This window comes from Chanodichthys erythropterus, chromosome 21 (assembly GCF_024489055.1).
Source record: "Chanodichthys erythropterus isolate Z2021 chromosome 21, ASM2448905v1, whole genome shotgun sequence".
NCBI lineage: Eukaryota > Metazoa > Chordata > Actinopteri > Cypriniformes > Xenocyprididae > Chanodichthys > Chanodichthys erythropterus.
The window spans coordinates 3,612,873-3,757,051 of NC_090241.1; the positions used below are offsets into that span (position 1 = coordinate 3,612,873).

The 144,179-nt window shown below is 36.6% G+C and overlaps 6 protein-coding genes across 7 annotated transcripts in view; 4 read left to right on the plus strand and 2 right to left on the minus strand.

The window, feature by feature from the left end:
- Positions 1-18,693: 18,693 nt before the first annotated feature.
- On the minus strand, positions 18,694-28,899 carry gmppab (GDP-mannose pyrophosphorylase Ab). Its single transcript, XM_067373557.1, has 12 exons — positions 28,665-28,899; positions 28,343-28,440; positions 28,131-28,234; positions 24,841-25,033; positions 24,695-24,754; positions 24,435-24,565; positions 24,194-24,328; positions 24,010-24,107; positions 23,702-23,748; positions 23,537-23,629; positions 23,273-23,441; positions 18,694-19,272 (listed from the first exon to the last, which is right to left on the minus strand). The coding sequence occupies exons 1-12, from the start codon at positions 28,702-28,704 to the stop codon at positions 19,172-19,174; spliced, it is 1,269 nt and encodes a 422-aa protein (XP_067229658.1). The 5' UTR covers positions 28,705-28,899; the 3' UTR covers positions 18,694-19,171.
- Positions 28,900-35,352: 6,453 nt separating this feature from the next.
- mylkb (myosin light chain kinase b) lies at positions 35,353-58,327 on the plus strand. Of its 2 annotated transcripts, none has more exons than XM_067373092.1 (17): positions 35,353-36,170; positions 40,511-40,627; positions 40,798-40,863; positions 44,167-44,208; positions 44,386-44,513; positions 45,507-45,663; positions 46,111-46,416; positions 47,857-47,901; positions 48,006-48,096; positions 48,192-48,395; positions 50,215-50,432; positions 50,516-50,639; positions 52,726-52,878; positions 53,160-53,283; positions 53,402-53,492; positions 54,320-54,454; positions 56,719-58,327. In XM_067373092.1, exons 1-17 carry the CDS (start codon positions 35,534-35,536, stop codon positions 56,964-56,966), a joined length of 2,886 nt encoding a protein of 961 aa, XP_067229193.1. In that variant the 5' UTR covers positions 35,353-35,533; the 3' UTR covers positions 56,967-58,327. The 2 variants fall into 2 exon arrangements, with proteins under 2 accessions (XP_067229193.1, XP_067229194.1); XM_067373093.1 differs by having other exon boundaries at positions 54,323-54,454.
- A 2,758-nt stretch (positions 58,328-61,085) lies between these two features.
- Positions 61,086-101,618, plus strand: fmnl2b (formin-like 2b). The gene is made up of 27 exons (XM_067373284.1): positions 61,086-61,205; positions 64,810-64,893; positions 70,759-70,839; positions 73,561-73,637; positions 73,736-73,819; positions 78,448-78,597; positions 78,690-78,798; positions 78,916-78,992; positions 79,677-79,770; positions 81,304-81,378; positions 81,491-81,601; positions 81,686-81,835; positions 83,031-83,132; positions 83,680-84,034; positions 84,523-84,726; positions 86,697-86,821; positions 87,371-87,573; positions 91,867-92,101; positions 92,241-92,309; positions 92,390-92,470; positions 92,553-92,682; positions 93,845-94,008; positions 94,137-94,238; positions 94,321-94,422; positions 98,879-99,002; positions 99,253-99,368; positions 101,487-101,618. Exons 1-26 carry the CDS (start codon positions 61,086-61,088, stop codon positions 99,342-99,344), a joined length of 3,300 nt encoding a protein of 1,099 aa, XP_067229385.1. The 3' UTR covers positions 99,345-99,368; positions 101,487-101,618.
- A 4,282-nt stretch (positions 101,619-105,900) lies between these two features.
- Positions 105,901-123,548, plus strand: arl6ip6 (ADP-ribosylation factor-like 6 interacting protein 6). The gene is made up of 4 exons (XM_067373279.1): positions 105,901-106,430; positions 106,516-106,569; positions 106,644-106,776; positions 120,422-123,548. The coding sequence occupies exons 1-4, from the start codon at positions 106,166-106,168 to the stop codon at positions 120,513-120,515; spliced, it is 546 nt and encodes a 181-aa protein (XP_067229380.1). The 5' UTR covers positions 105,901-106,165; the 3' UTR covers positions 120,516-123,548.
- Positions 123,549-126,200: 2,652 nt separating this feature from the next.
- Positions 126,201-129,029, minus strand: rprmb (reprimo, TP53 dependent G2 arrest mediator candidate b). Its single transcript, XM_067374108.1, has one exon. The coding sequence runs from the start codon at positions 127,983-127,985 to the stop codon at positions 127,668-127,670; it is 318 nt and encodes a 105-aa protein (XP_067230209.1). The 5' UTR covers positions 127,986-129,029; the 3' UTR covers positions 126,201-127,667.
- An 11,706-nt stretch (positions 129,030-140,735) lies between these two features.
- kcnj3b (potassium inwardly rectifying channel subfamily J member 3b) overlaps positions 140,736-144,179 on the plus strand; it is a 14,814-nt gene continuing 11,370 nt past the window's right edge. The window contains exons 1-2 of the mRNA XM_067373001.1: positions 140,736-141,792; positions 143,842-144,058. Of these exons, the coding sequence (XP_067229102.1) occupies positions 141,118-141,792; positions 143,842-144,058 (892 nt within the window). The 5' untranslated portion in view covers positions 140,736-141,117. The remainder of the gene's footprint in view (positions 141,793-143,841; positions 144,059-144,179) is intronic.

The window sequence follows — 144,179 nt, forward strand, 5'->3', positions numbered from 1 at the left end:
AAGATTCAAGTATTGTTGTGCAGAAAAAAATTCTTACACTTGTTGTTTCTTGTTAAATTGTTTATAATGAATTGCTTGAGGAATACTAGGCTGAAGGCTGAAGTTTACTTTTAAAAAATGAATGAGGAGGAGGGTAGTGAATGACGTCCCGGGTCACTAAAGACCCGAGGTATGCGTTTAAGGATTAATGGATAGCCCTGATGAATAATCCAGCATTGCTGGTCACCAGCATATGTTTTGCATTCAGGGACCAGCATGGGATACTGGTTTGCTGGTCACCATTATGGAACCAGCTACATTAGCTCAGTTTTGCAAACAGCATGGAATTAATGCTGCTTTATTCTGTATTTTTCACATACTCTTGATCTAACGGGTTTGACCTCTTCTCTCTATGTGCATCTCCATACTCATGGCTGGGCTTCAGTGCTGGGTCATTGACTAAAACAGACACCCAGTTTTCACAGCATGCTGCTCTGACTGTTAAACAGTCACTGTAGGGAGAAAGCCATTGATTTTCTGTCACAGAAACACACAAACAGCATCATCTCAACGCCCTGATGACTGATGGACACTCTCGGGTGCCCGAAGGCTGGTGTGCAGAATCATATACACCTGTATGTACACATACGCAAGAGTACACAGAAATGGATGTGTAATACTGCTCGATCATTTGGTGCCCCCACTATTATGATATCTGATTTATCATTTTCTCCTGTTACTGCAAACTGTGTCTAGAGGAGGAATCTTTTGTCTACTGAAAACCTCTGAAACACCAAACATATGATAATTTGACATTTTATGCCTGTGATGCAAACTGATCTATATTGACATTTGCTGTGAAATGTTACGCAAATATGGGCACAGCAAGACCATCCATATCAATGCAACTGTAGATTCAATTAATTTTCTCATGAATAAAACTGATCTTAACCCAAGATGACAACACATGACATCAAGCCCCAAGCAAATTAGAGGTTGTTAAAACACTTAATAACTTGCAATTACTTTGATAAATTATGCCTATGGGCAAAGGCAACATGCCAAGATATAAAAGAAGAATTTGTGTGTGTGTGTGTGTGTGTGTGTGTGTGTGTGTGTGTGTGTGTGTGTGTGTGTGTGTGTGTGTGTGTGTGTGTGTGTGTGTGTATAAATGTTGAATGAATGAGAAATATTTCTCATTCAAGATTCTTCACTATTTTTAGGCTGCTAATGAAATAAGCAAATTTGTGACACTGACAAAACTCTTTTGTGCAAAAGATCAGATTCCTGGTTATTTCAGGTTTTCGAGGAGTCTTCTCAAGAGTTAGATATATTAAGTTTGTTCACATCAGTGCTTTTGCTATAACCCAGAAATCCCTTATCATCATTTTGCTTTCCCTGCTTGGATGCTGTTCTTCCACGCCTTCACAAACATTCAAAAAAGCCAGTAAAGATACTGGTGGGAAATGCTCCTAATCCAATCACAAGTTGTACCCAAGGCAAATACTTAGTGAGCTCACTATCAGGTGTTTTTCTTTAACAACATCTGCTACAAGGTCTTTGGGGGGTTGATTTTTGCTCTGAAACTGGATACTTCAGAGGCTGAGGGTTTGTCTCAACCAGTTCCCTATTGTTAGTGCACTGGCTAGGGAGCCATTCCTAGTGCTTTCCTATTGTCAGAATTATTCCAGGCTACTGAAATGTTCGCCCCCTAGAAATCATCAGAATGCACCATAAAAAACAATGAGCAATGCATCAGCTATTCACTTTGTTCTTAGAAATGTCATCCTGTCTTCAAAAAGTTCAAGTGTAGATGTATAGGAAAAGACTTAAAAAAAAAAAAAGACTGTCTTTAAAAGATTATGTGTGTTTGGCATTTATTTAAAGTGATATAATTGAAGATTAAGAGAGCACACACACACATACACACACACACACACACACACATATATATATATATATACAGTACAGTCCAAAAGTTTAGAACCACTAAGATTTTTAATGTTTTTAAAAGAAGTTTCGTCTGCTCACCAAGGCTACATTTATTTAATTAAAAATACAGTAAAAAAACAGTAATGTTGTGAAATATTATTACAATTTAAAATAACTGTGTACTATTTAAATATATTTGACAAAGTAATTTATTCCTGTGATCAAAGCTGAATTTTCAGCACCATTACTCCAGTCTTCAGTGTCACATGATCCTTCAGAAATCATTCTAATATGCTGATCTGCTGCTCAATAAACATTTATGATTATTTTCAATGTTGAAAACAGTTGTGTACTTTTTTTTTCAGGATTCCTTGATGAATAGAAAGTTCAAAAGAACAGCATTTATCTGAAATACAAAGCTTCTGTAGCATTATACACTACCGTTCAAAAGTTTGGGGTCAGTAAGAATTTTTATTTTTATTTTTTTGAAAAGAAATTAAAGAAATGAATACTTTTATTCAGCAAGAATGCATTAAATCAATCAAAAGTGGCAGTAAAGACATTTATAATGTTACAAAAGATTAGATTTCAGATAAACACTGTTCTTTTGAACTTTCTATTCATCAAATAATCCTGAAAAAAAATATTGTACACATTAAATGTTTCTTGAGCAGCAGATCAGCATATTAGAATGATTTCTGAAGGATCATGTGACACTGAAGACTGGAGTAATGATGCTGAAAATTCAGCTTTGCATCACAGGAATAAATTACTTTGTCAAATATATTCAAATAGGAAACAGTTATTTTAAATTGTAATAATATTTCACAATATTACTGTTTTTACTGTATTTTTAATTAAATAAATGTAGCCTTGGTGAGCAGACGAAACTTCTTTTAAAAACATTAAAAATCTTAGTGGTTCCAAACTTTTGGACTGTACTGTGTATGGGGAGTGAAGGTCCTATCCAACAGGCGAGCTACTGTAGCTCAAATTGCTCAAGAAGTTAATGCTGGTTCTGACAGAAAGGTGTCAGAATGGGGCTGCATAGTTCAATTAAAGGATCTGCTGCTAACATCTTGGTGTCAGATACCACAGCACACCTTCAGGGGTCTAGAGGAATCCATGCCTTGATGGGTCAGGGCTGTTTTGGCAGCAAAAGGGGGATGTAATGCTATGCCTGATCGGTGCATATATATATATATGTAAATTAGGAGTAAATTAGGAGTTTATTGAGGCAAAAGTCATAGTTAAATGTGAATAATGTGTTCCCCAAAGTAAAGTGTGACCATATACTTTATTATATCTGTCAGCATCGGAGGTCTTTATCAACTTTTTTTTAAGGAAGTTTGCAAAGGAAACTACCTTAAAATGACCTTGGTGCAATGCAACCCTAATAAATTTGAGAATTCAATTTTAAAAGGGAACCTAATCATGTCACAATAAGCAGCAAATTGCACAATGAACACAGGCGTTTAATTAGTGATTATGATTGCAGGGGGGATGAAGGCCAAACACCAGCAGCTAATTACAGAGAAACACAAGAAGCCCTGCAGCACTGCTCAATGGGAGAGTTTCACAAAAAAAACATAGAGATAACAACAACAAAAAAACAATATGTAGATCAGAAGGAAATTATGTTAATTAAAAGTGATAAGGTTTTGATTAATAATGTGTTGATTAAGTACAGGAATGAAATTCAGCAATTTGTAAGGGGGTTTTTTGTGAGGGAGAACTGACCATTGTGTAGACTGGTTGAGTTTCTCTTTTACAATGAAGTAATGTTTTGGTTCGTTTTTTTTTTGCCTACACGTTATTTCCTCAATGTTTGGGAATGTTATTGAATAGTTTGGGTCAGTTTGCATGTCGTCAGCATTATTTTCAGCCAACACAGCATTCAGAACTAGCAATGGATAGCTTTTCTCCCTGATTGAATAGTGGTTCATTATGCATCATTAAAAATATGCTTTGCATGCATAGCAGAGCATTCTCATGAGTCGTTCTACCAGTCTGTTTTTGAGCGGTCACCTAACACCATAGGTCAAAGTTCATGCGGTTTTTCAGCATCCTCAGCATATAATTTATGTTTCCTTTGTTTTTCAGATTGGGTCTGTCAGCTTTAAAACAATATTTATAATTAATAAATTTGAATATATTTTTGCAGTACAACTGATGATAAAGGGAGAGAATTAATAACATTTGAGGTGTGGGAACATCTTTTGGGCAGGTTCCTTATTGTTAGGACAAATGGTTTCAGTTGATTTACTCCATTGTTTGGTGATAAACATCTATGGCAGTTTAAAAGAGAAGAAAAGCAGGGTGAGTACAAAGAGGACAAAGTGTCTGGAAAGAACAGCTGTAAAGAGACGGCAAGTGAATGAGAGAGACACTTGGATTTTCATTAAACTTGATACTAAAAATTGACACTAAAAGTAACAGCAATGCGCAATCTCTATTAAATATTTAAAGGGTTAGTTCACCCAAAAATAAAAATTCTGTCATTAATTACACATGTCCAACCACCACAGGTGTAAAGGGCCAAGTCTCAAGACAATTTGTATCTATTTGGATTTTTTGAAAATGTTTATGAATTTGGGTCCCACATTATATTAAATGTTTTTAACTACCATGTACTAACATTTAAATTAATAATTTGATACCATGCACTTGCTGTGTACATACACTATGGACAAAAGTATTGGGATTTGGGACCAATATACTTTTGACTGGACTGATTTTTGACAAGAAGGCCTGGTTCAAAGTCACTATTCCAGTTCATCCCAAAGATGTAGATGGGGTTGAGGTCAGGGCTCTGTACGGGCCAGTCCAGTTCTTCCAATGATGGCGTTAATTGGAAGACTAATTAAAAAATAAGTAAACAACTCTGCCAGTTAGATATCACTGCTTTGTGTCACATCAAAATCAAACTTGAAATGACCTGAAAACATGATGATTGTGGGGTTTTATAGTCAACAATCAGCTTGGTGAAATTAAAAGTACATCTTTGTGTCTGTGACCAGTGTGTACAAGCTTGATGACTGCTGAAAATAAGATGACTATTAAAAAGAAAAGCTGAACATTAGTTCACAAATAATATATATTGTCTAATTATTTAATGTAGAAATGCATAAAAACACTAACTTGATGAGATGTATACTTGGTTTTGATAAAAAGAACATTACATATTGTAAAAATACAAAATAGAATTGTATTTGGTCTCTCTTTTTTATGTAATCTTTATTTAACCAGGAAAATTAAGTGTAACAGGGACATAAATTTACTTCATACTTAACTTTTTCAAACAAATCATACACTTACATACAAATCACTTTATACGAATTCATACAAAATTAAACACTCGTAAAAGAGCTACGTTTTTGTGAAATCAGTTTGAAACTGCTTGTCCTGCTATCTCACTCCATCCTTCAAAACAAAAGGAAAGTTTTAATCACCAAACATTTCCCAAAGTGCTACGAACAAATTATAATAATAAATAAATAAAAATAATAAATAAATTACTCAGGAAACTGAGAAGACGTATAATGATTTCAGTTCAGAGAGGTGGGTTTTTTTGTTGTTGTTTAGTTTTTTTGGTATGAGACTATTGATTTCTACCTTTTCTTCTCTGTGAGGTCTGGCAGGGTTTTGCAAACATACCTCTAATTACTTTTAGTCTAAAACAGCAGAGTTCAAAAATAGAAGTTATATAAAAATTGTGCACATACATTGGCACACATCCACAAACATATAGTGAATACAGAATGAAGTACCATGAAAAAGATATAATCACTTCCATATGTAAATATGCATTGAATCCAACTCCAAGTCATTAATGTCATTAAAAACAGTACAGTATAAGTAATAATATCGAGTGAGCATGATCACTCAAGGAATGATGCTGAGGTTAAAGGTCAGGTCTCATGAGGGACTAGAAGACAGGCTGAAGACAGGTTAAGAGCATCTGCATGTGGCTTGGAGTAGAAACTGAGCAAATTATATGAAAGGTCAGAAAGATCCCAGGGTAGATTGCGTTCAGTCAAAGCAAAGGCAGCCAGGGTAAGTCTGGTAAATGAGCTACCGTAATAGTCTCTGGAGCTCTGAAAGACAGGACGATTTGTATAAGATATAGTCAGGTAATTATGAGGAAATGTATTCTCCCAGACCAACATATGGCAGCATAACCAAGGAATAGATTGCAAAGGGAAACACCATCAGTAAGGTAAGCCAGATGCAGTCCCACCGGAACAGGAAAACAATGAGAAGATGACAGGGCAAAGCACTACAAGTCTGATCCTTGCCCCATTCCAAACTAAAGACAAGCCATGGATAAAATGATAAGTTTGAAGCTCTTAGCACAGTGTGAATATCAGACATTATAATATATATTGTTCCACAAGAAGGCAGCACAAGTGCTTTATTGAGGATTTGACCCCTGTAAGAATGAGAGCTTTTACTTTCACAGTAAAGCGTTGGCAAAGGACAGTAGAAAGAAATTGTGTTGCACACATCTGAAAAGCACTGATTTTAACTCTTTTATGCATGAATTATGATAACCTCAGTTAGGATTTTTCCCCCTATGTTTTTTTTGCTCTTAGGGCATGAAAACAAGATTTTAAATGTTTTTTTTTTTTACACATATTTTTTTAAAGAGATTTCCAGATGTCCACTTGAGTGGACAGTGTGCGTTTATGGTTTAAACTGAAGAGGTACTATATTAAACAAACAGTTACAACACAGCAATATTGTGTGTATTTACCAAACCAATCAATAAAATTGTATAAAATCATGTGAAAACATGTGAAATAAAATATATACAAAAAATATAAAAGCAAAATATTGCAAACGCAATTGAACTTCATACAAAACGTTGCATATCTTTGATGGAATCACGTTCTCATGTGATAGAGATTTCTACAACCTGTCAAGGTAAATTACAAGTAACGATATTTGATGTTACGAGTAAAATAATGCATTACAAGTAATGTGCATTATGTAATCAGATTACTTTTTGATCTAACAAGTAATGCATTACAAGTAACGTGAATTACGTGATCGGATTACTTTTTGATGTTACAAGTAATGCATTACCAGTAACATGCCTTATGTAATCAGATTACTTTTTGATCTAACAAATAAAGTAATGCATTATAATTAACGTGCATAACGCGATCAGATTACTTTTTGATCTATCGAGTAAAGTAATGCAATATAAGTAACATGCATTACGTAATCAGATTACTTTTTGATGTCACGAGTAAAGTAGTGCATTACAAGTAACGTGCATTATGTAATCAGATTACTTTCTGATCTAATGAGTAAAGTAACTTTATTTAACTGTGATATGACTGATAATGTGATATTGCTTGATGCTACATTTTTTCCCTGCAAGAGTCTCATAGGATAGAAGGAATATTCTGGAGCAACTTGGTATTTCTGACTGGCCATGGGCCATCTTGGTTTGGAGGGGAAAAACAACATACAACGGCTTGCCACTTGATGGTAATGTAGAGGATGATGCACTAGGGTCCACTGTAGTTTATGTGCAACTATGCCATCAAAACCCATGCATATACAAGAAAATGCATTTTGAATTGCTGTCCACTCTATGCATGAAAGGGTTATTATGTGCACACAAGGACCATTGGAAAACACACTTCCTTCACAAATCTGTCAGCAGACTTGTGTCTGTTAAAAGCATTCAGTTTGTTTAAGTGCTCAGAGCGTTCAGAGACAGGTGATGCATGAAAAAACAGATTGTATGCATCTTAATCTAAGAGGATTAATTAAACAACCTGACCTGTTCTCTCAGATCTTACGAGAAGACATTTGCTCTAATTCTACCAGCTTTCCACTTCATGCATGCTCATTTATGAAAAATTTGATTCAAATTTGTTCATTTTAAATAATATCCTGTTTTCATCTATCCCATCATCCCTCTCAACAACAGAGGGGCTTCTTATAAGGACCGCAGACCTTTCTGAACACTCAGAATTTAATTTACCAACAGAATTTTCAGAAAATTCTCTCTTCTTTTGCTTAAAAGGTTTTCTGATGGGTTAGATCACATGATTAGCAGAGTGAACGTCTTTAAATAGGAGTAGATGTTTCCGAATTTCAAGAATTATTTCTCTGCTTCTCAATAAGGCTTTAAGTGTACATTAAGAGGATTTTAGTGTGCTGGAAAAGAACTTTAGGGTAGAAGATTATGCTGAAGATGCCAAGTCTGTGGAGTGGGGTGTTAAAATGCATTTAGGGTGCAGATTCTCTGAGCTTTTCACTAACACGGATTGCCGTTGAGTCTGACTGCAACAGTCAGATAAGTCTATAACGCAAGATAAGTCTAGAGGCTAATTGGTTGATATGCGTGCATGAATGCGAAACATCGCACCAATCTTTCATATACCAATTTTACATCTTGCTCATCCAAATGTAAAAAACGTAATGCTCGTGTTGTGTATATTTAGTGCTAATGAATGTATTATTGATAGGTTAAGTTTTTAAATGAGGAGATTATTTAATATTTCATAAGCCATATGCACAGTTCTCAAAAAGTAGAGGGAATGTCACTGATTTGCGTTATGCAAGCTAGTAGTTGAGGCGGTTTAACCTACGGCAGTCCTGCCTGCTGTAGAAAAGCAGACAATGCTCTGTAAGTTAGGCCCTTACGCATCACTGCTCTCTCACTCTCTCCGTCTCTCTCTTTAAGTGCTGTCACCGCTTTAAAAACACATTATTTTCTCGTCAACGGACAGACGGACACAATTTATATTTCGCCATCTTCCTCCAACTGAGCCATTAGGAAGGGCAGTGAGGGGGCGAGGCAGGAACTACACTTAATGCTCCATTTTAAATCTTTTAAAGCTTGTGTTATGAAACAGTCAAGACAAGCCCTTTGTTCTTACCTCCTGCTAGTTTCATAAGGGTAACTGCTGAAGTACTTCATTAGATGCTTTAATTCCTCTAATGAAGAGTTAAACACAAAAGTTATGGCTGAAGATTTGATCGTACAGTATTTAATTATGCTGTAACATACATGCACATTTGAATGTATGCATGTGTGTGTGTGTGTGTGTGTGTGTGTGTGTGTGTGTGTGTGTGTGTGTGTGTGTGTGTGTGTGTGTGTGTGTGTGTGTGTGTGTGTGTGTGTGTGTGTGTGTGTGTGTGTGTGTGTGTGTGTGTTTGAGAGTGTTGTTAGTGGGGAAATCTGACAAAACAGTGCCAAAAATGTTATAGCATGGCTCATTAGATTCAATTATAGCTGCATTTTAACCAATTAAAGCCCACTGACTTATCACAGTAAAATAAACAATTGATGTTAGCTATCAGAGTATGTGACTTACAAAGCAAATGATGCCTGTGACCTAAATCAAAATGTTGCTGCAGACAGGGGCAGGGGTATGATGTTTCTGCTAATCATAATGAACCACTGAATATAGGATTAGAACTGATGGATAAACAAACTGCCAGTGGGACAATATAAAAGCCTTACTAAAATGTTCACTGTTGCAGAAATGTCCTCAGATAACACAGACTTATTAACATAAAACGTCAATTAATGAAGAAATATGTCTAAAACTATTGCACAGACTTGAAAAACTGTTTTTCTTTCTTTAAATACAAATCATATATCGAAGATAATAAGGGTGGTGTGATGTGACTTGTTTTGTGTGTTTACTGTGTAATACTTAAAGGGGACCTATAATTCCCCTTTTACCAGATGTAATATAAGTCTCTGGTGTCTCCAGAAAGTGTTTGTGAAGTTTCAGCTCAAAATACCCCACAGATCATTTTTGCCCCTATTTGGGTTTGAGCAAACACAAATAGTTTTTGTTTGTGTCCCTTTAAATGCAAATGAGCTGCTGCTCCCGGCCCCCTTTCCAGAAGAGGGCGGAGCTTTAATAGCTCATGCTTCAGTTGCTCAACAACAACAAAGCTGGAGAATCTTACGCAGCCAAAATGAGGATTGTCAGTAACGGTGTTCAGCCTTACATTGTTCAAACCGGAGTCGACACTGATGGAGAGACTCAGGAAGAAGTTACAACTTTTAGAATAAAACTGGACGTTTCTGAATGGTTAGTGGATAAATTTATGTAGTTGCTGTGGAGTTGATTCAACTCATCCACTAGCATGTGCCGTCATGTTCATCTTTTGTGCAAATCCAGAATTGAATTGATCTTCGTTTGTGAAGCAGTCCGGTGTAAAATGACGGCATGACAACAACACTCTACTACAACAACTCTTCCTCTTCTCTAAAGCAGCCCAACATGGCCTCACCCCCTTTGTTGCGTGTTTTCGGTGGCAGGGTTTATGTAAATTTTAGGGTTAGTGATGTCACTAACCCGGGAAGAAGCTCATTGTAGTCCCTACCAGCCGTTTGTTATAGTCCGTAAAAAGCAATTTCTGTAAAAGAAAATATCTCCCTTTGCATTGAACTTTGAGTATCGTAACTTTGCAGATGTTGTTTATGATCAAACAGCAACATTACACACTAACTAAAGTTAAAAAAGTGAAATCATAATCAATCACCCCTTTAAATAAAAAGTCATAAAATCTCTTATAAATGTTTATATTGTCCTTAAAATTTATTTTATTAAATAAAAACAACAAGTCCTATATATGTTATTCCCTTGATATATATAGAACCCCACTGAACCTTTATAAAAAAAAAAATATAAAAGGTTAAAGGGATAGTATATATAAGGCTGCATTTATTTATTTTATTTAAAAAAAAGAATTAATGTGAAATATTATGACAATTTTAAATAACTTTTTTTATCAGCCATTACTCCAGTCTTCAGTGTCACATGACCCATCAGAAATCATTCTAATATGCTGATTTGCTGCTCAAGAATCTATTTTAGGCATTTTGATGAATAAAAAGTTCAAAAGAACTGAATTTATTTGAAATAGAAATCTTTAGTAACATTATAATTCACTGCCACTTTTGATCTTTAAAAAAAAAACTTACTGACCTCTAACTTTATAAATATACTGTTATACCCCCCACATTCTCATTCAAACCTTATTCATTTCATTTATTTCCTCTCATGGTGGATTTACTTTCTATTATCAGAACATAAGCAGAAGAATAGAACGCGGCATGAAAACTACAAAGCCTGAGACTTTAATTAAAATTCAGACTGAGCCATGGAAACTAAAATCCTTACAACTCAGAACTTTGACAGGGACCACTGACGAAACTGGAGGGCTGAGTTAAGCACTAAAGACTAAAGTTATTTACACTGAAAATAAGATAATCACGCCTGACACCCTCAGATCTCTAATCAAAGTGAAAGAGATTGTAAATATCCTGATAAGAGAAGATTCTCCACCCAACTTCACACACCCTGAAGCTGTCAGATTAAGTGAGTTTGCGAAGAAATGTGCTTATAAGAAGGGCAGAAAAAGCTATCTCATCAAAAGAGGACAGTGAACCCAAATGAGGTCCACTGTACTAAGCCAAATGCTAATAGATTTACAGGCTTAAGATGTTAGCTCATGTGAACTTAGTTTATGTGAACAAAAAATAAATTAATAAATAAAAAAGAAGATGAAGAGTGCTGATATCTCAAAACTTAACTGGGTTGCAGATCATTTTTGGTTCCAAGGGGAAACTAAAGGGAAGAATGCTAATGTTACGTACAGTATCCAAGAGCACTGATACTTAATGTGCATACCAAGATCCCAGGATTCATGCAGTAATGTTGAGGTTTAACCTTAAAGGATCTTTTGTATAAGGCATAATGGCATTTATTTGCTATTCCCTTGATTCTCATATAAATGTTACATTTATAAGGGGGTTTTATTTAACATCTGCCTTATATGACATGATACACTCTTAGAAAAAAAAAAGCTCAGTGTCTTAAACAATTGCATAATTCATGTTTAACTGGTTATTTATTTATTTATTTATTTTACTAAAGTATGTTTACAAAGCTGCTTAATTCATAATTATTTAATTAAAACTAAATCCATAAAATGATCCCATGATTCCCATGGGAAGCTCTAAAAGGTTTTATAAAATAAGATGCCACACAAAAAAAACCTTTAAAGGGTTAGTTCACACAAAAATGAAATTTCTGTCATTTATTACTCACCCTCATGTCGTTCCACACCTGTAAGACCTTCATTCATCTTCAAAACACAAATTAAGATATTTTTGATGAAATCGATGGCTCATTGAGGCCTGCATTGACAGTAAGTTAATTTACACTTTCAAATGCTCAGAAAGCTACTAAAAACATATTAAAAACAGTTCATGTGACTACAGTGGTTCAAAAAACTAAATAACGACTTTATTTAACAATATCTAGTGATGGGCGATTTCAAAACACTGCTTCATGAAGCTTCGAAGCTTAACGAATCATTTGTTTCAAATCAGTGGTTCAGAGTGTGAATCAAACAGCCAAAGTCACGTGATTTCAGTAAACAAAAGTAATAAGTGTTTCAAAACGTTTCAAAATTTCAGTGGTTCACGTGACTTTGGCAGTTTGATACACGCTCTGAACCACTGATTCGAAACAAAAGATTCGCTAACCTTCGAAGCTTCATTACGCAGCGTTTTGAAATCGCCCATCACTAGATATTGTTGAATTAAGTCGTTATTTTGTTTTTTTGGTGCACAAAATCTATTCTCGTCACTTCATAACATTAAGGTTGAACCACTGTAGTCACATGAACTGTTTTAAATATGTCTTACGTCTTTAAATGCATCAGTAGTAAAACCTCATTTTATGAAGCGACGCGAATGCTTTGTGTGCAAAAAACATAATTTACCACTTTATTTTAATCTCCAACACATGCACGCAACAACATCTGCTCTCGCGTCAACACAACATGTATGTGTCGTGGTGCTCTCGTGAACTCCTGAGCATGTTGTGTTGAAGCGTGAAGAAGCAGTCACACTACACTTTTCGTTCCATTGATTTCCATTAATACTCATACGAATGTGAGAGAGCTGAAACGCAAGCTCATGTGAAGATGTCTCGGATTTCTCTGTGTTCCAAAGTTCAAGTTTGGTGACCTCTAACTTATGAATTCATATTGCGTGAAGCTGTGTGACCAATAGAAGATCGACAAGTCACAGCGTGACCTTGTAGCTGAATTAAAAGAGGCTTGTTCGAGATGCATCAGTGTATGACATCAAAGTACCGCAAGAGCGATTCAGAAGGATAAGGAGTCGTATGCTCTCCAAAACGCTCTCACGGTACTTTGAGATCATACGCCGATCGGTCTGCACAGCGCTGATGCAACTCGAACAAGCCTAAGAACATAAATTTAAAAGTGCAGCATTGGAGGAAAGTGGGGAAGATTGTATTATCTTACATTTTTTTATTATTATTTGTTATGTGTTGAATTTATGTTTGTAAAAACACGCTACAGTATGTGAAGTCATATCACGACTCTGTGTCCGAAGAGATTTCTTATGCTCAAAATCTGCATCTAAAATCGTGTACTGTTGAGTAGGTACTACATTTGAATTTAAATTTACTTCACGACCGTTGAATAACACAAGACATGTCACTCACTTGTATTGTTTTGAATGGGAGAAAGTGTAACGCGCGGAATAAATCCCGCCTTCAAAACAAGAGCCAATCGCCGACCTGTAAAGTCATCACGTCACTGCAGCGGCCGTTAGAAGCACTGGTTTCTATAGAAACAGCCAGACGCGCGCTTCCGAAATGAGGCACAAGAGACGCGCATTTAGGTCTGCGCATGTGTATTAGCTTGATACAGCCTAAAAAAATACATTTTTTTTTTGTCATGATTCGAGCGTTTGGGAAAAAAAATTATGAGACAGTTGTTGTCAAATTTCATTGGTGATTTCAAATATGAAATTTAACCGAAAGCTTGGCAAACAGCTTTGGAGAATTTGATGTTTTCCCATTCAAAGAGACAGAGCTGCATGGATGCCCAGGATGCCCGAGAGGCGTTTCAAAGATGGCCGCCGAGTGAAATGACTTGTCTTAAAAGGGACTTTGGTTCTATATAAAACGAATGTGTGTAGTACTGAATGAATTCGGACGTAGGCCTACTACAGCCATGTTGTTACTGTCACATGACCTACCAGCATCAGTCCCTTCAAATCCATTCACAAATCCTCTCCTGTGGCTTCACGGGAGAGTAAATTGTCCATCGTATGCGTACTTCAGAATCTCGTCGGAAGTAGTAAGTCATCCGGGTACTTTTTGCCTACTGTTTTTCGGACATACTACTCTCATAGGCTATTGTTTTTTGCATACTATATGGTAGAGTTGAGTGTGTGTATTATTAGTTTTGACTAGTCAAAATTATATTTTCAGATATTAGAATTGTGCCTGCTTCTAGTCGAATTATAGATTTGTTTTTAATTCGTTTATTGTTTTCAGTACTCTGCACATAGGCTACATGTCTCACCCTCACTGGCTCAGTAACATACTTAACTCTGAGTTGTTATGCATTTAAAGCCACTCTCTCTTTTTCCATGGAGTTTTTCTCAACAAACATGCACACATAACCACCACCACCAGGCTATTATTATTATATGTATATATTTTATAATCTGACATGAAAAGGCTTTGAACAAGAACACAGAACTCTATTTCCAAACTGTAGTGTGTCTGAGGAGAGTCAGTGTAAAGATAAAGCTGCAAGAATCCGTTCACAAAGGAGTCATTAAACCTCCTCTGACCCGCTCCACTCTGTGAATAATCAACATGTTTACGGAGGAAGGAGAAGGTTGTCACCTTTCTGAATTACATATTATCTGTATAGCAAAGACGCATTATTTCAAATGTAGAAGGTACTCTCTGGTTTATTCTAAAGGATGAAAAAATTGCAGAATCCAATCTTCTGTCAGAGCTAATGCAAGCCTACACACAAAGAATTGGTCTTCCAATACTTGGTTATTTCCATGTATTCTGACTGAACATAATTCTGGTGCAGAATTACTCAAAAAATCAGACTCAATAATATGAACTGCCGCAGCCAGTGGTGCAATGTCCAAGATTCACTAGGTGGACCCTATTTGGGCGACATTTTTTATATTTTTAAACCCACTATATTTATCTATGACATTTGCATATGTTTGGAGGCTATTATGTGGATAAAAGATGGAAATCATCTACATTTTGAACTGGAACCTCCTTCACCCCTTGAAATTCACTCACATTTTTTGTGTTGAACCATGCATGGAAGTGACATAGGGTAGGAAGGTAAAGTGCATACACTCTTAAAGCACCCCTATAATGCTGTTTAAACCTAATTTTGTTTTGGATTGGTCTTAGTCTGTTGTGATTCGTCTACCGCTTAGAGCGCGTGTCGGAAATGAACCATATATCTGAATTTCAGCTCCAGACTCTTCCTCAGCACTTGAATACACAGTAATATAAACAGTTACACTGGCATCGGTTTTACCGTATCAATTCCAGCATGCGTCCTCATTCTTTGGAAATGCATGCAAAGTGGATTTGCAGTGCAGAAAACAGCATCTTCTCAACATGTCGACAACACAACATATTGCTTCTCAGCTACAACTACAGTGTTTGGTAGTTGGTCAAATTATAAATAGCCATTGTTCATGGGCAGCTAATTCATTCATATTTATTTGTATAGCGCTTTTAACAATACATATCATTTCAAAGCAGCTTTACAGAAAACGCATTTGTCTGCATTACATTTTAGAGTAATTTGTTATCAAAGGTGACTGTATCCAAGTAATCTCCATATGTCAGAAATGTATAGTTCTAAGATAATACAAATCATGCAGTTAGCTAACATGCATGTAGCCTATTCATTTAGACAGATAGAATTTTCTTTTTTGGGTGAATCAACCCTTTAAAAACGCAGTCTTATAACTTTTTTAAAAAGTTTTTTTTCCCATATTTTATATGTTTCAAAGTAAATGTTTGGTCACAATTTAGATTAGGGTCCAATTCTCGCTATTAACTAACTTGCCTGAATAAACCCCTAATTACTGCTTATTAATAGTTAATAAGGTAGTTGTTGGAACTGGATAGGATTATGGGATGTACCATGCAGAATAAGGCATTAATTTGTGCTTTATAAGTACTAATAAATATTTTAAACTCCAAATTTAACTCACTCTGAAATTAATATTCAATGGAATAAACACTGAAGATAAGCAGACAGGATGTCAATTCATTAAGCAATAAGGCGATAAGCTGGTTTCCTCACAAAAGCTGTTTATTCAGCATATTAAAGCCTCTCAAAACAGCAATGTCTCCTTGACAGTGTTCTGCGGCATTAAGTTTTTTTTGTTTTTTTTTTTGCTAACCTTGAATGCTCCCCCCAGGGCTGTGCTGCAGAGGTCCTTTGGTGCCTTTATTTTTGCCCCAGTTTTGTGACTGGTATATAGTTGTCTTCAGGCCAGTGTAGTTTTTTTCACTAGGAACTGTTAAACATGATTTTTAAAAATAAACATGATATAATGTGGACTGATGCAAGCTTTAAAGGTACGGTAAGCGATTTCTGAGAAATACTGTTGATATTTGAAATCAACCCAAACAGACACACCCATCCCTTCATTTCTCCTCCCCCAAAATGCACAAATCCAGCAAGGCAAGCTGAAGCATAGCTGAAGCAAAGCAAAATGATGCTTCACAAAAAATAAAGTGATGAACTAATGACAAAGATGAACAAAAAATTAACATACAGTAAGAGTATATACAAGCAAGAGCTTACCAGCTCCAGACAAACCTGTCCTGTTACTAGAGCCAACAGTACAACAAAAGCATATTTTGGTTCTGTGAAACAGCAAAACCAGTATCTCACATATGGAGAAGAAACAGCGCAACCTCAGCGTCTGTTTTCATGCCTTCCCGTCTGATATTCCTAAAGCTCTTGGCTGATCATAGCCCTTCTTTTCCCAGTGATATTCCTCTGGCCTTTTCTCTTTCTCTTTTGTGATGTCTCTCAGCCATCTCTCTTTCTACAGTCTTTCTTCAAATCTCTCTCTTGTTATGGTGCAGAAATTGCTTACTGCACCTTTAAGAGAAGTACTTATCAGTGATAAATAACCTAATAGCTCATGGTAGATCTGTCTTAGGCTAATAAGTTAACATTAGAACATTTTCAAAAATGTAGAAAATGAATGGGATTGTTACTTAAGGTGTTATAAAAAATTGTGTCCCTGGTAAATAAGGTCTCCATTAAGAAACCCCTTTGAGAATTATATCTCTCCAGAACCATATGTGAATATAAGCCTAAATTTAGTCTGTTCATCATACAAGATTATTGCATCTCTTCAGAAAATGTGGACTAAACCGCTCAATTGATCAGTTTTATGATCCTCTTTATGAACTTTTTGAAGCGTCAAAGTGGCTGTCCAGGAAGGGACAGAAATCTCTCAATTTCATTAAAAATATCTTCATTTGTGTTTCAAAGATGAATTAAAGTCTTACGGGTTTGGAACGACATGAGGATGAGTAAATTATGAATTTTTTTTAATATGCTTAATGTATTTAAAAAATTTGTAAATAAGTGTTTAGGGAACACTAATACTAATGCAGTTCAAAAAAGGCTGGTTTAAAGCACTTTTAATATCAATATTTTCAGATTTTCAGTGACCTAATCTAGAGTGAGAACTATTATATGGTTATAAGTTGTTTATAAATTGTTAACAAAGCATTATCAAAACATGATCAAACTCTTTAGATGAGCTAATTAAAAAAATAATCATATTAATTACAGTTACAGTGAATGAAGAACTCATTATTTGTACATTAATATATTAACAATAGAGACGACAATGTTTAAACTATGAATTAACTGGCTAACTATATATAACTATATATACTATAACTATATATACTATAACTAATATATATATATATATATATATATATATATATACACATACTATACTATATATACACTATAACTATATAACATATATATATATATATATATATATATATATATATATATATATATATATATATATATAAGTTATATAGTTATAGTGTATATATAGTATAGTATGTATATATATATATATATATATATATATACATATTATATATAACTTATATAAACTAACAGTTTGCAAATGATTTGTACGTACTTTATTACTGTATACTTATTATAAAGTGTTAGTTTCCCCCAGTGATACTCTGCAGATGCATCCTAACCCATAAAGATGACATTATGTTATATAAAACAATGCGGATATTTAATGTTGTAATGCTTTAGTAATATCATTATGTCTATACCCTGTCAGTTATCTTTGTTTGCTCAAAATTATGCCATTCTGCCACACAAATTAATAAAAAAAAAAAAAAACGCTTGTGTGAAATGTGTGCTAAGAAGACATTGGTCATTTAATTTACTTTTGTTATGGTACATATGAACAGTTTTTAAAGACTTTATTTGAAAATGTCAGTGCAGACAATCTCACCTTTCATACTACTTTGGTCATAAATAAATAAGAAATTTAATAAAAAACAACTAAATGGCAAATATGTGTTGTATAAGTCCTAAATTATTCTGCATATCACGTTGGCTGACAGAAAACCACAACAGCAACAGCAAAATGTAAATGGAAAAGAAACAACTGCAGATGTGTCAGTCTCTTCTTACTCTTTCCCTCCAGTCACTCGGATCACCCATATGGCATCAATTTTAAATTGTTCCACAACTCAATAATTTGGTGTGTAATGTATGTAAACTTTAGTTTACATAATAGTCCAGACAGTTATTTAACAAGAATATAAAAGCATCCGGCTCATTCTGTGCTCACAGAGGACATAATAAAACTCGACATGATCTGATGTTTCAGTGGTTGAGATCATTTTAATAAATGGTTGTAACAGAAAACATGAATAATTACCAAAAAAAAAAAAACTAATCTGAATTCAAATCTGTCAGTTTCTAGAAAAATACTTCATTGCTCACTCATCATTTTGCTGAAAAGGCAATACGGGTATATATGATTTGTAATTAAGGAAGTAAAAAGTAAAATCTAGTGTTATGCTACTGTATGTGGATAAGGCTGGTGCATCAACATAGAGTGAGCCATTAAATACAAAATTCCCAGTCCTGAAATAATCAGGAAAATATCCCATTGTTGAACCATATTATTCATACTATATTTCTACAATACAATTTGATCACAAAAATGGACTCCTTATCTCTGAACAATAACTACCAAATATATAAACATTAAAAAACCATGAACATTAAACATTGTGCAATTTTTAAGCTATATACTTTCTACATGACCCAATGTACTGTATTTATTCAGAAAGACAAAAGCAGCCTTCTATAGTATAATCTGGTTTTTGAAGCTCCTGTTGAGATCTTTATGAGGCAAGACGATAGAGTTTCGAATGATGACCTCTGATGGGATATTCACATTGCAGCCTAAAAGGAAAATATAGAGTATAGATGGTCAGACAAGCTTCCCATTGTGGAAAAATTATTGCTACATAAATGCAGTAGCAAGAGGATACATTGTTATAATTTCTTAAGGAACAGCTCCACCTTCTGGACTGCACTTCCCATTACATCTCATTCATGTGTTTATAACACTCTTCAGATCATAATCAGTCATTTCAGTTACAACATGATTGTATTACATTACTGTTCAAGGTCAGTAAGGATATTATTATTGTTTTTTTTTTTAATGGAATTAATACGTATTCAGCAAGGATGCATTAAATTGATCAAAAGGGGCAGTACAGACATTAAAATTGTTAAAAAATAAATCAAATATATACAGTTCTTTTGAGCTTTTTCAACATTGATAATAATAAGATTTTTTTTGGAGCACCAAAACTGCATATCAGAATGACTTACAAAGGATCATGTGACACTGAAGAGTGGAGAAATGATGCTGAAAATTCTGGTTCTCAAATCTGATTGGCTGAAAGCCGTGCGATATCCTCTTAAGGTGACCGTCATGGCGGTCGAGCAAATCCATCATATTTTTAAAAATACTACTGTTGTTATGTCAAATATTTGACTCATATAAACATAGATCCTGTTTTACAATTCGTTTAGATGCTTTCACAGATGTGAGCTCCAGGCCGTCAGCGACCGTTCTGCGCTCATGTACCCACAGACAACAGCTTCATCTCGGCCAGTCCCTCGGGAATGTGCAGCTGGCTCTTATGTAGATATAGGTTTTAAACATGAGGTATAATTCATTTGGGGGATATAAAATGGGCAATCTTTGATCTTATTAATCTATTACTTGTTCCAGAGCAAAAAAATTTGGGTTAAGGAGAAAATTAAGTTTCATAACTTTATATTTAGGCTATATTTAAACTTAAATCCTGTACAAGAGCACTACTTTTGTACATTTTACTAAATTGTTTGCTTGCTTATTTGATTGTGTTTATTGTTTGCTTGTCTTTTATGATGGCTATTGTTGTTAATTTAAAATTTTTTTCAATAAATATTATTTTATATAAATAATATGCCATATTTGGTATTGAGAGAGGGTCCATTACAGTTTTTTCCAATTGCTAACACACTAAAATGACATGCACAGCACAATTATTTAAACTGACACACAGAGAGCAAAACTTCTTCTCAAGTCTCCAAAAGTCTAAACACCTTTTCTGCATTTCAAAATAGCACTTTTTAAATTCACTAAATACAGTTCTCTGCATAAGACACAACAATCTGACATAAAGTCACATGTTTGCCATTTCAAAACACTGCCATTCAAAATGACACTACATGAGCTAATTGGCCAATTACATGTGCCACCTGGCCAAACACCTCAGTGGTTAATTGTTAACACTTCAATCAGGATGTAAGCACTATGAAAAGACCACAGGTGAGAACCTTTTTTTTTACAACAACAATGGAAGACATTGCAGAGAGAGGAAGAGGAAGAGGAAGAGGGAGGTTGAGAATAAGAGGGGGAGGAAGAGTGAGAGGTAGGGGTAGAGCAGGTAGAGGAGTTCATGGCCAAAGAAGACAAACACTTTCAAATGAAATCAGAGCAACCTTAGTAGATCATGTCATCAACCATGGGTTGACAATGTGTGAGGCTGGACAGAGAGTGCAGCCAAACTTGAGCCGTTTTACTGTCGCCTCTGTCATCCGGACCTTTAGACTGGAGAACAGGTATGTAACCAAAATTTCATGTAGTACACATGTAGTATACCCCATGTCATAGTGTATCAGTTGGGTGACACCTGTTTACTTAGTGTATGACATCAGCCATTCATGAACTGTACAATGTACTCTACTGTGGGGGAAAATATTTAGGCTGCATTGTCCAAGCCCTATATATATTTTTATTTTATCTTTTCTAAAGGACTGAGAGACGACACCATGGTGGAGGAAGGGGCCAAATGTTCACCGGGGTACAGGAAGCTGCCATTGTAAACTTTGTTTTGGAAAATAATGAAATCAGATTACGAGAAATTCAAAGCCACATCATCCAAGACAACACCTTATTCAACAACATTCAACGAGTTAGTCTGTCCACATTGGCTCGCATTCTCAAGCGAAACCAAATCAGAATGAAACAACTTTATAAGGTGCCGTTTGAGAGAAACTCTCAAAGAAACAAAGAGTTCAGACGAGCATATGTGGATGTAAGTACTATATTGACTGCAGTACACTACACACAACATTGTTTCCCAGTGTACTGGATAACACCATATTGAGTGATTTTTGTTCTTTGTTTTCAGGGAGTACTGGAAATGGATGCTCATGCAATCCCACATGAGTTCATCTTTATAGATGAGGCTGGGTTCAACCTAGCAAAGACCAGAAGAAGAGGGAGAAACCTCATTGGCCACAGAGCCATTATAGATGTTCCTGGCCAACGTGGTGGGAACATCACAATGTGCGCTGCCATCTCCAATATGCATGGTGTCCTCCACCGTCATGCCAAACTTGGACCATACAACACAGCCCATATTCTCACATTTCTGGACAGACTTCACAACATTCTCATACCACCAGAGCGTATGAATGATGCAGACCATCAAAGAAACCGGTACGTTGTAGTATGGGACAACGTGAGCTTTCATCGTGCAGCCCCAGTCCAAAACTGGTTTGCTGACCACCCAACATTTCTCGTGCAATACCTCCCACCATACTCACCATTTCTGAACCCCATAGAAGAATTCTTTTCGGCATGGCGGTGGAAGGTATACGACCGGCAGCCCTTTGTGCGCATGCCTCTTGTGCAGGCCATGGAAGAGGCATGTGATGAGATTGATGTGGGTGCAATTCAGGGATGGATAAGGCACTCAAGGCGCTTCTTCCCTCAATGTCTGGCAAGGGAAGATATTGCCTGTGATGTTGACGAGGCGTTGTGGCCAGACCCGGCTGTGCGGCAAGATGCTGCCTAATTATTTTTCTTGCCTTTTTTTTTTTTTTTTACTGTAATATATTTTTTTTCAGAAATTTTCTTTTTCAGTTTACTTTTTTTGTAAGAATATTTTTGTTCAGTCCCATGTAAATATATCTGCTGTGCTTATGTTGTACTGACTTGTTTACTGTAGTGAAGGAAAAAAAATAAAAATGTTGCAACAGCATGTGTGTGTATCTGCAAATATTTCGGTGCATGTGAACAATCTGATACATATTTTAGTATTATGGCAAAGCATACTAAAGATGGGGGTGCTTTTCATTATGCCCAACAGTGTGTAGGTGGTTAGGCAAAAATCTGGTAATATGAATGAAGTGTGTGCCATTTCATGCAAAAGTTTGATTTTGATAATGCTCTGTGTAGTTTCGGTTGCAGTGCTTCATTTTGCAGGATATATGAGGTATTTTGCAGTTTGGGTGTGTGGTTTTGTGAATTGTGTTAAGTGTTTTGATAAAACCAGACTAGTCTGAAAAATTGTGTTTTAGCAATTGGAAAAAACTCTAAAAGGACAAAGATATAGCTTTCCTCAGCGGACATTCAAACAGATTTTTTTATAATGGATATAATATTATGGACGTTGACCTGAAAAATGAATGTTATATCAGATGCAGGTAATACACTCTTTTAGTCGATCTCTCTCACATAATACCATAATACTCTATCTATAAAATACAATAAAGCTTCAATAAAGCGACTCTTAAACTGTCAACTTGAGATTTGAATCCATGGCGGAAGGAAGTAGTTCTGCACACAAGACAATTTTTAAAGACACTCCGTTGTTGTTTCTTATTCATTTACACATTTGTGCCATCGAGCTGTTGTATAAACGCAATATAACACTCGTAGCCATGCAATATAGTTGTATATCAGCATGCTGCGATTACCTACGGCCGAATCACAGCTGTGCTGATTTACAGCCATATCGCACTGCTACGCAAGTCATATTGCTCATTTATATTATATTACATTACTTATCTATCTATGTTGCCACTAGAATTTGTAATAGATTCAAGATTTTCATACCAAGGATGGTGATGGATGGGGTTAGACCTCCGTCCCTGAACAGAGTCTCGCTGTCAATCTTGGCATAAGGATCGTTGGGATTGGGATCACTTGGAGTTCCTTCAACTCTTGCCCACTTTCCCACTGTACTGTCCCACCCAACAATACTGTTCAACACACAACAGTGGTCCTGAAACAGATACCCAGATATTTGATTGTTAATTCCACTTTTGTTTCTAATGTCTGGTTCCCATTGTTGCAAATGCGAGCCGTGACCCGGTATACCTGTAACACGGCTCCATGTAAAATGATGGACTCCCTCACTCTTACGCCTCCTCCAATCGTCACCCCTTTGCCAATTGAAACGTTAGGACCCAACTGAACAGAGAGAAACAAATTGAGTAGAATACAGAAATATATCTTTATATAAGTTGTTATCCATGTACTCACCACAGCAGAGGGATCAATGTTTGCTGTAGGGTGGATATAAACATCTCCTGAAGGTGGAAAAACAACTTTTTAGCTTTATACAAATAAAGTAATTCTATATTATTTCAGTCTTTCTACTTCAAAATTTCACATTTAATTAAATTGTGTTTCTTTGTAATTAATTGTGAAACTGACTAGCAATATCTAAATATCTGAAAATTGTTTCTACACCATATTTTTCAGGTAAATTATTTAATAATTAGGTTTAATAAAATGACAGCTTTATAGAGATAAGCTTGTTCAGAGAGAGAATACATCATGCAACATACCTATTATTTTGGGAGTTTTGTCTTGGTTTGTGGCCAGTCTCTCAGGATGTGTCTGATGATACTGCTTGAGGTACAAACGACTCGCATATATTGCTGACCTGTGTTACATTATAAAACATCATTATATATTAACAGTGGCAGAAAGAGGGGGAAGAAAACTCAATCAAAAGAAATACAGATTTACCCTGCAGACTTGATCTGACTCCAGAAATGCTGTGTTTTGTAGACAAAGAGTTTTTTCTGTCCTGCTAGGGTTGTAAAGATATCCTGTTCCAGCCGAATCACCTCTGGCATCTGCTTGCCATTAGTGAGCTCTTCTCTGTGGGGAAAAAATAACTAATTTAAGTGCAATCTGGTCAGACTGACATGTAAATCTCTGCAGTGAAGGCTGCAATGTGGTTTAGGGGTTGAATAATGTCACTCACTGGATTCTCTCTTGCTGGTTCCTCTGGAAAACCATCCCAATCTGACCAAATATATCTGGTGTGAACAAATAGATACCACAGTTGATAATGTCACTTACAAAAGTACTGGGTTTCTCCACAAAATGGAGCACCTGAAAGAAAATGAGTGATAATTAGCATCCTGTGAATCTTCTTAATGGCGTTTATTAAACTGCATGTTTGACCTTCACCTCATTTGAATTAGTAGGAATCAATCTTGTACATCTTTATTCATTCAGTACCTCATTTGTCTCATGATTTTCCACAATGCAGCCGTAGTTCAGAGATTGTGTTCTATTGGCCTGCAATGAGAGACAAGAGTAAGACTTTTGGATTAAATTGCCAAAATCATAGTATGCACTCTCTCATTTACTAAAGTTAAACCTACTGTAGTTCCGAGTAAGACTCCGCAATGATCCTCGCCATGTTGGCGGTGGAACCGGAGCATTTCCCGCAAGGGGAACTCAGAGCACACATCAGCATTCATGAGGAAAAATGCAGCCGGACCGCCAGACAGGATCTGGTCACGAAAGTGATAGATCCCGCCACCTGTACCCAAGGCGGCAAACTCCTGCAGGTACCTTTAGTAAAAGGTTATAAAAAAAAAAGATAAAGTGTGTTTAAGCCTATATATTTGACTGTTTTTAAATCAGATCTGCAACACAAAATATCAATATAGTTAGAGTGATTCTATAATTGGAGATACATTTTGCATTTCAAAAAGTTAAAGTCCCCCTGTGGTGAAAATCAAGTTTTTAATGATTGTATGTCTATCTGGTGTTTTTAATATGCTTTAAGACAAACCATGTGCAAATTTATGTCAACACCATTGCTGTATATTTTCTTCTTAAATCTGCAGTGATCTAAAGACAGTTTCAAAAAGGCGGTTTGAAATCACTGGTGTTTCTGACGTCACAAACTACCTTGAAACCAATCACATCAACTTGTGATCGTCAACGAGTGGATTTCTGAGCTGGCGTGAGCGAGTGGAGGCAGGGCTAATTAGCATATTCATAGATCCACGTATATTAAATGAGGCAAGGGTGTAGAGTTACATTCAAGATATTTTAAGGCATGAAGAAATTTTTTTCAAGGAATTTTTTTTTTAAATGTGTCATTTTGGTGACCAAAGATGAGCTTTAAGGAATAAAATTATTGACTACAGGGGGACTTTAAGGAAAAATACTCTTCAGTAACAGAAATTCTATCGAGTATCTTATTGAAAACATATTAAATTTTAATAATTCAGTGCTTGCCAAACACAAGTTTTTTAAAACTTTTTTTTTTACCTTCAAAAGTGCCCTAGAACCAGTTTTCACAAGATGTAATATAAGTCTAAGGTGGCCCCTGAATGTGTCTGTGACGTTTCAGCTCAAAATACCCCATAGATTTTTTTAAATTAATTTTTTTAACTTTGGGGCATCATTAACTATGCAGCGATTCTGGCTGCGGCCCCTTTAAATCGTGCGCTCCCTGCCCCCCGAGCTCTTGACTATAATACAGTGCATTTACAAAGTTCACACAGCTAATATAATCCTCAAATGGATCTTTACAAGATGTTCGTCATGCATGCTGAATGCATGCATCGATTCCTGTGAGTATAGTATTTATTTGGATGTTTACATTTGATTCTGAATGAGTTTGAGGCTATATGCTCTGTGGCTAAAGCTAACATTACACACTGTTGGAGAGATTTGAAAATGAAAATAGCGACGGCTCTTGTCTCCATGAATACAGTAATAAACGATGGTAACTTTAACCACATTTAACAGTACATTAGCAAAATGCTAATGAAACATTTAGAAAGACAATTTACAAATATCACATAAAATATCATGTAATCATGGATCATGTCAGTTATTATCGTCAACTCTGTTACTATCAATTCTGTTACACACTGTCAACATACTCTACCATGGAAACAGAGTTTGACGGTTACAGAATTGACAATTTTAAACTTTTTAACCATAAACTCTAAGAGCACAAGGCACTAATGAAATCATTAAAGACTTTTAAACAGCCCACTGTGTGATCAGTGATCAGTTCTGTTTTCCTTTTGATATTGTGGTAATTTTGACGTTTTAAAAAATAACACTTGGTGTAACAACTTTTTAGATTAACATAGTTTCATAGAGAGAGCACATATACCTTTCATATACTGCTTCAGATCTTATCGGTGAGGGAAAGTGACATCTTTTCCTGTTTCTTACATAGTTGTGGGAGATAATTCCACCAATTTAAAGACAAAGTATGGTACAGTAACAGAATTGACGCAAGATTTATAGACACAAATTTTATAAGATAAACGTTATTTTTAATCAATTTAAAGCTGCAGTCCGTAACTTTTTTTTGGTTAAAAATGATCCAAAATCCATTTTTGAGCAAGTACATAACCAGCCAATGTTCAAAACTATTCACAACAGTAAGCTTGTAATAATGTTTTCTAATTCAAATGGACTGGTAGTTTTCCACGAGAAAATCGAGCATGCAGCTGTTCGTCTTTGTGTCATTACGTCATGTCTGTTTACATGAAGATGGAGTCCCAGCTAGTAGGCTATATCATGTGAGGATGCTGCTGGTAGTGGATCATTTCTAGCCTTTTCTCACAGCAGCTGCAATAAAAACTTATTCCAAAGTACAATATCCACACTGATGTGGTGACTAACAGCAAACATTAGATTCATCCGCACTGAGGAGCCGTGCCGATGCACAAGCCACATAAAGATGATAATTCCGCATATAACTGCAATTGCAGGTTTCAAACAGAGATGGCGACAAAGAGGCAAAGCTTACAGAGTGCAGCTTTAAAGTCCCCCTGAAATCAAAATTTAAGTTTTTTAGCTTTTAGTATGAATGTTAGCCTTAAGGTTATGAATAAGCCGGTGTCTTCCAAAACAATGACAAAATTCGCATTTAGGAAATATAAGCATTCAAAACGTACAGTCTCTCACTTCCGCTAAAATAGATTTTTCATGACATCACATCACACTTCATGTTTCTCGTCCAATCTTCTGTCCAATCAAATGCTCCAGAATGCTGTATATAAGCGATATAAAGGACATTATGAGGAGGAACGTTTAGAGATTAGAAGGAAACAAATATTTTACTGAGTCTAACGGCTCTGGCCGAGCTGTAACATAAACGAAACGCTATTGGCTATTTAAAAAAAGGGGGCGGGGGTGTTCGATATATATCGCTGTCTTCCTGTTTCAGTGGAAATTACATCAACACACTGAATAATGCTGCACGTTCCAAAACACTTCAGTGGGCCTTTAATGTTGTAGAATTAGGAAAACACTATTTGGGGCTTTTATAAATAAAATAAATGAAATATTACTGAAGGAAAAGGAAAATAAAATATTTTGATTACACACTGATAGGCTACATGATGGGGAAAAAAATACACCAACTAATTCAGACAACAAGAAATCATGATTTTCAGCTATATAAGATACTTTTTACAGAAATTATGACCATTAACAACTTGTGATCCATGACAATGAGTAGCAAATTATTAAAATAATTGAAAATATAACTATTTTAACAAATAATACTAATAATGACTTTGGACACCACATACCTGCAATTATAGAATCACTCGCATTCATATTATATAACACAATAATAAAAAATAATTTAAAATTTTTTTTGTTTTTATTTAAAATAACTCGTATTTACCTTATTGGGATTTTAAACTCCTGCTGAGCACAAGAAATGAAGCGGTTCAGCTCATCATTGGGCTGATAAAATCCTATTAGTATGATCTCTTTCATATCAGGAACCTGTGAGAGAATCAAACATGGCAGACTTTCAAAACAGATATTGATTACTGCAAATAACGTTCAATTCAATAAAGTTTACTAGTGATTTAAAGATAACCAGTGTCTTACTTGAGCACAGGCTTCTATGTGATGCTGCAGCATGGGAACTCCTGCCACAGGGAACAGCGGTTTGGGCACCTCGAATGACAGGGGGCGGAACCTGGTCCCTGAACACAGCATTTTAATGAAATGCGTCTTCTATAAAGTGTTCATCTCCGCATTTCTTAGTATTTGCTACGTTTATATTAAGATTTCATCTGATTTTTGTTGTCCTATATCGGACGCTATCGCATGTCCTTTGCGCCACGTCATCATAATGTGATACAGTTGTTGCAATATTCATCTTTCATTCATAACATTCGCACAGTTCAAAGAATAACTAAAGTCTCACCTTTTTGAGGGCCCCCAATTAGGATAATCGCTTTTAACATGATGCAGTTCACTCTTCAAGACCATTAAACACTGATTTAATACGCTGATTATATCACGTCCACTTTTTATGTGATTATTTAATGTAAATATTTTTATGAGAATGAAAGGTTACAAATTTTTGCTTAACTCGAAACGCGAAACTGACTCCGAAACTTCAACATAGGCGACCGGTTTTATTAAATCTATTCAGTACAGTAATGCGGAAGTGAGTGTAGTGTAACCCCGCCCACTGTGACGTGTCCGCTGCACTGCATAATCTGGTCATCTGTTTGTGTTGATACTGTTTAGAGGAGATATGGGTCAACTTATGGACAGATTGGTCCAGTTGTTTCATATTTAGGTCAAACAAGCATTAAACAGAGTTAAGTAAAGAATACAAATCCGGCCTCATGATTCTCATACAGACAGATAACAGAAAATATTCTTAATGTTTCTCTTTTCACCCCATTTCACATGAGGACAGATGGGTCAAATATTCTACCACAAGATGGCAGACCGACTCTTTCTTCCCCAGTTTAGTCTTATTTACAACTTTTATGTGATAGCACCTGCAGAATGGATGTCTGAGACAATGAAAAGAAGAAACCTTGTTAAAAAATGTAGTTCAAAATAAAACAAGTTCTTAGAAATGTAATCTTTTTATTTGTATTTACTGTAATATTTTGGATTTATACATTTATGTGCATTTATATCAACACGTAACATTTATACAATTTTCTAATGACTCTAAAAATCAGTGTGTAACAATTATGTAGAAATTACTAAAATACTTTTATTGGGCCTTGCATACATACAAGGGAGTATATATATATATATATATATATATATATATATATATATATATATATATATATATATATATATATATATATATATAAAAAGAATAATTCATAAATATACCTGCGAGCAGCAAGTGTTGGGGTTCAAGCCCTTTAAGCACATGTGTAAAAAAGATATGAGTTTTTTAATTAGTAAGCCTGTAATCATCTCGATTATGGATGGAAAATACCATTTACAGCTAATTTACCATATAGGAAATACTGTATCTGGGTTTTTAAAACATTTTAATAGTTATCAAGGTTGCGCCAAAAACCTAGGACTAGTTTGCCAAAGTTGGGTTTTGAAATAATCTCCAATATTTAACAAACGAGTCGATGGACAGCTGCGGTCTTAGAGGCAAAGCTGCTCAGAATGAGTTTTACCATACCATGAATGTCATGAGCGTGTGTAAAAAACAAAAAAAAAAACACATGATATACAATAATTCACGCACATGAAAAATGTCATTTTGCCAATTTCTTTTGAATTTCTCAAAGGCCTCAAGTGGCACAAGTCAAACAGGCCCAGCGAGTTTCATTCTGATCGGCCTCCATTAAACTTGTCTGATATCTGCTCAAAATTCGTTGGCCACCACCGGCTGCATTTGTCAAGATAAGCAAATGTCCACAAAAGCAGTTTTGGCACCTTGAACAAAGACACTGCATGCCAATTTTCAAGTCAATCAGACTTTGGGTTGTGTAGTAATAGCCATTTTTAAGTTTGTTTCAATGTTATAGCGCCACCAAGTGGCCAGTCACCGCATCCTTTTTCATGCAACCACAGAATGAGCTCTGACATATGTGTGCCAAGTTTGGTGAAAATATCTCATTCTGTTCATAAGTTATAGCCATTTTAGTAAAAGTGGCTCCACATACACATACAAAACATTTTGGCATACCTTAGAGACCATGAATTAAAATTTCAACTTTTTGATAATTATTGACAATCAGACTCCAGAGAATCTTGCTGCACTGATTTGGTTCAGATCGGGCCAACAAACCTAGGACTAGTTCGCAAAAGTAGGTTTTTCAAAAAATCCAAAATGCCCCCCCCCAAAAAGTTCAACCATCAAATCCAAGGCATGCAAATAAAAAAAGGAGTTCTGCCTGGAAACATCCATTAACGAAGATGCATGGTATATATTTCAAGAGAGTGAGCAAACTCAGAGCATTTTACTTTTAAATCCAGCACATATCGTCCAATAACAAGTAAACTAAGAATATACTTCTCCCAGGAAAATCACTTTTCTTGAACATCAAGTGCAGATCGTGGATAAACAGGTAAGTAAGCACACAGGTAAGTTATTTTCCTTTGCATCAGAGCAAAAGGTGAGTTCATGAATCCTGCAGTAAGGCCAGCCGTTGACTGAGAGCAAGTGTGAGGTTTAAATGCAAGTCTAAACCAGGTGATGATGAGCTGCAGGTGTACATGATTACAGTAAGTGTGAATGAGTGCTAGCGGGACAGAGTATGCATATGAAAATTGTATATTTTTGCTCAGTTTGGGCCTCTGAATAAAAATGAGGTTATTTCCCTTTTCAAGTGTGAGCTCCATATTAACATATGGGCCCTAAAAGCCTGATCTATCAATAATGATACAAAACATACATTTTTAAAGCTAAAAGTAAACAAAAAATCACAAATGTTTAGGTTAAAATGTCATTGTCAGTACACTACAGCTGCAGTATCTTATACAATAGCAAGTTATGATGTGACATGTAACATGAATGTTGCGCTGATGAAAATAACCATCTTTCAAAATGAAATGCAAGCTTGACCAGTCTGAAACAATATATACATTACAACATTCTATGAAAAGAACTATGCAGAAGCCCTTATTCATGTCTGGTATGAGAGGTGCTGATTGATCTGGAGGTCCAAGTCTTCATGGACATATAAGGTTCTGGTCTCAAAAGAAGAAGACCACACAAGCTGTTCTGTATACAGTGTCTCCTTGCTTGTCTGCCCCAAATGAGAGCCTCTCCATTCTCAGACACAAAGCATGTAGTGTTCCTCTCACACCACTCTGGATATTAAGGGATGCCCCCTCTATTCTGTCACACCCACTGTTTCGGAATGTGTTATGAGTATTGTCATAACTCAAATGCAAGGAGGAGAAGAGAAAATGTGTTTATTAATGGTATAAGAAATTTATGACTTGTGTAATGCAGTTTTGGCTTGTTTATTGCTATTAGTATTGTATGTGGTCATCCAGTTTTACAGTATGTTTACATGTAAGCACTAGTCTTGAGGCTCTAACTGAAGCTTTGACTGAGATTCTTGTCACGATTAAGGGTTCGTTCAATTGACCCTTCACCGGAAGTTTGATTGACAAGTGATCTAACCAGTCATAACGCCATGGCATATCCGCCATTTTGTTCGACAAGGAGTTAGAAGATTAACCTCGGTGGACTTGAACTTGAAAAATGGTGTGTACTGATGTATTTCCGTGATTGAAACAACATACCTTCTGATGTTCATTCATGTTTATTTGATGCTATAAATGAAGAGATGATCGGTTTACGAGCCGCTTGAGCTGAGGCACTACAGCGATCTGTCACGACACATTAAAGAGCCACAAAACAGTCAAATTTCTTAAAAAATTACACAATTTAAATGCTGGGACTTTGTTTAATATCACAAGTAACCTGCTTCTAACTCCTGACTGCTTTGACGGACAAAATGGCGGATTCGGTGTTATGATTGGTTAGATCACTTCTCAATCAAACTCTGCGAAGGGTCAATTCAAATATATATTAAACTTTATTAAATATACATTAAATTCTGCAAGCAATAAGAATTATTCAATTATGCAAAGAATTACGCAGCATTAAATGTGTTTACGTGAATTCCACTGAAACAGGAAGATAGGGCGGGACATATTGAACAGCTCCTCCCCTTTTTTTCAATTAGTCAATAGCACTTAGTTTTATATCACAGCTTGGCAAAGCAGCAGTTTCCTTCTATTCTCCAACCGTTTCTCCTCCTTATCTCCTCCATATTGCTTTAAAATACAGCATTCATGTGCAGAATTCAAACTGGTCCGATACGTTTTCTGGTCTGTGCCGAATTGCACATATGATCCGCTCTGTGCTATCGTGTCTCTGGACTGGAGAAGACTGTGCGAGCGGTGGTGGTTTTCATGACACTAATGTGAAACCAGACTTCATTCGCCTTAATGGAAAGCATATTTACACTGTCTGAATCGTTCCCTATCCCGTTTATATAGTGCACTATGTGCCATTCACCATGTAGAAAATAGTAAACGTGTGAACAAGTGACCGATTTCGGCGCAGCTTCAGCATCTATTTATAATAGAGGGGGCGGGACACTTTAGTTTTCTAGAGAGCATTTGATTGGACAGAAGATCTGATGAGAAGCTGAAGTACAGAGTGATGTCATCAAAACCATTGATCCATATTGGCGGAAGTGAGAGACTGTAAGTTTTGAATGCTTATATCTTCTAAATGCGAATTCTTTTGTAGCACACTAGCATATAGATGAGAGTAAGACTAACATTCTTACTAAAAGCCAATAAACTTCAATTTTGATTTCATGGAGACTTTGAAGAACATACATAGGTCTACTTGTACTTTGATATAAGAACTGGGTACACTTTATTTTAGTGTCCTTGTTATATGTCATTATGAATAATTGCATGCAACTAACATGAACATCACTTCTATTAGTCTTTAAAATAATGCCTAATTTATTCACATAATCAACATCTCACACATACTTTTCCAGTATTTATTTGCACAGGCCACAAACTGGTGACTGTAAGCAGTGTTTATTGTAATCACTTTTTCAAAAAACTTACAAAAATGAACACTAAAACCTTAATCCTAACCGTATAGTAAGCACATGTAGTTCATTATTATTACTCAGTACTTACATGTATAATTTAAGTACTGTAACATGGATGCCTTAAAATAACTGCTCCTATCATATTTAAAAGGTAAACAGTATCGACCAGCCTTATACCTGTTTTTCATTCTGGAACATTCCTTCCATCATATTCTCTCATTCAGTGCCATGAAATCAGAACATGCACTGAAAGATCTAACAGATTTTTTGCCATGACCTTCAAAGTCGTCTGAAAATTTGAGACTTTATTTACTTCAGGCGTCATCTTTAGTCCTGTTAGGTCTTGATAAACAAATTAAATGAAGTCATGTGGAGGAAAGAGCAATGACCTTTTACTTGCTCTTGAATAAATAATTCTTGAATTTTTGTAAGTTTTTTGAAAAATTGATTACAATAAACACTGCTTACAGTCACCAGTTTACCAGTTTGTGCAAATAAATACTGGAAAAGTATGTGTGAGATGTTGATTAGCACTTCTTATGTGAATAAATTAGGCATTATTTTAAAGATTAATAGAAGTGATGTTCATGTTAGTAAAGTTACAGATCTCTTTTTTTACTTTTGGTTGTAGGCTTTTTTTGGATTTTTAAAAACAGTTGCATACTGTATTTGTCTTCTCTATGATATGCACTTCATTAGAAGTGTAAAGAAGATTCCAAGCCATGAGAGATGTTTACATGAGAGCAAAGCTACGAATATGATAACGCCTAAATTGGTGGCAGTTAAAAAGGAGATCCTCACTCTTTTTGTTTTTCCTAATAAGTCTGTATAATGTTCCTGCGGGAGAGCCAAAGATATCCTCCTAGAAAGAGGCAGAAGTGAGGGTCTTTTCATGACGTATGCTTAAACCATTGTTTTGTTTTTAACAATAGAGTCTGGATTTTGCTGAGCAGAGTTTAAAACCCACACAATAGTAATGTGTTTTTCAGCTTTTTGCCTAAACAAAATGAGACTTTGTTTTTAAATTTCCTATTTGAACATCTAATGGAGGACATTTCTTCAGATGTCAGCAGTTACACCTGGTCAGATCATCCATCATGACTCAAGACAACACATCCAATCTCATCTTTATGGTTATCTCTGAGACTTCTATTACCGCTGAGGATTGGACTCCCAGTCTCGCACAGAAAATAAGTGAGACCAATTTAAAGATGTGAGTTTGACTGTTTCAATCCAGCAGCAATGGAAAGTTCACTCACCAATTCCCCTTGTGCTGAAGCAAAACAGCACAGGAAGCTATTTTATCTAGGAGACATTCCCATGTTGTGTCCATCTTCCACACACACGCACAACGAGTTGAAGAGTAACATTGAGGTTTATAGCCATATAAGGCTGCCCATGTAACATTTTAATATAAACTGTTAGAGACATGCAACTCAACTCTGATTGGTGAAATGCATCTTCAAAATGGCCCTATGAGAGGCCTTCATTTATAGAGAGGTCATAAAGTTAGAAGAAACACCAAAGAAACACCCACGCAATAACCAGAACACTTCTCTTCTGGTTTCTTTCCAAGCACCAAAGGAACATGGATGAGAAAACATTCATTTTCTCAAAGTTTTTGGCTGTATAATGAATGCAATTCCAAATCAGGCAATGATGAAAGACTGAAGATTTTTATCTGTGTTTTTGTGCTTAACATAATGGATCAGATTCTGATGCTATCTTGCCATCTGTTTACCTCCTAGCTCTGTTCTGCTGTGTTGATGCCCATGCACTGGAAGTGTTTCCCTAATAAGGCAATGGCGCTCCCCCCTTTGATGCCACACAGATATGAAATGTTTTCCTGTCTTCAATTAACCTATTATAGAATGGAGTTTAAGCTCTTCAACAATCCGATTCCACTCCCCACCCTCACATATTTCTCTCCTTCCCTCTGTCCTTCTCTCCTCCCTCTTTCATTCTGATCCAGAGGGGTTGTCCCAAGAGTGGAGACAACAGAGTGTTGCACAGTGACTGGAAGCCACAGACAGAGCAGGACCTCCACAGAGTCACTGAAGGAACGTTCATACAGCTGGATACCCATATCCATTTACAGCTTCTGGAGCCGCAAGGAACCCCTACCAAAGGAGCCGAGAGGGACTGACAAAAGGAGCTTTCTTATATCTGGTTTTATTTTCGAAAGGCTAGCAAAGGAAGACAGATGACAGACTTTAGGGCAGCTCTAAAGCCCCGGTCAGGGCCTAAGCCGGGGACTGAGATCAAGACGAGCACCCCAACAAAGGTTGACTTCAGATCGTTGCTCAACAAGAAAGACGGTTCATCCAAAGCACCTGCTGCCACACCACCCCCAAGCAGCGCACCGTCAGACTTCAGGGCCGTCCTGAACAAGAAGCAAGCAGAAGAAACAGAGGAAAATGAGCAGAATTCATCAAAACCAGCACCCAAGACACCCCAGAAGGAAAAGCAAAGCGATGTCAATGGCGTAAATGGTGGTGCAATTGAAAAAAAGGTTAACGTAAAGGAAAACGCAACAGCAGAGAAAAAGGGCAGCAGCGCTGATGTAGGGACACCTGAGAACAAGGAGAAAGCAAGTCCCAAGAAGAAGACAAATGATGGACAAATAACAAATAATAAAAAGGCACAAGTTGTGAATGGAGGAGAGAAGGATGCTGGAAAGGCGCCTGCTTTCACACAGCCTCTCGGTGACATCACTGTGGTGGATGGAGAGAAGCTGAGGTTAGAGTGTCGGGTGACCTCTGACCCCAAAGCTGTCATCACCTGGATACTTGATGGGAAAATTGTGAAGCCATCCAAGTTCATTATCTTATCACAGGAAGGTATAAAAGTTGATATATTTTAAAATTGCAATGCAAAAATACTATTGATCTTGTATTTTCTCAACAGTTCTTTATGTCTTGATTAATATAAATTTAAATGTGACAGACAAGTCCAATGTAATGTGGTAGAGTTCCTCATAAAGACAAAGGACCCTATTATACAACCGGCACAATGCTGTAACAATCAGCCAAATTGGTTGAGTCACAAGATTTAAAATGGGGTCAGATTTTACTGTGTGAGTTTGCTAGTGGTTAAAAGAATGAGACATAAAACAGTAATAAGTTTAAATAAGAATTGTGTATTTACAATATTCACAGGTACTTTAAAACAACACAATAAAACCAGGAAAACTCAGTCTGTTAAAAGCATACAGTCCCAAGTACCATACCCTAAAACAGTCCAAGAATCCTAGTGTGCTGATAAAGTCCCAATGTGAGTGTCCACCGGTGTATATACAAATGTCCACAGTAGTGATAATCCAAAAGGTTGTGACTGGAGAGGTAAGTCCACAAAATAAAAACACCGCAATCCAGGTGAGTTGTTGACTATTAGTGAGTCCTTGTTTGTTTGCCATGCTGCTCTCTTTAGATGTTTACCTGCTTCCTGTCATGTGACTGGTCACATGACAGGCCAACCATTCATTTCTTAAAGACATACACACTTAAAATAATAAGAGGAATAAAATGGACTAAAACACATGTAAACCAATTAAAACTCTATTATACATAAAATAATTGTAATAGAGTGGTAAAACATGCATTTTGTGTGACAGTGTCACATAGTGATGCTAGTCGCGAAGTGTTTTTTTGCTAGTTTCAGCCTGACGCAGTTATCATTTTCATGTCCAGTGCCACGCTGTTTAAATAGCAAACGCATTTGCGTCCATCTGTTCGCCCATGGGTGTGCTGGTCTGAAAACGAGGTGTGTTCAGGTGCATTGTTGGCGTGTTGCTATTTTGAGGCAACTGAAACGACTGCAGCATTGACCAACAAAAACCTGCTCTAAAGTCAGTCACGCAGTCGTTTTCAGTTTCTCAAAATAGCAACACACCAACAATGCACCTGAACAAACCTCGTTTTAAATAGCAAATGCATTTGCGTCCATCTGTTTGCTCATGGGTGTGCTGGTCTGAAAACGAGGTGTGTTCGGGTGCATTGTTGGCGTGTTGCTATTTTGAGGAACTGAAAACGACTGTGGCATTGACCAAAAAAAAACCAATCACGCAGTCGTTTTCAGTTGCTCAAAATAGCAAAACACCAACAATGCACCTGAACACACCTCGTTTTCAGACCAGCACGCCCATGGGCAGTATTTTTTTGTTATTTAAAGAGCGTGTTAGTAATATGCAGCTATAGGCACTCTGCTTATTACGCACACAGGCAGTAGTACACAAACAATTTTAAATATTAAAAATAAAAGGACAGTCTACAGTCTTTCCGCTTGCAAATTCCGCCATGTAAATAGCGAATCCGCCATGGTGCATTTGGCTTTTAAAGGAAATGAGAGATGAGGCTCTGATTGGTTTATTGCACGTTACGCCAAAAACACTAGAGACCCTTTTGGACCGCTGACCATTTTTTCCATCTTTAAACTAGCAAAAGAGGATTCGGACACGCCCAAAGGGCACTTGCGCTTCAGACCATGTGCTTAGATCGTTAAAATAGGGCCCAAAGGCTCCAAAAGGCAGTTTTCACAGCGATACCATAGAAGAACAAATTTTGATTCCCCAAAGAACCTTTCAGTGAACAGTTCTTCTTTTTTCTTAGTGTAAAGAACATTTGAATGAACTAAAGAACATCTTTCCACTATAAAGAATCTTTTCTGTAATGGATGTTAAAGAACCATCAATGCTTTATTTTTAAGAGTGTAGTTAACTATGTGGACAAGCTTAAACCCTCTCTTTCTAAATTCCCTACTTTAGTGTTTTGAGCTGTGTTGTAAATCACATACTGAGAGGCATGATCTTAAAGCTGAGGCTGATTCATGGCCAACTGCAGCACTCAGTGAGTGTTATCTTGGCTCTTTGAGCTCATTCACATTAGGTTATTCGATCTGAGGGTTTAAGGTCTCCCTATCCCATTTCACTGACATGAGACAGAATGATCATCTGGGTCACAATTAGAAAGTTCTGGAATAGCAATAGAGGATTCCCTTCAAGTCTAAATCAAACAGGGATGTGATGGGTGTCCCCCAATGCATTATATAGTGTTGTTCTGGAGGATTTTGTGTACACTCAAAAAAATAACTTGTTGGTCTAACTTAATTCAATTATGACACCTATTTCCACACAGTTGAACTGATTTATTTGAACTTAAGCTAGGTTAATTGTACTAATGAGTGAAATTCATCCTAATTGAATGAGATCACACCAGTTTCATTTGACGTATTCTGTGTATGTTTCCTGAACATAATTCATTCTTGTTGATCCAACCAGTGCTGTTTTTTTTTTGTTTTTTTTTTGTTACCATCATGGTGAAGATGTGCGCTTGTGCTTAGGTTTTGAGTAGCTGTTGTACACAGACATACATGTTTCATGACCATTGAGAGGGGAAAAGCTGATGACCATATGTAGACTGTGTAAATTTTGTGCTGGTCCTCAAACTAATTTATTTATATTTCTATAAAAACTAAACTAAAATAACTCTTATTCATATGCTAAGTAACATTTATAGCATGCAAGTAATGATCAGATAAAGAATTTATCATTACTGGCTTGAGCACAGTTAATGCTCGTTGAGAACAATATAAATTTGCTTTACGTAGCCACCTAGAGCCTAACCACAAGGTCTACACTTCAGCATAATGGTAACCTCAAAAAATCGACATAACATAAACTCTTTTAAATGTCAAATATAACTGAACTTCAAACTTTAAAAGGTATTTCCCTTTACTAAAAGACACATTAAACAGCACTTAAGTTCAACATTTACTGTCCCAATCTTTCCCTACGCAAAGCATGCTGGGAACTAGAAATCCACTGCCCAGGTTCAATCAATGCAACATAAATGATTCATGTAGTCCCAACACAAATGGTTTAGGTTGACCTGACATTTTGCAAATTTAATTTCATTTAATACAATTGAGTGCGAATGCCAATTAAGTAAAAAACTAAAGATTTGTGTTGGTTCAGCTTATTTTATTTAAATAAACTGAACAAGCAGCTAGAATCATTTTTTTGAGTGTATATAAAGTAGGGGCCAGATTTAAAATCTTCTCAAGTTTGCAAGAATGTTCCCAAGTTCAATTCTTAAGAAGATTTCTGATATTTTTCTAAGAACATCTTCTAGTTTTTTCTCAAGAAGAAAATGGCAAACCTTTTATTTGACAATAACAATTCAATAAATTCATTAAACATCTTACCTTTGGCGATTTAGGACAAGTTGGAAGTTGTCAATTGTTAGATAAGTTGTTGATTTTTAGACAAGTTGTCATGTTTTTGGGGAACACAAAATATGGTTACACTTTATTTTGTTGGTCCACTTTAGACACTTTACTAACTATAAGTAATTTTGCAACTACTGTACATGTCAGTTAACTCTCATTGGAGTATTAGTAGACTGTTAGGTCAGAGTTAGGTGTTAGGGTTCTGGGCAGCGTTTCCCAAAAGCATCATAAGCTTAAGTTGATCGTAACTCCATTGCCACCAATAGAGCTACGATCAACTTAGGCTTACAATGCTTTTGGGAAATGCTACCCAGATTAGTAGAATAGGTCACACTTTATATTAGGTGTCTTTAACTACTATGTACTTACATCAAAAAATAAGTAAAATGTAATTATTGTGTTCATGTTGTATTGCAAAACACTTTTGCTGCTGTTGAGATGGGATGCGGATAAGGTTAGGGACAGGTTTGGTGGTATGGGTAGGTTTTAGGGTGGTTAATGGATAAGGGATGGGTTAATTGACCGTAGAATAAGTTGACATGTAGTTGCAAAGTTACTTGTAGTCAGTAGAATGTCTGTTGGAGCATCAAATTAAAGTGTTAGCAGATATTAAACAGACGGTCTACTAATACTCTAGTAATGATAGTTAGTTGACATGTAGTTGCATTAGTAGAATTATTACCCCAAAATATTATTAACTTTATAGAACATATCAGTTAAGAAGACCGGACCTCCGATCTTCTTACATTTTTATCAGACATTCGTGGTGATGTATTCAAAATGAATAATATTGTGCTATTGGAATCTTAATCAAAATCTTATATTATTTATGCAGAACAACTTTAGAATTTGAAGCTTCTGAATAATATAGAAAACAGCCAAGCTAAAATAAAAAACGTGTTTATAAGGATGATACACATTTGTCATTCAATTCTTCCTCTTGTTTTGACGTCAGATGAAAAGTGTTCACTTACAATCGACAAGGCTCTACCAGAGGATGAAGGACGCTACACGTGTAGAGCAGAGAATGCACATGGTAAAGCAGAGTGTTCCTGTATGGTCACTGTAGATGGTAAGTGTCTTGTCTCCTAGACTTCTCTTCATCCAACATCCAAACATAGTACTGAGTGAGGGTGCAACAATAACAAATTTCTCCCAAAACTGATAATTAGGATTTATTTTAATCAAAAAAAAAGGGGGGGGGGGGGGAATCATATATTCATTTGCATTGCATTCCTCTAGATCCTTCAGATCCATCAGCAGATAAGAAGAACAGGAAGAGCTCTTCTTCAACTCCCACTACAGAAAGTGAGTAAGGACACCTGCCGTTTACTTGATCTGTTACTAGTTTATTTTTAAAGGCATAGTTCCCCCAAACATGAAACGTTGCTCATCCTTTTCAAAATCTTATGGAAAAAAAAGGAGATGATTTAAAGAATGTTCATGCTGCCCTCTTCCTAATTATTAAAGTGGATGGGGACCAGCGATTGACAAGCTCCTAAAAATATACATAAAAGTAGTCCATGCTTCTCCTGGACTATATTCCAGGTCTTCATGATCACATTCAGTGTATAAAAAGGTGCAGCTTGGACATTCAGTTATAAATAACTCCTCTTGTCATACATATTTCAATATGAGGGTGAGTAAACAATGACAACATTTTCATTTTTGGCTGAACTTTTCATTTAAGAAAGCACCTTGGTGGGGGGAATGAAAATTCATAATTTACCCACATGTTGTTCCAAACCTGCACGCATTTCTTTCTTTTGCAGAACATAAAAGAGGACATTTTGACAAATGTTATTGGTAGCCAAACTGATTTGGTTCCCATTGATTTACATTGTATTTTTTGTCCATGTAATGTCAGTGGGAAATTAAACTGTTTGGTTACCAACATTCATCAAAATATCTTCTTTCATGTTCCACAGAAGAAATAAAGTCATACAGGTTTGGAACGACATGTAAAGAATGACAGAATTTTTGGGTGAACTATCCCTTTAAAGGAAAGCTGTACTGTGTATTTAAGTTTATGCACATCTGTTTATGTCCATATAACATAGAAGAAAAAATGGATGAATATTCATGTATGGGCTAAATAGTTGCATATGAATCCATTATTTTATTCAAAATCTTGTTTGCAGCAAACATTTACACTGTAAATAGGCCTTTTTTTTGTTTGTTTTGCCCCTCCTGAGGTTCACCACATGTAGTTAATATTTCAGTAACTTTCCAGAAAGTTCATTATCTCTTTTCGTAGCCCTTAATCCTCTGGAAAGTCTGTAGAAGCATTTAGTCCTACGTTCCTCTACGCATTTAGTAAACATTTAGTCAAAAATATTTGCCATTTGAGAAGATGACCCCATAGACAGGACAATGGTCACTCTATCCATGGAGGATTTCCGTCCCATGGTGCTCAAACAGTTTGCCTGTACAGTAGTTTTTAACACAACTGTCACACGAGATCCTGAGTTTTAATCCATGTGATTATGGTGGAGTAAAAAATAAACTCAGCCGACAGTGTTTTGGAACATTAGGCAACCGGCTGTACTGCTGCATTTGTTCTTCTAGTATTTCATAAGCATAGCAGCCTTTAAGCCAGTTAAGTAGCTCACGTTTACATCGCAGTTATGTTCTTAACAAACAATGTCAAAGTGATGTACAATTTAGGGCACAAAAAGCATGTAACAGGCAAATACCAGGACAGGCAGCTGTTTGTATTCCCACAGTGCTTGTGGAAAAAACTCAGGTGTGTCCAAGCATAAGAGAGGAAATGAACGATAGGAGCGAATCAGTTGGAGACAGAAGAGAAGGCCTAAAATGGTAGACTTCTGTGAGCTGAAACACATAAAGATCTGAGTGTCCTCTCTGTCTTCCCTCTCCCACTCTCTGTGTTTGGACTGTGCTGGAGTATTAGTGGGGTTTACATGTTGCATTGTTTCTTGACGGCGATCAAACCTTAAATAAATAGTGGAGGGAGAGAGACACTGCTTCCTGGATCTTGGAGACCCTATATTTAGCATGCCCATATAAGGGGAATTCCAGTAAGACACAGTGTCCACACAGACACTCTTTCCCTGGATGCTGATCAGGAGCGGCAGTTTCCTTAGAACTCCTGTCAGTTCTCAGATGCGCCCACGGATGAATATTGACTAGATATTTTCCATTTAAATTTCCTTTTATGTGGTGCAATGATATGGTTGATTAGAGGATTGTTTGACAGTACTGAATATAGAGTATGTTATTTATCCATTTTAAGGAGAGCAATAGAAAAAAATTGCATTTTCGTGCAATCAAACTTTGAGGTATTAAAGGGATAGTTCACCCAAAAATGAAAATTACCCCATGATTTACTCACACTCAAGCCATCCTAGGTGTACAGTGGCATGAAAAAGTATGTGAACCACTTGCAGAATCTGTGAAAATGTGAATAATTTTAATCAAATAAGTGAGATCATACAAAATGCATTTTATTTTTTATTTAGTACTGTCCTGAGTAAGATATTTTTCATAAAAGGTGTTTACATTTAGTTCACAAGACAAAACAATTGCTGAATTTATTAACTCCATTCATAAGTATGTGAAGCATTGATTCTCAATACTGTGTGTGGTTACCTGATGATCCACGACTGTTTTTGTGTTTTGTGATGGTTGTTCATGAGTCTCTTGTTTGTCCTGAGCAGTTAAACTGAGCTCTGTTCTTCAGAAAAATCCTCCAGCTCCTGCAGATTCATCCGTTTTCAAGCATTTTTGCATATTTGAACCCTTTCCAGCAGTGACTGTAGGATTTTGAGATCTGTCTTTTCACACTGAAGACAACTGAGGGACTCAAACTCAACTATTAAAAAAGGTTCAAACATTCACTGATGCTCCAGAAGGAAACACGATGCATTAAGAGTCGAGGGTGAAAACTTTCAAACAGGATGAAGATGTCACAATTTTTTTATTATATTTAAATATCATTGTTTTTCATTTAGTACTGCCCTTCGGAACCAACAGAAGATACTTGCATGTTTCCCAGAAGACACATTAAGTACAATTTACCTTGATATTTAAATTCAAAAGTTTTCACCCCCCAGCTCTTAATGCATCGTGTTTTCTTCTGGAGCATCAGTGAATGTTTGAACCTTTTATAATAGTTGAGTTTGAGTCCCTCAGTTGTCTTCAGTATGAAAAGACAGATCTCAAAATCCTTCAGTCACTGCTGGAAAGGGTTCAAATATGCAAAAATGCTTGAAAACTGAAATTACTGCACGACCTGGAGGATTTTTCTGAAGAACAGAGCTCAGTTTAACTGCTCTATATATATATATATATATATATATATATATATATATATATATATATATATATATATATATATATATATAAATATTTGGAGAAATGTCTCTGCATTTTTTTAATCATGCAAGTCAATGGCAACAAAACATTCTTCAGATCAGTCAGGTTTAGAACGACACGAGGATGAGTAAATGATGACAGAATTTTCATTTTTGGGTGAAATTTCCTTTTAATTAATTAATTATGTAAATAGGTCTCTCTAAAGATTTACAGTAAATCCTGTTTTTCTAATTTACATCAATACATGCTCATGCTCTGCTATATCTTTTGCAGATGAAGCCAGAATAAAGAAGAAACCAGCTCCCGCCAAACAGGGTAAGATTATCTTCCCACTAACCCTAACATAATCATACTAACTTAAGCAATATTTAAAGGCCATGTACAGAGACACTTTCCTGTGTCTTGCGAAATTCATACAAAGACAGAAAATACAGAATAATTTATCATGAGAGTGTTGAATGTGAACTTCTGCTTCCCTATGATGCCATGCAGGTTCTCCACCTCAGTTTCTGCAGTTCTCTGGAGATCAGAAGATCAGGGCAGGAGAAAAGGTGGAGCTGTTGGGCAACTTTGGAGGGTCGGCACCAATAACTTGCACCTGGCTCAAATTTAAAAAGCCGGTAGGAAGAGTTGGAGGAGGACAGAGAGTTTGTAAGATGACAGATCAGTGGTTCCCAAACATTTTGTCTCCATAGAGGGATTTTTTGACGGTACCCTAAACCCTACAAAACAAAATAAATACATTTCCCACATGTGCATCTCTTCAAGCTAAAAATGACAGCATAAAAACTTATTGTAAATATACATTTAAAAAACAAAACAATGATCTGATCAGGATTTTTACAGCCAAAATTGATCACTGATTTCTTGTCATCTTGATCGGCCGATACAGATCCCGATACCATTTTTTTATGGGGGTTGGTATTGGTTTACAGTCATTGTTAACTGAATTGAATTGATGAATTGATAAAGTACTGTAGGTTGATTAATTTATATTCAAATAAACTTTAAAAATATTAAATTTAGTTGTAAATATTCAATTTTAAAAATTAATTTTATGGTCCCACTTTATATTAAGTGGCCTTAACTACTACGTACTTACATCAAAAAATAAGTACAATGTACTGTTGGTGTTGGTGGTATGGGTAGGTTTAAAGGTAGGGATAAGGGTTAAGGGATGGGTCAACAGTGTAATTATAAATGTAATTACAGAAATTAATTACAGATGTAATTACATGCAGGTGTTTTTAAAATATAAGTACAATGTAAAACCATGTATGTACACAATAAGTGCATTGTATCAAATGATTAATTTAAATGTAAGTACATAGTAGTTAAGGCCACTTCATATAAAGTGGGTCCAATTTTATTAATAGTAGTATATCAAATGTATATATTGAATGGTTTATTTTTAAGTAAATACATTACATGACTTTTAATTTAGTTATTTTTGGTGCATCATTTTGATATAAAAATGGTTTAAAAAATAATCTAAACAGTTGTTACATGCATGTATATTTATGTTAACACCCAATTAGCACCCAATTTTAGCACACAAAATGAATGACCCATAGTACATACAATGATGCATTATATACTCTTCTCCTGTTTAGATCGAGCCAGGAAGTAGGGGCATTTCCATAGAGACCACAGAGAACAGCAGTCAGCTGACAATCACAGCGAGCGACCAGGATCACTGTGGCTGCTACACTCTAGAACTGCAGAATAAATTTGGCACCAAGCAGGCTTCACTCAATCTCACCATCGTAGGTATGGGAATAAACAAAGACGGAATAAAAAAAGTGACACATAATGAGAGGAGGAGGCAGATGGGATTATGATAGACTGTAAACACACATTTGTATGTGTGTGTGTATGTGTGTTATTTTGGGTTTGGTCACTTATTTCTTTATAGAATTCCTCTGAAAAAAATCTAAAAATATTAATTTGTGGCTGTCTCCAATTATGGAGCAGTGAGCTAGAGACTGCATGCTTGTTAGCAGGCCAGCCTCCCGTGCCGGAGACCCGGGCCCATACAGAGCTGGGCAAGCAGGGCCTGAGGGGTTACATATATATATATAAAGTACTGTGCAATTATGGAGCAGTAAGAAATTATGAGCATATTGACATAAAGCATATTTACTAGTAGTCTCCCTACCTTTCTATGCATAGCTATCTAACTATTGCTGACCTTTCCCATGTAAATCTGTGTCCCAGATAAGCCAGATCCCCCAGCCGGCATCCCTGCTGCTTCCGACATCCGCAAGTCCTCACTCACCCTCTCTTGGTACGGCCCTACTTACGATGGGGGCAGCATCGTCCAGTCATACAACCTGGAGATCTGGAACTCGATGGACAACACATGGAATGACCTGACCTCCTGTAACAGCACCTCATACCACGTCCAGAACCTTCTCGGCGACCGTCAGTATAAGTTCCGTGTCCGAGCTGTTAATGTGTATGGAGTTGGAGAGCCCAGTGCAGAATCTGAGCCCATTAAAGTGGGAGTGGAGGAGATAACAGGTGAGAATGAACATCCGTCAGATACGTTCTGTTACTGTTGATCGAGAAAGCTCCAAAAATCTGAATCCACTAGTGAAAATGCCCTTATTTTGCATTCTTTTCTGATTTAATACAAACATTTTTGTGACAAATTATATTATCATCATAACCATTTGAATGAAAAGTTGAGAAATGTACATGAATTTCACAATTTCTCTTGCTTTAATGGCAACAGCACTCGACCGTAAACTCCACATGTGCAAAACTCAATGGAAGCAAATAAATGTATATAGGCTTATTTAAATAATATAGATGTAAAATGTTATTGTTTAAAGGTGCCATCGAACATTTTTTTACAAGATGTAATATAAGTCTAAGGTGTCCCCTGATTTGTGTCTGTGAAGTTACAGCTCAAAATACCCCATAGATTTTTTTTCATTAATTTTTTTAACTGCCTATTTTGGGGCATCATTAACTATGCACCGATTCAGGGGCTGCTGGCCCTTTAAATCGCATGCTCCCTGCCCATCGAGCTCTCGACTCTATAATACAGTGCATTTACAAAGTTCACACAGCTAATATAACCCTCAAATGGATCTTTACAAGATGTTCATCATGCATGATGCATGCATGCTTCGGGTCATGTGAGTATAGTATTTATTTGGGTGATTATATTTGATTCTGAACGAGTCTGATAGTGCTCCGTGGCTAAAGCTAACATTACACACTGTTGGAGAGATTTATAAAGAATGAAGTTGTGTTTATGAATTATACAGACTGCAAGTGTTTAAAAATGAAAATAGCGACGGCTCTTGTCTCCGTGAATACAGTAATAAACGATGGTAACTTTAACCACATTTAACAGTACATTAGCAACATGCTAACGAAACATTTAGAAGGACAATTTACAAATATCACTAAAAATATCATGTTATCATGGATCATGTCAGTTATTATTGTTCCATCTGCCATTTTTCGCTGTTGTCCTTGCTTGCTTACCTAGTCTGATGATTCAGCTGTGCACAGATCCAGACGTTAATACTGGATGCCCTTGTCTAATGCCTTTCATAATGTTGGGAGCTGGCATATGCAAATATTGGGGGCGTACATATTAATGATCCCAACTGTTACGTAACAGTCAGTTTTATGTTGAGTTTCGCCTGTTCTTCTGAGGTCTTTTAAACAAATGAGATTTATATAAGAAGGAGGAAACAATGGAGTTTGAGACTCACTGTATGTCATTTCCATGTACTGAACTCTTGTTATTTAACTATGCCAAGATAAATTCAATTTTTAATTCTAGGGCACCTTTAAATTTTTCAAAAGACTAAATGTTCAACTTTTGCCCAGGTTTAGTTTGGAAAAAAGATATTCAGTTTGAATATCCTAAAGTATAAATATGATGATCTAATGCACTACTTAAAAAAACTAATCTTTTAAAACTTTCCCAATCTTCTCCAGAGAAAAAGGAAGAGGGGGAAGTTGGAGCCACTGTGTCTGACGATGGTATGAAGTTCAAGCAATTGAACCGATCCACCCCTCCTGAATCCAAAGTTTACTAACATGACTCCCACATGCTCAGTCTGAAACATATCCTGTTCATTTCACAGATGAGGAGAAAGAACCAGAATACAGAGATGTGGCCGTTAAGAAAGACTGTAGCGTTAAGGACTTCTATGATATAGAGGACCGCTTAGGAACGTAAGAGATGTGTCTATTATAGCCCTTTTAGATTTACTGTAGCAGATTTTTATTCTCTTTTCCAATTCTTATGGCCTTTCTATTGTCTCTACAAGGGGTAAATTTGGTCAAGTCTTCAAATTATTGGAGAAGTCCACCAAGAAGGTATGGGCAGGGAAGTTCATCAAGGCATTCTCACAAAAGGAAAAGGAGAACGTGAGGCAGGAGATTGACATCATGAACAGCCTCCATCACCCCAAGCTGGTGCAGTGTGTGGACGCCTTTGAGGGAAGGTCTGACATGGTCATGGTCCTGGAGATGTGAGTCCCTAAACTATCATATATCATCCAAGAATGCAAAGGCTACCCTGCTGAAAGATCCAGCATTGCTGATCACAAGAATAAGTTTTGCATACTGGGATCAGCTTGGGATGCTGGTTGCTGGTTTGTTGGTCCCCAGCATGGGAAGCAGGAATACTCGTGGACCACCAGCTCAGTTTTGCTTGAGAGTCCACCAGTTAGACCAGCACTATGCCAGCATTATACCAGCATAAACATGGAATTCATGCTGGTTTATTCTTGATGTTTCAGCAGGGTATACTCTAAAAAATGTTGGGTTGAAAATGGACAAACCCAGTGGTTTAAAAATGACTATATGGACAAACCCTATTGTTTAAAAATGACTATAAGGCTGGCTTAAGATAACCCAAAATAGGTTAGAAATTAAAAATCAGACACATAATTATTAGAGGCAACAATAATAATCAAAAGGTAGGCTTAATAAGCAATTTAATAAATGTGTACACTCTAAAAAATAATGGGTTGTTTCAACCCAAATTTGGGTCAAAAATGGACAAACCCAACCATTGGGTTAAATTTTTAAATGTATTTTTTAACTCAACGGTTGGGTTTGTCCATATTTGACCCAAATTTGGGTTGAAACAACCCAGCATTTTTTAGAGTGTATTATTTAATAATCAATTAAAAATTGTTTATTTATTAAACACATTAATAAATGTTCATTTCCAACATACTTTAGGCTAATTTCAAGCAAGCAATACAGTAATTTTTTAAACAACAGTTGAGTTAAGTAAAACTACCCAGCATGTTGGGCAAACATTTAACCCAACCTCTGGGTTAAAACAACCCAGTTACTGGGTTTGTCCATTTTCAGCCCAACTTGGGTTGTTTATAACCCAGCATTTTTTCACCAAATTGACCTAATGTAATGATTGGTCCAAACATGGAACAAGTTTATTCAGTCAACCTGTGTTATGTTACACTCTAAAAAATGCTGGGTTAAAAACAACCCAAGTTGGGTTGAAAATGGACAAACCCAGCTAATGGATTGTTGTAACCCCACGAATGGGTTAAATGTTTGCCCAACCTGCTGGGTAGTTATATTTAACTCAAATATTGTTTAAAAATGATTAATTAAACTAATAATTAATGAAAATAATAATTAAACAATAAAAATTTATTAAATTGCTTAATTTGATTATTATTGTTGCCTCTAGTAATTATGCATTTGATTTTTCATTTCCAACCTATTTTTGTTTTTTTTTAAGTCAGCCATATAGTCATTTTTAAACAATACTTGAGTTAAAAAAGACTGCCCAGCAGGTTGGGCAAACATTTAACCCAATCGCTGGGTTAAAGCAACCCAGTTAATGGGTTTGTCCATTTTCAACCCAACTTGGGATGTTTTTAACCAAGCATTTTGTGTTCTCTGGTGTCTATAAACAGGCTGTGATGTGTTTGGTAGTTGTTTTTTCAACACCTTTAAATCATTCCACCAGTTTAGCTTTTTATGGCGACGGTGGAATGTAAAATCCAGCACCCTGTGATTGGAGAAGTGCGTGTCATATGTCCTTATATAGTGAGATGGAGAAACAGTGAGGTGGGGAGGACAGAGCATGGATGCTCTCTTTCTTAGCTTGGCAGCCATGATGGAAAATTTCCCAGATTTAAATCTCCCTGACTGTAAGAGAACTGTTTAGCGCCGCAGGCACAGACACTGTTCATATGTTTGTTAAATGGAATGTGCATAAACAGTTCTAATGCAGTGAGATTGCAGTCTGACAGTGATCGGTTAGCATCTCTTAATGATGATGTTATTGTGGTCCCTCATTGGCTGCAGGATCTCTGGAGGTGAGTTGTTTGAGCGAATCGTTGATGAGGATTTCGAGCTGACTGAGCGAGAGGTGATTAAGTACATGCTGCAGATCATAGATGGAGTCCAGTTTATCCACAAGCAGGGCATTGTCCACCTGGATCTCAAACCTGAGAACATCATGTGCATCAACAAGACGGGAAGCAAGATCAAACTTATTGACTTTGGACTTGCTCGAAGGCTAGGTAAACAAGAGTAAACAACTTCAAAAAGAAAGAACAGAGTCTGTTTTTGTTTGGCACAGTTGTGATGCTGTTGTTGTTTTCAGAGGATTCTGGATCTCTGAAGGTTCTGTTTGGAACTCCTGAGTTTGTAGCTCCGGAGGTGATCAACTATGAGGCTATCAGCTACCCAACAGACATGTGGAGTATTGGCGTCATCTGTTACATTCTGTGAGTGACCAATCTCTAACCGTCGCTAACACGTAAAGACAAAGTAATCAATGCTGAGGACTGGAAACATTTCCTTTTCCTTTTAAGGCCGTTATTAGTTTTTGGACAACTCGCTTTCCAAGCTTGCTTTTTCAATTTATCAAATAAACACAACTTTGATACCGTGGAGGCAGAATATAAATATTTAAACTGACTTGTGTCAGTTACTTTTATCTGCAGGATACAACGGGGTTAATAGCCCCCTGTAGTAAAAGACATTTTTTTATTTATATTTTTATTTTTTTCCCCAAAACACTAAATAGCAATAAAAAAAAACACTTAAATAGTTTCCTAAACATCTGTTTTTTGCTATGAACTGCAATAATCGTCCTGATTCATGATGGAATTGCGTGTGTATAATTTAGTAATTTGATTAAAAATGTATTTTTTTTTTTTAAATGATGAGAAACCTATCAAAAAATGTTTACAATACTGTCGATAAAGTGAAAACAAGTTATACATAGCCATGAAATATTGCCTCTATATCTATAAATATTGCTTATAAACTATATCACTATATTATTGGCTGTAAACTATAAGACGTTTGGCATTTCTTTTTACAGAATACACACTTCATTGACTATGTTACACCATAGTCAATAAAAAAGAATATATACACTACTGTTCAACAATTTGGTCTTGGTATGATTTTTTAATGTTTTTAGAATAAGTCTCTTGTGCATACCAAGGCTGCCTGATCAAAAATAGTCAAAACAATAATATTGTGAAATATTTTTACAATTTAAAAGAACTTTTCAAATGTATTTAGTGCTGTCTAATCGATTAATCACATCTAACATAAGTTTGTGTTTTATTATATTTATATAATGTGTGTGTGTGTGTGTGTGTGTGTGTGTGTGTGTGTGTGTGTGTGTGTGTGTGTGTGTGTGTGTGTGTGTGTGTGTGTGTGTGTGTGTGTGTGTGTGTGTGTGTGTGTGTGTGTGTATTCTAAAAAATGCTGGGTTGTTTCAACCCAAACTTGGGTCAAATATGGACAAACCCAACCATTGGTTTAAATTTAAAAAAAAAAAAAAAAATTGGGGGGCGGGCGTTGTCCATATTTGACCAAAATTGGGTGGAAACAAAATTTTTCTGAAACAGCATTTTTTAGGTTGTACACACACACACACACACACACACACACACACACACACACACACACACACACACACACACACACACAAAGACATAATATACAATACATACACACACACACACACACACACATATGTGACCCTGGACCACAAAACCAGTCATAAGTGTCAGGTTTGTTTTTTAAATTAAGATTTATACATCATCTGAAAGCTGAATAAATAAGCTTTCCTTTGATGTATGTATTTTGTCCAAGATACAACTATTTGAAAATCTGAAAGAAAAAGAAAAAAAAAAAAACTCTAAATATTGAGAAAATCACCTTTAAAATTGTCCAAATGAAGTCCTTAGCAATGCATAACCACTCACAAAAATACATTTTTGATATATTTACTGTTGGAAATTTACAGAATATCTTCATGGAACATGATCTTTACTTAATATCCTAATGATTTTTGGCATAAAAGAAAAATTTATAATTTTTGACCCATACAATGTATTGTTGGCTATTGCTACAAATATACCCATGTGACTGGTTTTGTGGTCCAGGGTCACATATATTATGTGAACACAAACTTCAGTGTCACATGATCCTTCAGAATCAGTCTAATGCAGTCTAATTTAGCGCTTGTAACATTTCTTATTTTTATCATTGTTAAAAACAGTGCTACTTCATATATTTGTGGCACATTTTTTTCAGAGTTCTATGATGAATAGGAAGCTAAAAAACATTTATTTTAAATAGATTTCTTAATAAAAGTCTTCACTGTCCCTTTTGTTCAATTTAATGCATTCTTGTTTAATAAAGATAAAGAATAAAAGAATTTTGAATGGTAGTGTATAGTTTTTAATCATTTTATGTTTTAGGACCAGGCCTTAAGAAATGCTTTTAGTCCTTATGTGGTAACAGAATCAAAGATCATTGCCTGACACCCTTCCTCTTGTTTACCCTCAGTGTCAGTGGTCTTTCACCATTCATGGGAGACAATGACAATGAAACCCTCGCCAACGTCACCTCAGCCACCTGGGATTTTGAGGATGAGGCATTCGATGAGATTTCAGATCAGGCCAAAGACTTCATCAGCAGTCTCCTAAAAAAGGACATGAGGTAAGATGAAAGCTGAACAGAAGAAAGATCACTTTTATGGAAATACCTACATTGTTCCAAGTTAATCAAATGGCCCTTTTAGAGCACTCTGTAGATGCTCATCTTGAGCTCTTGGCATAGACCCTTAACAAAGAACCCAGTTAAATCTACATTATTGTAAATGATGAGTGTAATTGGCAAAGTTAATTATCACTTAAATGTATTAGTACATGCTGAATGTTGAGAAGCACATTTTGAGCATTTGATCTGGATTCTGTGACCCTATAAATGCCACGCTGTAGGGCCAGGCTGACCTGCGCTCAGTGTTTTGAGCACTCCTGGCTCAAACAGGACACCAGAAATATGGAGGCTAAACAGCTGTCCAAAGAGAGGATGAAGAAGTACATCCTGAGACGCCGCTGGCAGGTGAGAGCACTGCGTTTTATTTGATTTATTCGTTTAACAAAGAATGAGATTTAAAGGAAACTGCTTTCTTGGTGGAAGTGGCAGAGATTAGACTTCATGTTTGTGAGTGTCTGTGCAGAAAACAGGGAACGCAGTGCGAGCAATCTCCAGGTTCAGCTCTATGGGAATGTTAGGAGGGATCGGACCGAAGAAAAGCTCTCCGACTGACGGTATTGGCTCAGCAGACAATTTTGCAGTATATAGATTGCAACAGTGCATTTTCAGTGGCTCTGGTTTCGGAAGTATTTTTTCCATTAATTTCTCCCATAGGGATTTCAAAGTAGTCTTTGTTAAAGCGTTATAAGCCATGAACCAAGCCAACCAGCTACGAGGTGAATCATAACATTACAAACTTTGATTTGAAGCACAAAAAAGGTACAAGACTTTACACTTAACGTCTTTAGTGAGGGAAAGAACTACAATCCCATGAAGCATAATCGAATTACAAACAATGGAGAAATATAAAACTACTCATTTAAAAATGTTGATTTTATATTAAGTTTATTGCAAAATATATATTCAATTATTTAAGTATTTTGAGAGCATATAGGAAGACTGACTCGATTATGTTAATTGCGGTGCATCATGGGAGTGGGCGGAGCTAATGGTGCGTTCAAGTCCGTATTTACCAAGTGGAAAGTTGATCTTTTCGACATGACTTGAACGCACCATAACAAGATCTTTCAGGGCATTTTTCTTGTTTGGACTCTATTTCTGTACAGCATCATGGGTAATGTAGTCTTTCACCACATATTCTGCTGCATGATTTTTTTAAAACCAAGTTGAAGTCATGCAAGCTGAGATCTTCATCAGAAGTAAATACCATCGATTAGCAACCTCATATCTCACAGTAAAGTTGTCTTTAAAGGCTTTATAAGTTTTCTCTATGGAGTTTTTACGTCCGGATCCTGCCTGTTGCACTCTATTGCATATGAAATGCCATATATGTAAAAATATTGATTGTACATAAATATGATATAAAGGTGTGTGTGTTTAGAAGAGGCTCCTGTATCGTTCCTTGAGAGTGTGGAGGATGAAAACCGCAGCCCTGAGGCTCCCTCCTTCTCCTCTGTCATACAGGATGTGGAAGTGGTGGAAGGCAGCGCTGCCCGCTTTGACTGCAAGATTGAAGGTAATGACCTTTGACCTCAAAGGCTATTATACTTTTATAACTTTTAGTTATAATTTTTCGGCCCTTAACCCTTAATATTGTGAAATATTATTACAATTTAAAATAACTGTTTCTATTTGAATATATTTTAAAATGTAAATTATTCCTGTGATCAAAACTGAATTTTCAGCATCATTACTCCAGTCTTCAGTGTCACATGATCCTTCAGAAATCATTCTAATATGTGTTATGATTTGCTTCTAAAGAAACCTTTCTTGTTATTATCAATATTATATATAAAAAAAGCTGTGCTCCTTAATATATTTTAGTGGAAACCATGATATATTTTTCTTTGATGCTGAAATGAACAGCTTTTGTTTTTAATCTTTTATAACATTATACATGTCTTTAATGTCTCTTTTGATTCATTTAATGCATCCTTGCTTAATAAATGTATTCATTTCTTTAAAAGAAATCTTGTAAGTGAGTGCTTCCCAGTGAAATAAGAGGTTCTTAAAGATATCCATAAAAGGTAAATCCTAATGTGCTAAAGCAGAGGAAATGCCTTTCCAGTGTCTAAACATCTTAGGGACTGAAGCAATTTAAAAAAAAAAAAAAAATGTTTTTTTGTATGTGCTAATGTTATCAGCTATGATCATTAGTCTCATTAGATCATTAGTCTCTATTTCCTTTAAATTCCACAGACATATCACCATTTGGTTGAGCAGGTTTTTAAAAAGTCTTTTATTCACTATTTTGTATATTTTAAAACCTATTTAAATCTCTTTTAGTGTCTCAAAAATAAAAATAGTTGGGTCATTCTACAGAATTGGTTCAAATTCAGAGTTTAAAGTATCTTTAAAAAGGTGTCTTTTCCACAAATTTTCTATGTATGCAAATTGTATAATATCCAAGGTACACATTTCTAGTAATTGTGCAGTTAATTCTCATATTGTATTTTCAAAAAGTTTTGGAATATTTTTCCTCTCCCCAAATTTGTCACTACCAAAACACAATAATAAATAATAATAACAGAGGTGTAAAGTATTTCTAGTTACTGTACTTAAGTATCTTTTTGGCTACTTTGTAGTATCAAAGATATTGGCAACTGTTACTCTCTACTATATTTTTGAACAAGTAAATATACTTACTCCACTACATTTGTGATGAGTAATGCAATTACAAATTACATTTTTCACGGCAGCTCAATTTTTCTGCAGCAGTTTGTTTCTGATATAAAGAAGCAATATCGCCATCTAAGGGCATTGAAGGTACCATGTATTGTGCATTTTGCCTTTACTCACCCAAACTTGTCAACAAGGCATGTGTGAGTGCATTAGCAGGTAGTTTCTGAATCGCAGGTGTTTGATTTAGGAGATTAGTTCATGACTAGAGCCGGTGATGAGACCGAAACCAGCACATCCAGTGCTAGTTAATTATACTTAGCATTATTATATTTATCCGCTATATTGACAAGACCTTTATGAAGGATATTAGTTTATGGCCTTTTTGTGCACTTGAGCTTAACTGAAACTTGAGAGTTTGTAGACGTTTAAGAGGCTATTGTGTCGACCTTGATTTATTGCAATATTGAGGTGTTCAGTTTTATTTTGATTTTAGAAAATAAACATGATTTTTTAATCTTACAAATCAATTGCTTCTTATTTTCACTGGCACGTCTCAGGACTAGTGCATCTTTGAACCTACATTCAGTACGAGTACTGTTAAAATCAGATACTTTAAGGCCCGGTTTCAAAGACAGGGCTTAGCCTAAGCCAAGATTAGGCCTCAGTTCAATTCGGTTATTTTTTATAGTGTTTGGATTCATTAGTTTGATCCAAACACTATAAAAAACATCTTAGTTGATCCTTCAATTTACTTTATTTTTTGACAAAACATCCCATGTTTCGGTCATGACAGTAATGTGTTGGTGAGTGTTTTTTGGGGACATATCCCTTTCCTAACCACTTCCTATACAGTAATCATCAATATTGTGAGGATTCTTTTGACCTTCTGCTCTCCCTTTAATATGACGAAGTTCAAAAGAAACAAACAATGAGAAAGCTTGTAAATTTGGGTGGAGATATGATCATCATCAGTCAGAAAATTAGCAAATCAGCTTTTATGGTGCACCACTCCATACTGATATTTAAATGCTATATCTATTTCATTATTCATTGTTAGGCAAAGATAAATGACTGTTGTTGTGTGGTCCACTTGCTTTGACTTTTTTGATAGTATTTTTATGATTCATTATTGATTTACTGTGTTTTCTGCACTCAAAGGTTACCCAGACCCCGAGGTTGTGTGGTACAAGGACGACCAGCCTATTAAAGAGACGCGTCACTTCCAGATCGACTATGAAGAGGACGGCCACTGTAGCCTGGTGATCTCAGAGGTTTGCCCCGATGATGATGCCAAATACACCTGCAAAGCCGTGAACAGCCTGGGAGAAGCAACCTGCACCGCCGAACTGCTGGTGGAGTTCATGCAGGAGGAGGAAGGAGACGGTGAAGGAGAGGAGGAGGACTGAATTATGATGGAAACAGAAGTGAAGAATGACTGAATACCACAGGAACTATGAATATCTTAAACATTTAGTTTCAATTCTTCTCTTTTTACACCATCTTTATGTTTCTTCTTCTTCTGCCTAGAATAGCTTGGAAAAAGCAAAACTGTTTGCCAAGATCAAAGACATTCCTGCTTGTGCCTTTCTGTCCAGAAAATTATCCCAACTGATTTACCAAAAGGGACTACAAAACTGAATATGACAACCTGTATAAATATGCCTGTATAGCAACCCTTTCATGTTGGGACAAATGGACTAAAAAAAAAAATTCACTTGTTTTATCGGACTGAACACATCACATTGATATCATCTATGTCAGTAATTTTACATGAGTCAGTATACATTTGCACATTTTACATTTTAAGTCTGCACTGCAGTGCAATCTAGTGGTAAAAACACGACAATGCTTTTAAAAACGCTTATCTATAGTATGTTGTCAATATCAATATAAATCCAGTTGGAGACCTCACTGTATGAAGATATTAACTTTTTTGTTATTTTTGGCATTTTTTCTAATGATTATATTGTGTTTTATTTAATAGTTATAAGAATTATTGTTTCTAAATGACTGAATGTAGTCAATCGTTTAGAAACTGTAGTTCAGTGAATCTCAACCTTTTTTGTGTAATGGACCCCCGTCATATTTGAACCATCCTCAAGGACCCCAGAATAAAATTTGCTTATTGGTATCATTAATTTCTTTGTGACGACCAAATGCAATAAAGTATAATTTACTACCACGTTAGTTGACTTGTCCTATATTTAGTCATATCATCAGCTATATTATCATCTTCTTTTATGGGAACATGTCAAATGTCAAAATATACAAAAATTCATATTCAGATAAGTGATATAAGGACCCCCTGGCATTATGTCAAGGACCACTATCGATCCATGGACCGCTGGTTGAGAAACACTGCTGTAGTTGATAGAAGGAAGTGACTAGCATTAAACTCCTGAAATGCAAAGAACTGTCTGTGCTGCTTCCACTTTGAGTTCATTTTGCCTTTTTTTAGTTAATTCACTTGCATGACAGAACAATGAGGTGAATTTTGTGCAGCAACCTGCAATACAAAGCTTCATGTCATATTTATGACCCTGTACAGGCTTCTGCTGCCTTTGAGTGTCTGCACTATTCTCTGAGAATGAATTAATCATATTATTAAGACTCAGACCTGTTTTGTCTTTTGATTTTTCACTTAAACTTCCCATCACATCAGAAGTAGCGTATTATATCTTGACACAAATCAACAAATCTAAGCGGCCCTGTATTTATTCAGTTTATTCAGCATAACTGGCAGTGATTATCTGGTCATATAAATAAAGTGTTTCCCTTCTGTGCTTTTGTGACATTTTTATTGTTGTTATTATGTAAAGATGGTTTAATGACATGCAATGCTACAGTTTCTATACAGGCTGTTCAAAGCACAGCTCACTGTGTAACTTTTTTTTTTTGTTCAAAATTAACAAAATTGAAATAAGTCAATACATCATCAATCCTTTTTCCATAACGTGTTTTTTCTTACCCTGGTAAACCTATTATAAGTTAAAGATTCGTAAAGCTTCGAAGCTTCATGAAGCAGAGTTTTGAAATCACTCATCAATAGATATTGTTGATTATTTTGTCATTATTTTGTTTTGTTGCACACAAAAATCTCTTCATAACATTAAAGGTGCCCTAGAATTAAAAACTGAATTTATCTTGGCATAGTTAAATAACAAGAGTTCAGTACATGGAAATGACATACAGTGAGTCTCAAACTCCATTGTTTCCTCCTTCTTATATTAATCTAATTTGTTTAAAAGACCTCCGAAGAACAGGCGAATCTCAACATAACACTGACTGTTATGTAACAGTTGAGATCATTAATATGTATGACCCCAATATTTGCATATGCCAGCTCATGTTTGTAACGTGGTTAGTAGTTGTGGGAAGAAGGAGGCGGGAACCGGCGAACGCTCAACAAAAACTTGAATTCAAAATAAACAAAGAACAAAACGAAAGTAATGCCGGCAGACCCTCGCGGACGTCTGCCGGCCACACAAACATAATAAAACATAAAATAATATCCAGGCCTGGTCCTCTCCCGTCCTTCACTGTAGTCGCTCCTCCTTTTATGCTCCCGGAGCTCCTCCGTGAGGGACTCAAGGCCGGTGCGCCTCCCAGGTGAAGCTCATTAACACTCGCGCCACCGGCCTCGCGCCGTTCCCTCACGGCTCTCGCCCGCCCTGGTCGCCACAATGTTCAAAGCATTAGACAAGAGCAGGACGTCTGAATGTGCACAGCTGAATCATCAGACAAGGTAAGCAAGCAAGAACAATAGCAAAAAATGGCAGATGGAGCAATAATAACTGACATGATCCATGATATCATGATATTTTTAGTGATATTTGTAAATTGTCTTTCTAAATGTTTCGTTAGCATGTTGCTAATGTACTGTTAAATGTGGTTAAAGTTACCATCGTTTCTTACTGTATTCACGGAGACAAGAGCCGTCGCTATTTTCATTATTAAACACTTGCAGTCTGTATAATTCATAAACACAACTTCATTCTTTATAAATCTCTCCAACAGTGTAGCATTAGCCGTTAGCCACAGATCACAGCCTCAAACTCATTCAGAATCAAATGTAAACATCCAAATAAATACAATACTCACATAATCCGATGCATGCATGCAGTATGCATGACAAACACTTTGTAAAGATCCATTTTGAGGGTTATATTAGCTGTGTGAACTTTGTTTATGCACTGTTTAAGGAAAATTCAATTTTCAATTCGATGGCACCTTTAAAGCAGAACTCAGTAAGATTTGCGAAGCTCCCTCTACAGTTTCCTTCAGTGAATCACACTGTCGTAAATACTCCAAGTGCAGCTCTGGACTACAACGACTACAACGCTCACTAGTGCAGTAGTTTTGCAAATACAGTACAAGAAATCTCGATGGAGGTGGGTAATTTTCGAAATAGTATTATAAAGTCATAATATGTTTTTGAATTACGGTAAAAAATTGTCACTCTCACGTGAACGTGAACATGAGGCGAGATTGCGTCGGGTCGGCGCAGCTCATCTTGCAAGTGCTGTTTTCTGGCGTAGACGTGGTGCCAGAGGGGGTTAGTGCACGCCTCAAACACACCACTACAAGTCCATTAACCATCGTAAGGACTAAAAAAGTTACCTAGTTCTGCTTTAAAGAATCTAAAATGTAAAATAAAAATATGTTACACTTTATTTTAAGGTGCTCTTGTTAAACCAAGCACTGAGTAACATTAATTAACATTTACATACTATATTATTAGGATTTGGTTTAGAGTTAGTTGCTTGTAATTATGCATAATTTACTATAGTAAGTAAGTATACATGTTAGGGACAATAAAATAAAGTGTTACCTTAAAACAGCAGGCTCATAAATAAACAAAGAAGATAATAATATAATAAAAACACATGCAGTTTCCGAGTCGTGTTTTTAGAGCGTCACAATAAATCCATAATATCACAGCTGCACAAAAATTCGCAACACGCTGTGTAAACTACAAATACCAGCATGCAACGGAACAAAACATTGCCTCCCCCTCGACTCCTCAGCATGGCTTTTTGGCACTCCCCAGCGGGGGATTGGTGCTGAAAGGCTTCATTGTGTCGGGGATTGAATGGGGGAGTTTGCGTTTTGTCGAAGTCCGTCTGTTATCATCCACACAGCGCGGATTAACTGGCCTGCCCGAGTCCGAGCCATGCGCGTTATCATGCCGCAAACCTCCAGCGGTGCATTTATTGTGCATGATACAGATAAACGCGCCCAGCTTCAGAGCCGCTGCCGTTGAGTGAGCGATGCTCAACAGCTCCGAAAAATGAGCGGAGGGCCCGACAGATACGGATTAACAATGTAGGGATGCTATTGTCGAAGTCTCTCATCTGATACAGAGCTCTGCGGGTTTGCATCGATGGAGAGGGCGTCTAGTCACCTATAAAAGCCTGCTTATCTGTTTTTTACCTCTTTATTACATTTTGGAGCTGAATACGTTTTTCGAACGGGTTTACCGTCGCTGGGCATCAGACAAAAAAACAAACAACAAAAAAAAAAACATGGGGAACGCTGAAAGTATGGATGCTCAGCTCACAGATTTCAGGGCGAGGGGCAACAAACCCCCTAAACTGCCCATGCCGGACCCGGCCGAACTGGAGGAGAGATTTGCAATCGCACTGGTAATTTTCACTTCTATCCTGAAAGGCATATCGATGTAATTGTATCATGTGCACTACTAGTATGGAAGCTGGCAGCCCACGCCAGCACACACGCCTCTATTGTGTGCGGTTGGCAGTGTGCAATGCTTTGATGCTGTTTGCGCGTGCATGTTTGCTACTAATTGCAGGCGCGCGGCCCTTTATTGTGGAATCCTTTGGGTTTTTCATCTGTTTTAGCGTCATCAGAACTGTGCCTATTCTTTCATATTGCGGTGATTATGCATTGATGCATGATTCAAGGAGTCTGTCCTTAATCCAGTCATCGCAGCGTGCTCTTGTAGGCCACTCTATTCCCTGCATTTGCTTTTAAATAGGATTGTTTTTAGGACCAAGAACCCGTGTGGCATGAAAAGTAATCGCACTTATTTAGATACAGATAAAGCTACAATGCCAGTTGTTGGTTGATATTACAGCCATTGGCACAACCTGTCTGATTGTTGTCTGTGATGGGGTCAGTTTGCATGAATGGCTCTTCAAGATAATGCTATCTATTCAGTGATATTATTCTCTCATCAAGATCCAGCTTGCAGTCTATTAAAATTACATTTGGAGTGCATGGTACAAATTTCCCCCCCAGAGACCCTAAATTTCCCCTCAGAGATCTTTGACTTTGATCATGACCTGTTTTTTCATGAATATTATCTGGTCCTGTTCATGTGATTTGATTAATGTGACTACTCAAAACCGCATTCTTCTGAGAAGCTTTACATGTGAAGTTCTCAAGGGTCTTTAATCAATGCACTTAGAATAGATCATCTGTTAGTTATCTCCCTGATTTGATTTTCACGTCGTCTGCCAAACAGACACATGTCATTTGCTTGCATTAGAGAGCTGCTCTCAGAACAGGCGAGATCTAATCAGTGCATGGAGGATCCAAGTCTGCGAATCAGTCGCTTCATGCCATGTGTGCAGCATCATGCATGTGTGTGGGCATGTCTGTCTGTCTGTTTGTGTCTGTGAGAGGAGAAATGGAGCAGGGGGTGTGAATGCAAATCGGTAAATGCTGCCTCGTTTTCACAGATTTGCATCACAAATTGTGTCCCAACAGAGTTGTCTTTTGCTGCCCAAGTCTCTTCACCCTCTTCCACATGTTGGGCATTGTTCGTGTGTTTTCATTTGACGCTTTGATTTCCACTGGAATCTGTGCTATTCTCTTATTAATTATTGAATCAAATTTGGGCTTGGCTTATTATTCCCAAGATATGATGAACTTAGTTTCAGTTGGGTGTCTTTGATGGACTTAAATGTAATTTAAATTCATGCAGTTAATTAAGGTGATGCTATCAATCCATTATATTACTTAATATTTGTACAAAATTATTATTGGGGCTTTCGCGCCGGAGGAACTTTTTCATATAGTTCTTATCAGGGTTGGTACCAAGTTGGTACTGAAATTTGAAAAATGTGACTGGCATTTCCCCCTAGCATTTTGAGCGCTGTTGAGCGGATTCTTAAACACCTCTGATTGACCATTGTGTTCACGTGCTCAACAGATATGTCTATGATTGGCTACAATGATCAACACATGTTGTAAATGGACATATTTGATGCTCTTCACTGTGCGCTTGCACAGATACACACAGGAGAGTTTGAAAGTTGACATATTAGTGATGCGCTGATGGACGCCTGCTTTCAAACTCTCCTGTGTGTATCTGTGTAAGCGCTCGGTGAAGAGCGTCAAATATGTCCATTTACAACATGTGTTGATCATTGTAGCCAATCACAGACACATGAACAGAATGGCCAATCAGAGGTGTTTAAGAATCTGATCAACAGCACTCAAAATGCTTGGAGGAAATGCTGGTATTGTCACATTTTTCAAATTTCAGTACTGAAGTTGGTACTTTTGACAACCATACTTCATATAACTATATAAAAGTACCAGCTTTTTGGCGTCTTTGCACCGCAGGAACAGGGAATGATTTTAGTTAAAGGAACTTCTTTTGGGGGGCTAAATTAGCTTCTACTTCAGAGTAGGGTCTAACCCAGCAGTTGACGTAAATGCACATTGATTTTCCAAACGCATGCCATACGAAACACTTTTAAAGGTGCCTTAGAATTAAAAATTTTATTTACCTTGGCATAGTTAAATAACAAAAGTTCAGTACATGGAAATGACATACATTGAATTTCAAACTCCATTGCTTCCTCCTTCTTATATAAATCTCATTTGTTTAAAAGACGTCAAGAACAGGCGAATCTCAACATAACACCGACTGTTATGCAACAGTTGGGATCATTAATATGTACACCCCCAATATTTGCATATGCCAGCCCATGTTCAAGGCATTACACAAGAGCAGCCAGTATTAACGTCTGGATCTGTGCACAGCTGAATCATCAGACTAGGTAAGCGAAAAATGGCAGATGGAGCAATAATAACTGACATGATTTGTGATATCATGATATTTTTAGTGATATTTGTAAATTGTCTTTCTAAATATTTCGTTAGCATGTTGCTAATGTACTGTTAAATGTGGTTAAAGTTACCATCGTTTCTTACTGTATTCACGGAGACAAGAGCCGTCATTGTAGCATTAGCCGTTAGCCACAGAGCACTATCAAACTCATTCAGAATCAAATGTAAACATCCAAATAAATACAATACTCACATAATCCAATGTATGCATGCAGCATGCATGACGAACACTTTGTAAAGATCCATTTTGAGGGTTATATTAGCTGTGTGAACTTTGTTTATGCAATGATAGAGTCGAGAGCTCGGGAGGGGGCGGAGAGCGCAAGCAATTAAAGGGGCCTCAGCCTGAATTGCCGCATTTCTAATTATGCCCCGAAATAGGCAGTTAAAAAAAATTAATAAAAAAAAAATCTATGGGGTATTTTGAGCTGAAACTTCACAGACACATTCAGGGGACACCTTAGACTTATATTACATCTTTTAAAAAAAACGTTTGATGGCACCTTTTAAAAAGACCTGTAAACACACAGTTTACATTTACTTCACGAACATGGAAAACAATGATAGATGGACTGACGCCAAAGTCCAGGCACTTCTCATGGCATCCTCCAGATGTTGATGTTGTTGAATGCCACGTTTAAATCACATCGCTGTCTGCCGGCTTACGTTCCTACTGGCGGTGCAAATACAACCAGGAAAATGGCACTAGGGAAAAATTTAGTTCTCGGGGGAATGCCCTAGGGGCTAGTTCCTATAACTGAGTTCCTATTAACTCATTTCATACTGGGATTCCTTTCCAAAATCTACATGTCTTCAGAAAGCACTGGCATTTTGATTAAATTCTTTTTTTTCATGCTCATGATTTTCTGTATGAAGCTACAGAGGGGAATGTGGCTGTTTTGAAGATATTTAAGCAGTTTAGACTGAAACCAGTTACAGAGAATTGGATGAAATAGTAAATGGTTTATCCACTGCTGGTGACTTGGTGTTTTTGAACAACCTGTAAAGAAAAGTTGGTGTCTCAGGAATTTCAAAAACTATCTGTTTAGCTTTTCATCACTTGTGGTTTTGATGAACATGGTATGCAAAGAATGACTTCACGTGCATGATAAGAAGAATGTTAACTCTTCTCTCTTTCTTCCTCAGAACTCTATGAACCTTCCTCCGGATAAAGTGAGGCTCCTTAGACAGTATGACAATGAAAAAAAATGGGAGCTGATATGTGATCAGGTGAGAGAGTCTGTCTGTTTGCATGCTTTCTGCAAAAAAGCGTCCCTGAAAAGCCAGAAAGCAATTTTACAGAAGTGCTATATAACCATATCTTAATAGTCAGAGCTTGTTACAACAGTTTTTTTTTTCTTTTTTATTGTAAATTGTAGTCTTGATTATAGCAAATATTAACATTATAAAGCCTACCTCATATTTGATACGCAACTTTCTATGGCCTTTAAATTATCAACATGTTTAAAACTTTGCTGAAAAACCTGTTATACCCATAACACGTCATCTGTCGTCTGATTGATGTTGGCAAGTAAAAGTTTTTTTTTTTTGTTTAATTCTAAAAATGTCCTCTTTCAGGTTGTGGTGCACTTGTTTTTTGCTGTGAAATCTTTACTGATTTTTTTTTTTTTAAGCTAAACTGATTTTTTTAAAATAATAAGTTTTATGTTGTTAGTAATCTTTCAAGATGAACACTTAATGGACTGAACTGTGTTTTAAAAAATGGGTGGGAAAATACCATTACTATGTTCAGAAATCAATTTCAGTAGTACATTGTTTAATTTTATCAACATAGAAGTCATGTTTACTATAATCTACTATAATACAATATATTGTTCCGATATTCTTCACGTCAGTGAATAAATACATAGATTGGCATGAAATGCTCGTGTGGTGGTACAACTTTTGTTAAAGGTCCCGTTCTTCGTGATCCCATGTTTCAAACTTTAGTTAGTGTGTAATGTTGTTGTTAGAGTATAAATAAAATCTGTAAAATTTTAAAGCTCAAAGTTCAATGCCAAGCGAGATATTTTATTTAACAGAAGTCGCCTACATCGAATGGCCAGTTTGGACTACATCCCTCTACTTCCTTCTTTAATGACGTCACTAAAACCGTTTTTTGACTAACCTCCGCCCACAGGAATACACAAGAGTTGCGTTTGTAGAGTGTGTTTGTCGCCATGTCGTCGAAACGCTGTTATTTTCATCCCGCAGTCCAATCACCGGGTCTGATTCCGGCTCAAATTGATAGGGTAAAATTAAAGACATGTTTACAATAACACTGAGCGTATGCATCTCCACGTTATGGTAAGAGGCGTGACCTTTCCGGGCAAGGAGCGCTAAGCTGCTGTTGAATCACAACACAGGAACCGCTGGCACAATCAGAACTCGTTACGTATTTCTGAAGGAGGGACTTCATAGAACAAGGAAGTCATCAGCCCGTTTTTATGACAGTGGAAACAGCGGTATACAGATAAGTACATTATGTGAAAAATACTGTGTTTTTTTACACGTGAAACATGAACACATGTTATATTGCACACTATAAACACAATCAAAGCTTCAAAAAAACATGGAAAACGGGACCTTTAAGCATGTCGGAGAGGTTCTGGGTTCTAATCCACCCTTGTAGTATTTTTTTTTTCTCATTAAAACCAAACATGTTCATCAGTGATTGTATGTTTAGAGCATGGACATGTTTGTGTGCATTTTGTTTTGTGATTTCACCAAAACATATAGAGTCTCCGCAATGGCGTAAAAAGTGTCAAGAGAGCACAGTTGATTACAACAGCAACGAACACTCAGCAAGATTTAAAAACACAACAGTGCCAGATTGCCTCTTATTTAACAAACAAACAAAATGAATGCTCTGCCAATCAGCTGGAGAGGTTTCATTTGCATTTGGTACATCTGTGCCACGAGATGTTTCAAAAAGTGGTGGGTACAATATTGACCCTGGCAAAAAGGGGTGGGGACATGTCCCACCTGTCCCATCTGCAAGTTATGCCTATGATCAAATATGATACATCAAACTCTTGAGGAATGTTTATTTGTACATTTGCCCCCACAATAGAAGCTACAGAGCTTTTTGATCATTTGAATCCATCTTACAAAGACATTATTGGGAGCTATAGAGCATCTCATGAAAGTAGTCTGCTATACTTCTAAAGATCTCAGTGATTTACATTACAAGCTGTCTGAATTTCATCTTACTTTTTTGGCCTTTAAAAATCAGAAAAGCACCATATTGCAATTTTTTTAAAAAAAAATTTAAATGCTCAAGTATGAGCTTCATATTCTACTATATCATACTGTATGAGCCATAAAAGCCTGATGGATCAAATATGATACTCAACAAAAAGAAAAATTCTGCTCCAATAAACTGCTCCATTTCAGAAAATAAAAATTGGACCTTTATTTCAGGCTTTACATTCAAAATGTAAAAGTGACAGCTTGTGTGCATGACCGCCTAAACCCCTTTGACTTAAAAATATTGGTAACACTTTAGTTTAGGGTCCAATTCTCACTATTAATTAGTTGCTTATTAGCATGCATATTACTAGGTGTTACGGTTTGGTGGTGTAGAGATGAGGCAGATACGGATTTCCACTATAATAGTGTATTTTAATGAACACAGGCGAGGAGAAACCAACATACACAGTAACTAACATTCAAGACGGACGAGGAGTGAAGGGAGTGAGTGCAATATAAAGGGAGTGCTAACAATAGAGTCCAGGTGCAGGTGATGAGTGATGATGAGGAACTGACGAGGGAAGTGAGTGCAGGTGTGGAGAACAGGAGGATTCTGGGAAATGGAGTCCAGGGAAACAAGGGATCTGTAACAGTACCTCCCCCTCCCGGTAGGCGCGTCCTCGCGCCGTAGATGTAACAACCGGGAGGGGGGCGGGCGCCCTGGAGACCTCAAACCGGAGTAGGGGGAGGAGTAGACTGGAGTGGAGGAGCCGAAGGCGGCCATGGCGGGTCAGGTGCAGCGGGCAGACATGGCGGGTCAGGTGCAGCGGGCCGCCATGGCGGGTCAGGAGCTGACGTCCTCACGCCGTCAAGCCCAGTCGGCGCAGAAGGACCGGCGGGAGATGGCGGAATCTATGGCTCCGCCGACCGAAGCGCAGCCGGGGCTCCAGAAGGCCGCAGTTGAACACAGACGACAGACAACAAAGTGAACACCAGGGGGAGTGAGGAAGCCAACTGGAAACGAGGGACGGAGCGGAGACGGAGGAGTGCAGTCCAGAGGGGAAGGCAGGCTGACGAGGGACCAAGGTGTGAACGGGGGCAGGATGGAGACTTGTGAGGCTGGAGGACTGATGGGCAACGGTGGAGCAGAGGGAGGTTGGAGCCAGGGTGTAGGTAATCGCCCAGAGGTCCGAGGTGGAGATCTGGGCGAGGGGGCTTGAGGAGGAGATGCAGTGCATACATAAAAGGATGGAGGTGGGAGAGGGAGGCAGGGAGGGAAAACAGTCTTTGGGCTGGCAGGTACAAAAACACAGCTCATAATAGGGGTAGCTGGCTCGGCGGCGGCTGGAGCGGCTGACTCGGCGGCGGCTGAGACTGGCGCGGCTTGCTCGGCGGCGGCTGAGACTGGCGCGGCTTGCTCGGCGGCGGAGACTGGCGCGGCTTGCTCGGCGGCGGAGACTGGCGCGGCTTGCTCGGCGGCGGAGACTGGCGCGGCTTGCTCGGCGGCGGAGACTGGCGCGGCTTGCTCGGCGGCGGAGACTGGCGCGGCTTGCTCGGCGGCGGAGACTGGCGCGGCTTGCTCGGCGGCGGAGACTGGCGCGGCTTGCTCGGCGGCGGAGACTGGCGCGGCTTGCTCGGCGGCGGAGACTGGCGCGGCTTGCTCGGCGGCGGAGACTGGCGCGGCTTGCTCGGCGGCGGAGACTGGCGCGGCTTGCTCGGCGGCGGAGACTGGCGCGGCTTGCTCGGCGGCGGAGACTGGGGTTGAGGACCATTTCATCCCCTCAAATACAATTAAAATCCCCACAGGCACTGGAGCTGGCTCTGTGGGGACTGGAGCTGGCTCTGAAGATGCTGGAGCGGGCTCTGGAGACACTGGAGCGGGCTCTGGAGACACTGGAGCGGGCTCTGGAGACACTGGAGCGCAGGAGACTGGAGAACGCTCGCCCTTCTTCCTCTTCCTCCGTTTACTGGGCCCAGTAGAGGAATGTGGGTACAGCATGGGGCAGGCAGGGAGTTTGCTGGAGGTGTATGCGGAGGAAGCCGGAGGTTGACTGACTGGCCCGGCCAACCGTGTTTCTGGATGGACTGGACGACAACACTGATCCTGAACCTCTTCTACAAAGAATTTGGAGCCATTTAACCACAAAATTAAATTGATAGTTTCGCTTAAGGAGAAACAAAAAACAGGTTCATCAAAACGGATAGTGTCGTCATCCAATCCATCCAAAAACAGGGAGATCAAAACTCCTTCAGGCCAGTCAGACACATAAGCAAGCTCAACGAACTCCTCCACATACCTCTCCAGCGAACGTCCTACCTGCAGGAGCCCGATAAGGCGATCGCTGGCTGTCAGGGTGAGAGGCGTTGGAGGAGCTGGATCCAGGGAGCTGGGGAAAGTCTCCTTTTTTGTTTTTTTTTTGTTTTTTCTGTGGAAATCCAACGTCTTTGGTCCGTCTTTCTGTTATGGTATGGTGGTGTAGAGATGAGGCAGATACGGATTTCCACAATAATGGTGTATTTTAATGAACACAGGCGAGGAGAAACCAACATACACAGTAACTAACATTAAAGACGGACCAGGAGTGAAGGGAGTGAGTGCAATATAAAGGGAGTGCTAACAATAGAGTCCAGGTGCAGGTGATGAGTGATGATGAGGAACTGACGAGGGAAGTGAGTGCAGGTGTGGAGAACAGGAGGATTCTGGGAAATGGAGTCCAGGGAAACAAGGGATCTGTAACACTTGGATATTTGCTGTTTATTAGTACTTAAAAAAAGCACATATTAATGCCTTATTCTGCATGATCATATTCTACATCCCTTAATCCTACCCAATACATAAAACTTAACTACCTTACCAATTATTAATAAGCAGTAAGTAGGAGTTTATCGAGACAAAAGTCATAGATAATAGTCAGTAAACAGTGAGAATTGGACCCTAATCTAAAGTGAGGCCAAAATAGTGCAATATAATGTCTGTAGTATAATGTCAAAGTTCCAGTTACCGGGTATACAATGTTCAGTGCAATGTTGTAATGTTTGATGTTTTTAATGTGATCACAAGAACCTTTGTGGAAAGATCTTTTTTTAGTCTGACCAAGTGTTCTGTTGTGGTTTCTTGGGTTTTTATTTAGTGGAAATAAGAGAAGAGACACTTGTGATCTGGTCAACCGATTATATAAACAACCACTGGACTATATTTGAGATCTCTTGTTTCTCTCCCCACATCCTGACTATGGGACTATTTTCAAGGAGACCTCTTTAAACTTTGTAGTTGTTAGCATACTTTTCTGTAAGAATGATTTAAGTAAATCAAATATCTTTTTTGGTTTATCTATGACAGAAAGCATATTTAATTATCCGTCGATGTTTATAAAGTTGGTTAAATATCATTTTTGTTGTATTTCCTGTAAGTCTGCAACACTTTAAATTGATCCAAGCTGAAAATGAGTGCAGATATATAATCATCCTGAAGTGTATATACACAGAGGAAAGTTCCTTTGTCATTACAGCGCCACTAAATAAACAGATTCTTTATTAATACATTCTCTCTACATCCACCCTATCTTGTCACCATGGCTACACTGACGTAAGAGAAGCAGAGCATGGCTGACTCTGGAAATATATGTTGAGGTGAAAGCGTGTGAAATGCCTGCTGTCTAAATAATGAATGATCATATCTCAGTGATTTCCATGATGATTTCAAGACTGAAATGTGGTTCAGAAGTGATTGGGTGAAAGTGAGACTCCTGAATGTTTGGGAATTAGATCAGAGGATAACTGAACAGAAGAGGAGGTTTGCTTAGTAAATGTTTAATGTTGAAGTTGGGGAGGGGTTTGAACTTGCTTCAAGAGGAGTGTTAAATATAAATAATAGAAATAAAGCATCATTTGTGTGTCTAACAGGAGCGCTTCCAAGTGAAGAATCCTCCCCATACATATATCCAGAAGCTCAGAAGCTTTCTAGACCCTGCCGTCACCAGGAAGGTGAGTTACACACGCTGCCTCTATGACTTTTCATCTGCCGTATTAATAGACCACTAAGATTTAAAGATCTAGCCTGGAAAAGTTTCAGATTCAAACTCTGCAAAGGGTGATCATCATTGTGCACTTGTATAGCATGTATGACGTGTGTGTGTAAAGATGCCTTAAATGAATAATGTATGCAAATAAATCAAGAGTATATGTAGAAGGGCAATAGCTACAAAGAGAAATGTCTCCTGCATATTTTACAGCTGCATCTAAGCTGCCAGGGGCCAGTTGCATAAACATAGCTATTATGTTAAGACTGTGTCTTAAGAACTAGTATGACCTACTAGTTAGTTAGGGGAAACCAGTCTTACCAGTAGGACTAGGTGATTTTCCTGATTTATTTATTATTTTTTTTCCCCCAGTTAATTCGAATTTAATGTTTTGCCATGATTTCATTATTTTTCAAATCAGGAAATCATGGTTTTGAATAAAAATGTTAGCAAACGTTACCATTAGACATGTTGATAATTCATCAATAATAACAGTTAAGACAAGAAAATGGTCCGACCTCATGATGGCTCGCCTGATTAACCGCTCTCGTGTGACGTAGACTAAGAAATGCATTATTGCATTGAAAAGACAAGACTCAGGCAGTGGAATGGGGGAAAAAAGTAAAGTTATTAGACATGAATTGTACTTTTTATTTTTTTTATTTTTTTTTATTTGAGCTCCGTTTCATGGGTGAGAACCAAAGACTATAGATGTATCTTTAAGTTTGTGTCTTTTGCAGTGTCACCCATGAAACATGGTGGTAAAGTTAAAAAAAAAGTTCAGCACACATTTAATAACTTTGCTTTTTTTGTTTTTCATTCCCTTGAAAGGGATTTTGGTGAGACGCTGCAAAAGATGCAAGACACGAGTGCAACAGCTAAACACGTCCGCCAAACATAAAAACAATACGAAAAATAGTGCAATGGAATGCAAAAACCTGTAAAGAACTACTACATGTTTGATATATTTAATGTTTGCATGATAGTGACAGGCTGAAAGGTGCTGTTATTTTTGTTTGTTTTTTTTTATTTGTTTTTTATAATGGATTTGCTGTTAATAATAGCCTATTACTGTTTTTATTTTTTTATTTTATATTATTTCTGAGTATGTAGGATATGTTTAAGTCATTCGTTTTACATCTACACCATGTTGATCACTTCAGGTGTGGTGCACAGGTAATAGAATTTTTTAACTAGATTGTTAATGAAGAGAATGTTACTTGCGTCATATTGTAGTTACGTTTTTTAAGTTAACTACAGTAGTCAACATTTGAAGTGGATCAAAACCTTTCATCAAAGTTGTCGTAAAGCCTTCTTAGGACAACTTTGAACTTTTTGATCCACTTCAAATGTTGACTACTATAGTTAAACATTAAAAAAAATTGAAATCGTGAATCGGTCAATCGTTCTTTTTTTTTTTGCCATATCGCTTAGTCCTGCAATCTACGTTTTTATTGCCACTGACTTAAAAAAAAAAAAAAAAAAAAAAGTTGCTGACAAATTGATGTCCAACTTTAAGACTAGTCTTTGGCAGTTTATGCAACCAGCCCCAGATCTTGCTAGAAAAACGGCAAACAAGAATAAGCCTTTAATAAACCGAAATAAATCCAAAGGTAACACTATATTTTAAGGTGACCTAGTTATATGCTATTACATGTACTTACTATAGTAATAACAGTAAATTATGCATAATTACAAGTAACTAACCCAAAACCAAACCCTAACTGTAACTCTATAGTGAGTACATTTAGTTAATTAATATTACTCAGTACTTATTTGAGTAAGTACAATGTATCTACGTCAACTTAAAATAAAATGTAACCGATCCAAATGCTTTATATTGAAAACGACCAGAATGTAACACTTTAGTTTAGGGTCCAATTTTCACTATTAACTAGTTGCTTTATTAGCATGCATATTACTAGGATATTGGCTGTTTATTAGTACTTATAAAGCACATATTAATGCCTTATTCTACATCACATAATCCTACCCCATACCTAAACTTAACCACTACAACAACTACCTTACTATTAATAAGCAGTAAATTAGGAGTTTGAGGCAAAAGTCATAGTTAATAGTTAAAGTGTACCCCAAACTAAAGTGTGACCAACCAAAATATTGCGACCCACACTTGCCCACTTTAATAACTCCATAAACTAGATTGCTTTACGAACCAAACTCAGACAACAAGCTCCAAAACACTTATAATAAGAGGCACATCTCAACACATCGACAGCGCACTACAAAGCAGCTTTCCAAGTGTAAACAAAACGCGACGCCTCTGTCGACGGAGCTCTAGGTAAATATGCACAACATAATCAGCCTTCGGTTGCTGTAATATTAATTTTGTCAAAAATAGCGGCTACCAAACATGAGACGTCAAAACATTCCTATGGTTACGACGGTGTCGATCACAATTTTGTGAATCAGTTGTTCCTAGGAAACTGACACTTCCACATTACAAATGAGTCTTATACATGAAAATACATACCTACCTATTTTAGGAAGGGGTTGCCTCACAAGGGGATCATCATATTTAGCATCAAAATGTTTAAAAGTCCAGAAGGGTCACATCTAACCTTATATGTAAATTGTTTCACACTGCGACTGGTTTTTGCAGCTGTCCACCCAAGCTAAGTACATATTTGCTCAGAAATGGACATTTCTTGCTATTTCTTCACAGAAGTTTAGGAGGCGAGTTCAGGAGTCGACTCAGGTGCTCAGAGAGCTGGAGATATCTCTTAGGACCAATCACATTGGGTGAGTCCAGTGAATTAATTTCATTTCAGGCCTGTGAAAGGTTTCTTTTGAGGCATTCAGTCGGGAAAAGGTTATTAAATGTTTTGTTCTTTTCTTAGGTGGGTGAGAGAGTTTCTCAATGAGGAGAATAAAGGGCTTGATGTGCTGGTGGAGTACCTGTCTTTTGCCCAGTATGCTGTCACGTAAGTAGTTATTATCAATTTTGTCTTTACTGCTGTTTTTTGTTTTCTTTTAACTTTTTATGTTTGGTTTAAGCTTTCTACTTCCTTCCCAGAACACTCTCAGAACACCTTGAAATTGTCACAACAGTCGACTGTTGATGCTGAAATCATGTTGCCTCACTGCTGGGTCACAGTTGCTTCTGACAAATGAAAGGGGGTGATGAATTAAATAAGTGCCTCATTCAGCAGTGACAGAGGGTTTGATGGATGGGAATGTGCAAGGTGTATTTTGAGATCAGTGTGAAAGCAAAATAGAACACAGTTACAATAATTTCATCATCTTGTGATATGATTGTTTAGTTTTAAGATGCCATGTAAGTATAAAAGTTAATTTTGCCACATAGTATTTTTCATAATATTTACCAGTTAATAAGTAGTTAAAGGCAATATTGCTGAAAGTGTGGGTTGATGCCGAGCCAGGGCTGGATCCGGGCATGACAGGGTCTACTGAAACTCGGCATGGGTGTCCACATACTCTCGACTATCTGTTTAGCCAGGCTTATATTTAAATCCCCATAGTCCACTTCTAATCCTGCTGCATTTATTCTGTAGGCTGGGAACTATTGATCCTTTCTTTATTAGAAGCACTACTTCCATTACTTAGGATAGTGTTTCTCAACTCAGGACCAACCTCCTAGAATGTTTTATATGTCTCTCTATTCAACACACTAAGAACCTGATGAGTTGAATCAGGTGTTTTAATTCGTGAGGCATCAAAAACACTAGCTTTGTTTAGAGATCATGAAATCATTCCGATTAATGAACATAGTGTTTACATGAACGCTAAATAAAGTGATCAGGTTGATGTGCACATGGAGTCAAACCAAAATTTATTCAGACACCTTGAACATTTCATTCATTAATACAGTTTATTCAATATAGTTTAAAAAAGGGGTAACAAAATATGACAAGATCTCCAAGTTAAACTGTCAGAAAAAAATAATCTTAATTATGTCAGATAACACTTAAGCAAAACATGGTCAGGTCAAAGTGTCTGAATCATTTTTGGTTCCAATTTTTTTTTAATTAATTTTACTGCTAGTTCACTGTATGAAGAATATTTGGGTATACTATGTCACAGTTTACTTTATTTTGCTATCCTTACTTACATAAATGAACTATAGTGTCCTGCACCCACAAGTAAAAACATATCAAAAATATAAAAAATGTCGAATAATTTTTGTTTTGACTGTATCTACACTACCGTTCAAAAGTTCGGGATCGGTAAGATTTTTAATGTCTTTAAAAGAAGTTTCGTCTGCTCACCAAGGGTGCATTTATTTAATTAAAAATACAGTAAAATCAGTAATATTGTGAAATATTATTACAATTTAAAATAACTGTTTTCTATTTGAAAATATTTGAAAATGTAATTTATTCCTGTGATGCAAAGCTGAATTTTCACCATCATTACTCCAGTCTTATTTATATATATATATATATTGTGAAAAATAATATTTGTGTACAATATTTTTTTTTCAGGATTCTTTGATGAATAGAGTTCAAAAGAACAGTGTTTATTTGAAATATAATCTTTTGTAACATTATAAATGTCTTTACTGCCACTTTTGATTAATTTAATGCATCTTTGCTAAATAAAATTATTAATTTCTTTAATTTCTTTAAAAAAAAAAGAAAATTCTTACTGACCCCAAACTTTTGAACGGTAGTGTATAATGCAGAAGCTTTGTATTTCAGATAAATGCTGTTCTTTTGAACTTTCTATTCATCAAGGAATCCTGAAAAAAAAAAAAAAAAAGTATACAACTTTTTTCAACATTGATAATAATAAGAAATGTTTCTTGAGCAGCAAATCAGCATATCAGAATGATTTCTGAAGGATCATGTGACACTGAAGACTGGAGAAATGATGTTGAAAATTCAGCTTTGCATCACAGGAATAAATTACTTTGTGAAATATATTCAAATAGAAAACAGTTATTTTAAATTATATTAATATTTCACACTATTACTGTTTTTACTGTATTTTTAATTAAATAAATGCAATCTTGGTGAGCAGACAAAACTTCTTTTAAAAATATTAAAAATCTTACAGATCGCAAACTTTTGAACGGTAGTGTGACAAACTTCAAATAGGATTTGATCTTTTGAAACGTACACTGCACAAATATACAGTTTCCCTTTTTCTTTTTTTTTAAAAACAGACATATTCATCTAGGCCTATTTCAGGACATTAACAACAACAGCAGCTTGTTCCGTGTGTCATGTCATCACGCCATTTCTGTGTCATTGCACGTGCGCAGAACTTTCCAGTTTTCGGTTTTCAATGATCAAGTGTTCTCGAATGGATTAGAAAAGGTTTAAACCACCTTTTACAATCCGAATGAAAGTTAAATCAAATTTATTCCAATTGTGACTTTTTTTCCAATTCTGACTGTGCTTCTAGTCCGATTACAAACAGGGGTCCATGTAAACACAACTTCTGTGGTGTGTAAGTTGCCTCAAATGGAGCTGAGAAACAATGTCCTAAGATGCAGGAGAAGAAAAGAAATTGAAGTAATGTTAGTGCAGTTCTATGGGCCAGTTACATAAACAGCCACTATGTTAAGACTGTCTTAAAGGATTAGTCCACTTTTAAATACATTTTTCCTGATAATTTACTCTCCCCCATATCATCCAAGATGTTCATGTCTTTCTTTCTTCAGTCAAAAAGAAATTAAGGTTTTTGATGAAAACATTCCAGGATTATTCTCCTTATAGTGGACTTCAATGGCCTCCAGACGGTTGAAGGTCAAAATTACAGTTTCAGAGTAGCTTCAAAGGGCTTTAAACGATACCAGATGAGCAATAAGAGTCTTATCTAGAGAAACGATCTGTCATTTTCTAAATAAATACAACTGTATATGCTTTATATAAACAGATTATATAAAACGTATTCTTCAAAAAGCTTACACTGTATTTCCTACCCTTTCCTATTCTACTTACGGAATGAACACGGCACCAGTTCCGTTTTTTTCCGTAAGTAGAATAGGAAGGCGTAGGACATACAGCGTAAGCTTTGTGAAGAATACGGAAAGCAGGAGGAACATGCAAGGCGATCATCTGGAATGTTTACAAAACTTAATTTCTTTTCAACTGAAGAAAGAAAGACATGTACATCTTGGATGACATGGGGGTGAGTAAATTATCAGGAAATTTTTATTGGAAAGTGGACTAATCCTTTAAGAACTTGATAAACCAGCAGTTAACCCAGGGGTAATCAGTCTTACTTTTTGTATTCAAGTTAGACCAATCTACCTGTCTATTCTACTGACTTTAAAAAGTTATGACCAGTTATAATAGTTATAAAAAAAATTAGATTACTAACTTGTAATTGATTTAAAATGACAAAAGAGTGATTTAAAGGTGCCCTAGAATCAAAAATTGAATTTATCTTGGCATAGTTGAATAACAAGAGTTCAGTACATGGAAATGACATACAGTGAGTCTCAAACTCCATTGTTTCCTCCTCCTTATATAAATCTCATTTGTTTAAAAGACCTCCGAAGAACAGGCGAATCTCAACATAACACCGACTGTTACGTAACAGTCAGGATCATTAATATATACGCCCCCAATATTTGCATATGCCAGCCCATGTTCAAGGCATTACACAAGGGCAGCCAGTATTAACGTCTGGATCTGTGCACAGCTGAATCATCAGACTAGGTAAGCAAGCAAGAACAATAGCGAAAAATGGCAGATGGAGCAATAATAACTGACATGATCCATGATATCATGATATTTTTGGTGATATTTGTAAATTGTCTTTATAAATATTTAGTTAGCATGTTGCTAATGTACTGTTAAATGTGGTTAAAGATACCATCGTTTCTCACTGTATTCATGGATATTATTTTCATTATTAAACACTTGCAGTCTGTATAATGCATAAACACAACTTCATTCTTTATAAATCTCTCCAACAGTGTAGCATTAGCCATTAGCCACAGAGCATATAGCCTCAAACTCATTCAGAATCAAATGTAAACATCCAAATAAATACAATACTCACAGGAATCGATGCATGCATGCAGCATGCATGACGAACATCTTGTAAAGATCCATTTGAGGGTTATATTAGCTGTGTGAACTTTGTTTATGCACTGTTTTATAGTTGAGAGCTCGGGAGGGCAGGGAGCGCGAGATTTAAAGGGGCCGAAGACTGAATTGGTGCATAGTTAATGATGCCCCAAAATAGGCAGTTAAAAAAATTAATTAAAAAAAATCTATGGGGTATTTTGAGCTGAAACTTCACAGACACATTCAGGGGACACCTTAGATTTATATTACATCTTTTGAAAAGACGTTCTTAAAAACCACTCCTTTTGAACAGCCTCAAGGTTCTATTTTAGGATGTTTTCCTTATATATGCCCCTTCAAGTGATATTAGCAGTAAAATACAACGGATTTCGGAAGATGAAAGTCATTTGTTACCTTGACGGGTAACAAATAACTCCATTAACTAAGCATACTCTCTCAACGAGAAGTTGGGAGGACACAATGTTTTGTAGAACTTTTGACATAAACAAATTAAATATAGTTTGTGTATTGTTTATGCTTTAAACCGCACTCTTATTCTCTCTCAGGTTTGATGGAGATGTAACAGAGAGCACCACCGGTGAGATTTCCGTGGAGACCCCCTGGAGCAGGTCTATAGAAGATCTCCATGGTGACAGTAATCTACCATCACCTGTTAGCGGCAGCAGCATACCACGATCCACACGGCACTCCTTAAGGTAGACGAACGCAAACAAACACATCTGTGTTCATTTTGAAAATTGGAAAAGATTTTTACGAGACAGCCCTTAACGTTTTATTGCTATCTCAGGTCTAATACTTTGCCCAGTCGCAGAACTCTGAAGAACTCCCGTTTGGTGTGTAAAAAAGATGATGTTCATGTCTGCATCATGTGTCTCAGAGCTATTATGAACTACCAGGTAAGCAGATTATGAAAGAATTTAATTTTTGTTTTGTTCAGCTGGTTTTTCAGCTTTATTTGAATCTCTTTTTGTTTTTCTCTTGTCTTATTCTTATCACTCATTCTTTGTCTGAAGTATGGCTTCAACATGGTCATGTCCCACCCCCATGCTGTCAATGAAATTGCTCTGAGCCTTAACAACAAAAACCCCAGGTAACACCACACACACACACACACACACACACACACACACACACACACACACACACACACACACACACACACACACACACACACACACACACACACACACACACACACACACACACACACACACACACACACACACACACACACACACAAACAAACAAGTATTATAACGGTTTCTCTTAACCAGTATATATATGAAGATTTCTTCATTGCACTCCAGTTTCTGTGTTTAAACCTCTCAAATGGTTGATGAAAACTCTCTTATCTGTCAAGGCTTTCATCCAAACCGTTAAGCTATTACATTTGATCAAAGACCTTTTTTGGAAGGGGTGTTCTTTGGAAACTTTAGCTATAAATAGCCGAATTGTCTGTCATTTGTGCTGATTAAGGTCAATAGGAGATAACGGTTTGTAACTGAGACTGTTCCCAAAGACTGTGATACAGAATCTTTTTAAAGCCATTAAACAAAACTTTTATGAATAGTCCCTTGTTTAGGTGGGATAATTCCTCTGTAATTTGCCAACCGTAAAACCAATAGGATCACTTGACCTGCCCCTTGGAGATTTCTTGATTGGTTGTATTTGGAATCTTTAATTTTTCTTTGGAATGTTTTATCAGAGTTTGTAGTATTTTGTGCAGCCAGGTTTGGTTTCTTGATGTAAGTGTCCTTTTGTCTTCGTTGTGCAGGACCAAAGCCCTGGTTCTGGAGCTTCTAGCTGCTGTGTGTTTGGTCAGAGGAGGACATGAGATCATCCTTGCTGCATTTGACCATTTCAAAGAGGTAAGAAAGATCATTTATGCATTCCATTTATTTCACTCTGATGCGCATTTAAATTGTTGTTGTTTTTTTTATCATAATAACCATAGCCGTCATATTTTTATGGTTAGTAATACTGATATTGCATTGAATAATTTCTTTGTCTCAAAACTGGCTGTAAAATATTTAATCAATTAATCTGATACATTTTATGTAGTTAATGCATTCTGTTTATTTTAAAGTAGTGCTGTCAGAATTGGCACGTTAACACGTGCAATTAAATTTTCAGTTTAACGTGTTAAAAATATTTAACACAATTAATGCAGCATCCATTTTTTCGATCATAATTTGGCTAGCAGTACAAGACAAATGAGAATGTGCCGTCTGTGAATGTCGTGGCATGTGATGTGACACACACGACCCGTGTGCACAGAAAGATGTGCGCCAGTATCGAGTTCTGTTTCGCGCTTGAACAAACAATAACACACAGAATTATGCCAAAATGTCAATTTTGTGGAGTATCCTCATAAGAGCAGTCTTAAATGAGTTAATAACATCTTAAATGAACTTAAAGAGTTGTGAGAAAATGAGATGTGTCAGATCCGCGTCACATTCGGCAGCGGCAGCTCTTAAAGTGACAGCAGCCTAATAAACCAGTTGCTGTGATGATGTCTGACATTAATGTTCATCAAAGAACAAAACAGAGAAAACTGTAGCTTTAATAAGGAATAATCTATATTTAATTTATAATTTGTGCAGTGAAGACTGTAAAGTGTTTGTTAACTTTATTCAATTTCTGTCTGTTAGACAGATAGGAAGGCCACAGGTAAATCTAACATTTATTATAATGGGTTTATTTGAAGATTGTTTTAAGTTCACTTACATTTAAAAGTTATTTTTAAGATTTTAAGTTTTTGCTGTTGCTGAAATTGATAGCTTTCAGTTATACTGTAATGTTGAATGTCTATAATTAATGTTTAAAAAAAAAAATCATAGAGACATCAGTAGCAGTATCAGTGAAACTGGCCTTGATTCATAAAAAGATGCCATTAAACAAATATTTAAAATATACTGTCTAAGTTGTTTCTACATTTATTTGGAGAGTAACTGTGAAATTATTACAATATAAAAATATTAAAAACTCAAATAATTTTAATCGTGATTAAAAAATGTGCAATTAATTCATTTTTTTTAATCAATTGACAGCACTATTTTAAAGAAAAGAAAACAAATTAATGTTTAATTATTGGGTTTGAAAGCAGCAAAAATAAACATTCTCAAACAGCACAGGAAATGCAATAATGAAAATCTGCAATAATCAATCAAATGATCTAATCTTACATATGATTTCACTCATGAATGATATTTTCATTAAGCTTCAATAATTGCATTTCAAAATAAAAACAAAGGAGATTACTATGCATTCATTATAAAATGAACATTACAGATATTTAATAAATCATATGTTTTAACATGGAACTTCTACAAAATGATTCAAAAGAACAAACGCAGTGTTTTTTCCTGTGTGATATTAAAATATAACCTGTGTCTTCTCAGGTATGCTCTGAATCCCAAAGGTTTGAGAAATTGATGGAACACTTCAAAAATGAAGACAACAATATTGATTTCATGGTGGGTCTATATTACAGAGTCCTTCCTCTGTCCTCTGGAGTGCCTTTTAAACTGACATGCTTTCACCACTACTGATGTCATATCTCATCATTATTCCCTGTTCGTGACTCAGGTGGCGTGCATGCAGTTCATCAATATAGTGGTGCACTCAGTAGAGGACATGAACTTCAGAGTTCATCTCCAGTACGACTTCACCAAGCTTGCTTTGGATGACTACCTAGAGGTATGAAACTGCTCAAAGTATATTCTCTTTACGCTCGCTCAGAAACTCATGTCCGCTGTCTCTGGGGTGTGTTTTTGTGCACAGAGGCTGAAGCACACTGAGAGTGATAAACTCAAAGTGCAGATCCAGGCATACTTGGATAACCTGTTTGATGTGGGGACGCTTCTAGAAGACGCAGAGACCAAAAACGCTGCCCTTGAACGTGTGGAGGAACTGGAGGAGAATCTCTCGCATGTGAGTGAAAGCACAAACACCATCCTTTTGTCTTTGTCTTTTCTGGAACTGATTCCTCATTTACATGAATTGAGTCATGACATGAGTTCATTTTTGGTTTTTAACCCTTGTGCATCCTTATGGACTTTATTTATTTATTTTTTTTAAGTTTGCCTGTGTTAATGCCAACTGCATAAATTTTGGCACAGATGTGTATTTTTATTGGAATTTATTGGAATTTTACTATTTCACCCTCATTTCCTTTAATAAATCTGTTTTACACTAGGTACACGAAATAGTTCCACTCAGGACCTTAAGGACAACAATATCCCCTTGAAACCCATTAAAATGGGATTTTTTAATCCCAGAGCCATTTAACTATAAAAATGATGTAATCTTTGTTAACAGGCTTTCATTCTGTTGGCAAGGCTTTAAAATATTTATTTTTAAACCAAATGGTACCATTTTCTCAGATTTGGCATATAAAGCAAATACTCACTTTATTCCAGTTTTCTGCTTATGTTTATTATGGAGCCAATTGGGTAAATTATGCAGCTATAATTGTGTGGGTGTGTTGGTGTGGATGTTAGAGTGTGTGTAATAAAAAAATGTGTGTAATATTTAAGAGAGAAAAACTCTACTGTACTGCAAATCACAAATCCAAACACTGTGTGTACCAGTGGAGCTTTGCTGGCATCTAATGGAGAAAGTTTGGTACTGCGCCCAAACAAAATCTTACTGAAAGCTCATTTTTTGAGATATCAACCTCAAATTTGGAACACAACTTGTTTAGATTTATGGATTTGATTTTCTTGCAGTTTTAGAGTTCATCATGTTTCATAAAATATGTATTTTAAAATGTTAAAATATTTTATTTTAACATTTTCATAAACTTTAAAAAACGTTTTTCTTTTTTTCACTTTTTAAACTTTTTTACTTCAACAATAATCAGCCAAAGGTCTTCTTTAAAATGAGACCAAACTTAAGTTTGTGCTCACAAGATTTTTATGACAGTTTTTGGACATTTTTGTACTCAATGGACCTATATGTAACTTTTTTTAATTGACACACAAGGGTTAAATCTTCTAACTTTAGCTGAACTTCATAATTATCAGCACAGTTTATATACACAGTTAATAATGCTGTTCTTATCTGAATGCTGCAGCATCTTTCCTCTCTTTCCCATCTCATTCTGTCAATTTTTTCATGTTTGCAGATGGCCGACAAACTCTTAGAAACAGAGAATGAGGCCATGTCTAAAATCGTGGAGCTTGAGAAGCAGTTGATGCAGAAGAACAAAGAGTTGGATACCGTCCGGGTCAGTATCACACCACCAGTTTGGATCTCATCAAATGGTTTATAACAACCTGTTATACTACATTTTACATTTGCAACAAATTTGAATAATACGAAACCATTGGATGAACAGGTCTGTCAATTTAACCCATTCATTTAGTACAAGCCAGTGTCAGTTTAGTATTATTTATGTACTATTATAGTATTTATTAGGGAGTGAACGACTTCAGATTTTTTTAAAGTCGACATTTATTTGATTTAAAGTCAGGTCGACGTTGACTAGTTGCTGCTGATGTCATTAATGAACAAATAAGTCTTGAACGTGGGTTGCGTTTTGCACAGCTATGGCATATGACACAGCGCTGCCCACAAGGCTATTGCTCCTACATAACAGCTCATTTAAATCAGTTTTATTTTGATCAATTGCACACAATTTGATTGTAATTTATAATTGAGAACTTCTACAAATAATGTGACTATGGTAACTTAATCATTTAAATACATTGGATGATTTAATGCATTTTTTGTCAAATACTTAATTACTGTGTCTGTGTGCACATGCACTCCAGGCTGTGTACCGGGACGCCAGCTCACAAGTTCACACGCTCCGGCGGATAGTTCGTGAGAAGGACGAGACCATTCAGAGGCAGTCCACGCTAGAGAAGAAAATCCATGAGCTAGAGCGCCGAGGCAGTCTCCAGATCCAGGTGAGGGGTGAGGGAGATGGGGAAGGAGACGTGTCTCCGCTGCCGTCACCACCTCAGCCCATGGCTCTTTCTCCCTGCCCTGATGCCATGGCCCTGGCCGGAGCCTGTGCTGGTGCAGCATACAGCTCTGGCAGCACATCCCAGACAGGCACCCTTCGAGCAATGGCCACACCTCCTCCTCCTCCCCCTCCACCACCTCCAATGGCAAGTTCCTCCGGTGAGTAATGGTTCAGAGCACTAAACATGATTAATATTAAAGGGTTAGTTCACCCAAAAATGAAATTTCTGTCATTGATTACTCACCCTCATGTCGTTCCACACCCGTAAGACCTTCGTTCATCTTCAGAACACAAATGAAGATATTTTTGATGAAATCCGAGAGGTATATGACTCATCCATATACAGCAATAAAATCAACACTTTCAAGGTCCAGAAAGGTCCTCAGTAAAATCATATTACCATGTTTTTTCTGTGAGCAATGTGTTTGCAGCCAGTGATTCAACAGAGTGGGCCAACAGACATTTTTAGCACAAATTAAGTGTTTGTGGGCGCAATTTGTGGAGTAGAAACCTGTAAATATCCAAACCTATTATCAGTCAGTCTCTTATAAATAGTAATTCTTTGTTACATGTCGTGCTCAAGCTTGTTGTCTTCAATTAATTATTTTATTGTTGGCGGCCAACTCTGTCTCTTCTTTTCCTGCAGTTCCTAATGGGCCATCGGCAGCTCTCGCACCTCCGCCGCCACCGCCGCCTCCACCTCCTCCACCACCTCCTCCTCCTCCCCCACCTCCACCTCCTGGGCATTCTATTGAGATCTCTGCTCCCTTACCCCCACCTCCCCCTCCTTGTGCTCCTCCTCTCCCAGGCAGTGGGACGCCCACTGTCATATTCAACTCTGGCTTGACAGGTATGTGTGTTTGTGTTTCAGTGTGGATGTCATTGCAGATTTATGATTTTTTTTTTTTTGCCTGTTTTGATTCTTCTTTTTTCAGTAACACTTTACAATAAGGTTCCAATAATTAATTAATTAATTAATTAATTAATTAATGCATTGTTACAGGATGTATTAATCGCACTTTAGTTTAGGGTCCAGTTCTTACTATTAACTGTGCATTTTGCATCAATAAACTCCTAATTACTGCTTATTAATAGTTAGTATGGTAGTTAAGTTTAGGTATTGGGATTAAGGTGTGTTGAATATAATCATGCAGAAAAATGCATTAATATCTGCTTTATAAGTACTAATAAACTGCCAATATCCTAGTAATATGCATTCTAATAAGCAACTAGTTAATATTGAGAATTGGACCCTAAACTAAAGTGTTACCAATAATTTTTTTTCATGTAAAAATACACCTGTTCATTGTTAGATTGTGTCAGCTCAGGTCCATTAAATAACTTTTGCTTTTAACAATGTATTAGTAAATGTTAAATTAACAGTAACTGAGTATTTTTCAGTAACTAAGTATTTTTCATTGTTGACTGTCGTGTCATGTGTGGAACCTTATTGTAAAGTGTTACAATTTTTTTCCTTAAAGGATTAGTTCCCGTCATAATTCAAATTTCCTGATAATTTATTCACCCCCATGTCAACCAAGATGTTTATGTCTTTCTTTCTTCAGTCGAAAAGAAATGAAGGTTTTTTTAGGAAAACATTTCAGGATTTTTCTCCATATAGTGGACTTCACTGGGGTTCAACGGGTTGAAGGTCCAAATGTCAGTTTCAGTGAAGCTTCAAAGAGCTCTACATGATCCCAGACGAGGAATAAGAGTCTCATCTAGAGAAAAGTCATTTTCTAAAAACAATAAAAAAAATTTAAAAATGTATATACTTTTCAACCACAAATGCTCATCTTGCACTGCTCTGCACACGTTACATAATCACTTTGAAAAAGTCAAGCATGACATAGGCGGAAGTACCGATCCAGTGTCTACAAAGTGAACGTGAAACTGACATTTGGACCCGTTGAACCCCAGTGAAGTCCACTATATGGAGAAAAATCCTGGAATGTTTTCCTGAAAAACCTTAATTTCTTTTCAACTGAAGAAAGAAAGATATAAACATCTTGGATGACATGGGAGTGAGTAAATTATCAGGAAATTTGAATTATGAAGTGAACTACTACTTAAAATGCACTACCGGTCAAAATTCTGTGCTCATTATTAACCATTATCAATAATTGAGCGGCAATAATAATTGAGAACCTATCAGCATATTAGAATAATTTCTGAAGGATCATGTGACACGGAAAACTGGAGTAATGATGCTGAAAATTCAGCTTTGATCACAGAAATAAATTACATTTTAAAATGTATTCAAATAGGACTGTTATTTTAAATAAATTAAAATTGTGAAATATTAATATTTTTTGCTGTGTTTTTTTTTTTATCAAATAAAAACAACCTTGGTGAGCAGAAAAGATTTCTTTCAAATATAAATATATACATATACACAGTACAGTCCAAAAGTTTGGAACCACTAAGATTTTTATATATATATATGTGTGTAATTATTCTAAACTTTTGACCACTAGTTTAATTGTTCAATCTTTTGTGAATTTTTGTTCAGCACTTCTTAGCGCTTACAAGCATTTTTTGCTTTCTCTTTCTAGAATTTTGTGCTTTATACCTCTCTAAACATTTGTTTTTATCTACTCTCTTTTTCTCCTGCCCTCAAAGATGGACCAATCAAGCTCTTCTGTAGGTTTCCTGATATTTGTCATAGCCACCATTTACTGTCATGATCTAGTCATATTGTGTGTTGTGTGTCTTTGCTTAACACGTTATCATGCATTCTTGTGATTTGCATTCATTTTAATCTCATTGAGTAGTCAGTCGATGTTTGGGTAGTCACAGACTTCTTTTCTTCCTTGGCAGCCGTGAAAATTAAAAAGCCAATCAAAACCAAGTTCCGCATGCCTGTGTTCAATTGGGTGGCTCTGAAACCAAATCAGATCAACGGCACTGTCTTCAATGAAATCGACGATGAGAGGATCCTGGAGGTATTTACATGATGTGAAATGTGTGATCTCTATCAACTCTGCATGTATTACACCACCAAATCGGTTTGCTTCCTTATCATGCCCCTGTTTGAGTTTCTGCTACATAATGGAAAGATGCCTCAGTTTAGTTTCAACTCGTTAGTAGCCACTGAAATGGAAGCAGTGACATTTCAAAGGTAAACTGCCTTTTGCAGCGCAAACTTGTACTTCAGTAATCTGATGAATTTCCAGGTGAAACAGTATGTTTAATGAGAAAAATTTAGGACGAGATTTGATTTTGTAAAACAAGAATTGATTGGATCATGAAAAGTGGACGTTGCATATCAGAAAGAGCCTGGTACTTGGAGGGGAGGTGAAAGAAAATACATTATAACAAGAGATTATGAAAACAAACATTTTTATTTTTAAAATAACTCACACAATGAATCCTGGAATGTGCATTACAGTAAATGTCTTTATTCTCTGCTGACTTTGATGAGGTTTGCATTTGTGGTGGGTCCATCCACGAGTGCTATGGATAGCACTTTAATAGAATACTTTGGTTTGTAGGATTTGAACGTGGATGAGTTTGAGGAAATGTTTAAGACCAAAGCCCAGGGCCCTGCCGTTGACATGACGATGCAAAAGCAGAAGGCTCCTCAGAAGGGCCCCAATAAAGTATCACTACTGGAGGCCAACAGAGCCAAAAACCTCGCCATCACACTCCGCAAGGCAGGGAAAAGCCCGGAGGAGATCTGCAAAGCGATCCAGACGTAAGTTCCCCTTTTGCCTCTAACAAGCAGATGAACCGAGAATATGGTTCATCTTCATCTTGAGATTTGAGCGGCAGTCAGTTCTGATTCTGTTCATTCAATAGTTCAGTTCCTGTGTCTTCTACCTCTGCTGTTTTTTGGTTTGGTTTGTTTTGTGTTTTGGTTGGGGTGTGCGATTATATATTGTCTATGATAATATTGTGATTATTTTTTTAACAATGTGTGATCTGACATTGAGTATGTCCCTCACTTTATACAAAGACACATCACATGTACACTGCGTGATGTATTCTAGTGCACTTGTGCATTTAGATTGCTCGCTTTCACTGCATGATTTTGTCTATTAAAATTAATTTAGAATGCATCCAATATTCAAGATAAGGTGGCAAAAATACCTCTGTATGTTTTTTTTATATTTATATTATTTAGTATCATTAATCAGTATCACACAAAGAGTGGCTTTTTTTTCTCCAAACATCAGCATGATTACAACTGTGATTTTAACGGTTCAATAAACAAGAAGTTAATATTAAACGACTTACATTTTAGACACAGTATTTCCTGTTTTTGCTCTCTTTCATCTTTGAAAATGGTTCCAAACAAAGCCACAGGACTGTTTTGAGTCTCTAAGCAATACAATGCGATGTTTCCTTACTGAATGAACGAATCGTTTGAATGAATGATTCAATGACTCACTCATTAAGACAGTCAAATGCTTTGTTCCTGAATGATTCAGCTATTTGAATGAATCGGTTGAAACACTATCATACACCTGGCACAATGCGAGTGATTTTTGCTAGTTTCAGCCTGACTCAGTTATCATGTTTAATGTCATGCGCCACGTTGTTTAAATGACAAATCCACTCACACCCATCTGTTCACCCATGGGCGTGCTGGTCTGAAAACGAGGTGTGTTCAGGTGCATTGTTGGCGTGTTGCTATTTTGAGGAACTGAAAACGACTGCTCCATTGACCAACAAAAACCTGCTATAAAGTCAATGGCACAGTATTTTTGTTATTTAAAGGGTGTGTTAGTAATATGCGCCTATAGGCGGGTGCACAACGCACGTACACTCTGCTTGTTACACACACAAATATTAAAAATAAAAGGATTACAATGTAAAAGATTATTATTGTGTGCGTAAACATAAAAAGTCCCACATGTCATAATGGACAGTCATTGCATGTATCAAAATTACCTATTTGCTTTAATGACGAATGAATTTAGCTTATTTGACCAATCGTGGCAATACACACATGTATTTAAACTGACTCCTAAGATTGAGGATGTCTATATTCCGCCATGTAATTAGCAAATCCGCCATGGTGCAAGCACACCTGGCTTTTAAAGAAAATGGGAGATCACACTCTGATTGGTTTATTGAACGTTGCGTTTAAAAACACACCCATGATTCATTAAAGGGATAGTTCACCCAAAAATGAAAATGTGATGTTTATCTGCTTACCCCCAGAGCATCCAAGATGTAGGTGACATTGTTTCTTCAGTAGAACACAAATGATGATTTTCAACTCCAACTGTTGCGGTCTGTCAGTCGTATAATGCATGTCAATGGGAACTCCAATTATAAGAGTCAAAAAAACATGCACAGACAAATCCAAATTAAAACCTGCGGCTCGTGATGACACGTTGATGTCCTAAGACACGAAACAATTGGTTTGTGTGAGAAGCCGAACTGGATTTCTATAATTTTTGAATGCACTCTGAAGGCCCCAGTATACTTCAAACGAAGTTCTTTTTCGTTCTTCGTTTAGGGGTAAAACAAAGTTCGAAATGCGTGACCAGCGATATACTGTAAACGAACATCTGACGCCGCCCACACTGCTGAGAGCAAAGGTTACATGAATATGTCAAATATGTGCCGTGTACTTTCTTCTCAGTAACAAAATAAACACAACAAAAATGAGAAAACGGCAAGCATTTTTTATAGAACGCATAAGAAAAGCGTCTGATCATAACATGGGTATGTTAGCACGAGCTCTGCAAATTAGCACTCCAGTCACATCATGTCTTCATATAGCACTTTATTCAATAGATTGCTTAAAATCAAGTAGCTTTACAGTATCAAACATGAAGAACAGTGTCAGTGCCTCATTTTTTTTTTACAAGCACAACTTCATTTTGTACTATAAAGCGGCTATCCAGTGTGTTCATGTTTTCACCCGCGGAGATCTTACAGTACCTCAAAGAACTCAACAGATCAAATGAGTCAGAGCGAGTGAAGGCGGAGCCTCAGCGCACACCTCCTGTTACGTTATCATCACCGACCAATGGTAGTACGAAGGTGTTTTGCAGCTGAAGCGAACTTTTCCTGAAAGTTCGCTTTGGCAAGCCGTTTCAAACTTTCAAAAAGAACACACAACTAACTTCATTTTGGTCTGATTTTGTTCGAAATTGTCACATCAGTTTGTTTTTCGATTTCGTTTGAAGTATACCGGGGCCTTGATGCCGGAAGTGATCACTCTCACTCATTGACATACATGCGAGACATCACTTCTGGCATCAGAGTGCGTTTTCAGACCCCACCAACCGGATGCTCAAGGCAGTCGGACATAGTGGTGTGTGAACTATCCCTTTAAGAGACTAGGTACAACCCTTTTGGACCATGTGCCAACTAGGGGTGTAACGGTACACAAAACTCACGGTTCGGTACATACCTCGGTTTTGAAGTCACGGTTCGGTACAGTTTTCGGTACAGCAGGTGGAGAGAAAACTAAACATAAAATTGCTTTTTTTTATTATTAAACAGAGGTTTACTGAACAAATTGTGTTTTTGTCTTTAAATATATTAAATTAAATTAAAACTAAAAGTTTCTTAAGGATAAAAACAATTATCTCTGCTAATGCTATAAACTATGTAGGGAGCCCTAACTTGAAAGAAGCCCAAACTATTAGCCTAAATTCAATTGCTTTTTATTTTTAGATAAAATAATCAACACTCAAATAACAAATTGTATGCAAACCTGTAAGCTGCACCTAAGGCAGTCTTTGCATTAACTTCTAAATGTTTTTACTCCAATTCGTTGTTGAAATATAATCATTTCTACACAGTGGCTGTTATTTTAACATCAGATTTATTTAAACATACATTAAATAGCCTAATCAGGATATCACTAAAAGATTAAGTAAAATAATGAATATATTGGCTAATATAGTGCATATATTAAGCGAAAGAGTTCATTTCTCTAGCGAACTAACAAGCTGTGAACACAGAATGGCTTTTCTGAGGTAAATGCATCATGACATATTGTTGAATACGGACGCTTTCATTGATGTCTTTCCATGGTTGAAACACTGAATGAGCGATTACATGAGATATGACCGTTTCAGTAAGTTGTACTGAATCTTGCAACATACCTTCAGATGTTCTTTCATGTTTATTCTGTAACTAGTATTAAGGAGGAAGAGATGAACACATTCACTTGCGCTCCGCGCTCGCTCTGCTGGTTGAACTGAGGCGCCTGTACAGTGATCTGTCAGCCCACATCAAAGCACGTCAAAATGGCATTTTCTGTTTAAACTTCATGATTTCGTGGACAAAATTTGAAGGATGACACTTTGTTTCTTATCGAAAGTAACAAAACCCAGAGCTTATTGCGGTTATTGGTGGTGAATATTGGTTGCAATGTAATACTTCGGTACACACGTGCACCGTACCGAAAGACCTGTACCGAAACGGTTCGGTACAAATACGTGTACAGTTACACCCCTAGTGCCAACCATTTTTTTCTGTCGTTAAACTAGCAAAAGTGGATTCAAACATGCCCTAAACATGCACCTGCGCCGCTTAGATCATTAAAATAGGGCCCAATGACTCCCTCATTAACAGTGACTTGCTGCCACCTACTGGTGGTTTTAATTTCACATTTAAAGTATATTTTTAAGTTTTTTTTTTTTATTTTTATATCAGTATTCAATGTTTTATGTTTAAAATATCAAAACATTATTTACGCATAAAAAAATGGTGTTATAAAGGTAAAAATGTATGTAAACTTATTGTAAAAGATCATTTCTGACCACCACACACACAGAATATGAAGAATATCAAAAACTTCAGGAGTCAGCTGTCCACGGCAGTCCTAAACCTGCAAAATGTACCAACACAATAAACTCAGCAAAATATTGTCTGATTATCATTATCAAGGAAATCCCAGAAAATATCGAGATATTATTTTTTGTCAATATCGCACACCCCTAGTTTTGGTTTGGGTCTGGTTGGTTTTGTTTTTTGTTGTTTTGAATAGCACTCTGATCAGTTTCTCTCATCCCCTCAGGTTTGACCTTCGTACAGTGCCTGTGGATTTCGTGGAGTGTTTGATGCGGTTCATGCCCACTGAAAGTGAGGTGAAGATGCTCCGCCAGTATGAGCGGGAGCGACGGCCAATGGACGGGCTCACTGATGAGGACCGGTTCATGATGCTTTTCAGCAAGATCGAAAGGCTGCCACAGCGGATGACCATCATGGCCTTCATGGGCAATTTCAGTGATAGCCTGCAGATGCTCACACCGGTAAAGTGGATAGAGATATAGAGGAACAAAATAATTGTGAAATTGAACAATGTAACTGTTTTGAATATCTAAAATGATTAATCTGAAATGCAATATAAATTATAAATTTGTCTTTTTGCTGTTGCTGTTTTTCCTACAGCAACTTCATGCCATCATAGCAGCATCTGTCTCCATAAAATCATCACAGAAGTTAAAGAAAATTCTTGAGGTAAGCCACTGAAACTAACATCACAGAGTCTCTTTTTACAGTCTTGCTTGTAATTAAGTATGTGATCTCTCTCATCTCAGATCATTTTGGCCCTGGGGAATTATATGAACAGTAGTAAGAGAGGAGCTGTTTATGGCTTCAAACTTCAGAGCTTGGATCTGGTAACTTATTACATCACATAGTTCACTTTTTTGAAATCATTATTCAGTTTAATTGTAATACTGTACTGTATCTTGCTTTCAGCTGTTGGAGACCAAGTCCACAGACAGGAAGCAGACGCTTTTGCACTACATAGCCAATGTGGTGAAGGACAAATATCCTATTGTGAGCATTTTCTACAATGAGCTGCACTACATTGAGAAAGCTGCTGCAGGTAAGTGTTCATCGACCCTCAAATATGTTTGAAATGCTAATTAGAAAGGGTAATTATATTTCTAAATCAGTGTTACTGTTAATTAAAACTAAACTATTAATTGAACATTTTAAATGATTAATTGAAATAAAATAAAATTACCTTGACAACAAACTGAAATAAAAATAACTCAAATTAAAATGAAAACTGAAAGTATAAAATTGGAAGCTAATTCAAAATCTTAATATAATTGTATAAATATACTAAAATAACACTGCAGCCACAATAGCGCTGTATGACAGATGTATCACTTTTATTGTTGTTTTCCTTTAATATTCACAAACTTGTTAGCTCTCTGATATTCAGATTCTCAAATATGTGTAAGTGAATGTGTTTTGTCATTTAAAAACCTTTATAATGATCACGTTAGCATATCTATATTAGTCATGTTAGTTTGCACCGCAATATATCTGTTGGATTTACAACACGTCATCTTATCCACTTCTCCTGAAATACATGAAAGTAAGTGGCCGGTGAAGTGGGAGAAAAATATTTAGAATATATTAGGTATGTGTTTTGCTTCCTGTATAGTTCCCAATTACATGTTTCAAATGAATTATGTTTGTGTGTACTTAGCATGACAATTGATTTAAAAAATATATATTTTTTAGTATTATTATATACTATAAGACATTATCACTGTAAAATTAATATTAAATCACTTTTACAGGAACAATCCTTATCCTTACAATACATTTTTAGGCATTGTTGTTTCCTGTTTGTATTATTACAGAATACATAGGCATTAATTTTATATTTCAAGCATGTTGTTTGTGCACTTAATGTAATAAACATCATACAATAGTGAAATAGGTTATAATTAGTCAAGACATCATGATAACATTGGATCAGGCATTTCCACCTTGGTCGTAAAGGAGACCCGATTCCTGGTGGGGATTTGATTTCTCATGTCAACAGATATGGCTCGGTGCCAGCCAATGCGCGAAAGCAAATTTGAATTTAGCAGTTGATCATGTGATGAACTGAACGTTCTAATCACACCGGTGTGATTGTACACGTTAACAGGAAGAAACATAAAAACAGATTTATTGTCCCTTAATATGCAAAGCTACAGTCAGTAAGTGTGTTTTTGAAAGTGGATCTGATTAATCCCATGTTGCAGTTTCTCTGGAGAATGTTCTCCTGGATGTGAAGGAGCTACAGAGAGGTATGGATCTGACCAGAAGAGAGTACAGCATGCATGGCCACAACTCCCTGCTCAAAGATTTCATCCATCACAACGAGGCCAGGCTGAAGAAGCTTCTGGATGATGCTAGAATTGCACAGGTATTTATTGCACTTTCTATAGGCTGCTGTGGTTAAAAAGAAAGATCTCCACTGGGATCGGTAAGGTTGTTGGTTTGAATCCCACAAGGGACCATCCACGTGATTATGTGACTTGGATGTAATTACAGGATGCTTTTGACGAAGTTGTCAAGTTCTTTGGGGAGAGCGCCAAGACAATGCCACCCTCTGTGTTCTTCCCTGTGTTTGTTCGCTTCATCAAGTCCTATAGGGTGAGACTTTATACTATTAGTACATCAACTCCTTTCTGGTTCACACAGGACCTAGATCTAATTTATCTGTCGTCGTTTTCAGCAAGCGGATGAAGAGAACGAGCAAAGGAAGAGGCAGGAGCAGCTGATGATGGAGAAACTTCTGGAACAGGAGGCCTTGATGGAGGAGCAAGAAGATCAACAGGTATCATGTTGAAGTCATAAATGAGAGCCATAAGCCCAAAGTATACTTCATTTCTTTGCTTACCTTCACTGTTGTACACATAGCCTTTAACTTTGACGTGTACACAGGCAGTTATTGCACGTGCATTGTCAACTTGCACTCTGTCAACAAAATGTTCTGTCCTTGTCAGAACATGTATGCCATGTGAATCCCTGGGGCACTGTTGCCACCTTGTGGACAAACAAATTAGCGCAAAAAACTCAATGCAGGTGTGTGACCTGTGTGTACAGAGTATGGGCCTGTTTACACCTGGTCACTTCATGTGTTTTCACTGATCGAAATAAACGTGTGAGCGCGTGTTATAGCCAGATATGATTATTCAGCCAGACAACTGCCGCAAATCAAACTGAAAGTAAGTCTCAGGCGCTCAAAACACAGTAATCTTCATTAAAAGTAATGAGACTAAAAGATCTTACCAGTTCTGTTGCCACGCTCTCTGCTATTGCGGCCTTTGATTTTTAAATAAGCTGATGATCAATAAAATGCAGCTCATATTTGTTGCTTTCGGTGATATGAACTAAATGCGTGTAATGAGTGTAAATGCAATCGTTTTTATAAATCAGATAGCTATCCGATCAGAGAAAACGCATGAAGTGACCAGGTGTAAACAGGCCTTATATGTAGTTAGAAAAATCAGGCTGCATGTGTACGGTTTGTACGGTATGCACGTGCTGTGCTGATGATGAAATTCACATCATGCGCACTGTACGCGAATGCGTAAACTAGGGCTGCCCTCAACTTAAAGGTGCCCTAGAATGTTCTTTCACAAGATGTAGTATAAGTCTATGGTGTCCCCTGAATGTGTCTAAGTTTCAGCTCAAAATACCCCATAGATTTTTTTTAAATTAATTTTTTTAACTGCCTATTTTGGGGTATCATTAACTATGCACTGATTCAGGCTGCGGCCCCTTTAAATCCTCGTGCTCCCTGCATGGATCATGTCAGTTATTATCGCTCCATCTGCCATTTTTCACTATTGTTCTTGCTTGCTTACCTAGTCTGATGATTCAGCTGTGCACAGATCCAGACGTTAATACTGCCTGCCCTTGTGTAATGCCTTGAACATGAGCTGGCATATGCAAATATTGGGGGCGTGCATATTAATGATCCCGACTGTTATTCGGAGGTCTTTTAAACAAATGAGATTTACATAAGGAGGAGGAAACAATGGAGTTTGAAACTCAGTGTATGTCATTTCCATGTTCTGAACTCTTGTTATTCAACTATGCCAAGATAAATTCAATTTTTGATTCTAGGGCACCTTTAAGATTTTTCTAGTTGACTAGTAGTCGTTCATTTAAAGCAGTAGTTCTCCCAAAAATGAAAATTATCCCATGATTTATATGACTATCTTTTATTCAGACTAACACAATCGTAGATTTTTTTTTAAAAATGTCCTGGCTCTTCGATGCTTTATAATGGTAGTGAATGGGGCATTGTATTTTGAAGCCCCAAAAAAGTAATCCATACTACTCCAGTGGGTTAATAAAGGCCTTCTGAAGTTAAGCAATGGGTTTTTGTAAGAAAAATATCCATAACTTTAAAATCTTATCTAGCTTCCGGTGGACGACCATACACATACTGTGCAAGTTGACGTGCACCACAGGAGTAACCCGTGACGCGATGTATGACACAGGATGTAGGAGTATGCTTAAGCTTAGACACCCTTCACAGTTTAAACAAATAGGGCTGTGCAACAAACTCAAGCTCCTCTAATCTTATATCAAAAACCTGCAGCATATCTATTTAAAAATTCTCATTTCAGACTTCTAATTCGTGACCGGTGTTTTGTTTTGCTCTATCCTCTGCACTTCCGTGTTCGTCAATGCATCATGCGTCGGGTCAGAGGTCACTCTTCCACCGCAAATCGATGTGTACGGCCGTCTGCCGGAAGCTAGTTATTACAATTAATAAAGTTTTAAATATGGATATTTTTCTTAGAATAAACCCATCGCTTCACTTCAGAAGGCATTTATTAAAGGTACAATTTGTAAAATTTTTGCAGTAAAATATCCAAAAACCACTAGGCTAGTGTTATATATTTTGTCCAGTTTATTACTAACAATATCTCTAATGTTTTCAACTACTTGTAAATCATGAGAAAATTCCCATTCTAAACAGTGACACGGGGCAGTGCAGTCGCCTGTCAATGACGCAGTTACCTTTGTTACCGCCTTTACTGACGTAGAAACCACATGACAACAGTGCCGTGGACAAATGCAGAAGTAGTGTCTAGCGTCCAGCAAACCACTAGCTTGCTTCAAGCAGTTCCTTATTTACTTCTTGCACGTTTTATGGTGGATTGTGTTTCTTATTTATGGAACATAATTACTGTTTACCATCTGCCGCTGGTTCTGTCGACAAGGACAGCTCCCGTAAACTCATGACCGGAAAAGCGGAAGCGGCGCCGCCGACTGTCATAATAAAAGTCCCGCTGCTCGTGAGGCGTGTGTTGATCAATCGCTCCAGCTCCTCGTTCAGCTCCCGCAACACTCGGTCCTGCTCTGCTTCATACTACAGTAACGTTAATAATCGCATCCACGAACATGAGTTCTTCCAGACTCCAATCCCTATTCTTTTGCACCGTCCGTTGAGTTAGAGACCACATGTCCCAAGTTTCCACTCTAAAACTTGGCGTCATCAAACTACGCCTTTGTTTTGAATAGGCTTCTAGCGACCTCTAGCGGAAAAAAAAAATCACAAATTGTACCTTTTAACGTGTGGATTATTTTTATGATTGATGGATGCACTTTTTTTGGACTTCAAAATCATTAGCATCATTCACTACCATTAAAAATCTTGGAAGAGACAGGATATTTTTAAATATATCTCTGATTGTGTTCGTCTGAAAGAAAAAAAAAAAAGTCATATACACTTAGGATGGCTTGAGGGCGAGTAAAGCTTGGGGTAATTTTTGGGTGAACTATCCCTTTAAGTGATTAGTCAACTAATTGCACATGTATATTAACAAGTCATATAAGTCAAGGAACATTTTAATAATTTATTGATAATGTTTTTGGCTGCAGAGATTAAGTCAACAATGCTGACTTGTCATCTCTGCAGTAGTGGACACGCCTTTATGCAATTACATAATCTTAGAATATTTGTTTTTCACTTGATTTAGTTGATAATTGCTTGACATTTCAAGATTTCTATAGATATATCTGTGAAGCAAGTATACACTTAGTTTTGTTTTTTTGTTTTTTGACGCACTCAAGTTTACAGAGACTGCAGAAAGCGCATCCTGTTCGTTCTCCTCTAAATCATGCAGAAAGTGCGCTATACTTCAGCTTCCACACTCCAAACAAACACTAGGATATGCGCCTAATAATAGCGTGCATTGATCTGGGTTAACATTAACATTAGAGCGAGTGGGCCATGTAAAGTTGCTACTAACATGTTTTAAATAAGCCATATTTGAAGTCGATGGATGATAGGCGAAGGTTTGGATTTCTTGCCCGACATACAGTAATTACCACAAAGACACGATCTGTCGCTCACGGACAAAATCAAAAATACAGAAAAAACAGTAATATTGTGAAATATTATTACAATTTAAAATAATGGTATTCTATTTTAATTTTTTTTTTTTTTTCTGTAATGCAAAGCTGAATTTTCAGCATCATTACTCCAGTCTTTTGTGTCACGTGATCCTTCAGAAATCATTCTAATATGCTGATTTGATACTCAGTTATTATCAAAGTTGAAAACAGTTGTGTTGCTTAATATATTTTGGAAACTGTGATACTTTTTTCAGGATTCATTGATGAATAAATAGTCAAAGTGAACAGCATTTATTCAAAATAGAAATATTTTCTGACAATATAAATCTTTACTATCACTTTTTATCAATTTAACACATCCATGCTGAAGTATTAATTTCTTCCAAAAAGAAAGAAAAAAATACTGACCCCAAACTTACAGTAGTGTATATTGTTACAAAAGATTTAATTGAAATAAATGCTGCTCTTTTTTTAACTTTTTATTCATCAAAGAATCCTGAAAAAAAAAGTATCACATTATAAAAAAATATTAAGCAGCACAACATTTGTAATAAATCATCATATTAGAATGATTTCTGAAGGATCATGTGACACTGAAGACTGGAGTAATGATGCTGAAAATTCAGCTTTGCATCACAGACTTAAATTATATTTTAAAGTATATAATAATTAAACCATTATTTTCAATTATAATAATATTTTACAATATTACTGTTTTTTTCTGTATTTTTGATCAAATAAATGCAGCCTTGATGAGTAGAAGAGACTTCTTTCGAAAACATTAAAAATAGTAACGTTTCCAAACTTTTGAATGGTAGTGTACATTAAAGGAATATTGTTAAGTTGGAAGATTTCAGTTAAGCTGTGTGCAATAACTTCATATTCTTTCCCTTATTAACTCACTCAATCACCAGTCGCCATCTCACAAGGGCAAGCGGCAGCAGCAGGAGCTGATTTCGGAGTTGAGGAAGAGGCAAGGCAAAGATAGCCGCCACGTCTACGAAGGCAAAGATGGAGCCATTGAGGACATCATTACGGGTAAGAACGCCATACTGGATGCAAAACTCAGATTCATTTGATTATATGTATGACAAATGAATCGGTTTCCCCAAGTGTGTACTGGTCTTGTTCTTTGATAGTAGCGGTAGACGTACTGTAGCAGTAGACGCCATGCTGTTTAGTTTAACTGGAGTTTAGAGGCTTGAAGTATCTGTCTGATTCTGTGCTTTTTCTAGAGCTTCTTGCTTTTGGTGTTTCTATGTTGTGATTGGCTATTATTTTGCTGCAGTGCTGAAGACCGTCCCCTTTACCGCACGATCAGCCAAACGTGGCTCGCGGTTCTTCTGTGACCCCGCCCTCTCCGAGGACTTCCATTACTAAACTAAATTCTCTCCCCTCAGAAAGGTGCCTTTAAGTCTGTCTCTTCTTCGCTCATCTCCTAGCCATCCTTCTCTCTGTGTTTCTTCATTTGTTTACTGTTCACCTGAGTGTAACCGTGTTAAATACAGTACGGACATGTGAATTAACACTTTATTAGGTGTCTTTAAACTACTATGTACTTGCATCGAAATAATTGTTAGGTACAATGTAATTATTGTGTTCATACTGTATTGCAAAAGTTTACTGGGATACGGGAAAGGTTAGGACAGGATTGGTGGTATGGTTAGTTTTGAGGTGTAAGTGAAAGGTAAACAGTGTAATTATAGAAGTAATTACAGAAATGTGTTACAGCTTTAATTCCATGCAGGTTTTTTGTAATTGAACTACAATGTAAAAACAAGTATGTACACTATAAGTGCATTGTATCAAATGATTAATTTAAATGTTAGTACATAGTAGCGGGACCAAAATGCATGCCTGCCTTTAATACTTCAACCATTTTGCATTTTGTTTCCTGTGCACTATTTCTAGTCACAGATAAAAAAAAAAAATCTTGAATTTCCCCCTCCCAAATTTGTGTCTTGGTAACTACCTTCAACATATCATGACTTATCAGAAAGATCTGAATAGTAGGAATGCACCAATAGTAAAATTCTGGCTAATATAAGCCAAAAATATGTCCATGTTTTTGTTGATAACAGATAAAAGGCTAATATTAAAAATATCCGATTCCATTTTGTCTAAATAAATTTTAAATAAAACATCAGAAACTAAAATCAATCATTTTAAATGCTCTCAGTGAATTTCTGCATCATATTATAATGTACAGTGTGAAGAATGAATATTCATATTAATTTTTTTTATTTGTTAAAGATTACATTTAACAATGTTATTAAATTATTATGTTTTGCCTTCATGTTTAAATAGGGGGAAATGATTATGCACAGTTAAATTTCCAATATTGGCCGTTAAAATCCAATATCAACCAATAAATGGTAGAGAAATTTGATATTCTATTTTGTCAAAATAAAAATAATGCATCAAAATCTAAAATCAGTCATTTTAATGCTCCAAGTTAATTTAGGCATCAAAACATTAAAATGTACAATATGAAGAATAAATATAAATTTGGCTAAAGATTACTTTAAACGGTGTTAATAAATTATTAGTATATTGTAAAGATGAATGGTAACACTTTACAATAAGGTTTCATTAGTTAACTTCTTTAGTTCACATGAACTAATAATGAACTATAGTTCTATAGCATTTATTAATCTTAATGTTAATTTCAACACTTACTAATATATTATTAACATCAAAAGTTGTAATTGTTACCATTAGTGTGAACTAACACAGAAAATTTATTCAGACACCTTCAACATTTCATTCATTAATACCATTTTTTTAAACTATAGTGAATAAATTGTAACAAAATATGAAAAGATCTCAGAGTTAAACTGTCATAAATTAATCTTAATTATGTCAGATAACACTTAAGCAAAACATGGTCAGGTCAAAGTTACTGAATAATTATTGGTTCCAAATTTGTATCAATTTTACTGGTAGTCCACTGTATGAAAAATAATTTTTGGAGATAAAATGTCACAGTTTACTTTATTTTGCTATCCTCACTTGCATAAATGAACTATAGTGTACTTGTAAAAAATATATCAAAAATGTCTGAATAATTTTTGGTTTGACTGTATCTAATATCAACTGATACCAATAAATGGCCAATAATTAAAAAAAAAATCCATCCTATTTTGTCCAAATGTAAAAAATAATGAATCAAAAACTAAAGTCATTGTAAAAATAGGGGAAATGAGTTTGCATCAAAACGTCAAAAACTAAAATCAGTCATTTTAAATGCTCCAAGTGAATCAGGTTAGGTATCATAACATTATAATACAAGTATGATCAATATGTTTTCAATATCAGCTATTATATCCAATATCAACCAATACCAGTAAATAAAAGAAAACTGTAAAATAACCGTTATGGTACCGGAATATTGTGCATTCCTACTAAATCGATCTAAAACTAACCAAACACCCACACCTGTCTGTTTTGCACCCATCTTTGGCCCCGTCTCATCCAGATCTGTTGTGTTCGGTGTTTAACGGTGTACCTGTTTGTCTTCAGACCTGCGCAGTCAACCCTTCCGACGGGCCGATGCCCTGAGGAGGAGCGGGAGAAGGAACATGGAGGTACAGCACCTTCAGCTGCGCAACATGGAGATCACCACCTGCTAGCCAGCTTTTGAGGCCAATGACAACACTGAAAGAGGAGCAAAAATAGCACACTTAGGACAATGGAAGGGTGGATAAATGTGACACTGAACACTTCCGCTTACCTGGGATCTGGCATCTCGATTTAATTGACTGTTTTAAAGAAAGAAAGATGGAATGTGTTGGATGCCATATGTTAGACCTATACAGTCAAATGTTGTGGATTCTACAAATGGACATTGTGAAGGAAGAGGAAGTAGTGTGTATTTTATGTTTTAACTTTGAGACATTGTGTATTACGTACAGAAATGAGCAGAAATGGCCAATGAAGACTTTGCTTTGGCCCACTTGTCATTTAACCTCTTGTTTTAAAACTCCAAGCTAAGCAGCTTTTTCTGAGGGGAAAATTTACAAGATGCACTTTTATTTTTTATTTTTAAAATTGAACCTGGATCATCTTAAAATTGAACTTTTGATTTAAAAAAAAAAAAGGTGAATGAAGAACGAGAAGGAGATTCGAACTTAAGCTGGTCTTGATACTGTAATGCTTGTTGAGGATGACACTTTACGGACTAAAAACGTCCATGAAATGTTGAGAAAATGTTTACTATCAAGCATTCACAACCAGTTTGACATTGTATGTACAACACATCTCATTTTAATCACAGACTTGCTCTCCTACTGGTTTTATCTCATGTGACATTTGTGAGCCGTGAAAAAGAGTTTGCTGTTTTTTTAAAAAAAAAGGAGGGGAAAAAAAAGACATTTCATTGGACAAAAAGTCTTTTTTTTAAATGTACAGATATTTTGCTACAAAATTGAGCCTCTTATTTTTTACATTGTTCATCCATTGTGGTGCTGTACATATTGTTGAAACAAACCAACTTGTCCTGCAATATCACTGGAATGGTATTAACTTTTATGTTGTTTAGTATGACAGTATTATTTAATTCGATGGTGAAGACAGTGAATCAACTTTACTCTGTGACCTGAATTGCTCTCTCATCACTATTGTTGCATATGGTAAATGTCTGTGGTTGCACGTAACACTTGAAAGCTTGAGCTGACACTAGTGGCACATATAACGTTTTTCTACTTCGATCTCTTTAACTGGAATCAGTGGTTGTGTGCAAATAAAGCAAAGACACCAGCACCGTTAAAAACAGTCATTCTTTTGAGTGCTCAATGTTTTTATTTTACTGAAAATCTGGATTGACATGAGAATGCTCAATGATTAATGTGATGTTGGAGCTTCTTAATAAAATGTGGTGTGGGCAGTGGTAACATAATGCTGCCACAAGGTGGAGGCAACCCCTTGTGTGGCAGGATCTTATCGGTCCCTTGTTGGCCCCGGGTCGGTGGAACAGGGTTTTGTACAATTAAACATGGCCAGATTAAACCTACTGATTCATTTAAACAAGATCCCATGAATAATGTTTAGCTCTCTGTTGAAAATGCATAATATTATGGACATTTATGTCTTTTTCAGTTTTTTTTTTTTTTTTTTTTTTTTATATAAGTTTGCCTGTTAATGCCAACTGCACAAATTTTGGCACAGGTGTGTATTTTTACTGGAATTTTACTATTTCACCCTCATTTCCTTTAATAAATCTATTTTACACTAGGTACACAAAATGGCTCCACTCAGGACCTTAAGGACAAAAATGTCCCCTTGAAACCCATTAAAATGGCAATTTTTAATCCCAGGACCATTTAACTATAAAATGATGCAGTCTTTGTCAAGAGGCTTTCATTCTGTTGGCAAGGCTTTAAAATAATAATAAATAAAATAAAAAATACTACCTTTTTTACCAAATGGTGCCATTTTCTTAGGTTTGGCATATAAAGCAAATAGTCACTTTATTCCTGTTTTCTGCTTCTGCTTATTATAGAGCCAATTGGATCAATTATGCAGCTATAATTTTATAACAATTGATGTCAGAGTGTGGTTTGCATGTGTTTAATAAAACAAAAAAATATGCATATAATATTTGAGAGCGGAAAAACTGTACTGCAAAAGCCAACCACTGTGTTTACCAGCAGAGCTTTACTGGCATCTAATGGGGAAAGTTTGGTACTCAAATTTGGAACACAACTGATTTAGATTCATTGCTTTGATTTTCTAGCAGTTTTAGAGTTCAACATGTTTCATAAAATCTATATTTTATATAAAATATTCATAAATCATTTTCATTAACTTAAACCTCTGTAACTTTTTTGTTTCATTTTTTAAACTTTTATTTAAACTACCATTCTTTAAAATGAGACCAAACTTAAGCTTGTGCTTCCCAAGATTAAAATTTTTATGACTGTTTTGGGATATGGACATTAACTTTTTTTAATTGATGCACATGGGGTTAAAAATCATAGTACATTTATGTGGAGTAAATTTAGTTTTTTACTAAAACTAACCTGTGATCTTCAATAATTAAAATGCAAATAATTAGAGATGCACCGATACTAAATTTCTCCACCGATAACGATACCGATAGTTTGGGGGTTCTGCCTTTTATACCTTCTTTTAAATTAATTATTACTTCATTATTAATAATTAATTATCCTTTTTTTATATATATATAAATAAATGTAAATAAAAACTTTATTCTTTCCATTTCCTCAACTTGTTTCAGAGTAACTGGTATCAGTTATAAACATAAACACATTACTCAAATTAATATTAACACATTAACTAAATTCTTAAGATTAAATTAATATTTTTTTTACCTTCTGAATGTTATTAATTCATATAATTACTATTAATATTGAACATCAAACTGATTTCTTAGCATATTCTTTACACAAAGCCCAAATTCAGTGCATTTTTCTGCCATCTTTTAATTGACAGAATATATCGGCCCTGACTATTGGCTGTTTTTAAAGAACCATATTTTTCTTATTGTGAAGAACATTTAAAAAGAATCTTTTTCCACTATAAAGAAACTTTTGTGGAATGGAAAGTTTCTATTAGATGTTAAAAGTTCTTCACAGAACTAAAAAAGCTTTATTTTTAAGAGTGTAGCCGATAGTGAAATACTTCAAAATACATCAACACTGAAACTTAGACCCTTATTTTCAAATATGTGATAAACAATGCTTTCCTTTCTCTATTAAAAATTAATGTTCATGAAGAATATTAAATTATGCAATAGTTGAATCATTCCACCTATTCCACCAGGTCACAGTGGGATACTATCTTCTAATGGACATCACACCAGGTTGGGGACCAGTCCATGATGCAGAAGTAAAGAGGAGAAAGATCATAGTTGGCAGCTCCTCACGCTACAGAGAACGAGTGGGCAGACCTCCCAACTGCCACTTGTCAGAAGCTTTAGGAGTGCTGAAGAACTGTTCCATGAAAGAACTGAAAAAACAAGAAATGAATATATTAGACAAGTGCTTAGAGACACTGAACATTACTCAAAAATTACTCAGAATTAGTAATTAGTCATTTAACACAGGGATTTTCAATATTTCAGATACCACCGACCCCCAAAATATGATCGTCGTCACCCATGTGAAAAAATACTTTAGTAATTTATAGTAAATACTATAGTGTTTTATAGTTCCTATACTAAAGTACTTGAATTAATTTGTTGTGGTAATTCTATAGTTGCTGTGATAATATAACAACTACAGTAATATAAGCAAATTACCCAATATTGTACTAAGATTTCTACAACTTTAGGGTATATTATATTACAATATACAGTTTACTGTAGTAAAAACTAAAGGATACTACAGTATTCATAACAATTTATCAGTTCACTACTTCAGTATGCTGTAGCATTCATTAACGAAGTGTTGTAAATACTATAATATATACAGTATACTACAATTTACTATAGTATGGTTCAAAAACACTATAGTAGCCTATTTTTTCACCTGGGCATGAAATTTACCCCATCCTAAAATTTTAAAAGCATCTATTTAGTTTATTGTGTAAAGGCCTAATTTATATTGTGAAAAAAATATATATATTATAAATGTCAACATTATTTGGAAAATATTTCGTTAGATGCATTATTTATTTATTTATTTGATTATTTTAACTATTTTTTTAGATTTAAAATTTTATAAAACAAGAATTTTAATGTTTTAAATATCATAGTCACACAGACTTATATTTATCACCTACCGGTCTGAATTAAAATAGTTTTTTAATAACAACGTATGTGATGGGTGACTTTCTTGAATGACGTTCATTGCATCCAATCGTATGGTCGTATTGCATTGATTGTCAATTATGATTGGACAACACGTCGGTAAAGGCGGTGCTTCACAAATACGGAAGCACAAACCGCGATGTTTTGAAACTCTTCACCATTTGATAATATTCAAATTAATACGCATTGTGCTCATCGAAATCCCCTTTAAATCAATTGTATTTGTCGTTGAATTGTATAAAAAGTATTTAACATGCAACATACAAATCGAGTGCAATTAATATTATGATAAGTAGGATTAAGTAACGCGCTAACTATTATTAGCTAACTTTTCCGTGTTGTCTAGGAAACGGAAACGCGCAAACAAAAGACGCAGGATGTGACTCATGAGCCAACAATTTCAACTTTAGAAACTTTTATCCTGGCGACCATGGTGCGGTCTGCCAAAGATAAAGATGTCCCGTCTTTAGACATTTATTCTGAAGATGAAGATAATACTGCATTAACAGGAATAAGCAACACTTCGGATGAGAGCGGCGTGAAGCGCAGGGTGACGCCTGGGCGGCTCCCCGCACGGCCGCGGCTCTGGAGAGACACTCACCTGTGGCCCGCTCGTGTATTCTCTGTGCTCTGCAGCATAGTCATCGTCTCATTCATCGCTGTGCTGATCTCATTCTTGTACATCGTATTAAAAGGTATACACATCCATATCTATTTCTTGGAATCCTTCTCTTGAAGTTCAGCGTGTGTATAAATGATTATTAATTCTCTGATCTGTAGATTTAAGAACAGAAAGGATAACCACTGAAGATGGATCAGAAGTGAGACTCCTGGGTAGGTCCAAATTGCACCTAGTGTAGCTACATATTAACAAACCGATATGTTGTAAAGCATTTTTCGCCCTGCAGGTTTTTGGAGTATTTTGGTCCTGTCTTCTGTGGCTGGAGTTTTGTGTTGTAGTTTCTCCTGGACTCTAACCTACTTTGACTCCTTTGAGCCAGGAATGTTCCCTCCGACTCCTCTTTCTTCAGCCAGACTCAAGTAAGCCTGTTTATCATATGATTTGTACAATTAAATCACCAAAACATATTCTCTAGAGCACAATCATGTTACACAATGTGTCAAATTTCTTTGTAAATGCTTCAGTTCCAAATATATGGATTGAAGACCATATCATGGTCAAGATAAAATTATATTATTATATATTACCCTGGACCACAAAACCAGTCAGGGTCAGGTTTTTTTTTAAATTAAGATTTATATATCATCTGAAAGATGAATAAATAAGTTTTCCATTGATGTATTGTTTGTTAGGATAGGACAATATTTGGTCGAGATTCAACTATTTGAAAATATGGAATCTTCGTATGCAAAAAATCAAAATATTGAGAAAATCGCCTTTAAAGTTGTCCAAATGAAGTCCTTAGCAATGCATATCTACTCACAAAAATAATATTTTGATACATTTAGAGTAGGATATTAAGTAAAAACATGATCTTTACTTAATATCCTAATGATTTTTGGCATAAAAGAAAAATCGATAATTTCGCCCCATATGTATTGTTGGCTATTGCTACAAATATACCTGTGCAAATTATGACTGGTTTTGTGGTCCAGGGTCACATATATTAAGATAAGACTATGTGGTACATTGTAGGTGTAGCTCCACTGTAGCCCTGCAGCGCTACACTAAAACCCGACCCCATCATTTCACCAGCTGACTGAAGACTAACTAGATCGCAAAATGAGCATGATGGAAGTGAACGTTTGGTCTTTACTTAAAGACTTAAAGGGGTGGTATAATGCAATTTTTACAACATGTAAAATAAGTCTCTGATGTCCCCAGAGCGTGTATGTTAAGTTTTAGCTCAAAATACCCCACAGATCATTTTTATAGCATGTTAAATTTGTCACTTTTTGAAGGTGAGCAAAAACCCTGCGTTTTTGTGTGTCCCTTTAAATGCAAATGAGCTGCTGCTCCTAAGCAGAGGGCGGAGTTTCGAGAGCTTGTGTTAGCCAATAACATTAGTGTTAACAGCGCCGATTCACCAAGACTCACTGAAAATGTCAGAAACTGTTCAGCCTTTTATGTTCAAACCAAAGTCGGACAATGATGGAGAGACTCAAGAAGAAGTGACAACATGTAGAATGCAACAGGACGTTTCTAATGGTTAGTTGGTGAATTTATGTAGCTGATGTGGAGTTAACTATCTTAAAGTCATTGATTGTAGTCCTTAAACAGAGAATTCTTTTAAAAGAAAATATCTCCCTTTGCTTTGAACTTTGAGCATCGTAACTTTTCAGATACTGTTTGTAATCAAACAGCAACATTACACACTAACTAAAGTTAAAAAAGTGAAATCATACTGAACCACCCCTTTAAGACTCCAGCATCGATATTTAACCAATGTTTTACAATATGAAATGTTACAGTGACAGTCATTTATTAATTTGTGTCAGGAGTGCACATCAATCATGCTGACTCAAACTGATATTTACCATTTCACATAAAAAGAGAACATGTACCTATTCGGTTGCACCTGCTTCCATTAATGTTCAATCACAGGAAAGCACAAAACATCTCCATTGAGTCGTCACATTTCCTTAGAAAGAGTAAGCATTTCTATTAATTTTCCAAGAAATGATGCGGTTTGAGCGATCTCTCCTGTCTCACTATACAATTATCCTTTCAGTTACACAACTTAACCGAAATGCATGTTATTTATGACACGTATGCGCATGCATTATAGTCCGGTATCAACAAAGGCACAGGGAAGAGACAGATAAAACATGAAACCAAATAAATACATGATTATAATCATATATGATTCTTCAAGCAGTCTCTGGTATTTTCCATAAGCATATGTGTATTTAATATAGTAGCCTTCAGCATCACATTTAAATGTATTTCTGCCTTCATACGGAGATCAGAATCCCCAATGGATTGCAAGGAAGTTATTTCAAACACTCACTGGTGTCTGTGTAACAAGGTTAGTAGATATGGGAAGAAGGAGGCGGGAACCGGCAAACATTGAACGTAACTTTTAATTCAAAATAAACAAAGAACAAAACGAAAGTAATACCGGCAGACCCTCGCGGACGTCTGCCGGCCACACAAACATAACAAAACATAAAATAAAATCCAGGCCTGGTCCTCTCTCGTCCTCCACGGTAGTCGCTCCTCCTTTTATGCTCCCGGAGCTCCTCCATGAGGGACTCAAGGCCGGTGCGCCTCCCAGGTGAAGCTCATTAACACTCGCGCCACCGGCCTCGCGCCGTTCCCTCACGGCTCTCGCCCGCCCTGGTCGCCACAGTCTGAAATTGAGTTTTGAGCTAAAATTTGTTTTAAATGTCTTAAATGTTGAAGTTAGCTGGTAGCCTAATATAACATGGGAAATGAGCAGCGGTGTTGACCTTCTCCTGACTCAGGTAAACTCCGCCTCTGTTTACAACCAATCCTCAAGGACCAATTGGCCCACTTTGGTCCAAGTTATTCGGCGGGCCAAAAAACCCTGGCCATTGGCTCAGAGGAAGCCCCGATGAGGCCTGCTTGCTTTTGGCATGATAGCTTTTGGCTCGACAGTGGAAACAAGGCTATTGACTGTCTGTGTGGCAAACCTTCAGTTTCAAGAAACACATAATTTCCCTTTTCCAAAAAATTCAAGCTGAAATTTGGTAAATGGTGCTAAGTATGTTACTGTTCAAAAGCAGAAGAGTGTAGTTGTTGTGGGGGTCCACACCAATGAAATCAGAAGAAACTTTTTAGAAATGAAAAGTTCATTCAACGAGAGAAATTCAAATTCCAAGAAGTGATCATTGTAGGCAGAAAGTTTAGACTCATGATGGTAGTGAGTTAATTTACTGCTGCAGCACTTGCAAAAGTCATCCTACTGATCTTGTGAGCAGTATTCATTTATTTCACACAGCCTGATGTCTGATTGTCTCTGCAAGTGGCTGTTTTTTTCATGGCTGGTCCTGTTCAGTAGTGTAGAGTAGAACAGTTATAAGAACATGTTATCAAGGCTGTTCCTCTGGTCTGAGGTTATTCACCCAATTTTCCTATTTTGTTTTTAGCTGTCAGTGCCTAAGAAGCTTGTCAGCTGGTAAAATTGAAAATTGTTCCTATCACTTTGTGCTGGTTCGACTCGCCCGGGTGAGAGCACAGACTCAGAGGAGAACAGAAAAGCAATTTTCCTGTAATTGCTTTTCATCTTCAGACCTGAATACTTGCACCAAGCGGAACATTCAAAACTGTCCCAGAATTGGTCTGCAGGGATTTCATGTGGCTCCAAGCCCCATCAAATATGTCTAAATGTCCTTTACCCCAACTTCTAATGCTCTTGGAGAAGAGAGGGAGGAGGGGAATTTGACTGAACTTTTTAGTATTGCTCTTTCCGAAGTCATTGACATTTACTTAGCTGGCTTTCTGAAGCGGTCAAAACTTTATATTATTCTTAAAGGGTTAGTTCACCCAAAAATCTGTTGAAAGTCCATACAACTAAAACCTTGACACTTCAGAAAGTTCATAAAGAGAGAAGAAAAAAATCTATATTAATCAAGTTTCATCTAAGTCTTCTGAAGAGACACAGTTGCTTTATATGATGAACTGATTTAATTTAGGATTTTATTCACATATAGGGTGAAGTCCAAATGGTGTGTTTGCACCTGGGAATGGGACGCCATTTGTAGGTGCTTTCCAAACGAAAGTGAACAACTTAATCCATTCAAGAAGGGTCCTTTCATTAGTCTATTAGCGAAGGGATCATGCGCTGGTAAAGACTTTATATAGAAAGATGCTGCACCCGTATTATTATTATGAATGGGAGAAAGTGCAACGCACAATATGGCGTAATAGGTTTCACCGTCTAAATATGAGCCAATCGGCGTTTGGTAAAGTCATCGCATTGCTGAAGCTCCGGTTCCTATAGAAACCGTCAGATGCGAATCCTATGGAGATGCTCACTTAGGAACTGCGCATGAGCATTAGCTTGATCCAGCCTGAAAAATGCAGTTTTTTGTCATGATTTGAGCATTTATGAGTTAATTTAATTGGTGATTTCAAATATGAAATTTAATCAAATACTTGGCGAACAGCTTTGGAGAATTTTACTTCATTATAAATGTAAATTTATTTGTATATGTCTCATTAACAGCAGTATTAAGAATTCCTTTTGTCCTGGTAACATTCTATGTGAAGCTAATGAGGAAGTTACGTGGTCTTTCATCGCTCCCTTCGCCAAATGCGTTCCAAGCAGCTTCATTATGACACCCTGCTCTCTCCAAAGTCCCCACTTCAAGGGCTCTTCAGAGTGAACATTCACCACACCCAGACATAGAGCACATCAAATGGTAAACAAAGCTCAACCGCGATCGTTTGTCACGCGAGAACCAATGAGTGTTTTTTTTCTCCCATGTCAACCAAGCACAAGAACCAATGAGATTTGTTCTTGCTTGTCAAGCAAGTACAGTTTAGCTTCCTAAGTATCTCTGCAGAAGACTTGGATTAAACCATTCAATCTATATGAATTTCTTTTAGAAACTCTTTTAACTTTTTGAAGCGTCAAAGTTTTGGGGTTTTGAAAAGCATCAAAGTTTTCAGTGGAGGGACTGAAACCTCTCAGGTTTCATTAAAAATATCTTATCAAAAAGTCTTATGGATTTGGAACAAAATCAGGGTGAGTAAATAATGACAGAATTTTCAATTTTGTGTGAACTAACCCAACTTCAGTCCTCTGTTTTGTAGATAAATTCAGTTTCCTAGTAATGGTAAGGCAGACCTTCGTGACTGTGTCCCCTTTTGTTACTTATATCTGAGCTGTTAACAGGAAATGTTAACCAAAGTAAGAATCCCACAACCAACTCAGCAAGACCTACATATCAGAGCACCAAAGCGAGCTTTCTCACTCCATCAAGGTTTATGGAACTTTTTGTTCCCAGTATGGACACATCAAATCAGAATTTTCCTCAATACATCTAAATCTTGTTTGAATATCCACTTCGAAATGCATTAGTATTTATTATTATTATTATTATTATTTAGAGAAAACAGTATAGAATTTTAATTTAGACCATTTATTATTTATCTTCCCTTAACATGAAAATAATGATCAGCTTTAATATTGATGCATGCCTACTATAGGATGTTATTTCCCTGTTTCTCTAGAGTAATTAGTTACAAGGCAATCATGGCTCTGGAACTGAGTGTGCTTGAGAAAAGAAATAACATCATGCAGTTTGTGTACTGCCAAGGTTGCATACACCAACCAGTCAAGCAGCTGCATTTGAGATGAATGAGAATGGACAGCACTCTTTAGATATTTTAGACCTTTTTAGAGTTAACAGATCTATACTTTTTTTTTTCTAAGAAATATTTCAATGAAACAGAAGATGCACATTTCAGTAATACAATGTAATTTGGCCCTAATGAACAGGGAATCTTGCATTAAATTACAAAATTTCTTTTAATGTCTTTGAGCCCCAGAGAGCAGTCACAGGCGACAGCGTCAAGAAAAAAAACTCCATTAGTGGTGAGGTGTTGGGAAAAACCTGGAAAGGAACCAGGCTTATCTGAAGCCTTCTCTAGGCTCAAAATAATGACATATTAAAATAATACATTACTCTAAATGTCCGGTCACATTTGCCATTGTTCTGCAAATTTTCATGGCCGAAATAGTCAATTCAATAGGTTTCAATGATCGGAAAACTCGGAAATATATTTGCGCATAATTTGTTCAAGTTGATCGCATGAATTCGCCAAGTTTAACAACAGAATGCTGTGATTCGTACATCTCTACACAATATACAGTGGACCTTCGCCAAAGTTTTGGTAATGTGACCGCCCCTTAAAAAGCGCAGTATGTATGATATATATATATATATATTTTTTTTTTAAATATCAAAAAATGTTATATATTTTGGTGACTTGTGTACTTACATTATCCCAGATGTTTCCAACAATGTTTAAATCCAGAGAAATCAACAAATTTAACCAGTTAACCACCTGTTAACGATGTCATAGTTGCGTTGCTCTCGATTTCCGGTTTTACTTTCGTAGAAACCACTGAAACATCAAAGACGTTTGAATATATTATGTGTTTTATTAGATGGGGTTAGCAACTGTTTGGATATCTTTATCGACAGAAAACTTATTATTGTATATCTCAACACAGTTAGTCTTATTGTTTGAATTTCTTGTATTCTTGGTTTAACACGAGTAACATGTTTGTACCGTGCCTCAAAGGCAGCTCTTCTTTTGTCAAGTGGCTAAAATGGCATAATCAGAGAAAGCTTTATTTGCCTTTGAAGAAACAAAAAGCATGTACACTCTTTAAAGTATTCTTATAATATTGTTCATATCTCCCCTAGCAAATTTATATTGTAAGTATATTGTTTGTGTTGATTTTTGATCAATAAAAAATAGCTTTTTTTGTACTAAAAATACAGCATTTTTTTTCACCATAGAATATATTTTAAAATTAATTGCATGCCATTTAGCAACACAAGTCGGACATTTCATAAGAATGAAATAAAATAATGTGAATTTAAGGGATCAAATGTAATTGTAACAAAGTCCAAGTTCAGGAAAGAAGGAGGCAGACATTGAGCACAACTTTAATCATAAATATAGAAGCAGCAGCGGATGACTGCAGCATATAAGCATTATGAAAACAACAACGTAAAATGATTCACACCACAGTAACGTTAATAAAACTTTAATACATTAGCTCATCCAAGGACACCAAGTCCCATCAGATCGCTTTCCATCAGCTGTGGAGATGAAGATTACAACTCCCATGATTCCACGCTCATTCATGGCGTTATCAATCTACACCTTTTGTTTGTTGTTTTGAATAAGCGTCCTCTAGTGGCAAAACTTATGTAGTGTTTTTAAGATTTTTAACAAGTCATGTTTTCAGTTAGATAGCCAAAATTATGGTCTTTCAATGCATTAAAGCAATATATATCTTGTGATTGTAGTGATTGCAATATAAGAACAATATAATGTCAGTCTTTTAAGTCCATCCATTGTTGGCGTCATCTGTAATCTTGATGAGGCTGGGTGCACACTGGATCTGGTGAAACCCCAGAAACCCTTTCATCTCTATTGTTAGTAAGAAAACCAAATGACACGTTGGTGTAGGAAGATATAGAGCATTAGTCATACTTCCTCAGTGGTTTACCCACAAATAAATAAGGAAGTATTTGGAGGGTTTGAGAAATTGCCGTTAGCCCATCAGACTGTGAATTCAGTTTTATTTCCAGTGAACTTAGTACTTCTGACATTTATTACCGGGAGCTTTGTGTACACAAGGTACGAGGGGGAGGCACGTGTGTACACAGGGAATGCCGTGACAAACTGTTGCCGTTTGCAGAATTAATATACTTCAAAATTACTTCAATTTGGATTTAATGATCCAGTCATTAGAAGACCTAAGCTTTGAAAGTCTTCAGAGGACACTCAAATGATAACATCATATATTGAATATTGAATAGTGACCAAAAACTTAACTTAAAATGATATAATATTATGGAACAAAGTTTGTAGCAGAGCTCTTTGAAGTTGTTTTTCAACTATAACTCATGCTGGATGGCACCCCTGAGCTTCTCATTTATTTGAGATGATGAAAAGACAGTGAGCCCCATTTGAAGCCAGCTGAAACGTGTCTCCTCTGCTAACTTTGAGTTTGCACTTGAGTTTAAGGCTGTGCTCCAATTTATGAATCTATAAGCCAGTTTCTGATTGGCTGTTTGGGAGGAACATTATTGATTGTGTCTGGAGGCTTGGCGATAAAACCCAGGGTCACTCCATCGCCGAGCGAGTTGGTTATCTAATCACGCAGCGGTGCTCTCACGATGTCTGTCCTAAACCCAACTTACACAGCCGGCTCAGAACGCAAACAGGCTATCGACCAGCTAGCAGCCGGATGGGGTGATATTGACTGACCCCCACAGAACTGTGACTGGGTCTGCTTGTTCCTTCACGCTTGCATAGCTCCAGTTCTCCACCACAAAACAGCAGTGGTAGACACACAACCTGTCCCATTGGCATTCTCCATGTCTGTTTTCACTGTGTGTCGCAGCACTGCTCTAGCAATTAGCCTCTTGCATTATCCTCAAATGACTTGGATGATAGCAGAAGCTTTCCTCTGTTGTTTCCAGATATGCACACACATATTAGTGTAATGCTCTCGTCACTTTGTTTCCATAGAAACGCAACCTTTCAATCATTGGGTGCATATGGTCACAGTCAGTTGTTTGTGGCTCTGTCTTCAGCAGATAAGCTTTACATTATCTGCTTCCGTTGTAGGTGAGGTTCAGGGAGTTCACGCCACAACAATTGATTTGGTGAATTAACTGGCTAATAGAAATCAGTTTAGTCTCTTTCAGTGCTTTGGATGTTTAGTCGTGATTAGATCTCACATCCGTAAATTGTCTGAATGGATGGCCTTAATTTATAGTCTGTCCTAAACGTTTTTCCCATCGATATGTTGGGAAATGTCTGGCTCCCTAATGTTCCATGTCAAGGCTGCTGTCTGTCTAAAGCAGTGTTTCTCAAACTTTTTCTGCCATTCGCCACTTTGGAGGTAGGGAAGGGTTCCAAGTCCACTGGTCTCCACAATTGCCTCAACAAAATGTTAATAAACTAGGCTTTAAGTTTAACTGTTAATTTATTAACTTATTTTATTAACATTACATTTTAAAACATTACATTAAATAACAGCATTAAAAACTTTCAAATAGAGAAAATAAAAGTGCAATTATATTATCACTTTGCATTTTATTTATTATATATAAATTATAAATATTATTTGAGGCTTTTTTTTTACGCAACCATTATTTTAGAATGTTTCCCCTTATTGTTTCCAATGCGACCCGCATGCACCGTATGACAGATGTAACACTTTTATGTAGTTTCTCTTTTTTTTTTATTCAAAATATTCACAAACTTGCTTACCATGTCATTAAATATCTGATATTCCGATTCTCAAATATGTAGAAGAGAGTGTGTTTTGTCATTTACAAACGTTAATAAATGATCTTGATCTGTAACACGAGATAGGCGCCGCCATGTTTGTTTGCACAGCTGTTCAGTCGGATTTATAGCATGTGAATTCATCAATTTCTCTCGAAATTCATGTAAGTAAGTGGCCGGTGATTTGGAAGAAAAATAGAGTAAACTTTATAGTTACTTATACTATGTGTGCCTGATATGAATAAAACACGTCGGCAAATTATATTTTAATTGATTGTTACTGCTGCTTCCATAGACATCAGTATGTACTTTACAAACTCTAAATGTATTGTTTTACTAGTACTTATGTATATTTAAATGTCTGACACCTAAAATAAACATCATGTTGTTGAAAACACTGCATAGTTATGATAAATGACAAGCGCTGCTGAACGCATCCTTCTCTGGATTAGCGCCAACCAAAGCGCGAAAGCACAGTTTGAATCTGGCAGTGACGTCACTGAACGTTCTAAATCCCATATTTGGGACCGCACTTTCAGGGACACATAAATAAAAATGTGTGGGTCAGGACTCAAAAGGTTAAAAGAGATGGGCACAAAAATGACCCACCTGTCATGTCTCTATTGCCCCCCAATGGGGCGTGCCCCACAGAAACGCTGGTCTAAAGTGTGTCATTTAAGTCTGATGTGTCTTTAGGATAGATGAACCTTAATGTTTCCTGACTTTTTAAAAAAAAGATTTAACAGGCACAAGCTGATACAGCCCTGTCTGAGCATGTGATATGCCTGGTTGAGACTTATCTGTTGCAGTGAAAATTAAAATGTCATGGTCATTTAGTCCAGTGGATGTGATTCAGAAATAACCAAGGAGTGAAAACACACGATGGGTGTATATACACCGATCAGGCATAACATTATGACAACTGACAGGTGAAGTGAAATAACTCTGATTATCTCTTCATCACGGCACCTGTTAGTGGATGGGATATATTAGAAAGAACATTTTGTCCTCAAAGTTGATGTGTTATGCTGCGTTCCAGGCAGGTTTTTGAGCCCGTAAGTCACGACTTCAAATCACGACTCACGACTTTGTAGCATTCCAGGAAAATAATGCCAAACTGCCTGAGTGTAAACAAACCAGTACTGCGGAGGCTTATGCTCATTTACAATTATTTCTATCACCAAAAGTGCTTACTCCTTGCTTATTTGAGGGAAACCGAGGAAGAAAAGTGGCGCATAAGACAAGAGAAGCTGTTATACCATTTATTTTATGTTATTTTACCGTGCACTCGCATAAATGGCGCATCCGTAGGGGCTGTCATTGTTGTTTCATGGGAGTACATTGATCTAGTACGAGTTCACGGGTGGGAAGTCATGGGTTTGACTGCCGTTCCAGTGCACTTTCACGGGTAGAAGGTTGGAAAAACGCGGGTTATGGGTTGCCTGGAACGCGGCATTAGAAGCAGGAAAAATGGACAAGCGTTAGGATTTGAGTGAGTTTGACAAGGACAGAATTATGATGGCTACACGAATGGGTCAGAGCATCTCCAAAACTGCAGCTCTTGTGGGGTGTTCCTGGTCTGCAGTGGTCAGTATCTATCAAAAGTGGTCCAAGGAAGGAATAGTGGTGAACCAGCGACAGGGTTATGGGCGACCAAGATTCATTGATGCACGTGGGGAGCAAAGGCTGGCCCGTGTGGTCCGATCCAACAGACGAGCTACTGCAGCTCAAGTTAATGCTGGTTCTGATAGAAAGGTGTCAGACTACACAGTGCATCAGTTTGTTGCGTATGGAGCTGCATAGCTGCAGACCAGTCAGGGTGCCCATGCTGACCCCTGTCCACCGCCGAAAGAGCCAACAGTGGACACATGAGCGTCAGAACTGGTCTACTAGTTACAAGTGCCAAGTTCTCAGATATGTATTGTTTCTATTCATGTTGGTGTCATATCTTTTGGGGAAAACTTTTTCATTTTTGAGAAACTTTCAATTTAATGGCATAAAAATGTCATGTGGTGTGACCAAGTAGAAAGTAACATTCCTTCCTTTTCTCAAATACATTCAAGGAGGTTGTTTTTAAACAAATTAATTTAATCATAAAAATCATCACATTTTTGTGTACTTGGACTACATGGAATTTTACAGCCTGAGCTAACCTTGTGTTGTCTTGACGCAAGGGTTTGCATGGGTAATACTAATACTACTACTAATGATAATGATGATAATAATAATATTTATTAATACCAGACAAACTTTCTTATGATTATTATGATATCAGGACAGTTAACCTCTAACCCCACCCCAAAAAATGTCTAATTGCATTTTTGAAGTGCATTTTTATTGTATTCTTGAACAGAGTTACAAAACAATGAACGTCGTCATTGACCAGTTGGGTGCAGATCTGCGCTCCTGAACCTGCTACTCTAAAACACTTCAAATCAGCCATTAAAGAGAACTCATGGCAGTGGTTAACATGGGACATTTGGATGCCTCATAATGGGATTTTTATGGACCTCTGCACTTACTAGAGTAGAGTAATGGCCAGCTGTTATGATCAATACCCTTGTCCATATTCCATACATGGTGCTCAGTTTTGTTTGTTCCGTGTGCTTTTAAACTTCCTGCATTAGAGTCGCACACCTCTGGAGAGTAATGGACTGATTGAGTAGTAAAGTAAAAGGGGTAGTACATCATGTAGCTAAACAATTAATCAGATAAATAATTTAGATTATGATTACAGTTCTAACGATTGGAAGTTGTTGTTTTAGGTCTACTTCTGTTGCTTCAGAGATTTCTATTTTGTGCTTTTGGTCACAAAACAACTATTATATTAAAAGACAATAATTTGGTACAATGTACTTTTGTGTTCAAGTTGTATTGCAAAACATTATTGCTGCTACTGAGGTGGGATATGGGTAAGGTTAGGGACTGGTTTGGTGGCATAGGTTTAAGGGTGGGTCAGGACTTACAGATTTAGTTACAGCTATAATTACATGCAGGTATTTTTAAATGCTGGTACATTATAGTTAAAGACACTTGCTTTTTTACAACAGTTGAGTATTTTTCACAAAATATGTGTGAATCGTTACAAGAATTTAAGAGGTTATTTTGGATTCGCAACAAACCATTAACATTAAGCGCTGAGTGAAGAGCATCAAAGATGTCTATTTACAACATGTTTTTGAAGCGCTGATCACTGTAGCCAATCACAGACATCTGTTGAGCATGTGAATACAATGGCCAATCAGAGGTGTTTGAAGGGTTAGTTCACCCAAAGATGAAATTTCTGTCATTAATTACTCACCCTCATGTCGTTCCACACCCGTAAGACCTTCGTTAATCTTTGGAACACAAATTAAGATATTTTTGATGAAATCTGATGGATCAGTGAGGCCTGTATTGACAGCAAGATAATTAACACTTTCAAATGCCCAGAAAGCTACTAAAGACATATTTAAAACAGTTCAACCTTAATGTTATGAAGCGACGAGAATACTTTTGTGCGCCAAAAAAACAAAATAACGATTTTATTCAATTTACAGCGCTTTTTGAATCTTTTGTTTCGAATCACTGGTTCGAGCGTGTATGAAACTGCCAAAGTCACGTGATTTCAGTAAACGAGGCTTTGTTACGTCGTAAGTGTTTCGAAATTTCAGTGGCTCACCACTGGGGGGCGTGACTCTGGCAATTTGATACACGCTCCAAACCGCTGATTTTAAACAAAAGATTCCTAAAGCTTTGAAGCTTCATGAAGCAGTGTTTTGAAATCGTCCATCACTAGATATTGTTGAATAAATTCCTTATTTTGTTTTTTGTTTTTTGGAACATTCTCATCGCTTCATAACATTAAGGTTGTACCGCTGTAGTCACATGAACGGTTTTAAATTTATCTTTAGTAGCTTTCTGGGCATTGAAGGTGTAAATTATCTTGCTGTCAATGGAGGCCTCACTGAGCCATCGGATTTTATAAAAAAAATCTTAATTTGTGTTCCGAAGATGAATGAAGGTCTTAGGGGCCATTCGCACAGAACGTGTTTTTCTATTCCAATGCGCTACTTTCCCATTGTGTTTCTATGTAAACACGCGCTTGACGGACGTGCATGACCTTTACGCTCGCGTCTCGCATCTTTTGCAGTGCCTCACACGAGCGCTGCGTTTTTAAGACGCCGTGTCAAGTTAAAGAATTTCAACTTTTACACTCAGCGCCGCTCATCAATGTCAGTTCCAAAACAGTGGACCAATCAGAAGAACTTGGAGACGGGGCAAGCGTTGCGAGTTGGCATGACAACTGTTTTATATAATGGCAACATGGCGGATGAATTGCTCATTATTATCTTATTTTCCTTTTTTCCATGTCAAAACTTGTATCTGTAAATTCTGCAGTTTGCCTATTTCTATTATTTTCGTTTTTGTTGTTATTGCATCACGTCTCAAAGGCGCGTTTTTAGACGCAAAGACGCCTTCTGTGTGAACGGCCCCTTACGGGTGTGGAATGACATGAGGGTGAGAAATTAATGAATTTTCATTTGTGGGTGAACTAACCCTTTAAGAATCCACTCAACAGCGCTTAAAATGCTAAATGCTGGTATCATCAAATTTTTTTTAATTTCAGTACCGACTTGGTACCGAAGGACAATAATCAACAAATTACTATTGTTTGTTCTAGTCACGCTGTGGACTAATGCCATTTGGATGTTTTGTGTTTTGTTTTTGCAGAAGAATGACCGGACACTCTTTCCACATGGGCTACAGTATGGCAATACTCAATGGAATAGTGGCTGCTCTCACTTTTATGTGGTATCTCAACTGATGCTCCCCAACTACCGCCCATCTGCGGAGACCTCGACTGTCATTTAACTTGCAATTATCAGGAGGCAATTCCAAGTTTAATGGCAGCAGGAACCATCAAATAATGTTACTAATATAAAAAAAGAACAAAAACAAAAAATTGAATACTAGTTTTAAAACTTTATTACATTTAAATTTCTCAGTCGTTAAGGCACTGAATAAAACAATAAGTACATAGACTAAAAAAATATGGACAATGTGTCTCCACTTCCTTCCACTGTAGAAAAATGAAGCCAAAATGTCCTGTTGACATCTTGCACTGATTACGTCATTCCGAGCCTAAAAGGATCCTGAGGTAGAGCCGCGGTATCAAGGTCCCGTCCACACTTCAGCAGACACAAACACAGCTGTCAATCATGATATTACATCCCATTTTTATACCATCAAATAACTAACTAAAACCAAACTTATTGGAAAAACAAACTCTTAGCGTGATAAGAACTACCTAAAATGACAGAAACCATCTTTGAAAAACATGTATTTGAAGTGTAATTGAATTTTTTAGTTTGGCTTACGTCCCATTCAATTACATGGAGAGGGCGGGTTTTATGACCTATACCGCAGCCAGCCACCAGGGGGTGATCAATGTTTTGGCTTCACTATTCAGGACATTTGAGGCACACTTGCAAAGTCCAATTTTTTTTTTTTTTTTTTTAATAGAGGATTTCTCATATTTTAATATATGCTAATTTGACAAATTCAATAAACGCACAATGACTTTTTCTTAATGGACTACATTTCAGTAAAATAACATTAGGGTTGTCAGGGTCTCTTTGTTTCCTAGTTATTTTGTCTGATAAAAGGCTTTTATTACAGAATCCTGTTGCAGCAGCTTTTTACCATTACAATAACAGAGCATTAAATCTGCTTTTTGCCCTTTTGATGTCATTCATTCAGTAGGACAACACGTACAGTAAATGCATTTAAGACTTTCTAAATAAATTGGATGTGCCTTTTAGGACCTCCTCTTAGCAAAGACTAGAGTCCCTTTGCAGTTTTGCTTTATTAAAGCTGGAAGTTGCTGCTCTATTGAGCGTTTTAATGGGGGAAATCATTAATACAATAGCTGTTTTGTGGTTGATGGAGAGTGACCGTGTTAAAGCTTTGTTGAGAGCCTGGGAGAAGGTCAGAGAGTGTACAAGTGTGGATTTAATTTATGACTTTAATTATTTGATGCAGACTCTGCCAGGCCATGATTACTTTTTTCTTCTTCATTAGATTAGCAGGCCCTGTAGCGACTCATTTCAGCTATGAACTGGTCTGTCTCGTTTATAAATGGAGTACTAATGTATTGCCGCCTCTGTGAGTTTTCCTTTACAAGACATTTTCATCTTCATTTTAGCACATTTAAATAGACATTAAAAGGTTAGTTCACCCAAAAATGTAAATTCTTTTTTCATTTACTCACCCTCATGTCGTTACAAACCCGTAAAGGCCCGTTCACACCAAGAACGGTAACTATAAAGATAACTATGACAATAACTTTATTTGCGTCCACACTAACAAACGATAACGGTGTGTTTATTCTAAGCTCATGCGCTGCGGTTTCAAAGTGTGTACAACATGTTTTTGCAGTTCTTGTTGCATTTACAGGCTTTAACCAGCAGATGTCCTCAGCATGTAATGTTTCAAGTGAATAGCTAGTGTAATCGATCTGATCTGACAGTGAATTTAGCTGACGAAGTCAATATAGTGGAATCAAAACAACGCCTAATCTTTTTCACTGCAACTTCAAAGGAAGCAAGAACTAGCGCTGGATATCTCAGGTAATTTTTATGTTACACTGTTTGCTAGCCTGGCATAATGATCTCATTGTTAATACTTTTCACCATTTATTCCAAGGGTATGACTGTTTGATTTCTATTTTCTTTAAATTATCCTTGAAAAGGGGGTTTGACTTGTCAAACAGTGGTGGATTTTTCTGGACATCGGCGATTAACTTCTCCACAATGTCGTCTGCCATTTTAAATGCACGAGTCCTTAAAATAGAGCAGATTCTGATTGGCTGTCAGTGTTTCATTGTTCAACAGCTAGAAAAAAAATGTGTTTAAAAAAGTTATCCCAAACGATATAATTTCTCTATATCATTATCATTATAGCTGTGGTGTGGACAGTGCTATTCTTGTATATTTATAATGATTTTCAGAACTATATCTTTATAGTTATCATCCTTGGTGTGAACGGGCCTTAACACTTTTGTTCATCTTTGAAACAGAGAGATTTCGGACCCTCTATAGAAAATTTGGACTTTGGATTCATATGGATTACTTTTACGATCTCTTTATGCACTTTTTGAAGTGATAAAGTGGTAGTTGCATCATGGACTGTCAATGGAGGGACAGATATCTTTCAGATTTCATTTAAAATATCTTCATTTGTGTTTCGAAGATGAGTGAATGTCAAGGTTTTGGTACGACAAGAGCATGGGTAATTAATGACAATTTTTTCATTTTTGGGTGAACTAACCCTTTAATTCCTGTTTGAGATTTTAGCATTTCCAGAAGTAATTTATCCATCTCAGAACCTGTTGCACCTACATTAGTCAGGTATTTTAAGGTAAAAGAGAGATGATTGTATGCATGCGTGAGCACACTCTCCATGTTTTTGTTTCTTAGCCTTACAAAACCTGTTCTTGCATGACTTGGTGATTAAAGTGTCTCTTTTAATGCCGTTTCTGTTGAGGTGAAGGTCTGTCTGAAGTAAACAATCCCACTCACCTTCAGTCGTGCAGCACAGCTGTCACAGACAATATCCCATCCTGAAACCACCTGACTTGGAGGTTGACTGATTTCCTTACTTGTTTTCCTGCCATTTAAATAATCAGGGATGTAAAAACAACACTGGAATATTCATTGCTTACCCAAGAAGTGGGATATTGTGTCAAATAACGCTAGCAGAATGAATATTGTAAGAATTTATTTATGCAAAAAGCAATAAATTTGCAGTTTAAATAAAAAATGTTTCATTTTTCTGCTTTATCATTTTTCACACTAGCGCTATGTGTGCTTGCCTAAATGGTGGGGAAAAGCCTCCAAATAAAATCATAACGTGCTGCAATTCACAAAGACATAAAAACTAATAGAAACGTCTGTTTTGCAGTGTGTGGCTGAGCGCTTATAAAGATCTCAGTTAAGGCCTAAGGGCGCAGCGGTTCAGAGTGCAGACGTGAATGTGAGTGGCAGTCGATATGAAAGCATTCGCTATGATGCCTTTTCACTTGTCACCCTCAAGGCTAGTTTTCACGAAAGGGCAGCGAGACATGTAATCATTCTACAGAATAAAAAATTACACCCACGGCTCACTGTGTGCCAAAATTGACTCCTAATCTGTCTGATACTCGTACCGAGGAGAAAAGCAAAAAAAAAGAAAGAAGGAAAAAACATCTGCAAATACACAATACAAACTAATAACAGTGCTGCAGTTCAGAAAGGTAATGAAGTTCCAGCCCTGGGCTTAAACTCATGGAATAGCATGCCATCATAACCATATCGGTGATTGATGATTATTATTGATATGCTTTTCTAGAATGATGAATAAGCCTGCAAGACTCTGTTGACTAATGTTTGAATTTGTATACAGGCCAATGAGAAATATTCAGTGACATCACTTCAGGGTTATTATCGTTAACTAAAACTCATTGCAATGAACCTGAAATAAAATATAAGTATTAGTTGAAAAACTTAAACTAAAGAAATATTAGTATTAGTTAATAATTAGGCTAGTTCATAATACTATTAAACTGAATAAATTGAAGAACTAAAACTATTAACTGAAATGTTATCATTAACAAACTCATTGAAATAAAGCTAAAATAAAAAATAAAAGTTGAAGAACTTTAAACTAAAGAAACAGAAATATTAAGTCCCTTTAAGACAAGTCATTTCACTCGGCGGCCATCTTTGAAATGCTTCTCTGTGAATGAGGAAACATCAAACTCTCAAAAGCTGTCAAGCTTTCCATTAGATTTCATACTTGAAATCACCAGTGAAATCTGACAACAGCTGTCTCATAAATGTTGTTTCTAAATGCTCGAATCATGACAAAAAAACTATTTTTCAAAATTATTAACCGAAATAAAAAAAATAAAACTGAAATAAAAATAACTTTAACCTAAATAGCTATTTTTAAAAAAGAAAATAAAAAAAAAACTAATAAAATGACAAAAGCACATAATGAAATTACTTAAAAATGGCATGAAAACTAAAAACTTATAGCTTATGTAATTAAAACTATAATAAAACTAAAATAACACTGCTTTTATTTAATGTGCCCTCATTTTCTAAATATTTTCTACTAATAAAAACGTCAGGAAAAGAAAAAAAAATAACTTAAAATGTTGCTGTTTTGCTGCAGTATTTGAAATGATGCAATGTGTCATGTCAACAACGCAACATCAGCTGAAAATGTTAATATCAGTCATTTTGGCTTGCTTTGTATAAGGTGACAAATCCATGGAACAAATTAAACCAGCAGATGCTCTCACAAGTTTTAGTCTGCAAATCCATCAAGGCAGTTAATGGGCCAGCTCAATGTTTGGCCTTTTCCCCCTCGCTTAGTGCTTTCCATCTGTCTTTCTTTACCCACTGATCTGGTGATGGCATTAGACCCGACTTCTTTAATGCAATCATCTCAGTCTTTGCATCATGAACTCCACCATCACAAAACCAAACCAAACAAAGAGAGAGAGCGCACATTTCTTCGATCAACAATAGCTGAGAATCTGCCTCGTTTTGGCTTTGTGTTGGATATGGAGTTGGACAAGCTGAATGAAAACAGAGATAATGTGTGTTGCTTGGATACTGGCTAGAATGAGATAAAAATATCTGATGTTAGCCTTGGTCTGATTCCACATGAAGAGCTCCGTGAACCAAATTTTAGAATCAGAACAGTAACAGTAAGTTTAGCCTCCACTTAATATTCTATTTCAGGCTGTCTATTGATTGTTAGTGTAAAAAAACAATTATTTATTACTGAACATTCACCCCTAATGTTTAGAAGATTTTGAAAACACTGAACAGGATTATTATTATTAACTAAAACTATTAAAAATTTGAATGAAGCTAAAATAAAATATAAATATTAGTTGAAAAACTTAAATTAGAAATGTTGCCTTGCCAATAAACTGCAATTAGTTTAAGCACTCCAGTTCTTAAATTGAAATAAAATAAATAAATAAAATCAAATAGTAATATAACAAAAAGTGATAAAATGACAAAAACACATAACAAAATTACTAAAAATTCAACTAAAATTAATATGAAAAATAAAATCAAATTCAAAATGTTAAAACTAAAATAAAAACTAAAATTAACATGAAAAATAAAAATAAAAAAAATCAAATTCAAGAATGTTAAACTAAAATAATAACTAAAAAATAAAATTAACAACTAAATATATAAAAAATCTAATTCAAGAATGTTAAAAACTAAAATAACTAAAAAATAAAATTAACAATTAAATATATTTTAAAAAATCTAATTCAAAATGTTAATAAAACTAAAATAACTAAAAAATAATTAACATGAAAACTAAAAATATAAAAAAAGTAATTCAAAATGTTAATAAAACTAAAATAAAAACTAAAATAACACAACTATTCTGTCAATGTTTTTTTGTAGTAACAGACACTTTTGAATCTAAAGTCAGTGTAGCTCAATTCCTGTAGAATTGGCCTATTTTTACATTGTTGCCTTGGGTTCCCCTTCCCCAAACTATTGGACTATTTTAGGGCTATTTTTGACTGGCCATTGTAGTTTTGTGCAGACCTGCAAACAGACAAGAAGAGTTTTGTCATCTCAAGAGCACTGTGGACACTTGGGAACGCAGTTAATATGATATGCGAGATCTGTAAAAACTCAAAAACTGAGCGCTGGCCCCATTCATGACACTTTCATCCTGCTGTTTATCATTTGCTCAGCTGTTTGACGCACTGATGTGTGTAGTAGAGTGAAAATATGCCTAAGGTACACAAACACGGCTCTGGACATACAAGGTTAAGGTAAGGGTGATCTGTACAGATGTGTGCCGTCTAACTAAACAATGTCATCTTAGTTTAAGTTAAGTGAATTGTGTAGTTGTGCTGTTGCTATAAGATAGGTCAGGGGGTTTTTTTTCTCATGTTAAGGAAATATTTGAAAGAAGAGTGGGGTCTTGTTACGTTTACTGAGGCATGGAGCGCATTACGCACTGTATCTGGGATTAAAACTCTGGAAATAAACCAGACGTTTTAGGATATAGAAAACTTTTAAAGAACCTTATGGTGTAAAAAGAGAGAAATTGGAAGCATTTATAGAGATATTATTCCATATGGTGGGATGAACCGCTGTTGATCTGATTTTGTTGTTTTTTGCAATATGTTTCCTTGCCTTTGCAAATAATAACTGTATTAGTCCTTATTCCCCTTTGCATCTTACACACACACACACACACACACATATGTAGTATCTGCTTCTGCGAAAAACGACAACAATGTAATAGTGATTCAGTTATTTTGTTCTTGTCTTTTATATAATTATGATTAGAAAAACACTTTAAGGTCACAGTGACACATCCATTATACATTTATCAGTTTCAGTTTTGTCACTTTAATAAAGTTCCACAAGGTTATTGTTTTAAATTCAACATAATACAGAATTCCCCCATAATTCCTCCATAAACATGCTAATTATAATTAAAATAAGTGCAAACGACAGCTTTGCTCGACAATTTATAATCAGTAGAACATATTGTAGAAGAAATACGTCTGAAATTGAATTTTGCACAAAATGCACATCAATATCCAGCTTTAAGAAATGCAACGGTACAAAATTATTAAATTTTTATTAAACTTTAAATGCATTATTAAAAATGCATGCATTGTTTACCCACATTAATAAGCAGTTTGTTCTACAAGCATTATGAACATTAAAGTGGGTCCATGTGAGAGATATTCTCCACTTTTATATTACTTTCCACCAGGTCTCACGGAACACTTTCACCTTTTACTTTCCTCATAAACTGCACTTTTCCCAGTGGAAACAGTGAATCATAACTTCAGTGTGCCCGTTTCTTCTACCGTCAGGGCAGAACCTCTCTTCGTTTCTTGCGTCCCATCAAACCATGAAACTTTTACGCGCTAGTACGATCCGACGATGACCGCTTCGACGTCCTTTGACGGTCTTCTGTCCGTGACCAGAAAGTTGATCATTCCCTCGGACTTGATGAGCAAGTTACAGCCTAAAAAGAAGATGCCGAAGACGACGGTGAGCGCGAGCACGCACATGACCGCGATCTGCACCGCGCGCATGATGAACACGCTGCGCTCGTCCAGCGCCGCGGACACAAACCCGCTGTCCGTCACCACTGAGGACAGATTACAACACGAAAGAAAGCTCTCGATGCTTCTGTTGGAAAACAAAGCACTGTCCGTGTCGTTGAAAACTGTTGAATTCATTGTGCACTGCTCTCTGGGGTCCTCTGGAAGAGAGGAGCAGGTGCTGAAGTTTCCTTCAGTTCTTTAAAGTCACAAGAGCAAACGAGATCTTGACAGAAGTTATGGGCCGACATGCAGTAGAGAGGATGGTTGTTCTCGGACCTGTTGTGGATGTAATTAGGGTGTGTAGGTGTGTCTGACTCCTGGGACCTCACACGATCATCCCCTGCGACTGGAGTTCAGTGTTGAGCGGCGCTCTCAGGGCTTTCGCTCGTGTTGCGCCCCCTTTGACACAATCTGAAAACGAGGCAGGTCTGAACTAGTTATAGCACAAAGTTAACCGTTGCCAACCACAGTTAAATCACATAACAATTATTTCTTTGAACTAACTAGTATATTTCTGTATGCTAGTACTAGGCTACTTATTTTTTAATAGTCACTTCTGTTCATTAGAAAATTCATTTCAATAGTGCAGAGTGTGTTTTCAGTCAAGCACTTGTTATTATTATTCAGTTATTTCTTTGCTACTAGTCATTTGGTCAGTAGTGACAAGTATCTATTCTATTGCTGGTAACTAAATGCAAATGTTGCCATTTAATAAGTAAAAAAGTGATTAGTATACTAGTGAGATAAGAAATGTATAGATAGAAGTTTTGTAATATCGTATACCTATTATAATAGTATTAAAGCTGGAATAGATATTATAACTATTGAAATAGTCACTAATAAGTAAGACATACGAGTAGTACCCAAAAGAATATTTAGTGTGGAAGCTTGTTTCTGACTTTATAACTCACAATTGCGACTTTATATCACAATTCTAACTTTAAAACACACAATTACGACCTTATATCACAATTCTGACTTTATACCTCACAACTGTGACTTTATATCGCAATTTTGACTTTATAACACACAATTGCGACTTTATATAACAATTCTCTCACAATTGCGATTTTATATCAATTTCTGATTTTAAAACTCAAAATTGCGGCTTTATATCAAATTCTGACTTTATAACTCACAATTGCGACTATATCACACAATTCGGATTCAAAACTTGCAATTGCGACTTTATATCGCAATTCTGACTTTATAACACGCAATTGCGACTTTATATCACAATTCTGACTTTAAAACTCACAATTGCAACTTTATATAACAATTCTCTCACAATTGCGATTTTATATCAAATTCTGACTTTATAACACGCAATTGCGACTTTATATCACACAATTCTGACTTTAAAACTCACAATTGCGACTTTATATCACAATTCTGACTTTATACCTCACAATTGTGACTATATCGCAATTTTGACTATATAGCATGCAATTGCGACTTTATATTACAATTTTGACTTTAAAACTCGCAATTGCAACTTTATATAACAATTCTTTCACAATTGTGATTTTATATCAAATTCTGACTTTATAACACGCAATTGCGACTTTATATCACAATTCTGACTTTAAAACTCGCAATTGCGACTTTATATCACAATTCTAACTTTAAAACACACAATTACGACCTTATATCACAATTCTGACTTTATACCTCACAATTGTGACTTTATATCACAATTTTGACTTTATAACACGCAACTGCGACTTTATATCACAATTCTGACTTTAAAACTCGCAATTGCAACTTTATATAACAATTCTCTCACAATTGCAATTTTATATCAAATTCTGAGTTTATAACTCACAATTGCGACTATATCACACAATTCGGATTTAAAACTCGCAATTGCGACTTTATATCGCAATTCTGACTTTATAACACGCAATTGCGACTTTATATCACAATTCTGACTTTAAAACTCGCAATTGCAGCTTTATATAACAATTCTCTCACAATTGCGATTTTATATCAAATTCTGAGTTTATAACTCACAATTGCGACTATATCACACAATTCGGATTTAAAACTCGCAATTGCGACTTTATATCGCAATTCTGACTTTATAACACGCAATTACGACCTTATATCACAATTCTGACTTTATACCTCACAATTGTGACTTTTTATCGCAATTTTGACTTTATAACACGCATTTGCGACTTTATATAACAATTCTCTCACAATTGCGATTTTATATCAAATTCTGACTTTATAACACGCAATTGTGACTTTATATCACACAATTCTGACTTTAAAACTCGCAATTGAGTTTATTTCACGCAATTCTGACTTTATAACTCACAATTGTGACTTTTCAGAGAAACAGTTGTGAGAAAAAAATCAGAATTGTGAGATAAAGAGTCACAATTATCCTTTATTTTTTTATTCCATGGCGGAAACAAGCTAGCGATCTGCATAGTGATCTGCAACTATTTAATCAATAGTTTTAGTGTAATTAAAAAAATAAAAAAATAATAATTACTAATAGATTACTATCTGGTAATTAAAAATCTGCACTAGACATAAAAAGATGCTAGTTTTAAGGAATAAATGTTGCCACAACAGAAAACTTAATTAAATGTCTTTTGCATTAGTTAGTTGAATTAGTCTCATTTTATTTGGATTCGAGGTATTAAATATTATGTTCATTATTATTTTTAAATGTGTGTTTTGCACACAATAACTAAAGACTAATTAAGTGAAAACAGAACGAGCATATTTTATAGCCTGCAGTCACACATGCAGCAGAGGGCAGAGTTGCTCCTGAAATGTGTCGAAATGAAGGGTCCCACTGGCTGTTTTTTTTTTTACTGTCATGTGAACATGTAATGCAGTAAATAGTGTTTTAATTAGCCATGTTGATTATACAAGGTCCAGTTTGCACATTTTAATCAAATTATCAATCTAAACAACCCAATGTGATCAAAGCTGAAGCATATATTGAGGCAGTGAGCTGTGGCTCAAGGTTGGGTTTAACTTGAAAATGGAAATCCATAATTAATGAAACCACATAAACCCTCAGGAATGAGTGTTGTGCTTGTAAACATATGGATATAGAACAGCTGGATTACCATGGAAATATATGGCAGCAATATTTCCATTAGACGCCGCTGAGGGGCTGTGCAACGTGGCAGTTATAGATAATCTTTTTAATATACTTATGTTTACACAATGTGAGGTGGAAATCTGTGATGCCTGTATAAATTGTCTGTTCTTGCACAATATATCATCCAGTGCTTCTTTAACTACTGGTTATAGTATTCATTTTGCTTTGAAATCAGCATGTTTTATTTCATGCACTTTCAGGTTTAAATGTGTCTTGAACAAGCACTTAACCGCATCAAAGCTCTTAGATATCAGGCATATAATAAGTCCTAAAAGCCCCTTTTGTGAAGCATTCAGCAGTGGGAGGAAGAATCGATTATGGAGGGTGCTTATATTCTCTCAGACCTGGCCTTTTAATCAAAAGCCAGGTAAACAGGATCTGTGCAATGTAAACATCCCACAATGCGGCTCCTGGACTGAGTCCATCAAACAAGGGCATTTTGAGCAGCACTGGGGGGTCCTCTTGTATGAAGCCTATTTTACATGTCCTCTCTGTCCTGTATCACCATCTCTATGTGTGTATGAATCATCCAGTAGAGAGACAGAGAGAGAGAGAAATGTGCTCTCAGGACATAGAGCTATTCCTGTCTGGGTGTTTCTGTGCACATTGAAATGTGCTCTCTTCAAATGCTTTCACTGAGCGCTTGCTTCGCTCCCTCAGTGGTGGAGGGGGGTGGAGGCAAAAAGGGAAAGAGAGAGAAAGAGAGAGAGAGGAGGAAGAAGTGTGGGTGGCTATGGGTAGAACAAGCTACAGATGGAAGAGTACAGAAATTTGTCATATGCATGGAGAGATTCAGGAAAGGTAGAAGCAGCATCTGAAATGATTGCAGGGAGATTAAAAACAGGCAAACTGTCCGTGTGTTTTAATAGAAGCTCAACCTTATGATCAGGTAGAAGTGAAAACATGTCTAATTTAATACCTATTTGGTGTAGAAGCAATTTTCACTACTTGAGTTTCACTAACATTACAATAAGGTTTCATTGGACTAATAATGAGCACTATATTCTTATAGCATTTATGTTAATGTTAATTAAAGGGATAGTGAAAATGAAAATTACCCCATGATTTACTCACCCTCAAGCCATCTATGACTATCTTCTTTCAGACGAACACAATTGGAGATATATTTAAAAATATGGAGAGTCTATTTGCACTAAGTGCAAATAGTGTCCCTTGTTGGCAAACGCTATTTACATGAGCTCCGCCCACCAATGTCTGATTGGGCCACTCAAGTTTTAAGAAAGACGCACAGATTTTAACGTCTTCCATGGCGCAGCAGTAGAGAGTAAGGATCGCAGACCTGGCTTTTAACGTGATTGATGTGGGTTCGATTCTGCCTTTTGCCAAGCTCGCATTTATTTTAAAAAAATAAAGTGGAAATAAACTGCGAAAGAGTGTTCCATAATATTGTGTTTTTTGTTTAGGGTTAGGGGAAGGTGTAGGGAGGGTTTGTATTCTCCCAATAAGGTGGCATCCATTTAATAATTTTAATAAATCTAATCATTTACACTCTATGATATTATTGTATCCTGCTAATGTACAGAAATATTGAGGTGCAAATAGTATCTGGCAATATAAAGTATAGATAGCATCTAATTATTATTTACTCTTATTGCAAAGAACTGATATTTTTAAATGGTGTAAATAGAATCTGTGACTATTTTCACTAGTATAAATAGTATATCGCTAAGAAAATGCTGGTATTGTCACATAGTGTAAATAGAATATATTGCTATTTTCACTTAGTGCAAATAGCCGTTGCCTTAAAAAATATCCTTAGTTCTCCAAGGTTTATAATGGTATAAAATAATGCATCCATCAATAAAAAAATCCATATGACTCCTGGGGGATAATAAAGGCCTTCTGAAGCGAAGTGATGTGTTTTTGTAAGAAAAATGTCCATATTTAAAACTTTATTCAAACAATAGCTTCCGGCAAAAGACCGCATGCAGAATGCGCAAGTCAACTTGCGCCAAATGTGTAGTCCTCTGACACGATGTATGACGCAGGCTCAAGCTCCTCTTCTCTTAAATAAGAAATCCTCTGACATTTCTCCTTCAAATTTCTCGTTTTAGACTTCTAATTCGTGACCGGTGTTTTGTTTTGCTCTATCCTCTGCGCCTCCACATTCGTCGTTGCATGGGGTCAAAGGTTGCTTTTCCACCCAAATCGACTTGTGCAGTATATTTGAATTTATACAATTTTAAATATGGATATTTTCTTATAAAGATGCATCCCTTAACTTCAAAAGGCCTTTATTAACCCTCTGGAGTCGTATGGTCCTCTCCCCTCTCCCATAGTCATATACACCTAGGATGGCTTTAGGGTGAGTAAATCATTTTTGGGTGAACTATCCCTTTAACAAAATGAAACCTTATTGTAAAGTGTTACCGAAAAAGGCAAGTATCACACTGAATTAAACATGAAAATCCAAAATAGTTTTTTCTTGTAAATTGTAATCTTGTAATCTTTGTTTGAAAAATTTTACAGTGTATGATGCATGACTCCTCTGCCAATAACATTTATATTTGGCAAGGCAAGGCAGGTTTATTTATATAGCACATTTCATACACAATGATAATTCAAAGTGCTTTACATAAAAAGGAAACAAATACATAAGACATAAAAATAACAATAAAAACAGAGAATACCCCTATCTGGATGGAAGAGTTTCAGTCCGAATATTTGTCAGGTAGCTGTGCAATGAAACAGTACCCTTGAAGACAAATGCAAGGGTATGTTTGTGTATTATAATCTCTTCATATTATGAATAAACGCTACAGATGGAAGAGTACAGAAATATGACATATGGAGAGATTCAGAAAAGATGGAAACAAGGCAAAAGAGGAATCTGAAACAATTGCAGGGTGAAAAACAAGCAAAATGTCTATGTATGTTTAATATATCCTCAACCTTATGATGATGTTGATCAGGTAGAAGTGAAATACCTTCCAATCAAAAAAGGTGTAGAAACCATTTTCACTCAGAAATTGCTAATATATTTCACAAACAATGGCAAGTAACATTGAATCAGACAATTGAATCAAACATTGAAATTTGAAAGTAGAAAAAACTAAATAGGATTTTCTTGTAAAACATACTCCAATCATTTTTGTTTTATTTACAGCTTTCAGTGTGTGATGCATGACTCCTCATGGCAATAACATTTATATTTGTGCATTAATGTACAGACGGAAGAGTACAGAAATGTGAACTCAGAAACAAGCAAAAGAGGCATCTGAAATGATTACAAACTGTCTATGTATTTTAATATAGGATTATGAGGATTTAAAATCTGTTAAAAATACATATGACTCATCTGGCAATAACATTTAAATTTGCGCATTAGTGTAATGTAATCTCTTCCTTCTATGAATACAATTGCCTCCATTTTCTTAAAAGCTGTGCATATTTATTACATAAAAGTGTGTCGTTTAATACGATTTACATGGCAGGTTGTGTATATTATCAGTAAAAACATTTTTTATTTTAAAATAATATATATATAAATTACTTTGTAACATATCGTATCTTTACTTATATAACGGTGATATAACTTGATGTCACCAAGAACAACATGTTCCTGGATCATCATCTCCAATCAATGATTCAAGGGACAGGTTTACAGTTTATGTCTTCATCAGTGTCATTCACCTATCATCCAGGAACATGTCGTACTTGGCAAAATCACGGTGACTGTTATATAACAGAATGCATTTTGCTCACCAAATATCTGAAACATGAACTAAAACCAAGAATTTGTGATGTGCTTCGGATTTATTTATTGGAAGTTACAAGACAAGTTGGAAGGTTGATATTTATCTGTTGGTACAGACTTCTCTTTCTAGTCTCTGGGGACAAGAATGTTTAATGTCAGGGCTTTTAAAGGCATCACTCTGACGAACTCTGCCATCTAGTGATTATCACATGAGTCGAATAGTAGTTACTGAATGGACCTTCCTAACCTGTCATTAGCTTCCCACTGTGCCGATGAATCTATTTAGTAAACAAATAGGCAGACTTTCCTGTCAAGAGTCAGAGAGGGTGTTTTCAGTTACAGTGCCATTGGTGGTAAAACTCCTAAAATTCGTTATGTGTCATTCTCACCAGTGACATCATTAGAGGCTGCCTGGACACGTTTCATCACATTTCATTATGCTCCGTCAGTGCTCCTCCAGTGATATAATTATTTCTCTAGGTCATTAAGGCGTTCTGGAAGGCGAGGGTCTTGAGGAAAACCTCGGCTGGCGTGAAGCAGTTGCGCTTGACTAACGGTCACGATGTGCTTTTGCAGCATTTAGACAAGTGCATGTTGTGTCTGTTGCTTGCTCTAAGCATGCCGTTGGTGTTTGTATGTGTATTGAATTGTCCTTGGCGCAGACACCCTTAAGCCTGTTCTACTCTAACCCCACGCTTCACTACAGAGCATCCTAATGGTGCACTTTTGAATGCTTCCAAAAACACAATAGTCTGAACTAGAATGCACTCTCAGAAGAAAAGGTTCTAAATTCTAGAACCTTACAGGATTCTGTCAGGCGCTTCATATATAGAGCTGTTTATGGGATCATGTTATGGATTTAGTATTAATTCATTTTTTATTTTGATTTAATTTTCTATTAAACAGCTTGTAAACATACTTTATCACTAGAAAAAAATTACCTGTTAAACATTAAAGTACTATGTAACCATTTAAAGTGGCCCTTTTATGCTTTTTTCGAATTTATAGATGTTTGTGAATGTAAAATGCAAAATTTTAAATATAGAATTGCATGACAAATAAAGTTATTGCCTCATAAAAGAAAGAATCAATTCTGAACTGTTGAAATGAGTCGTCAGCAGTTCCAGTTTCACTTCCTGTTATACACCTACGTAACATTGTAACAAATTTGCAAAATGCCTGCTTATGGTTTTCACTGGCTGCCCGTGAACAATGTCTGCTTTGCTCCGCCCTCAAACACTGTTGATGTAGATGAGGCCTGGAAGAGTTCGGTTCGTGTTTTTAACATGTTTTCTACACTGCAAATCCACTTTGCTTGCACTTTAAAGGGGTCATGAACTGCATTGCTTTATTGTTTTATAATGTTTCCTGTGGGGCACTTACACTCAAAAAAATAACTCTTTGAACGAACTTAAAAAAAATCTTGGAAAGGATTTCCACATGATTAAGTTGCTTTATTTCAGCATTATGCAATTCTGTTATTCCAATTTAATGTACTTACTTTGGGTCAACTTAATTTATTAAGGTTGATTCAGCTTATTTACTATGGTTGGGCACAGCTTAATTTAATAGTGTCAGCCCAACTAATTTACAATGTTTTGGAAAATAAATAAAAAGCAATAAATAAAAAAATGAATTGTTTTCATATACATTGATTTTTACAATTAATTCTTCTTGTTTAATTTTGTGATTTATATAACTTTTGTGATGTTCTGTATTAGAAATCTAGATGTGATACTGGATTCATCCTAAATTGCCTTAACCAAAAACATTGTAAAGCCCTAATACAATGGTGTTGAATCAAAATAAATTGTTTAAATAAACTGAACAGCATCAAAAAAATCTTTTTTTTTTTTTTGAGTGTATAATGTTAGTATGATTTTTACATCAAAAATTGTCATAATTTAGAAATAAAAGGCATTTTTCCTACTGATTTTATTGTATCTGATTTGAACGCTCTGTTTTAAGGGGCGTGTCTGTTGTGAGACTTCAGTGTGAACGCCCACTGCTGTGATTGGCTGACATCTTTGCAATATTAAATAGCAATATGAAGTATTACTCTCTCAAAAACTTGTAAACTAGCATTTTTTTTTACTATTACAGCTCGCAAGGTTAACTAATCGTGAAAAGCTTTGATTACAGCATTACATTTAGATCTATGGCATTATATTTAGATCGTAGCATGAAAGGTTGCAGTGATGAACACTGTAGCCGATCACAGACATGTTGTTGAGCGCATGAAAGCAGTGATCTCGTCATTGCAACTCGATTTCTGCACACTAATGAATGCTTTCATCATAACTAACAGTGCAAACACGACGTAACTAAGAGATTCGTTGAATAAAACAGGGTTTTGGTGCCAGTTTGAGTCTAGAACTCAGTTTGATTGACAGCTCCAATGATTGTAAAGGGAGTGTTCTTTGATCACTTTATATACAATTTAATCACTGTTTAAATAACAGATTGTTTTCATCCTATAAGAGAAATAATGTGAATTTGACTGTTTAGTCACTGGTTTGATTTACAGACAAATAGACAAAGAACATCTGACTGTACATGAATAATTATATATCAGATCAGGCGTAAGAATTAACTCAGTTATTGGCATGTTCATATCATAAAAGTCTGTTTGCAAAGCCTGTGACGAAATGCGTTTTGATTTACCAAAGAATCCACAGTGAAATGTACCAAATACAAATAAATAAAGCTCAACTGAGACATTCACATTGTTGAAAATAAATAACCATATTCCTAGAAATAGGATCCTTTGAAAGGTAATGTTATTTTTAGTTCTGTATCGCTCTTCTCTCCTCCTCATCTCACTAACACGGCAGTGGGCGGGGCTAATGTTGCAATGATGAAGTAGACGTTGATTTATTCTGCGGAGGCGGAGTTTCACCTATTTGTTGTTTCACCTATTTGTACCTGTTTGCACATTCCAGGATCAGTCGTCCGCTGGGTCTGGTGTCAATAAAAGCTTTTATTGGACTAACAAGGACGTTTTCTGTTCTGATACTCGGATATTCTTTAGTACGATGACCTCTAATATATCAAAAGCTCAAGGAAAAGTTGATTTCTGAGTTCATGACCCCTTTAAAAGATGAGGACTCATGCTGGAATTTATATGGAAAAACTGACAGCATTGTTCGTATCACTGTATCAAGCGCTGAGGAAGCCTCCGGAGCTGAAATTTCAATTATGGTATAAGGCGTTTGTTTCCTACACACACTGTTAGTGGTCAACCAATCACAACAGACTGGGCCATCTGTCCAATCAGAGCAGAGTAGACTCTCGGAAAGGAGGGGTTTAGAGAGAATGAATCTTCGAACGTACCATTTTCAGACTTTCTCTTTGAGAAATTAGGTGATGTGCAATGTATATTATGAGAAAATTAGTGTTTTTTGACCTTGAATGCATGTAAACCTGATGTAGGAGACCTCCAAAATGAAATTAGGAACCTTTAAAATAGAATAATAGGAGCACTTTAAGACATTTCTCCTTATATAAAACCTTTTTGGCATAAATTGAGTCAAGAATATCTATATAGAAAACTAAAATAGCCACATCTTGCATTTGTCTGTGCTTCCAAAAGAATTAATACACACTGTGCATGTGTGAATGTGCAACTTGTAATTGGAGAGATATTCCTGATGACGTTCTGTCACAGTCTTCCATTGTGGATAGTGCTGACACTTACAGAGCAGCAGAGTCAGTCCATTATAGACTGGAAGTCATTTGCATGACTCCAAAATAACACACTAATTGTGCCCTTATCTTCCAGCACCCTGCCTGGATTGAAACAGGAGGAGATGGAAAAAAATCGCAGAGTTGGAAAAGGACACACAGATGTTCAGAGTGTTTTTGACAATGCCTACTGCTGTCATAAATAAGCCCTGGTCATAACAGTTTGCTTTAGAAGCTTTATCAGATGAAGAATGTGTTTTGTTAAAGAAAGCTTGTTCCCCCTGCTCTATCTGACACTGATGTGACAGTACATTCATCACCTGTATCTTCTTCATCCATCATTCTGACACATAAAGGGCCAAATATATTAAAGGCTGAACATGAATTATTTTCTGATAAATTGTGTTTGTGCAAAATATTTGATGACCTTCAGGGTGCTTGACTGTTTACAGACATTTCTGTCAGAAATATTGTTGCAAGAACATGCAAATGCCTTTAAACAGTGTTGTTTTAAACAGTAAAACTAAATAATGTGTAAACTGTACATTATTTTTGCCTATTACTCATGTAAACACCTTTAGCTTTGTTCTGACGGCTCACTCAGTGAGGTATTCCGGAGCAAATTCTGTCATTTAAAATCTCATGTAATATTTCTAATATTCCTTGCTATTGTGTTGGGACCCGTCGAGGCATGGACTCCTCTAGACCCCTGAAGGTGTGCTGTGGTATCTGACACCAAGATGTTAGCAGCAGATCCTTTAATTGAACTTGTTTGTTCAGCACATCCCACAGATGCTCGATTGGATTGAGATCTGGGGAATTTGGAGTCCAAGTCAACACATCAAACTTGTTGTTGTGCTCCACAAACCATTCCTGAACAGTTTTTGCTTTGTGGCAGGGTGCATTATCCTGCTGAAAGAGGAAAATACCATTTCCATGAAAGGCTGTACATGGTCTTTCCCAGCAGAACATTGCCCAAAGCATCACACTGCCTCCGCAGGCTTGCCTTCTTCCCATAATGCATCCTGGTGCCATGTGTTCCCCAGGTAAGTGACACACACGCTCCCGACCATCCACGTGATGTGAAAGAAAACGTGATTCATCAGACCAGGCCACCTTCTTCCATTGCTCCGTGGTCCAGTTCTGATGCTCACGTGTCCACTGTTGGCTCTTTCGGCGGTGGACAGGGGTCAGCATGGGCACCCTGACTGGTCTGCAGCTCCATACGCAACAAACTGATGCACTATGTATTCTGACACCTTTCTATCAGAACCAGCATTAACTTCTTGAGCAATCTGAGCTACAGGAGCTCATCTGTTGGATCGGACCACACGGGCCAGTCTTCGCTCTCCACATGCATCAAGTCTTGGTCGCCCATGACCCTGTCACCGGTTCCACTGTTCCTTCCTTGGAGCACTTTTGATAGATACTGACCACTGCAGACCGGGAATATCCCACAAGAGCTGCATTTTTGGAGATGCTCTGACCCAGTCATCTAGCCATCACAATTTGGCCCTTGTCGAACTCGCTCAAATCCTTACGCTCGCCCTCAACTTTGAGGACAAAATGTTCACTTGCTGCCTTATATATCCCATCCACTAACAGGTGCCGTGATGAAGAGATAATCAGTGTTATTCACTTCACCTGTCAGTGCTCATAATGTTATGCCTGATCGGTGTGTATATATATATATATATATATATATATATATATATATATATATATATAAAATATAGTTATATATAAATTTAATTTAAGTTAGAAAAATTGCTGCTTGAAATTGATTATTAGCTGCTTAAAATTGATTAAATCATTGGATTGTTGTGGTTACTATTGCTGTGATGTCATGTGAGTGACAGGTGGTCCCGCCCTCACGCCAGTAAAAACGTCATCAGAGAAAACAGGTCGCTGCAAGTGGGAGGGTGAGTTATTTTGATTAAAGATTAAGAGAGTGCATGATTTAAAAAAAAAATAAATAAATAACACAAATAATGTGCACGAATAAATTATTTATCATAATACTATTCCATAAAAAATAAGAATTGTCAATGCAGCACTGTTCGGAGAAGCATGTTACAAGCGCAGCAAAAAAGATGTATCCAACACAAGAACACGTGTTCATCCCTCCCCCACCTCCCATCTCCACCACCCTCTCAGAGAAGTTTCTCTTATATTTGTCGGCGCTGGAGATGGACTTGGTGAGCAGGAGACGCGCAGTGCGCAGGAACAGAGAACAGTGAGAGGACGAGCAGAATCAGATAACAACGCTTGCCAGCTGCGAGGAACAGCAGAGGCGGTGAGTTAAAACTTGGACAGGATCCTTAGGGCGTCTACCAACTACCATCTTATCAAATTGGTGCGATACACCTGGGGAAACAGGAGGAGTGGATGAAGGTAGTGGAGGAGGGTGCCAACGCACAACTGCTAGACTGCGCCAAGCCAATCTGAGATTACAAACTAGTCGCATCCATATTTCTCCACATTGTACAGCCTCGGCTGGGTGAGTTTTTTTTAGTTATGCGGAATTTGAGAAGACAAGGAGATCTGCATCGATCCATCCCGAGACAAACGCACTGTTATTGACAAACTCCTGCGGTAAGCCTTAAAATAACTTTTTCTAAATGATCTGCCCAGAAATGTGGGAGACTGCTGCTGTAGCTGAAGTGTGAAGAAGAACGAACACGTTTAGTCAGGAGCAAAGCTTTCTCGTATATCAGGGACAAGTTTACGCGTGAAGGATGTCAGCGTTGCGGAAAAAATTTGGGGATGATTATCAGGTGGTGACCACCTCGTCCAGCGGCGGCGGGTTCAACCAGGCCCCCGAGAAGAAAAAGAAACGTCAGCGCTTCGTGGACAAGAACGGCCGATGTAACGTCCAGCACGGGAACCTGGGAGGAGAAACCAGCCGCTACCTGTCGGACCTGTTCACCACACTCGTGGACCTCAAATGGCGCTGGAATCTATTCATCTTCATCCTCACCTACACGGTGGCGTGGCTCTTCATGGCTTCTATGTGGTGGGTCATTGCCTTTATACGCGGAGACCTGAACCAGACCCACGATGACAAGTACACACCGTGCGTTGCCAACGTGTACAACTTTCCCTCCGCTTTTCTGTTCTTCATCGAAACCGAGGCCACTATCGGATACGGTTACCGCTACATTACAGACAAGTGTCCGGAAGGCATCATTCTCTTCCTCTTCCAGTCCATCCTAGGCTCTATAGTGGACGCTTTTCTGATCGGTTGCATGTTCATCAAGATGTCCCAGCCGAAGAAACGCGCGGAGACGCTGATGTTCAGCGAGCACGCGGCTATTTCCATGCGTGACGGCAAACTGACCCTGATGTTCCGAGTGGGTAACCTGCGGAACAGCCATATGGTCTCCGCGCAAATACGCTGTAAACTACTCAAAGTGAGTACATGACTGGAAGCGGTTAGAAAAGAGAGAGAGTAGATGTCACAGAGAACATACTGTGTGCGGGTTACATTACCAGACCCCTCACAGTTGGAGATATAAGCTGCGTGATTAAACGAGTGAAAATGAACCATTTTCAACCCAACTTGGGTTGTTTTAACCAAGCATTTTTAGAGTGTATAATTGAATTTTAAAGGGTTCAAGCTAAAGTTCATTCTTGACAAATGAAAAAGACCTGCAATTTGATGTTCTAAAAATGCTGGGTTAAAAACAACCCAAGCTGGGTTGAAAATGAACAAGCCCAGCGGTTGGGTTAAATGTTTGCCATACCTGCTGGATAGTTTTATTGAACTCAACTAAACTCTAAAAAATGCTGGGTTAAAAACAACCCAAGTTGGGTTGAAAATGGACAAACCCAGCAATTGGATTGTTTTAACCCAGCGGTAGGGTTAAATGTTTGCCCAACCTGCTGGGTAGTTTTATTTAACTCAACTATTGTTTAAAAATGACTGTATTGCTTAATTAAAATGAACCCAAAGTATGTTGGAAATGAACATTTATTAATGTTCAATGAAAAATTATTAAACAATAGACATTTATTAAATTGCTTATTAATAAATTTATATTAATAAACTATTAAACTATTAAATTTATATTAATAAAATATTAAAGCTTATTAATAAACATTCACCTTTTGTCTATTATTGTTGCCTCTAATTGCATCTGGTTTTTAATTTCCCAACTATTTTGGGTTCATTTTAAGCCATATAGCAATTTTAAACAATAGTTGGTTTAAATAAAACTACCCAGCAGGTTGGGCAAACATTTAACCCAACCGCTGGGTTTGTCCATTTTCAACCCAACTTGGGTTGTTTTTAACCCAGCATTTTTTAGAGTGTATTGTTTAAAAATGACTATATGGCTGGCTTAAAATGAACCCAAAATATGTTGGAAATAAAAAATCGGACACATAATTACTAGATGCAACAATAATAATTAAAAGGTGAACATGTATTAATAAGCAATTTATTAAATGTGTATTGTTTAATTATTAATTAAACATATGAATAAATGTTAATTTATTAAACATATTGATAAATGTTAATTTCCAACATACTTTGGGTTTATTTTAAGCCAGAAATACAGTAATTTTTAAACAATAGTTGGGTTAAATAAAACTACCCAGCAAACATTTAACCCAACCGCTGGGTTAAAACAACCCTACCCTTGGGTTCATTTTCATTTGTCAAGGCTGGAGGTTAAAGAATGAACTTTAGCTTTACACTCTAAAAATTCTGGGTTAAAAACAACCCAAGTTGGATTAAAAAAATGAAAATTAACCCAGGGATTGGGTTAAATGTCTGACCCAACCTGCTGGGTAGTTTTATTTAACCCAACTATTGATTAAAAAGTACTATATTGCTTGCTTAAAATGAACCCAAAATATGTTGGAAATGAACATTTATTAATATGTTTAATGGATAATAATTAAACAATAAACATTTATTAAATTGCTTATATGCTCACCTTTTGATTATTATTGTTGCCTCTAGTAATTTTAAGCAAGCAATACAGTCATTTTTAAACAATTTAAACAAACCCAGCAGGTTGGGCAAACATTTAACTCAATCGCTGGGTTTGTCCATTTTCAACCCAACTTGGCTTGTTTTTAACCCAGCATTTTACAGTGGACAAAGTATTGATCCACTTAATGCGACTGGATGCAACTTTCCCTTTTGAATCACTGTATGCGCTCTTAAAAATAAAGGAGGTTTTCACAGCAGTGCCGTAAAATAATCCCCCCCAAAGAATCCTTCAGTGAACAGTTCTTAAACAATTTTTTTCCTTAGTGTGAAAAACATTTAATTAATCTAATGAACCCTTTTCCACTATAAAAAACTTTTGGCGCAATGGAAAGGTTTCATGGATGAACTGTAGATGCCAAAAAGAAGCTTTATTTATTCATTGGACCCAGTCTTTCTCACACACACTCCATCATCTCCCTGTTTTGTCCTAAGTAGTTTATTTTTCTACCTTTCCCTTTAGTCCCGTCAGACTCCCGAAGGCGAGTTTTTGCCTCTGGATCAACTTGAGCTGGACGTTGGTTTCAGTACCGGAGCCGACCAGCTTTTCTTGGTGTCTCCTCTTACAATCTGCCATGTGATCGACTCCAAAAGCCCATTCTACGACCTTTCGCTCAGGTCCATGCAAACAGAGCAATTTGAGATCGTGGTTATCTTAGAGGGAATCGTGGAGACCACCGGTGAGTTTTAATCGTAACACACACGAAGCAGCAAATAGGCTCAAAAAAGGATGAATTCTACATCTCAAATTATGCTTCACATTACACTTCCACCATATTGCTATTATATTTTCAAATGTTT

Coding starts and splice junctions, on each gene's coding strand:
- gmppab (XM_067373557.1), bottom strand. CDS start 28,704: ATGTTAAAAGCGATTATCCTAATTGGGGGCCCTCAAAAAG. Junction 24,755..24,840: donor GAGTCTTACTCGGAACTACA/GTAGGTTTAACT, acceptor CTCTCATTGCAG/GCCAATAGAACACAATCTCT. Junction 24,108..24,193: donor AGTCAGATCAAGTCTGCAGG/GTAAATCTGTAT, acceptor AATGTAACACAG/GTCAGCAATATATGCGAGTC.
- mylkb (XM_067373092.1), top strand. CDS start 35,534: ATGACAGACTTTAGGGCAGCTCTAAAGCCCCGGTCAGGGCCTAAGCCG. Junction 44,209..44,385: donor ACCAGCTCCCGCCAAACAGG/GTAAGATTATCT, acceptor GATGCCATGCAG/GTTCTCCACCTCAGTTTCTG. Junction 48,396..50,214: donor ATGGTCATGGTCCTGGAGAT/GTGAGTCCCTAA, acceptor CATTGGCTGCAG/GATCTCTGGAGGTGAGTTGT.
- fmnl2b (XM_067373284.1), top strand. CDS start 61,086: ATGGGGAACGCTGAAAGTATGGATGCTCAGCTCACAGATTTCAGGGCG. Junction 64,894..70,758: donor GGGAGCTGATATGTGATCAG/GTGAGAGAGTCT, acceptor TGTGTCTAACAG/GAGCGCTTCCAAGTGAAGAA. Junction 86,822..87,370: donor ACGATGAGAGGATCCTGGAG/GTATTTACATGA, acceptor TTTGGTTTGTAG/GATTTGAACGTGGATGAGTT.
- arl6ip6 (XM_067373279.1), top strand. CDS start 106,166: ATGGTGCGGTCTGCCAAAGATAAAGATGTCCCGTCTTTAGACATTTAT. Junction 106,570..106,643: donor ATCAGAAGTGAGACTCCTGG/GTAGGTCCAAAT, acceptor TTCGCCCTGCAG/GTTTTTGGAGTATTTTGGTC. Junction 106,777..120,421: donor CTTTCTTCAGCCAGACTCAA/GTAAGCCTGTTT, acceptor TTGTTTTTGCAG/AAGAATGACCGGACACTCTT.
- rprmb (XM_067374108.1), bottom strand. CDS start 127,985: ATGAATTCAACAGTTTTCAACGACACGGACAGTGCTTTGTTTTCCAAC.